The sequence below is a fragment of the Lepisosteus platostomus genome, chromosome 9, assembly GCF_059453375.1.
Source record: "Lepisosteus platostomus isolate fLepPlt1 chromosome 9, fLepPlt1.hap1, whole genome shotgun sequence".
Classification (NCBI taxonomy): Eukaryota; Metazoa; Chordata; class Actinopteri; order Semionotiformes; family Lepisosteidae; genus Lepisosteus; species Lepisosteus platostomus.
In genome coordinates this window covers 5,031,721-5,153,616 of record NC_142619.1, presented here as the reverse complement: position 1 = coordinate 5,153,616, position 121,896 = coordinate 5,031,721, and the positions used below count along the sequence as shown (strand labels likewise).

General features: G+C 41.1%; 3 protein-coding genes across 4 annotated transcripts; 2 read left to right on the top strand and 1 right to left on the bottom strand.

The window, feature by feature from the left end:
• Positions 1 to 1,155: 1,155 nt before the first annotated feature.
• LOC148654437 (peroxisome proliferator-activated receptor alpha-like) lies at positions 1,156 to 61,999 on the top strand. Its single transcript, XM_088646647.1, has 7 exons — positions 1,156 to 1,387; positions 38,982 to 39,227; positions 42,489 to 42,646; positions 45,582 to 45,720; positions 53,354 to 53,553; positions 59,073 to 59,523; positions 61,580 to 61,999. Exons 2-7 carry the CDS (start codon positions 39,020 to 39,022, stop codon positions 61,822 to 61,824), a joined length of 1,401 nt encoding a protein of 466 aa, XP_088502773.1. The 5' UTR covers positions 1,156 to 1,387; positions 38,982 to 39,019; the 3' UTR covers positions 61,825 to 61,999.
• A 9,774-nt stretch (positions 62,000 to 71,773) lies between these two features.
• On the bottom strand, positions 71,774 to 77,684 carry klhl42 (kelch-like family, member 42). Its single transcript, XM_088646646.1, has 3 exons — positions 76,480 to 77,684; positions 75,616 to 75,809; positions 71,774 to 73,808 (listed from the first exon to the last, which is right to left on the bottom strand). Exons 1-3 carry the CDS (start codon positions 77,268 to 77,270, stop codon positions 73,360 to 73,362), a joined length of 1,434 nt encoding a protein of 477 aa, XP_088502772.1. The 5' UTR covers positions 77,271 to 77,684; the 3' UTR covers positions 71,774 to 73,359.
• A 2,302-nt stretch (positions 77,685 to 79,986) lies between these two features.
• Positions 79,987 to 105,369, top strand: cwf19l1 (CWF19 like cell cycle control factor 1). Of its 2 annotated transcripts, none has more exons than XM_088646645.1 (14): positions 79,987 to 80,083; positions 81,851 to 81,935; positions 84,499 to 84,583; positions 85,673 to 85,774; positions 86,931 to 87,145; positions 88,240 to 88,355; positions 89,090 to 89,174; positions 89,944 to 90,093; positions 92,090 to 92,210; positions 92,696 to 92,775; positions 96,718 to 96,927; positions 98,864 to 98,983; positions 101,446 to 101,543; positions 103,746 to 105,369. In XM_088646645.1, the coding sequence occupies exons 3-14, from the start codon at positions 84,577 to 84,579 to the stop codon at positions 103,888 to 103,890; spliced, it is 1,449 nt and encodes a 482-aa protein (XP_088502771.1). In that variant the 5' UTR covers positions 79,987 to 80,083; positions 81,851 to 81,935; positions 84,499 to 84,576; the 3' UTR covers positions 103,891 to 105,369. The 2 variants fall into 2 exon arrangements, with proteins under 2 accessions (XP_088502771.1, XP_088502770.1); XM_088646644.1 differs by lacking the exon at positions 79,987 to 80,083 and adding an exon at positions 80,178 to 80,338.
• The last annotated feature ends 16,527 nt before the right edge of the window (positions 105,370 to 121,896 follow it).

Below are 121,896 nucleotides of genomic sequence, written 5' to 3'. Positions count from 1 at the left end.
AATACTGAGTGGGCTGTGAGTGTATGGCCTGTGTCTCCGAAAGTCCACTATTAGCTCTTTCGTTTTCTTTATGTTCAAGTCCAGGTTATTGCTATGACACCACCTAAGCAGCTGTACAACTTCATCCCTGTAAGTGGACTCGTCATCATCGCTGATCAGTTCTATTATAGTGGTGTCATCGGCAAACTTAATGATGCGGTTGTTGCTGTGTCTTGCTGTGCAGTCGTGAGTGAATAGGGAGTACAACCTTGGACTCAGACAGCAGCCTTGTGGGGTTCCAGTGCTCAGGGTGAGTGGTGTTGATGTTTTATTGCCTATCCGCACCACCTGTGGTCTCTCGATAAGAAAGTCCAGAAGCCAGTTGCAGACAGAGTTGCACAGACCTAATCCCCTGAGCTTTGTCACCAGTTGACTGGGTATGATGGAATTGAATGCTGAACTGTAGTCCACAAACAGCATTCTCACATACGAGTTCTTAGTGTCCAGGTGTTCCAAGGCTGTATGCAGAGCCAGGGAGACAGCATCATCCACTGATCTGTTGTTCTGGTAGGCGAACTGCAAGGGGTCCAGGGACTCTGTGATGGAGGAGTTGATGTGTGACAACACCAGCTTCTCCAGGCATTTCATCACCACAGATGTTAATGCTACTGGGCGGTAATCATTCAGGCATGTCACTTTTGTCTTTTTGGGGGTTGAATAAATAGTGTTTTTTTAAAGCAGGTGGGGACCATGGACTGTGACAGGGAGGAGTTAAAGATCTGTACTTTTTTTCCTAAATTAATGCACTCTCTTTTGTAAGTAGATAAAACATTCATGTAGAAAAATAACATTACTATGTATATTCTATTTTTTTTTTGGGGGGGGGGGGGGTGGGTGAACTTCGTTAAATGATTAAAAAAAACGACAATTCAACGTGCACGCCTATTCAAGCCCAGGGTCTGCTACCGTGCTGTTTCAGGCCAGCGGCAGCAATGCCCGATTGTAACCAGCAGTAGGAGCAACAAGGCAAGCTGTTTGAATTTCGGTGTCTGGGGGGGGTAGGGGTTAGCCGGCGCAATTCTGCCGGCCAGCCGCGCAATGCGATTCGCCGAGGCCATAGGTGTGTCGGGAGGTGTGTGGGCATGGTGGCTTAGCACATGTCAGTCATGTCGTCATTTCCTGCGGTAGACGTGGGGGAGGCACTGCTGTCTGGCTGCGCCTACTGTGGGATTTTGACAGTGGCCGTGCTTTCGTAAAGAGGCAGGCAAATACGTGCCTGAAAAGCCCGGTTTGTGGTTTTTTTTTCTTTCGCTTTGCTGTTTGGCGGATCGGAGCCCTGACACCTTTCGTCCCTCCGCGGCGGCTGGCGAGGCAAATGGCGGCTTCTGCAAGGGCACCTGATGACAAGGTGAAATGATTTTGGTTTTTTTTTCTTTTTGTAGGCAAAAAAAGTTCAAGGGACTTCTTGCCAGCACAACGTCCCCCCTCACTCGGCGTGCAGTAACTCAGCTGCCCGTCGTTGAAATTGCACGTTGTTTCAAAGTCTTGTTTTTGGAAGTTTTGTGCTTCTTATGAGAGACTCGGCTTTTCTTTTCACAACTCCCGTGTGCCATTGATTAGTCACCTAAATTGACCCCATGCATAGTTGTGATATTATATGTGCAAAGTTGAAAATCACACAACACCCGTATACCATGTCTAAACCCTCGCAGATGTCATTCTGTTTCTGGATGGAGCATGCGTGCGCATATGACGAATAGCACCGAGCTGCAGGCAACTATACAGGTTGTTTTCCGTCCTTTACATGCTAGTTATGTATCTATGCATGCGGATCTAATAACTATATGCTGTAGGAGAACTAATCACTTCCTTTGTGCTTTTTTTAGCTGTGCTTTCAGTTGCGGGTGATGCGATGAACATTACTGACAAGTTGATAGAGAAGAATGCAGTTCAAGTCCTCCGTGTTTACTGTACTTCAAGCACAGGGTTTATTCTGTAGCTATTTCGTGACAATTATACCGTGTAGGCAGAAGATTGATCATGACCTGCAACATATTCTTTGCTCAGAAACGTGTATTTAGCAGTGCAGTTGTGTACCAATTGTTTCTACACAACGCGAGTTGAACAGGAGTTTAATCAGTTTAGTAGCCTAGCATTGAACTTCGACTCTACGTAGAGCAAAGGTAGGGTTGGAGACGGGAAACAGGAGTTATAAAAAGTAATTTTAAGAATATTCTAATGTAATGATAAAATAATTAAACGGTTTTAACCCCTATGTTCATATATATTTGACGAGTCTTTTAAACGTAAACTTCTCATTTCACTTTTTGAAAGTTCTGCTATCAACACGATACCTGTGCACTTACTCGGTAAATAGCGAAATTGGTTAATTGGTGCAATTCAACGTTTTAATAAACGCCGTTTAAAATTGAGAGGCCAGTCCTCTCGAAGAGCGATGGAGCGTAGGTTGTTAACCGGTCACTGCTGGTGTCTTAATTCACCGCCGAATTAAATAAACGAAATACCCGGTCCTCAACATTTCATCGATGTAGCGGATTAGGTACAGCTGTCATGGGATTTTACAAGCTTTCGTAATGCCTCCTTAAGCCTAAAACGCAATTTTGGCTGCCTTGCAGGCCACTGTTGCGCACAATGGAGTTGTCCTGTGCAAAGAGAAATCCTTCCTCTTAACTCCATAGTCTCCGAGTAAAATGTCACTCGGGCAAATCAGGACTATGTTCTCAAAATCAGAGCCGGTATCCAGCCGCTGTGTCATAATCAATTACGGGAGCGTGTCTCGAACTGAAAAGTGGAAAGGGTGCTTTGCAACGCATAATCTCGTTTACTTGTAAAATTGGTGGGGTTACAGTAGTTGGACCATGTAACAGCGCTCGCTTTTCTGTCCTATGATAATAAAAAAAACACGCAACCCAAATACAGTAACTTGGTAACCACCACCAGCAGCTAAATGTCTGGCTACAGTATTTTACTGGGGTTAGCAAACGTTTCAGACGATGTCGGCTGTGAAATTACCTCACTAGGTCGAGGCTCTGATTTATTTAAATTTATTGTCGTGTCTCTGTTCTTTATTTTTCATCTGCGCGGAGAAACGTTTTTATCGAGACTGCGATAATTCATCGGGCAGGTGGAAGGGTATTTCATTAAACAAGTTGGTTTCCATGTTATATATTGCTGGTTGTGTGCGTGGTTTCATTTTTACGATTATCGCCTTCTCTTTGGAGAGCTTGTTTTTCCACTTCATTTTTGGTCCGTTGAATTTCTAAGTGCTACCCTGTGAATGCCCTTGTGGAGGAAGGGATATTTGAGGAATATTTTCATGATGGATGAGGCAGTGCGCCAACTGTTGTTTTATGACAAAGTCCAATTCATACTGATGTAAAAGTAACAGTTTGTGAACAATCTTACTAGTGTCTTTTTGCAGGCTTTCTGTAAATGGTGGGTACAGTGATTTTGCTCCCTTTGTGAACAGTTTCATTTGAGGCCCGTTTCACCCTTGAAATATGCACAAAGTTTTGTCTTGGTGAAATCTTAACATGACGTGAGCTCACAAGAAATACATTTTGATACCCATGCTTCACAGTCAATAAATGAAACAATATATCATTCTATACCTAAATATTTAGGCAGGTAGCCAAGCTGACAAAAAACTTAAGTAATACAGTAATATTTACCTTCACACATATATGGCGATTATGCTGAATTTTATTCCCACTTGCTGTGTTTTATACAGCCAGTAAATTTTGAGAAATTCTAAATCTATAAACTATGAGAAAATTGTATCACATTGAATACCTATTTAAATAGGGTTGTCTTGCTAAAAATACAGATCAAAGTCAAAATACTGGATTAAGCAGTTGAAGAAAATTGTATGCCAATAAAGACTTATTTAAATTAACTGAGTCGTGGCTGTCTATTATTATTATCAGATGCACATATCCCATAGAATGTGTGATATATCAAATTATATATGAAGTGCACATAAAAAGAAAAAATATCAAACACAGTATGAAAAGTTAATATCAATGCATCATTGAAAACAAAGCAGTGAGGTTTAGTGGACATGCAATGCTTGTGCAGTGCAAAACAGGGAAAACTAATGTCCTCTGCATGGAAAACAGCAAGGAGGAGACATTGATTACAGTAAAGAAGGAGCCTCTTTGAGCAGGAGGGCAAAGCAGTGAACATCAGCCTGTGGTGAGACCTTTCACGACCGCACGAAAGGGATCACATGTGCTGTCGAAAATTGATTCCTCTTGAGGAGGAGCCTGCATGGGGCTGAGTGGTTCTGATTGTTCTTGTGGTTCTGAGGCCCCAGGAGGAGGATAGAAAGAGTTAGCCTGGGGGAGGAGGAGAGGATAGAGGGTGGTCGTGGAGACAGAATGAGGCAGAGTGGTTAAGACAGTGATGGGCAAGAACGGATGTTGTCAAATTGATTTGTTTAGCTCTAGGGTGCCATTTGGGGGGACAGGAGTTAAGATAAGAGATTACTTTATTAGCCATATACAATTTCTTGCATTAGGAATTTATCTTTTTGGCGCCCCTGGAGCAGTTGGGGTTAAGGGCCTTGCTCAGTAGGATTCAGTAGGATTCCTTTGCCGGCCATGGGATAAGAACCGACAGCCTTCCAGGCACTGGCGCAGATCCTTAGCCACAGTGCCACTGCTCCACCCAGTTATTGTGTGGCATGAGAGAAGCGAGGTATAGAAAAGACCAGGTGAGCCGTAGAGTTCTGAATGAGCTGAAGAGGGCAAAGAAATAGCTCTGGTCCAGGAGACGAGTCCCTTCTGGACCAGAGCAATTCACTCCCGATGGGTCTCCTGGCCAGAGCTGTTTCTTCCTCTTCAACTCAACCAGGGTCTACAAGCTGTGTAGACAAGTTAGCGAAGAAGGGTAAGAAGTAACGGGAATGTGATGGGAATAGGATAGAGGAGGGAGTCAAGATTGACAGAGAATTTCTTGGCGGTGGTGGAAGAGAAAAGTCAATTCAGGAGGGATAAAGATGGAGCGGTTGGCAGAAGGGGAGGAAGAAAGAGGGCAGGTTGAGAGAGTTTCATTTTGAGGTGATGGTAGTGCGGTCAGTTTCTCCAAGCTCGGATCGGAGAGAGAGAGAGGTTTTAATATAGGAGGAGACGGGCATCAGAAGGAGGAAAGGAGCAGAGGATCTGAGCATCGTTTGCAAAATGTTGGAATGAAAAACCCTGTTAGGAGATCAGAGGTACTAGGAGGCAGGTGTAAGGAGAGAACTGCAGGGGACCCAGCACTGTGCCTTGAGGAACACCAGTAGAGAGTGAGTGCAGCACAGGGAGTCAGCTGCTCTAGAATCGACAAGGTAGGGGAACTAGGTGTGAGCAGCACCAGAGATTCCCAGACCAGCAAGACGGAAGAGTGCATGGATCCATCCATCAAAGGTGACAGAGGTCAAGGAGCATTAAGACAGGTGAGAGGGAAGCAGAACGATAAATTAACTTTATTTTTATGGAGCTCCTTTAAAGGTGGCTTCTCAGAGCATTTTACAGAACAAAAAAAACGAGGTGAGGGCAGAGAGTAGATGGGGGTGTATGGAATACAGGAGGAAAGCAAAGAGGCCCACAGAACTGATTAAATAAAAGCCCTTCCAAAAAAGATGGGTTTGAGTCTGGATTTAACGAGGCTCGTGGTAGGTGACTCTCTGATATCCTTGGGGATAGAGTTCCGGAGTTTAGGGGCATAGCAAAAGAACGTCCTGTCACCCATAGAGTGTAGACAGGCCTGGGGGGCACAGACAGGAGACCAGAATTTTTTTGAGGAAAGGACAATGCCAACTGAGAGAAGTGCACTTTCAGTAGTGCTGGAGTGTGTTGAATAAAAGCCAGCCGATAGCTGAGAGACCTAGGTGGAGAATTGGCAGTGTACCGGTTAGAGGGTGGATTTTTCAATGGGGTGGTGCATAGTCAAAATGCGTGAAGCTTACGTTATGCAGCTTTTGTAATACTTAAACCCTTATCGCATCCACATTTCGTTAATGAGACACATCTGTGGTTCACGGCATGGTCTTGTGACATCAAGTGTGGTTTGAAGTGTTAAGCTAATGGTATTGTACAAAGTGCAGTATTGATCTTGCATTGCCAGTACTGCTTAGGTGGAGCAGTGGGATTGTTACTTGTTTGTTTCTTGGGTGTCTGCTCTGTGACTGATTACCCACACCTCTTTGACATTTCATTTGTCCTCTCTCTCCTTTGGCAGCAGTCTATAACTCCTTCCTGTTGCTATTGTTCTAGATATGTTTCACCTATGGAAATTACAGGTCATTACATTTTGCTGTAGAAATGCGGATGGTACTGTATAGAACTAGCGGGCTTTGTCAGTCTACGTTAATCGTCCTTTGTTTTGCCTGCAGCGATTACTTACAGAAGTCATTTTTAAGTAAAAATATGTTAATTTGCATTTCCTGTGCTTTAGTAATTTTGATTCATACATACTGTATCAGTAACGGGGTGGCATGGTGGTGCAGTTGTTAGCACTGCTGCCTCAGCACTGGGCTTTAGTTCCTGGGGTGCTATATGGATGGTGTTTATGTGTTCTGTCTACGTTTGTGTGGGTTTCCTCCGTGTGCTCTCTCCTACAGTCCCAAGACATGTTAGCAGGTTAATTGGCTTCTGGGAAAATTGGCTTTGGTGTGAATGGGTATGTCTGTGTGTTGCCCTGCAATGGACTGGTGTCCCATCCAGGGTGTATCCTGCCTTGTGCCCATTGCTTGCTGGGATAGGCTCTGGCTCCCCCACAGCCCTGTACTGGATAAAGCAGTTAGAGAATGGATGGATGGAGATATTTCTAAGATCTGATGTAAGATACACCTTCCATTTACGGACTGTAACAATGATTTTGAAGTTTTCATAAGCGATTTGGAGATAATTTACCAACTGAAAATTGCCTGCCTTTTAAAATACTTTACATTATATATACTTTTACAATCAAGCGTCTTAGACTATATGTAAAGTGGCTATTAAAGCAATTTTTGTTTGGTGATTATTTTTCCCAATATTGAAACAATGAATTGAACAAGCGAACCTCATAGCAGGGGTTCTTTTTAATGTTACAGTATCTAACTATGTTCTTATGGTCATATAAGACCATACATTGTGATCATGTATTTATGACCACAATATACTGTATGTCCTAATTATTTAAGTCCTTTGGACTGAGGAGAGCCCTGGCAGCTTTCTTATTGAGCAGATTGCTAAGCTCAGAGAGTTATTTTCTGATCCCAGTGTTTTAAATGTAAAACTTAAAGAGTGAAAAACTCTTCTGCATGTTTCAGTCTCTCTGTATGCATACAGTATAAACCATAGCTTTAATGATTGATGGCTTTTGCTCTAGGTCTGTTGTTTTTCAGCCTCTATTTGTGCTCTCAGTCACTACTGTCTGTACTGACTTCTAAGTAATAGTTTTTCATCAACAGGGGATACCCCAGCAGTGTTATTGACAGGCCCGAGCCAAAAACACCCCTCGGACCATCAACTCAATCAGGAACTCCCGTAACAACCACATTCCGTTGGTGCTTCCCTACCACCCCAACACACTTCCTGTCCCCAGGACTATTAATGACAACTTTTCCATCCTACAAGATGATCCCTCCATTGGGGCCCTCTTTTCTGACCGCCCCATCATCTCATATCGCTGACCACCTAATCTGCGTAACCTTCTTGTTCACAGCTCCCTTGACCGCCCTCAACAACCATCCACACCAGGCACTTTCCCCTGCAACAGAGCTCGCTGTATCACCTGCAAGTACACATCTAACACCGCACTCATTCAGGGCCCCTCAGGACCATTCCGGATCCCCCAGATGGCATCTTGTACCTCCAGCAACCTTATTTACTGTATCTCTTGCAGTAAATGCCCAGCCATCTACATTGGAGAAACAGGAAGGAGACTCGAAGACCGCTTCAGAGAACATGTCAGGGCTGTGAAGATTAAAGATCTCTCCAAGCCCATTGTTTCTCATTTGTACCTCTGACGGCCATGACCACTCTAATCTCTCCATCTGTGTTCTCAAAGACGGTTTTCCGAACTCATACATCAGAAAGACTGCAGTAACCAAACTTATCCTGCAGCTAGGATCAGACCTTCCCCCTTCTCTTAACGACAAACTACTTTTCTTCTAAATTCTCTCTATACGTTGTCAGTTTAATTTCACACCTCTCTACACCTATTCTGACTTCGCACCTCTTGATTGGCCTCTCTTTCTGTCCCCTGCTCCCGTCCATCGCTCCTCCTCTCTCCCAGCTTTTGTTCTCCCGCTACATTACCTTTTCCTACTGCCCTGTCTTTCTCACACCCGAAGAAGGCTCCACGGCCGAAACGTTGTGTTTTCTTTCTTCTTTTTTTCAGCATGGAATAAACTTATTACTTGTTCCTTTGCACCCAGGAATTAAGCCTGTTGAAAGGTTTATAGAGTGTTTTACTCGCAATACATTTGTCTAAACCCACCTGACTGAGGGCCAGCCCCCTAGTCACAGGACGAGAAGTCTGGGACCCACGTGCGGAAGTGAGAAGTGACCAAGGGGCAGCTGCCACTTACTCTCTTTCTCACACCTGAAGAAGGCTTCACGACTGAAATGTTGTGTTTTCTTTCTTCTTTTTTTCAGCATGGAATAAGCCTATTACCTGTTCCTTTGCAGCCTACGCATGCTGATGCAGCTACCCGCCTGAACTTATAAATGGCTTTGATTGACCTTATCTATTTCATTGAGGGTTTTATGAAGTCCCTCTTTACATATCTTTATTTTAGGGATTTAGTTGTCTTCACCTGTCATCACAAGATACCTGCTTAGTTCTGGGATTGGACTAGTTGATCTTGTTCGTTCTGTCCTTTCTCCGTGACACAAATGTCTTTTTTTTTTGTGAGTGAAGTGACTGGAACCGAGTAATTTTAATTATGATGTCACCATTGACTACAAAATTTCAGTAACCTGCCTGTCAATTTATGAAGTTTAAATTTCACACAGCTGTGTTCTGTTTTGAGTCATTTAGTCCCTTCTCTATGTTGTCTAGACGCTGTTGCCTTGTAACCCAGTGGAATGTGAAGGCCTTGTAACATCGGGTGACTTATTGTGCTAATGAAGGCATCTGGAATTATCTTCAGGTTTAAAATGTATGATTTAAAGGGGACATACAGTAGCCCTTGTTGTCTAGGACTTTTACACAATTCAGAGTTTTTTAGGGGAGAACTTGCTGTTTGTTGAGTGTTTTGCTTTGTGATCTTTTTTTCTTTAAGTGCATTTCAGCATTTTAAAAAGAGATTAGCACCTCAGTTCAAGTTTATTGTCATTATACTCATATAGCAATGAGTATGTAGCAAATAAAGGACAGAAATTTATGGGGAGTGAGCTTTTTGACATGTGAGGTAGAGGTAGATTTCAATGTGCGTTTGAGTTTTTGGTAAGAAAGAAGGCACTGTGAGGTTCAGATCGTAGGTGAGAGAGGCTGGGAGTTTAATAGTTTGATAGCGCGGGGTTAAAAACTGTCTCTGAGTCTGGTAGTCCGGGCCCGAATGCTCCGGTACCGTTTTCCAGATGGTAGAGGGTCAAGCAGTCTGTAGCTGGGGTGTGTGGGGTTTTTGATGATGCTTAGAGCTTTCCTCGAGCACCGTCTGTCATAGCCATGTTTCAGTAAAAATAAAAGCGCAGCATTCTTTAATTTTTCGTTGTGTGGAGAGTCTCAGTCTGAGATCATCGAGTTTGTTGTCGAGGGATCGGACATTGGCGAGTAAAATGGTTGGTAAAGGATGTTTGTTCAGTTCGGTCTTTAGTCTTGTTTGTAGCCCAGCTCGCTTACCGCATTTCCATTTTCATTCACATCGTTTGCGATGCTTCCTGGCTTGGTTACTTTGTTCAGGTGATACTATGGTTTCCAGGCCTTGTCGGAGAACTCCGTGTGAGCTGATGCAGTCCAGATCTTCCAGACTAAGTGATAGTCCTGCTGACTATCTTGTTCCGATGTCTGAAAGTGTTTGTGGATCATAAGTTATGTGCGTGAAGATTGGGGAGAGGGAAACTGAGGACTAGGAACAATAACAATAGAAAAGAACAAAGAAAAAAAAAGCAATGATAAAAAGATCTGTTTAAGAGAGCTCACTGGGCTGCTCAGCCATCTAGAGTTATAATTTATACTGTACATTTGAGGTTCAAATCATGCTTTCACTTTGGTTGTAGGTGAATTTGAAACCTCAGAGTGGGACTATTCTTACGTTAAGCAGCACGAAGAGAGGCAGTTTTTAGTGAAACAGGATTTTCAGGTTTAGAAATAATGTGTTTTCACTGGAGCTCAGATTGTCTCCAAGTTTCTATTGTGGCGTCTACAAGGGCTGAAAAAGGCACATTACTTGAATGTCTCCCTGCAGATCGGTAATCAGCTTTTAACATTAAAACAAGCTTTGCTTGCCTTTTTTAAAACTATTCCAGTAATTAACCTTGAAGATCACTGGAAAATGGCCTGTAACTGTGGCTTTTGAAGTGTAATTGCTCTTATCTGAACTTTTAAGACCACACAAAGGTATACTATAAATTAGTTGTTAAAATATGATGTTGTAAATAACAGCTCAGGTGCAGTTTTCAGCTTCATATTCTTATTTGTGTTGAAAAACAGAAGTAGTAGTACCTACAAATTGTAAAAATATTGCCACATAGTGTTTTTTTTTCCTGATTAATGCGTTTACTTTTTCCAAATGCTTTTGGGCATTGACTCCTATATGTTGTGCAAAACTCCCCTTCTTGGCTTAGAAAAACAGTCCTCGTCCTTTTGCTACTGAACTTTGGACACTTGCATAACATTTTAGTTACAAATTCCACAGAAGTTCAGATCAGCAAAAAGGAATACCCCATTATTCAGATTGCTGTCCCCTGGCTAGGTGCCAATATATTATAACATTTAGAAACTCATATGGCATCAAGACATACTTTGATGAACACACTTCAGCACTGGACAAGAACAATATACTTTGAGACACATCACCTAGATCTCAAAGCAACTCTCCTGCCCATTGTGTGTTGCTGGATTGCTGCAGGTATAAATCCAATAATCTCTGTATGTAATCGAAAGCCTGCTGTTGATTATCCTGTTGTTCACCGAATGTATTGTGCGTTTTAAAATGAGTGTCTCATTAATGTATCTCAACAAAACAGCATAACAAGTTCTACTTGATATTTTTTTAAACTAAAGTTGTTTTCAGGTTGTGAAATTGAAGGTACAGATTAAAGCTCAGCAGTGGTGTTATCAAACATTTAAAGGAATGCTGTCCGCAGAGTGGCACTGGTGCTTATGCGTGTGATGGTATGCTAACGCAGTATGGCAGGAGAAGAAAACCAGTGCAGTCTCCTTAAACAGAAGAACCCCACTCCTCTCAATTGCTTGCCCGTTTCCAACAGCTTAACTGAAGCAGCACTACGGTAAATGAAAAAGTAAAGGGTACACATAATTCAAGCCGTAGTTACTGGAACATCCGCTGTGCTTCCTGGATACAGGGAAAAGGGTCATCTGATTCTTCTCACCCCAGACATAGAGAGAGGTTGCTTTTGTTTTGTCTAACGGTAGAAAGAGTAGTTTCTTATGCAATAAAAAATGCTATTAAAACAATAAGCTGCCTGCTGTTCATTCTTTCACTTACAGTATTTAAATGCTGTTTTTTTGCCATCTTCGTAACTAGATAAATGGTTTAATGGAAAAGTATTGTTTAAGAGAATAACCCAGAGTGCAATGAATTAGGACCCCTTATTGATGAAAGCATAGGTAACTAAACATAGTTAATGGACATTGACCTTGTTTGTACTGATAAGGTCTGTAGTTCAGATAAATAAATGAATGAATGAAGCCGATGGCTTTCATCCAAGATGACTTGCGTTCATAATAGTCAATAAACAATGTAACGCTTTAGAAATGCAAATAAAACAATTTGAACGCAAATGCTGAAACCTATCCAGTATAAACGAACCAGCCCTAAGGTGTACTGTTATTACTCGAGGGGTTTTCCAGACGTGTCAGAGTGATGCTTACAGTATATGCAGGATGGTGGCTGTGTGTCCTGTCTTTTTTTTTTAAATCAGGACATGTACAGACACTTGCCCTTGTTTTTCCTGTGCGGTAGGCTCATAACACGACGTATTGTGGCAGATCATTGGTTCTCAAGCAAAGCACTCTTCTGGTTATTTTTTCCTGACAGGTGTGGGGTACTGTAAAGACGCCCTCCCCAGACAAAAAAAAAATGACGCTGCATGTACTGTATAAGCAATTTGTATATCGGGTTCATGCAGCATTAAAGCCTGTATATGACAGAAGAAACCGCTGTTACTATAAATAAAATTAGTTTTTCGATGCTGGCAGAAGTTTGAGAAGGAGGAAGAGCTGGCGGTAGCGCAGCGCGGCTCCCGGTCTGTGTGACTTTTTTTCCGATCATGTGGAATTACTTCATGTCTCCAGCTTTTTCCCCCCTTGCGCTAGAAATAACGTTGGGATTTTTGCCGTTTTCCACTGCCCGCCGTTCCTTCGAATTGCCTTCCCAGATTCAGGCTGCTCAGACCCTTTCTCGTCATACAGATGCGAGGGATAAGAGACTGTCGACTTTTTTTCCCCCCTTCCTCTTCAGAAATGTGTAGGCTGTGCTTCGCTGGGAGGTTAGGACCATCGACGGGCTGTCCAGGTGCCGAAACAGCAACAGATAATTACTGAGCCTTTGCTATTCGTATAGAGAGAACCGCTGCTTTCGTAAAACTCTTCCCCTTTTCTTGCACCTGGATCAAATCTTACACGTTTGAGGCTTTTTTTAATTTTCCACTCATCTCCCAACTGCGAATTATGAACAGCCATAGACTTTCAGCGGTTTTAATACTGTAGCTGTGTACAGTATGTGGTCAATACTCGTTATACACTGGCTTTTCCAAAGGTTAGCATTTTTGCATTCTGCTCAAGTGTCTTAAGTGTAGTTTGGTGTTCGATCATCTTTCCTTCAAATCACCTCGATTGTTTTGATAATATCCCTCGATTTTATTTCAGTGTGCTCAAAGAATATTTGAATATTCTGGCTGTTTTCTTGGCCTTCTAGAAAATAGTCCTTCCTAAATGTTGTCGTCCTGTACTTTTTTCACATAAGTGTTTCGATCCTGTGCTTGTAGTATGAGTTATACATGAAGTGACTGCAAAGGGAAATGTGAATCCACAGTGTACACCGCTTATCAATTACGCATTTATCTACTCTATTTTTTTTCTGTATAAAGAACGAAAAAACAACAGTATAAAAAAGCACATCAATTTCTAGTGAATTATTTGCCATTTTGTGTTAAGCAGGCAGTCCTGTACAAATAGTGTAACTGAGCTTTCTAGATGTTAAAGAGGAATAAGTGATATCCATGACATGTGATAGGCAAATTTGGTGGATCAGCTGCTACAAAACGTTGAATTGGCTGCTCATGCACAGAGCCTTACAAAAGTACCACACACCAGCTCTCAGTGGGGTGGAGAGCAGAGTGATGTAGCCAGTTCAGAGATGGGGATTATTAGGAGGCCATGAGTGGTAAAGGCCAGGGGGAAAATTTGGCCAGGATACTGGGGTAACACCCCCACTCTTTTCGAGAAACACCCTGGGATTTTTAACGACCACAGCGAATCAATACCTCGATTTTACATCTCATCCGTAGGACGGCGCCTTTTTTTATGGTATATTGTCCCCAGCACTCTACTGGGGCCTTAGGACCCACACAGGTTGAGCGCCCCCTACTGGTCCCACTAACACCTTTTCCATCAGCAACCTTTTGTCCCAGGGTCATATAGCTGCTTTGCTTTAACACAACAATATGTGTGTATCTGTGACATGTAGTGCAGACCTGATTTCTTGCACTGGCATGTATTCCACTGGTTCTTCCCTGAGCAGAACTCCCAGTGTTGAATCACATAATTCAAGCACTGATGCTTTAACTGCACACAATATACTGCACCAGCCTGTTCTAGCAAAGTATAGTCGTCTTGCTTAACTGAACAATACCCTAGGTAACCCCAGGCATCTTGATGTAATCATTCCCTGGATGCCAGCCTCCTCCAGACCCAAAATAAATCTACAAAAGCTACCCATGGGACTCCCAATTCAACTCTCATCATGACCACCTTTTCATATTATGTGGGATCTTCATTTTCCCAACTGAATCACTGCCAGTTGTGAGTTCCAAGGCGATGTGTCTCAGATGGGCTTCGTTGTTTGTACAGCATTAATATCCTGGCTCCTGCACAAGTTCCCCCTGTATGGGTGAGTGGCAGTAAAGCAGCCCTTACTGAAAATGGTTTATTTTGAATATCCTTTGAAATCGGCTGCAGTCGTGGGGCAGAAGGAACACAACGTTCCAGATAGAAAGCGTTCTGCTTTGTGCAAGATCAACACTGGACATATCCTGGAACAGCCCGGGGAAAGTCCTGACTTTGTAAATGCATGCCGAGACTTTGACGATTGCAGTTCATCCATTATCCCCAAATAACCTGTCAAAGCTAGCGATTTGGCCAGAAAGAATGGACCAAATGATTCTATCCCACCGTGCAAAGCTGGGATTAACCAATCTAAAAATAGTGACGGCAATACTATAATTGTTGCCAGAAATGCTTTCACCAAGCATTGGGGGCTGGCTACTTATGCAATCAGTAAATTGCACTTTGTATGTCTTATTTGCATGTTTTGCTGACATTAACCCTCCACCACATACAGCAAGGTACATCTTAATTATTACAGTTTAGAATAAAAACATCTAATCTGTAAAACATATACATGGTTTCTAATTCATTAAAAGCTCTTGTGTTATTGTTGTAGGTATGTTTGATCTTATATACAAGTAGTGAATACGTTTTGCAAGCTTATTTGTTAGAATACCTTGCACTTGCATTGTCTTGATCAGGTTTTTGAAGATTCCAGTGATTGTGATTCAAAGATTGCGAAACAACAAACGCGGTTTCTTATTACATCAACTAAGCTGCACTAATCACAAAGTAAAAACGCACTAAGGGATGCTTTGAGTAAATTGTTGAAGCTCATATCTTACGTATATTGCAGCTCTTTGGATCGCTAGTTTTAAAAATGTTAAGCGATCCACTTTCAGATGATCTTACTGTATGATAGCTGTTGATGTAGAGGTGGTTTAAACATTTGATCGGGAGAACTATACAGAACTATATCCATATGCGATAGAAGACGATATGTCAAATATCATGAGCGTTTACTGTTTTCAGTGCGTTTTGTGGTTTTATAACTTCTTATAAGAATTCTTTGTATTTAATTTGAGCTCTCTACGGCAAGTCAGTTTAAGTCGTCTTAACAATAGTCAAACCTCTCAGCTGAGAACTTCATAACACTGCCTTTTGAAAGCCTTAAGCATGGCTTTAAGCTGACATTGAAAGGTTTTCTCTGAAAGACCAGGGGAGCTTGGAAAATTGGGCTGCAGATGCTAAAACTGGGAAATGCTCATGCTTGAGAAATCGGGGCGTACTGCTGGTGCTGCCTTTTCGTTCACAGCTTAAGACATACATTTATTTGCTTTTCCTGAAATTTCCCTCCAGGGAGAAGCCAAGTGCAAGCTCTGTCCATTTTGGCAGAAACCAGCAACAGCTGTCTTGTGTGGGTGTGCGCATGTCTGTGTTCTTGTGAGCTGGGTTGAAAAAATGCTGTTTGTGTAATTTTTATAATTAGAGGCCTTGTTTCAGGCCGTTCTGATGTTCTTGGAAGTAGGACAGAACGAGGCAGGGAGGAATTGTCACCACAGCCTATGCCTGGATATTGACCATAAGGCTGCTAATAATTAATACTGTGGATTTTAATACTAAAAATGAATAAAGAACTGAAATCTGAATCCTCTAAAATGTTAAGCTATTGAGCAGAAACAGGATTTGATTAAAATAGTTCCTAACTCATCACTGTGTCAATATTTGCAGACGAGGTCATTGGGTCAGTTAACCTAAATGTTCACCTGAATGTATTTGATATTTTTTCAAACTTTTCTGTTTTTCTTTACTCTGAGATCCTGGCACTAAACTTGCAGTCGATCTTTTGTTGTTCTGTTGGATCCCAATCGATCCTTCTTTTATATCCTGTTCAGGGACTGGAACTTAGTGACAATTTTATGAGAAACATGATCCAATACCAATTGTTAATACTTAAGATCATGATAAGGAAGCAGAGTATTTTAGGAAATGTCAGTCCAAAACCCGTTTTTTTTCTCACAAAGATGTTTTTGCTTTACAGTTTCCTTGCTTAAATAATCTAAATACAGTATATTGTAAGACTTTGTGTTTACCTGCGTATCCATATATCATCTTTTATTCAGACTTTCATTAATATCTGATTACATTTTTACATTTGAAATAGATGAGAATATAGACCAACCTATGGGGGTTTACAGTCTTTTCTTTAGCATCATTGGCAGGAGTGTGAATTAATTGATTGGGACATTTGAAAGGCATTTGTTCGATGCGTTCAAATCCAAAGTGGAGATGATGCTGTTGGAATTGGCTCTGATTGCTCCAACAAATAGATATCAAAACTCAAAAGAAATACGTGAGAGCAGATTGGTAAATTCATAAAGATACCTACAAGACATCGACTGAATTCTGTGAATATTGTAGGATCTTTTAGGATCCTTTGCAGGTTCTTAGATGCTCTTGTAGGATCATGCAGGGTCTTGTGAGGTGCGGTGGCTCTGTGGCTAAGACTCTGCGCCTGTGGCTGGAAGGTTGCCGGTTTGTATCCCGTGGCTGACAGAGGAATCCTACTCCGTTGGGCCCCTAAGCGAGGCCCTTCACCCCAACTGGTCCAGGGATGCTATATAAATGGCTGACCCTGCGCTCTGACCCCAAGCTTCTCTCCCTGTCTGTGTGTCTCATGGAGAGCAAGCTGGGGTCTATGAAAAAGACAAATTCCTAATACAAGAAATTGAATATGGCCAATAAAGTGATCTTATCTTATCTCGTGCAGTATTCTTTGAAAATATTCTGTCTGGGGGTTTAGAAGGAGGGCAGCACAGTGGCGTGGTGGTCAGCATAATTGCTGAGGCCCTGGTTTTAATTCCTGGGATGCTTTCTGTGTGGAGTTTGCATGTTCTTACTCGGTTTGCACAGGTTTCCTCTGGGAGCTCTGGTTACCTTACGCAATGCAAAGACCAGCTGGTGGGTTAATTGGCTTCTGGGAAAATTGACCCTGGTGTACGTCTTTGTCTTTGTCTGTGTCTGTGTGTGCCCTATGATGGCCCGGCGTCCTGTCCAGGGTGTATCCTGCCTTGCGCCCGTTGCTTGCCAGTTTAGTCTTCGACTCATCTGCAAGCCTTAATTGGATAAAGCAATTAGAGTATGCACAGACGGATTGATGAGATCCTTGAATATCTATTGGTAACCAAACAATAAGGGCAAATAGCCACCTCCTGTAACCTTTCTTACGATCATGTTCTGTATAGTAATTGTGGAACATTATGCCTTTTGTGATCACTAGAAATTTTTCACATGTTCGGTTAGTAAGGCAGTGCTGGCAGTGTAAGTGTTCTGACTGCTTTAAGGTAGTGTTTGACAGGACAAGGAGTATTAAAACTGGAAGAAAAATAAATTATGTGAGGCCCAAATTTGCTACTGTGCTCATTGAAGAGCACAATGTAGACATATAATTCACAACTATGAGTTGAAATAATGTACATTACAGATATTTGTAAGTAATGAATCTGAGGGAACTCATCTCACATGCTGGCTGTATTTAGTTACAGCGTGCCAATCAATGCATGGGAGCTGGATATGTTACCCAAGATTTCACTCCATGACTAAGAGTTTGGAAAGAACAGATTTTCTTCCAGAAATTATCTAAGTAAATATATATATGTGTATGTATTCAGGCTAATTTGGAAATGTAGTTGCTGCTTTTGCCAAGTTTGAGCAAAGGATAGATATTGAAACCTCCATCGTATCTGCTGTTTAGGCAGGACTGTAGCTGCTTTATTTTTTTAAAGTACCAGACAACTCATGCGTTCCATGAAGAAAATATAGTTTATAGAGTTCTGGATGGTGCCGTTATAAAAACTGCACATGAAATCTAGGGTTGTAAGAACTTGGATGCTTTTTGCTTTGGCCTTTAATCTAATTTTCTGATGGTTAATTATCTCCATATGATTTAAGTGTTAGATTCAGTAAATGGTAGGTCTCCTACATTAGACCTTAGTAATATCTCCATCCATCCATCCATTTTCTGACCGCTTTAACCAACACAGTGTCGTGTGGGAGCTGGAGCCTATCCCAGCAAGCAACGGGCGCAGGGCTGGATACACCCCGGGTGGTATGCCAGTCCATCACAGGGCACATACACACAGCAGGGCCAATTTCCCCAGAATTAACCTACCAGCATGTGTTTGGACTGTGGGAGGAAACCAGAGCACCTGGAAGAATGCTATGCAAACATGGGGAGAACATGCAAACTCCACCCAGACAGCCCCCCCATGCCTCATTTCACCTTCACATTTTACACAGAAATGAATTTTCATTACTTATCAAAATAAATGTTAAAGTAAACCTTTTTAGGTTTTATTCATACTTCTCATACTTAGATTTGGATTAATTTCGGCTTGTTTTTTTTGTCCACATCAAGCCGTAGAGGTAGTGGCCAGTTAATAAACAATTATTTATGAAGATAATGCAAAGTTAACAGGATTTAGTGCATTTCTTCTCCTATAGGTGTGGGTGATGAGTGGTTTCTGGCATGTAATTACTTACAGTGCAATCTGTGTAATTGTCATCACTATCATTTTTTTTCTGAGCTTTTGTCCTTATGATCAATTATTTGGATTCATCAGGCTCCACATTTGTTCATATCTTTGATACAATGTAAGTATTTGTAATATAATAATTTGTGCATTTAGTATTTAGATAAATAAATGGAATTGTAGTGCTGACAGTACTTGATATCATAAATAATTGTAGATTTTTCTAAATCATGTTCAGATTTATTCACACCGGATTATTTCTTCAGAAATGCTGGAAATTGTGAATCTCTTTTGTCTGTGGTATGATTTAGACTGAAAGGAAAAGTTTATGATCGAAATAATGTAATCTCTTCTGTCGGGTATCGAGGAGGTGTGTCTGTTTTGGATCCTCATATCCCAGAGGCCTTGTAAGAACGGAGCAGTGGAATGATTGATTGAAGGATATTACATTGAATTACTTGGTTCTGTCTTCCAAAAAGCTAGTACTTGGGAAAACACTGGACGTCCCAGAAGATTAATGATATGAAGCACATACCCAACTCCACTGCTAAATCTCAATGGAATATAAAATCAGTGTTCTAGATTGGTATTCACAATATCCAGAAGTCTTTCCAAGTGAATGTCAGTGCTGTGAACTATACAAATAAGCTGACAAGTACAAGCTGTATAACAGAAAGTATCTGGAGAAACTCTGTATAGAGCACGGATTAGAAAAGCCTGAATCTATTAAATGTTAACGGAAAGTGACTTCCGTAGGTTGTCAAAGTCAACTAAAGATAAATGAAACACAGATTGCTGGAGTGTAAATAATTTTGTTTTTATTTAACAAAAATCAGTTTAGGCAGATTTATTTTTGCAACGTGCAGTACTGGTAATTGCGGTTGGTCATCAGTTATGTTGTTTCAAGCGCATTAAACAATTTGGAGCCACTTGGAGGTCTAATTTCATATAAACCCATCAGTTTTTAGTTATTATAAGAGATGTGTATTTTTGAATGTGGTGTTCTTCTAAATGATCAAATGTGGGTTTATAAACGATTAAAAAAATATTCACAACATCTGCATTTGTTCTTGAATTTCATGACCATCTCTGAGTGGTGCTTTAGTTTCAGTTGGGTAAAATTACTGTTCCCTCTGGGCAGCTGTTTCTTTGAACAGCTTCTGGGAAGTAGGTTAGAAGGGGGAGTAAATTTGTGTCACCTGAAGTTCTGAAGCCCGTATGCGTCACACTTCATTGCTGAAAAATCGCAAGTCTGAATTCCACACACTTCTCAAAATGTGTTCAGTAATTCAGCACTTGAATTACACTGGAACAGCATATCAGGTGAAAACCTAACGTTAGATCTTAAAGGAATGAGATCTTACCCTTTCTTGCTGTGCATTTTAATGCAATTTCTCTTTTTATACGGTTTGTGTACTGCATAGCATGTAAAAAGTTGGATAGCACTTATTTGTTAAGGAGAAATAACTGAGCTGTTCTATTCTGGTTTTATCATTATTGTTCAGCTTAAGCTGGAGCAGTTTTTTTTCCCCATTTAATGGATTTCTAAACAAGAAAGATGAAAGAGAGCCTTGATGCTGTTGATATTAAGTAGCCGTCTGATCTGGTATAATGATAAATGGATGAGGCCATTCTCTACTTTATTTTATTGACCTTTTGTAGGGGGATTGGTGCACTGTCCTAGCACAGTACGATGCTGAATGAGATGTATAATGGAAGAGGCAGAGTGTTCAGGGTTCAGGATGTGAGTTTTTGCATTCCAGCTGTTTTAAAAACATTTTCATCTAAAGCAACATTTAGTTGACTTCACCCTGGAATAACTCAGGCACGGTGGACAATTTCACCAGACTGATTTGAGCACACTCAATTGAGGTAGAGAACTTTTGAATCTCAGTCTTTGCTCAACATTTTTGTCTATCACACAAAATTTGCTTCAGACTAAATTGTCATGAGTCCATTGAAACTTTTGGGGGAAAAGCCAGTGTCTTTCTTGACAGATTTGTGAGTGCTTCTTGTGAAAATTTTACAAATGTGCTTCTAGGAACTACAGAGAACGGCCACTATTTCTGTTCAATTATGAGTTTTGTTCCCATTCGCTGAGCAAAATCTTTCCTTTTTTTCCCCAAAGCCTATCAGAATTTGTTTTTTATTTCACAGTTGCAGAAATGGCACTTTATTTCTCCTAGTGACAGGAGATCCTGACTAAGTGCCACTGAAAGGTACCCTAAGATTTCCGAAATACAAAAACGTTTTGTAAAGAACATCTCTCTCCTTTCTTTTTTTGCACTTTTCGTTCACATAGTTTAAAGTTGCACCGAACTGAACAGCCTCCAGTTCCTGACTGGGGGTGGTGAAAGATTCTAATGGTTTGTGCAGAAGAGTCTGTCTGGTTCGAGCTGTGAGTTGCGACTGGCTTCTTGCATCTCAGATCATCTGTGTTTTAACAACAGTCTTAGAGGTAGCACATGCGGGCAGAAGCAGTTCTTCAGAAATGGCCTTTTAGCACGGCCAGTCACCCCTGGCCCTGGAGGCCTGCTGTGACTAATTAATGGCCTTTTTTAATTACTTGTTCCTGTTTCCTGTAAAACCTGGAGTACTGCAACCCTCTAGGACCAGGAGTGAATGAATATAAGACCTACAGTACAGCATCCAGCTCTACAACTCTGTCTCCTCTCCTTTTTCAGCTTTACATTATGTGAAGTACTGTCTGGGAAGAAATTATCCTCATCATTTCTAAACAGATCAAATTGATTTATGTGCCAAAATGTGAAAGAAATGGTTAAAATAACCCATAATCTTCCAGCATTCCATGTTTAGTGATTGTTCCAATGGTTTTGATTATGCGCTGGTTGGTTGTAAAACGATGGTTTTTTTAAGGTCAAGATTTAAAAAGCAAATGTATAGGCTCGCTCGGCAAACAAAAGACAAACTGAAGACTCTTCATGTTCAGGCGACGCAGGAATAAGCCTGGAAAAAAAACAAACAAAAATTCCACTTCAGTTTCTGTTGTAGTGGAGGGACTCTTCCGTCAGGTTAAAAATATCCTGAGGCACATCGGGACTTGCCTGAATGATGTGTTTCAACTTCGTACCAAACTGAAGTCATAGTTCTTATTTCTCTACACGTACAGATGAGAGGAGATGGCAACAGGGTGACGTGTTGGTTAGCACTTATCAGGTGCTCGGATTTCCTTCCACCTTCCAGAGACAGGCTGGCTACAGTAGGTTCATTGTCACCTCTGAATTGTGACTGTGTGCGCATGTCCTTCAGTAGACTGGTGTCCAGTCCAGGACGTGGCTAAACCTTGTGTCCTGTTCTTCATGGGCAGACTCTGGGATGCTGAGACATTTTTGAAAGATCTGTATCACCTTGCATTTCCACACAGAAATCATGTGTATACTGTATAGCAGAGTTTAAAGCCAGCAGCCATATCGCCCTGCACCTTACAACTACCAACCCACCGAAGCTCAGCAGGTACCTGGATGGGAGACCTTCTGGGGAAAACCTAAGGTTGCTGCTGGAAGAGGTGTTAGTGGAGCCAGCAGGGGGCGCTCACCCTGCAGTCCATGTGGGTCCTAATGCCCCAGTATAGTGACAGGGACACTATATTGTAAAAAGACGCCGTGCATCAGATGAGATGTAAAACTGAGGTCCTGACTCTCCGTGTCATTAAAAATCCCAGGGCATTTCTCGAAAACAGTAGGGGTGTAACCCCGGTGTCCTGGCCAAATTTCCCATTGGCCTTTACCAATCATGGCCTCCTTCCTATCCCCATCTATGAATTGGCTGTCGTTGCATCATCCAGGTGGGGCTGAACATGGGTGGCGTTAGTGGGATTCCCCATTACCTGTAAAGCGCTTTGAGTGGAGTGTCCAGAAAAGAGCTATATAAGTGTAAGCAATTATTGTTATTATTATTCATGTCACTTCATGTATAATCTGGATTCTTCTTACTGTTAAACCCATCCCCAAGTCCTTTCACAGACTTTATGATAGCATCAAGACAGCTGTTGTTCCATCTTCTGTTTCCATTGCTTATGGCTTCCTTAGTTGTCTGTTAAAGTTGCCTGTGATAGACCTGCCCTCGTCATTCAGTTTTCTTTTTTTACTTGGGGGGGGGGGGGGGGACACAATTGGACCACCTCCTCAATTAATACTGGCTGTCTGGAGTTTTTGATCAGTTGTGTCGCCAACCTATTTATACTGTATGTCTCTCTCACACTGTGTTTCTCCTCCCCTGAACTGTGCTGTCGCTGCAGTCCGTGTATGATACCTCGTAGTTTAGAATCTTTTTTCTTCCCTTTCTTTTTACTTGGTCTGGCCCCCCAAATAACACGTCCTGGGGCCCCGAGTTCAATTCCTGGGGTGCTGTCTGTGTGGAGTTTGTATATTCTTCCAGTGATAACGTTTAAGGTAGGCTGATTGGCTTCCGTAAAAAACAAATAAATCTTTGACCTGGTGTGACTGTGTGCTTATTTGTGTCCAGGGTGTATCCTGCCATGTTCCCAATTGCTTGCTGGGATATACCCAATTGCAAGCCTGTACTGCATAAAGCAAATAGAAAATAGATGGATGGAAGTCTCTATTAGCAAAACTTACATGAACAGATTCATCATAGGTGCTGCTAATTAATTGCACTCCTTGAGGTTCACAGAACGCACTGACTTCACTGCAGACTTTTTGCATAATTTCACCAGGGACACTCTTGTTAACACCCCTGCTCTTTCAAATCATACCATGTGATCTTTAATGACCAAGTAGGCAGGGCAGCAGTTTTTAACATCTCCTACAAAAGACAGTCCCTCCTACAACACATTGTCCCTTGTCACCATATTGAGGCAGTGGTTTGGAAATTCTGGTATGGATGGACAGAGCGCCACCTGCTGGTCCACCAGCACCACTTACAGCAGCCACCTGTCATCTCCTACCCCAGTACTCACCAGGCCCAGCCATCCTTAGCTTCCTGAGATCTGATCAGCTCTCACTAGGCGATGATAAGCCTTGCTGTCAAACTCTTGTGAGTACTGTTGGTCTTCAAATGTGAGAAAGGTAAAATAACCTTTTTTTTCTGAGCCTGCCTTTCTGTGGGTATGCATAGAAAAAAAAACTCTTTAAAAAGGGCTGCTGTCTGCTTTTTTATACACTCCTCCCCCTCGTGAGCCCACCACTCCACATTTAGCACATGGCAAATACGAAACAGCAGCAGTGTATCTGTTTCTGGTGTAAAGACTAGTCAGTACTGTATTACAAATCATTTATAGGACTGACATGTTAAGCTGTAGCTTGTGTGGAGTGGAGAATGGTGCCCGATTGGTTGAAACGTTTTTCCATTTCAGAAGAACACAGATGACTGAGAATCTTGATCTTGCAAGAAGAAATAAAAGCTATCCAAGAAGGTGCATATACCCAGAAAGGTAACACTGTAGTTGACTGTTAAAGACAATGAATTTATACTCCACTAATCCTATTCATAAAGCTGGGCACCCTATCGCCTTATCTCTTTCAAAGCTCCTAGACTAATACGGAGTTTGTACTTTGGTCAGTTACCACAGTAATTAAGCCTATCAGTGACCTGTGTATCAGTGCAGGATGATAAGATCCACTCTGTGTTTGCACAGTGGGAATGTAAATTTAACTGTACAGAGGAAAACCTAAAAACAGCAAACAGGCCGAATGATTTCCTAATTTGTGTTGGGTGGCATGAGCCTGGAACTTATGCAACATCTGCAGTCTAGGCCTGTTGTGCAATATAATGGCTTTTCCATTATTAAAACTCTTGCCATCTGGTCCTATGGAATTTGTTTATTTAATCATTATGGGATATGACGATTATTATGGAATATACGCATTTTCAAATTGTGATTAAAGTTAAACGTTTGCTGCTATGTCAGGTGTTCATCATTCTGATTTTACAACTCTGTCCGATTGTGAATCTGTTTAAGTGCAGGTTTGTAAGGAGCCCAGTTTTAAAGTTGCAGAAAACACAGTTTGATTTTTTAGTGCATAACTGAAACTTTATTTTGGGGGGGTTAGGAATTTGATGTGAACAGTTATTCACCCAACTCACGTAAGGATGAAACCATCAAAATCTTATACACACAGCTAGGGTTTTTGTGTAAATAACAGCTGTAATAGGTTTTTTTTTCCATTTGCATTATCATGGTTTGACAGGGAAGTAGGGTTTGGCTTGAGGTTAAGGTCATGACTTGGTTGACGCAAACCTTATCTCGATAACTGCAGCTGGACGAATAGACTTTGTAATATATTGAATTTGAATTTGTTTTTGAATGGAGGAGAGGTTAAAGTACTGGCAATAGTTAAGGTATAGTTATTTTCAAAACTGATAGTTTTATTTGATTACATCTGGAAAACTGCAGTTCACAGCACTATTATGCTACTGTGCTTTTTATAATTCTTATACAGTATTATTAATATAATCTAGTTTATTTAGGCATTATTCTTTTGAAGAGCACCGAAAAGTTTTTTTTTTTGTCAAAAAGAATGGAACATTGAAAATAGTAAAAGAATATCTTGATTAAAAGGGTTTAAAAAAATAAATGCTGCTGTTTACTTTTTTAAGGTGTGAGATGGGTAGAATCTTAAACTGGCCCAGAAGGTAGTTTTCCCTGGAAGGTAATTGTGGGCAAATTGCCTAATTTATTTACTATCGAGTGTGCAGTTTGCCAAAAGTTTCTAAGACACTGCCTTCAACACAATTTGCCAATCGTCTCTTCAGGATAGTCCAAGCAGGACTTTGGAGATATCGACTCCTCAGCCTGAGAAAGGAATTACTTAAATCCTCAGACAGGGCAAAATCGACATGATGTTTTTAACCCATGGATTCTTAGTTTTAAATAAAAGAGTTGATTGTTGGCACTTGATTATCTCTATTTGCATGTAATGTACCTTTTTTCGTTTGGAAGATTTTACCTTTGAGTCAGGAGCCTGACATATCGTCTGTGTCTGTCAATACAGGCACAGAATCTGGGGAAACTATGTAAACGCCAAAATTCAAGGAAGTGATGCACAAGGAAGAAATGCACATAATTGCTGGGGTGTCTGACCAAAGTACAAATTCTGTATTATTCACGGAGCGTTAAAAGAGCTAAGGGAATGGTACACCCTGTGCTGTAAATTTGATTATTCAGTTCTGTAGTTATTTCCTACAGTATGTATCGTTGTAAAATACCTATTTTAGAAAAAATGCACTGTTATGCTTTAACCATTGGACAGTGGCGTATTCATATATTTACTTCACAACACTTCAAAAGTTTGTGAACTCTATAAACACAGAGGCGGGAAGAGAGAACATTATTGCTTATTCTTCTTCAATGATATTTGTGTCAGTAATTTTTCTATTGGCATTCCTGAACAAACAATAGTCTCCCCTCTTAAATTGACTGGTCTGTAGTCTGTCGTCTGTAGTGTGTTCTCCTTTCAGTAGTATTGCTCTACAACAGGAAGGAGTGCCGGTGTCATCTGTTGATGCTTAAAACTTTGTGAGAAACTTTCGTATTCACTCCCAAAATATGAGCAGTGCTTCAAGTGTGTACATTAGCTTAGCGTTGGTCACTCAATTCATATGCTCCCTAGCAATGTCTATTACATTTTTTCATGTTGTTTTTCTTTTGTACCTACCTCTTCGGGGTAACTTGTTGGGTCTTTGTATCTTGGCACGCAGTGATAGCTCCCATGCTCATATGGGGAGTATTTGGTGCGTCAGAGGAGTCTATCAGTGGCTCATTCCTGGTTGGAGGTGTGGTATGTTGATTGCTAATGTCAGGTGAGAAGTCACAGCCCTGACTGTTTGGTCAGGATCCAAGACTGCCCTGCCTCACCTTACCCAGCCCGGTCCTGGTTACCCAAGCTACATCCTGCATTTATAATCAGTCCCCTGGCGGACACTTTTACCCAAGGCTTTTTACAATTGCAGCCGGTTAAAATGAGTGAATATTGCAGCAATGTAAACCACAGAATAAAACCACAGAAAAGCCTGAGCACAGCATAAAGTGCTGGAGTGACGCATGGTGGTAAGGAGCTTCAGTGCTGCTTTAACAGACAGGAAGTTGTGACGTAAGAGCACAGATTCTTACCGAGAATTAGCTATGGGCTTTTGGGGTAAGGTACGAATATATCCCGAACTGCTGCGTTTTCTGTGTGTTCTGGAAGATGGCAAGCTGAGTTCTCAGTTCGGATGATAGCAGATGGGTTGCTATAGTACAAAAATAGGTTCCTGGTTTGGAGTTGCAGTATCTTACTGTAATATTGGGATTGCCACTTTAAGATTGTTTTTAAGATCACTTTATTAGCCATATACAATTTCTTGCATTAGGAAATTGTCTTTTTGCTGACCCCAGCTTGTTCTCCATGAGACACACAGACAGGGAGAGAAGCTTGGGGTCAGTGCGCCGTTTATACGGCACCCCTGGAGCAGTTGGGGGTTAAGGGATTTGCTCAGGGGCCCAACGGAGTAGGATTCCTCTGCCGGCCATGTGATTTGAACCAGCAACCTTTCAACCACAGGCACGTTAATTTTTGATTCATTTAATTCATTAATGTTTGGGATTCCAGATGCCTTTCAGCATGTTGCAATCACCCATATTCTTAAAAGACAGATCAGAGGCAATAGATATGTGCTTTCTTATATTGTTTCCTCAGTTGAAGGATGGGAATTTAAAGAAGGGAGTGACCCACACTTATTAGTTCTGCCCCTACCTGAATGCTATCAGAGTACCCGAGGTGCATGAGTCAGTGTTATAAATTGATAACTCTTGTGTAAAAAAAACTTCTCTGATGAGTATTGCTGTTTCATCAGGGTGGTGCAGTGGCTCTGTGGCTCAGGATCTGCACCTGTGGCTGGAAGGTTGCCGGTTCGTATCCCGTGGTCGGCAGAGGAATCCTACTCCACTGGGCTCCTTAACCCCAACTGCTCCAGGGGCGCCGTATAAATGGCTGACCCTGTGCTCTGACCCCAAGCTTCTCTCCCTGTCTGTGTGTCTCATGGAGAGCAAGCTGGGGTCTGCAAAAAGATAAATTCCTAATGCAAAAAATTGTATATGGCTAATAAAGTGATCTTTAAAAAAATCTTAAAGTGGCAATGCCAATATTACAGTAACATACTGCAACTCCAAGACTGCACATTTTTTCCTACAGAACTGTTCAAGCCCAGTCACATTGCAAGGGCAACATAGATGGGCAGAAACCTTCAACCTGTTAAAAAGGTGTGAAAATAACATTTGTTAGGTTTTCTTGATTTTCTGCTTGTCGTATTTGTTGGAATGCTTTGCTGTTTATATGAGAGGTACAGGTTATCCCAGTGTGCAGTAAATGAGCGTCTTGGTGTTAGCATTACAGTAGAAATTACAGTTGGGAATACATAATTATAACCCGGGTGTTGTGACCAGTCCCACTTTCAGTTTTGCTCTGCTTCATTCCTTTTTTAAAGCAAAGACTGTCTGAGCAAGTATAGCAAGATAAAGCTGGAGATCACACAGCAAAGATGAACATTTAAAAAAAAAAGACGGGATTTTGAATCCTCATGGACTCATCGGCGGTTCCACTGTAAATCTAATAGGTCTCTTATTCCAAACCACAGGATGCTGTGCGTGTCGATTGAAGAAAAAGACAAAAAAGTACGATCTAAAATTAAAAAAATTACACAACAGCATACAGGCTCATATAGATAGAATGTAGGGCAGTCAGCTAAAGACCTTAGTAAAAAGGTAAGTTTTGAGTTTAGATTTGAAGAGAGGCTAAGAGTTGGTTTGAGGAAGGGTATTCCGTGATAAAGGAGCAACAACAGACAAAACGTCCCAGATTTAGTCCTCGGTACACTGAGCAAACGACCAACCTCAACTGGGGGCCTAGGAGAGGGAGTGTACAGTGAAGTTCTTACTCGGACACTCTCAGACACGTTCTCTTTTTGTTTTTATGTTTTATAAAACACGACACTTTGGTTATTCCATTACACACATATATATAATATTTAATGATAGTTTTTACCAAAATGAATGAAGACCAAACAATGTAGTACTGTAAATAATCATTAAATTTAATATTCTTCAGGGGTGGACTGTTAGCACAACTTAACAAGACAATAAGTGAGAAGATTAGCATTCATTATTGGCTTAAGACCGATAGTTTTTAAAACCAAGAATAAAAAAAGAATAAAAAGGTTCCTAGTTAAAATCATTTGTCTGTAAATGATAATTACATTTAAAATAATTGACCAGGATATGTACATGCTAATGAAATATGAATTGAAAAATCGAATTCTTTGTGGGAGTTGGAATCTTGTGCAAACAAAATTTAAGTAAGATTTCTAAACAATTCACAATTAATTCTCAGAGGAGAACTGGCAAGTCCCAACTACAAGCACAAGGAGTGAAACCATTCCATGATTTATAGGGAGACCTTTTAGTTCATTAGTACGTGTGTTTGGTTTTGTCCAAAGTCCACTAGGGGGTTAAAAAACTACGTTGCTCTAAAAAGAGGTAGATATGAAACTACATCATCCATCTTCAAAGTGCTTCTTCCAGCTTAGGATTTCAGAGTCTATCTTATCAAGCAACATGTACATGGCAGGCTACACCCTGGATGGGACGTCAGTCCATCACACACACAGACACACTCGGGCCAATTTTCCCACAAGCCAATCAAAATCAGAATGTTTTTTGGACTATGGGAGGAAACTGGAGCATCTGGGGGGGGGACATGCAAACTCCACACAGACAGCACCCAAGGTCTGGAATTGAACCCAGGATCCCAGTGCTGCAAGGCAGCAATGCTTACCACTGTGTCAGGGTGCCATCCCTACATCATACAGAGAGAGGAAAACGTGGGGATAAAAGGAGCAGGATGGTAGTTAACACTACGCTGCTTGATATAGGAAGAGTAATTTAACAGTGCGGTACAAGCTCATTGCTTAAATCTCATTGTCAGGTATGGCTGTTGGCTTGGACTGAGAGTTCATGGCGTCCTCACAGTGCACTGTCAGTGACCTTGTAGAGTTAAACGTTAGTTTTTCATGTTCAGTGGACACCTGCTTTGTTACATATGGCATGTAGGACAGAATGACCTCTCAGACATAGACTTTGCTTGTTTGAATGAACCGAATCGTCTTTCTCTGCGCTTTGTAGGTGGCTGTAGCTCGGAAAAGCGGATCTTAAGCCTTTGAACCTTTGCTGTGGGACTTATCTGCTTCTGTTTAAAGGACACAGTTTAAATACAGGGATACTGGTGGGGGAACCGTTTGCTATTGGTTTTATCTGTTTTTCTATGAGGGTCAAGGCTCACGACTGACTTAAAAACACTGTCTGATCTTCTGCCCTTACACAAAATATATTATGGTCATTTTTTTTCCCCAAAAAAATACAATCTTTCATACTGTACCATTTTCGAAGGGCTTTTGAAGTGAAGTTCCATTTTGGCAGTTAACTTGTAGTGGTTCACTAAGGAATTCTTCACCATGTGAGAATTCAGTTCTGTATTTCTGGAGAGTGCTGGTGTAAAACTGCTGCTGAAAATATGCCGAAATGCATTTGCCAAAAAGGTTTTTGAACATGAATTTGTAAATTAAGCACAACAAGACTAATCTTTATAGATCATCAAGCCGGCTTAATGAATCGAATACTAAGAAATAAGCTTTGCTTGCAAAATTCCCAAAAGAATTTGGCATTCTTGTGCTCCTACAATAAAATATTATTTTGCCTAATGAAGTGACTTGGTATGCTGTTCGTTCTAAAAATATTTTGAAACTCAATAAGGAAAGCAGAGACCTTCCCCTCCCAAAGTGAATTACTGGTGGGTTCTCTCACGCAAAGCAGGTCCTAAAGGCACACTGTTAATCTGCATACTGATGAGTTTCCAAAAGCCACTGTGGGTGCTTTGTCTGTCAGAGCCTTATCTCATAAAGCCTCATCTGTCCACAACTGTGTGATAGCTGCACTGGTTTGTCCAGGAACTCTTGGTCAAAGAGTTCATAGTTAGTGACCTTGGAAATTCTGCTGTTACTGCAGACAGGGAGAAATTGTGAAAGAAGGCACAGAGGAGAAAACAAAGCGGTTCTGAAAAATATAGCGGTGGCTCATCAGCTTTTCCAGTAAGGCCTCGCTTTAAAATTGACGCAGCGGTTTTGCTTGGTAAAAATCTTTATTCGCCACTTTTCTGAAGGGCATCGGAAAACCTATAACGGTGTAATGGCTTGGCAATATACTGTAGATGTAAAATGAGAAATATCTGTGTTTACAGTAAATAAATATATACACACACAGTGGACTAATGTTCCACTTTGGAAAATTAGTTTTTGGGATTTACAAGAAGTGCAGCTGCTTTCGAAATGGAACTAGCTGGTTTGAAAGTTGCTCTACAAATCTGTTCAGAACTGGTAGCTCTTACTACTAATGACGGACTCCAAATGACACTGGGTGACCGTTTAACCTTACACCTCCTTAGTTTTGATCATATGGATTTTGGGTATTGCTTACGGCATCGTTTGTACTGTTATGGCAACAAGTATTGGAGAGTATCTGATCTTCCATTTTCAGTTTTCACCAGAGGTGCTGACAGGGACAGCTGGAGAGCTAAAAAAGAAGAAATATTGTCTCAGGGTGTGTGATAGACCAGGGAGTGACAGTAAGATGTATGATACTGGAGAATAGATCTACCCTTCATTTTCTAAATTGCACTGTAGGAAATGTACAGTACAAGGTTGCAGGGGAGCAATGGGTATAAGGCAGGGTACACCCTGGACAGGACGCCAGTCCATTGCAAGGGGGACACACACTCACACCAGTGCGAATTTTCCCAAAAGCCAGTGAACTTATCAGTTTGTTTTTGGAGTGTGGGAGGAAACCCATGTGAATAAGGGGAGAACATGCAAACTTAATTAATTAATTGCACTTATATAGCGCTTTTCTGGACACTCCACTCACCACCACCAATGTGCAGCCCCACCTGGATGATGCGATGGCAGCCATACTGCGCCAGAAAGCTCGCCACACACCAGCTCTCAGTGGGGAGGAGAACAGAGTAATGAAACCAGTTCATAGATGGGGATTATTTGGAGGCCATGGTTGGTAAGGGCCAATGGGAAATTTGGCCAGGATGCCGGGGTTACACTCCTACTCTTTTCGAGAAACGCCCACAGAGAGTCAGGACCACAGTTTTACATCTCATCCAAAGGACGGCGCCTGTTTACAGTATTGTGTCCCCGTCACTATACTGGGGCATTTGGACCCACATGGACCGCAGGGTGAGCGCCCCCTGCTGGGCCCACTAACACCTCTTCCAGCAGCAACCTCAGCTTTCCCAGGAGTCTCCCCTCCAGGTACTGACCAGGCTCACACCTGCTGAGCTTCAGTTGCAGAGTGATATGGCTTCTGGCCATAAGATGGCACTCCTGGGGTTTGAACCCAGGGGCCTTGTGCTTCAAGGCAGAAATCCCAACCACTGTGCCATCATGCCGCCCAGTTATTCCCCCTTTTGTTGAAAAACGATATACAGTTGTAGTTTTTATTGATGCTTTATTACTCGTGATTAGCTCTTTTTAAATGAGACTATTTTAGTGCTGGGCTCCAATTGTGCCGATTTCTGTGGCAAGATGAAAGAACTGTTTGTACACTTGGGTGTTATGTCTCAATGGAATTCTCAGTCTTCTAAATTGATCTTCAGTATAAAACTACCCAGCAATTTTCTATTTGACCACGAAGCTGGCGTTTTTCAAAATAATCAACCATTCATGTCAAATTAAGCAGGTGGTGTTTTACGTGAAGTAACTTTCCGAATCCTAGAATTTGGTACTGAAATCCGAATACATCCCCAAGAAACAACATTCCCGTAATTGAAGAAAGTACTTTTTTAAATCGATTTAATATGCTGGAAGAGATTTGCAGCACTAGAAATAGTGATCTGTGAGTGTTTACTGACTTGGGCCTCTCCTTCACTGCAGGGAAGCCCTGCTAGGCATTTTCCCCAGGGGTCTGGTGATCTTTGTAATACTTCATTTTGGCTGTACTGATAGTAGGCCTTTCTCTGCTGCAGTTAAGGTGGAGAAGCAGAAGTTCTATTGTACGGTTGGTTGAAGACCTCGGTAGAATTAAGTGTAGTAATGCAGACAGAATCGCTGAAAAACAAAAAACTTACATTCACTCTGCATCTAATGTCCCGAGCTGGTTTCATGACTCCCAAAGCTAACATCTGCTTCTGTATTAGGGCAGCTATTGTAGATCTGATGTCCTCATCCTTGTGCTTCGTGTTAGCCAAGTTTCAAGCTCTTAGCATTATTTTCTCCTGCCGTATTTGTGCCTTCTCACAGAAATGTACACCCTGAGCGTGTTGCCTTTTGCCTTTATTGTCTGAACGAGCATCGGAGACACTGTGGTGCAGTTAGTGTTGTCTGGCAGTGCGACAACGTTTGGGGAAAATCATTCTCTGGATTAGCGTTTCCCTCTTGTTTCTTGTTTTTGTTTTTCAACCAAGTGAGTGAGTTGAGAGCAAGTTTGCATTTCCAAAACCCATCTGGAGGCGCATTAAGCCAAGCAATCCGAGTGAAAATCCTCTGCTGTCTGCCGGGATTTGAATCCAAGATTCTCCCATTCCAGCCACTAGTCCACGATGGCACCAATTTCATAGCTCTTTGATATACTTTTTAAGATGGAATACTAAAGTTTGTATTGTGGCTACACCGGTATAGATGCTTGCCCGAGGGCAGGCTGAGCTCTGTGATCGCGGGTTTGAGCCTGGATCAGTTCAGTTCAGTTTATTGTCATATGCACAAGTGCAATGAAATGCGGATCATGTGACTGGGAATCGGCAAATTGTGCCACAAAGGGCAGGGAGAAATCGATTATGGTTTTCTTGGCTCACTGTGATTCATTGATCCAAGCAGCACCCATGGGCGTATTATTGCTGAGAAAGGCACCCCTCTCTCGGTTTGCAGAACCTACAGTATGCCTAACGGGGAGCAAGTCAGAGGAGTGAGCTTGTGTTTACACTTCAGAATTCCCCTGTGTACTGTATTTGTCCGAAACCCAGTATGTAGATAGTACAGATTTTGCGGTCACACATGACTTTATCATCTCAAGCCACAAGCCACATCACTACGTATGGTTAGATTGCACACAGATAATTATGGTAGTCGATTTTGTGTTTTCTGTCAGTACAGTTAATTCTAGTTTGATTATGATAGTGCTTTCGCTGTTTGTCCGTGTGATCTTCAAACATGAGCAATTACAGTGGTATGCAACAGTCGGTGCACCCCTGGTCAAATTGCCTGTTTCATAGAATCTCTAAGTGTAAAGACACAACCTCTGCTGGGGACAAACTTGCACATGACACATTTCTGCATATAGTAATGCACAATTACTAATTTACGGAATTTAACACACTGAAAAATAAATGAAACAGTGAACGTGGATGTGCAAAAGTTACGTCAGCACTTAGTGACACCTCCTTTAGTAGAAATCAAAGCCTCCAAACATTTCTTGCAAAGAGCTAAGAGTCTTTCTGTTCTTGCTTTAGGAATGTTTTCCCACTCTTCCTTGCAGAACTCTAAACACTCAGAAAAGGTCTTCTTGAGTGCACTGCGTGTTTGAGATCTCCCCACAGACATTTGGCCACAACCAGCATACCAATGATAATTGTGCATTACAATGTGCAGAAATATGTCATGTTTAAGTTTGTACCCTGCAGAAGTTGTTAAATTCTTTTCACTTAGAGATTCTATGAAACATGCAATTTGACCGAGGGTGCCCAAACCTTTGCATACCACTGTAACACATTAGCTAAGAGCTCGTGTAATGCGCTTATTTCCGCAAGCAGTCACCTCCAGTACTACTATTCTCTATCACCTATTATACCATGCAGCAAACAGCACCACCTCTGATCTCATCCTCTGTATTACTGAGTGCTGTTGGCCTTCTGCGTACTGTATTTTTAAGTATAACAGAGTTCTTAAAGAATGCATTCTTTTTTATGTACTGTCTGACATAACTGGACTTTTTGATTGATAATTGACCACAGGATTAGTTCAATGTCCGTAACTCTCACTTGGTGGCAGACCTCCGTGTTCCATCACAAGGGGTCTGGTCTCTTCTGTATATGGGTTAGGGTGAGATGATGAGAAAGGTTGCAAATGAGAGGAGGCCATTTAGTTCATCTAAGCCCATTTGCTAGTTAGTAGTTAGCTGATACAAGATTCTTTTCTGCTGGTTTCTTAAAAGATGCCATATTATCAACATGGAGGGGTAGCTTGTTCCACACTCCCACAACCCTTTGAGTAAAGAAGTGCCTCTTCTTTGCAGTTTAAGATGCAGTTGTGTCCTCTGGTTCGTGTTTCACTGTTCGTTCAGAGGAAACCCACTGGGATGGCCTTTGAGGATTTTGAATTCTTGTTTCAGGTTCCCTCCTCTTCTCTGTTTAACATAAAAAAAGTTATTTTTCTCCAACGTGTCTGTGTGGGAATTTCCCTGTATCACCAGCATGTTTCTGGCTGCTTCTCTCTCAGAGCAGCAGTATCTTGTCTATAATAAGGTGAACAAAACTTGACACAATAAGATAAATGAGTCCTTAACTAGTGTGGTGTACAATTTTAGCTTAACATGATATGACAATAGCCAGAGTGCACCTGTACTCTCACTGCACACCAGCTGTCAGTAGGGAGGACAGCAGAGTGATGAAGCCAGTTCAGAGATGGGGATTAGGATTAGGAAGCCATGATTGGTATAGGCCAGGGGGAAATTTGGTCAGGACACTAAGGTTAACACACTTTTTGAGAAATGAATTGACCAGAAAGAGTTATGACCTCAGTTTTTCGTCTCATCCGAAAGACATAGTGTCCCCATCACTATACTGGGGCATTAGGACCCACACAGACCACAGGGTGAGCACCCCCTATTGGTCCTGCTAACACCTCTTCCAGCAGCAACCTTAGTTTTCCTAGGAGTCTCTCATCCAGGTACTGGCCAGGCTCACACCCTGCTGAGCTTCAGTGGGGCTGCCAGCTGGGAGCTGCAGGGTGATACAGCTCCTGGCAAATTCCAGATGAAGGCCACTCCCAGGACTCCGCCTATGCAGGGTTCAGATTATATCTTGTACCTACATCACTGTGATGGTGTCATGCATATTTCACAGTATGTGACTGATGTGCTGCCTGATGTGACTGGTGTTACAGTGCCACTGGGCTCCCAGTTGCTCATGCTTAGCGACAGCTGCTGAATACGTTTGCTGGTGGGACTCACTGCAGCCATCTTATGCATTTGGGTGGAGACATAGATCTCAGATAAGAGCTGGTAGCATTCATTCACTGGAATTTTCCCAAAGTAAGGAGGTGTGGTTGATTTAAGTTTTACTTTTTTCCTTTGTCTTAAGAACATATTTAGTTAGCTCCCTTTTCACACCTGTCCTTCCTTTATGTGTTCACTTTGTGTGTGTTTTTTCGTATTTTGGCAAACAAGTTCCAGTTTATAAAAGTGCAGATTCCAAAAGCGGAGCTGGTTTTGGTCCATGCTTTGGGAAAAATTACATACATTTTCTTTCGGCTTGCCGTCTCCCTTAGCTGTTGTGCCACGTTTTGGAGGTTTTGTAAGGGCAATAAACGCGCAGACGCGTTTGTGTTCTGACCCGGTCTTTTCCAGTTTATTTTGGGTTCCTTGAGGCTGCGTTTGAAAGTAAGGCAGATCTCCAGCTGCCGGCTCCAAGTTGCAAATGTCGCAAGTAGAGATCTAAATTACAACCTCCCTTCGTACACCAGGAGGACAGCCAGCAACAACAGCCACAGTGCAACACACAGTATCGTCTCCCGGGGAAGTTTCACCTGGCTGTGTCCCATAAAATAAAGGAGCTCTTAGTCTGTCTATGGCACAGTTAAAACAGAAAGATAAAGGCAATAATGAATGTAGTATCATTATTTTTATACACACTGTCCCTTGTCCTTCAGTTTTGAGGTGTTTTTTTGCCATGGCCATGGGAAGGCTAAATAATTTTAGTTCTGTTAGATTGCAGGACATAAGGTTAATGATGAACCTTCACGCGAGATGAAATTAACCCTTTGAGACAGTCTTGAGACTTGTAAGTACTAGGTTCATTAACATTGTGATTTATATTAAAAGGATATAATAGAAGACTGAAATAACTGCTATGACAGTTTGCCCAAAATGTGGAACACCAGAATTAGTCTTTTTTTACTGTTTAAAGTTTCAGTTCTGAAAGGCGTTGAATTTACTGTATTCTCTTTTTATGAAGTACATGCTGTGATGCATTTGGGGCATAGGAAAAAATTGTCGGTCTAAATCTGTTACCTCTCTAGAAGGTACAGTAAGTTCTTACATTTTAAAAAAAAATAACTTCTGAAATAATACCACAGCCACAAAGCATGAAGGCAAATGAAATATATGCAAAAGTCTAAGTATACTGTATTATATATATACTGTATATACATATGCATGTTAACTAACAATCTCATAAGCCTAAAAATCTCTACTGTGTTTCTCACCTTTTATCACTACCGATTTAATTGATTAGAGGCAGTTTTAGTTTTAGGACTAAAATTCTATGAGTTTGACAAAATAGTTGATCAAATGACATTTTTTATTTAATGATAAACATTTGAGCAGTTCATTGCATTTAGCTTTCCAAGGTAACTGTTTAATAAAATGTACAGTATATGGTGCACAGTTATTCTAGTGTAGCTATATTTATCTGCTTTGCCCGCAAATTGCTGGAATGTATAACACAACACGTTAGTTTGATAACGTAAAGTAATTAAGACCTTGACGTTCAGCCCCAGGCGTGCTGCCATGAAGCCTTGTTAGTTATGAGGCTGAAATATCATATTTCTCATTACAAGCTTTGTGCATTGTCTCTTGGCTTAATGCAGTGTTTTCATTTATGAGCTACAGGAGAAACAAGGGTTTTGAGAGACAGTAGCTGGTCACAGTGCAGGGCAGCAGTGTGGAGTGGTAATTAACACACTAGATACTGTACAGTACTGTATGTAACTGGAAGTCAAGTTACCATTATTGGCAAAATAGAATAACCTGCACATTTCCTTTTCTTGTTATTGTGAAGCCCAGGTAGTGGAAAGACAACCTAGTGGAATATTATTGATTGCAACAAGCCAATAGCTGTGTTGTCTGTGAGTACTGTATATGCCTGTTTAGGGAATTTTTTCTGCCATTTGTATTAGATCTGATCTCTGTGTTTTTCCTGTCGAGAAATTTTATCCTACAGCTTCATGTCTTGATAACTGCTGAGAGTGGGTTTAAAAGAGGTAGAGGAAAGCAAACAGGGAACATTGAAGAATTTAGAGGAGTGTTTTACTCTGACAAAGTTAAAAGGACTAAACTGTTTTACTCTTGAGCAGTGAGGACTAAAGGTGACCTGATTCAAGCATACAAAACCTTCAAAGAGGTTTTGGCCCAGATCAGCACAGTGGGCTTCTTCAGAATCAACAGAGAAACATGAGCCAGATGGAGGCACATCTTTATGCAAAGAGTTGCAGGCAAACAGCACAAGATTTAAATATCTTGACGTTAGCACACACACTAGCTGATGTGTGGTGAGCGTTCTGGCGCACTATGGCTGCCGTCACATCATCCAGGTGGATACTGCACATTGGTGGTGGTGGAGGGGAGTCCCCATTACCTGTAAAGCGCTTTGAGTGGAGTGTCCAGAAAAGCGCTATATAAGTGTAAGCAATTATTATTATTATTATTATTATTATTATTATTATTCTGCCAGCACGTACCACTGGCCTTTTAAAGCACGGACCACTAGACTTCTACCCTACTGCAGTCCCCGTCCTCAACAGCTAACTCCAATGCCTCTGAACTCAATACACACCTACACTGTGGTCATCCGTGTTTTTTCCCCACTACTACACTTTTATTGTTCTCCACAACATATTTCTTGTTCTAGTTTTTATCACTTATGATGTTGTAACGTACTGTCTACATTGTGTGGAGTTGTCTGTTGTACTGTGTACTGTACATCCCCAAGAGATCAACGCGAATAAGAATTCCAATGTGCAGTACATGTACATATGACAATAAACTCCTCTGCTTCTGCTGTTTCTGTCAACAGGAAGTCTGATTTGCTTCATAGGAAGTCGTCACTTAGCTACATAAGCTGTGTTCCTGCGAAGATGCAAAGATATACCCATGAAACCTGCTAGGCTCTGGCTCTGGAAGAGTACAGTGGGGTGCCTGTGCAAAGCAGCGAAGTTGACGTTGGTGCTTTCTCTCCACAGGCCGATGCCTGATCCCACGGGAGGCCTGGTCCGCCGTCATGGTAGACATGCAGAGCCAATACAGCCCCCCCTCCCCCCTGGGCGAGCCGGTCCTGGGCAGTCCTCTGTGCAGCGACTTCATGCAGGGTGTGGAGGACCTCCAGGACATCTCGCAGTCCATCGAGGATGATGCCCTGAGCTCCTTCGGCGTGCCGGAATGCCACTCCTCAGGAAACGGCTCGGGGTCTGAGAGCTCCACCGGTCTAGGTACTGCACAAAGTCGACACCGTTTCCTTTTTTTCCTCAAAGACTTGAAATGAACCAATTTTTTCCCTTAAATTCACACACAGCATCAGTTGTGTATCCAAGACGAAAGCTCATTATCAAAAGTCCTTAAGATGTGTTTGTCTTCAGTTAAGTTGACGGCGTTTGTTATTTTATCGTATTTACCGTCTTGTGTAGTTATTTTTATGTTCCAGTCTCTTTGCTCGAGAGTCCTTAACTGAGTGGGTAAACAAGACCCTAGTTCCATCGTATCACTGGATAATTGCTGAAGCGTCGTTCATTTGTACAGTCAAGCATGTTCGGGTTTTATCGCTTTGTGATTAGCAACATGCTCACATATTAGAAAATAAAACAGAGGTATTTATGGGGCATTTAAACCTGCCATGCTCTTTTGGCTTCTAGTCGCTTAATGGCAGTCCCATCAAGTTGTTTCTAAAAGGATCTTGCAGAGATGGCTTCAAAATTATAATGAGGACGTTTCCCCCCCCCCCCCGTGTGAAACAGGCTTGCAATTTTAAATCAAGACGTCTTTTCTGTCACAGGATCAGTGTCAGGAAGGTCCACTCATTACCTTTTCAGACTAGGAGACTTTTTCAGGGAGTGATGAAAGATCATGTCTGCTGGATGGAATTCATTTGCAGTTCTAGAAACAGTCAGCAAGATAGTCATGATCAATGTGGAATCCAATTAAGGCCATAGAATGCTCCATGGGGAAAAACAATTTCAGTCCTGTCCATGCACACTTTGAGCGCATAAAGACCAGCTCAAAATATTGCCACTGGAAAAGGTTGTAGAAGAAGGCAGTGATGCTGCTTATCTCATCTGCCAAACTATTTCATGGGTCAAGCATTGCCTGATCTCAAAGTTTCTATGTGCTTAATAGGATGCAGAAAGTTTTTTCTGGTTCTGAAGGTTCATTTCCAAGGTTCATCTCGTGAAGTGTCAAAGACAATGACTCATGACAATCACCGGGTTATTTTTGGTGACCAAGTCATTCCAACCCTCTGAATTCCCCACTGAGGAAAAGTGGGAATTGAGGATCTGGCGTTTCTGACAGCTGAGTTTTATTTTTGTTCGTGTCTAATCCAGGAATACTCAAGGCTCCCACGTGTCCTGGAAAAACTGCAAAATCGCTAACATCTTATCCAGACCGGACAAAGTCATGGAAAATGAAGCATAAATGTCCTGAAAAAATCTTAGCCAATGATGACAAACGTATACTTACATATTTCCTGCACCATACAGTGGGTCCCTTGGTGCTGACACAGTAGTTAAAGACTTTTGATTTAGTCAGAACATCTGAAAACTGTAAAATACTATATAGAAAAGGAAGAATGTGTTGTAACTGCAGCATGTTATGGAGAAATCTTCTGGTTATCTTGGAAAAGTCAAAACATCATTGCGTGACCCTGATTCCAGAAAATTAACAAGTCTTGCTAGTTTCTGGGATTTTATTCTTCTTCTTTCTGACAGAGCAGGGAAAAACATGTTATAATGCATGGAATAAGTGTGAAACGTAGAATGTGATTGGTAAAGGAGTTTGATCTCTTTTGAAAATCCTTGAAGGAGTCACATATAGTTAAGTATGAGCAAAGAAGGTGGAACTTTGAACTTTCACTTTTTTCTCTTTATTGGGAGTCTGTGTTTTTAATTTTAGTGAAACCAGTGTTGTGCTTTGTGCTGTTGAATTCATACAGCTAGTACATTAAAACAGTCTTTAACTAATGTGATATACAGTATAAAGCTAGCTCACTTTTAAACTTGATTTTACTCCATTACAATGCCAGGATAAATTCACCTTTTAAAATTGGGAGAAATCTTTGGAGTTTTTCATATCTATTGCACATAGAAAATATTGTTTTAAAATGCCATTGAAAAACGGGTGTTTTGGCACCCTTTCCTCTGTAATGATTGGCCTTTGAACACAGGAAAGCTTATTAATGACGGTAGAGCATTTGACTCATCTAGATAATATGTTTTTTTTGTAGTTAAGTTAGGATTGCATGTCTGGGTTGATTATGGAAGACAAGATCATTGCCCACATAATATTTAACTTCTCTTTTGAGAATATCCATCTAGCCATTTTCTAAGTGCTTCTTCCATTCCATCTTGGCAAGCAGTGGGCACAAGGCAGGGTACAACTTAGACAGGACACCAGTCCGTCACAGGGCACACACTGATGCAAACACACACACACTAACACCAGTTTTTGCCAGAAGACATATAGCCTACCAGCATTTCTTTGGACTGTGAGAGCACCCAGAGGAGACCCAGAAAAACTCGGGGAGAACATGCAAACTCCACCCAGATAGCACTCCAGTTCTGGAATCAAGCGCAGAGCCCCAGCTCTGCAGGGCAGCAGTGTTAACCACTGTGCCACTGTGCTCCCCTATGAGAATATCATTGAACAATATGACATTTTCATTTCTTCTGCTGTGTCAAAGCTTGAAGTAGACAAAATATGATCAGCGGTGTGGTGTGAGACACCAGAGATAAACAGCTGTTGGGTCTCAGTTTGACTGGATTCTGGACTGGGGCATACAGTAATTGCTATCCCTGAATTGACTGTATGCATCTCCGTGCGTGTATATGTATGCCCTGCAATATGTATGGCATCCAATCCAGGTTGTAGTTCTGCACTTTGTGGCTCCACAATAAGCTCCACATTGTTTTGATCCTTACATTTGTGGAGCACATGTATTTGTCTCTCTCTTTTTTTACCCCCAATTTGATCAATCCTGCTTTATAGCTATTCATATGAAGGAGGAAAGTCTGTACCTTCTCCCCTACGTGTCATCTGTCAGAACAACTTGCCATTTGTGACACTGCGCCTCCCTCCATAGTATCGACAGGAGAGCTGACATTCAGTGGGAGAATTATGAGACTTTTCCTGAAAGCCTTGAGGGTCGATAGTGGCCCAGCCAGTCATTAGCCTGTCATAATGGTTACCCTTGGATAATAACATTTGTGGATGACCAAATGAAGAAATCCAGACTTTTTCATTTTTAATCTGGGCTAACAGGTCTCAGCTTGTACTCTGGGGTTAAATCAGAAAAGTGTGCAGTTACCGCTTCTGAGCAGTAAGGCGTGCTGTAGGAATCTCTCCTGAAAATGAGGTTTTTGATGGCCCGTCTGGGAATTGGAGCCGTCTTTGGAGGTCAACTGACCAATGGCGGTGGTGTCGTTGTCTGGCTCGAGATGAAAAGCGCTGGGCGGCCAAAGTTTCTCACCGTTGCTTTTCAGATGTGCTGACACCCGCCTCCAGCCCCTCCTCGGGGGTTTTCGGGGCTGTGGCGGGCCAGGACGAGCTCTCCTCCTCCGCCCTCAACCTGGAGTGCCGGGTGTGTGGAGATCGGGCCTCTGGATATCATTACGGAGTTCATGCCTGCGAAGGCTGCAAGGTGAGTGAGGGCACCGGTGTGCACAACTACACTGAACACTCTGTACCCTGAACGTGTGCAATAGCAGTACCAGCATTTCTGTTCTATATTTCTGCACAGTGTGAATATTTCTACTTCAATGTGTGGACTTTATTACTGTTTATCTCTTACTTGCTCTTGTACAATTTTGTATTTCTTTTATACTATTGTATGCTCATAATACAGCCACACTTTGAGGTAGCCTCGGATAATTAATTAATTACATAAAATACAAAAAAAACAAAAGATCATTTGTTAGGCAGTCTGGTAGACCCTGTTCTATCTTATTTGGTACAGTACCTGTTGGAAGTATAAGTCTTTAACTTCAAACTGGGGAGACCAATCCATTATTTTGCTTTCTGTTAAAGATGAGTGCTACAGTACCTCTTTTCTTAAAGAGCAGATGAAATAAATTAGGTATGAGCCTGGTTTGTCTTTCAGAAGGTTAAGCTGCACCTATGTCACCCAAAGACATTGTTTTCTCCTGCATAGTGACAGCAACAGGGCATCCCTATGACTTAAATTAGTAAGACTGCACCTTCATGATAACCATAATGCTGTATATATACACATACAGGGGTGATCTGTCCTGTTTTGAAAAGTCTAGGAGATGGATTTTCTCAAAAACTGGTGACCTGTCCCCTGCTGCTTTTAAAACAAAACACCACAGTCTGTCCCTATGGAGCAAGAAAATTGCTTTTGATGACCATGCCGGTGACCTGGGGTTGGTCTTGCCTGGTTTCACGAGCTCTGTGGTCACGCTCACTGCTGCAGGCACATGGACTCATTCACAAAGGCTCTGCTGCCACCACTCCGACCTGTCAGACAGCCCAGAGCCAATAGCTACTCGCTGTGAATGAGCTCCCCTCTGGAATCTGTGTGTCCTTATTTCAACTCGGTGCTTCACACTGAGACCAGAACTGTAAATCAGCTTTGAGCCGCTGTTGTAAGCACATGGCAACAATAAGACAGCTCGATTTAGCAGCTTTACTTGCACTAATCTGTTTCGTAATAATGGAAACATTTCTGGATGATAATGCTGGATGTGTTCTGAAGCAATCTTTATTTCGTTCCCCCCCCCCCCCATCTATAGCTGGCATAGGTTGACTGTTGCTATTTCAGTTGTTTTAAGCAATGCCTTTAAAAAGTAATAATATAAAGAGCTGAAAATTGAGACCTAAAATAAAATTCTAGCTTTGCAAGCAATTTGGGTGAATTACAAGTGCGACTTACAATGGTGTTAACACAGACTGACAGTAAATCCACTACAAAGCTACTGTATAATACACAGCATTCATTTTTATTATTTCTACAATAGCCAAAAGTCTTGCAACAAATATTCTGCTGACAAAAGTCAAATGTCTGGAGCAGTGATCCTTACATCTGTTGGAATCTTCCTTGTACTTTCATGACTTTGTGAGTTCGGTTCTTGACTTGTTTAGAGATTGTCTCTCGTTCCAACCTGCAAGGAAAGCAGCAGTATATACACATGGATATTTATAAAAACCTGGAATAATTGGAATTGTAAACCCATTTTTTAAAAATATCCTAAACCTGGCAGACAGCAAAAACTTGGCCTGGTCTAAATGTTAGGCCTCGTTTGAAGTTTAAAATTGACCTTGTTTTTATTTTTAAAAAAAGAAATAAAGCATCCTCTGGATTTAAAGACTTAAGGTGTTTTTAACATTAATAGTGAAGTATTTTAGAGTGCTTTTAATGATGAAATAACATAACAAAATGTGCCCTACAATTAAAATTAAATTAACTACAAAACAGCAAATTTTTTTCTTATTCAACTGGCATAATTAATGGCACACTTAAATCAGAATCTTTTATCGAAATCTTAACCTTAATAGTGACTATTTTGTTTTGAAAATAAGTAAGGAATCCTTCACTTTTAGTGAGCTCAAAGCATCAGTTTCAGGTGTGTGTGAAGGATTTAATAACATCAATTGGTAAAAGATTTTGGGATCATTCGTATTTTCCTGCGCAAAATTAGAAAAATAAGCATATTTTGTTTTTTTTACAGCTTCATTGTATTTCATTAAGAGCTAGTTTTGAATTTCATAGTCAATTACAGCTGGAATGGCCCCTCCAGATGTAGCACATAATAGAGGTGTCAGCTGGCAATAGAAATGTGAAGCCAATTTTACTTAAGCAGCAGCCATAGAGTGCAGTCACGCTGCAACTCACAACTGGCAGCCCCACTGAAGCTCAGCAGGGGTGAGCCTGGTCAGTACCCGGATGGGAGACCTCCTGGGAAAAACTGAGGTTGCTGCTGGAAGAGGTGTTAGTGGGGCCAGCAGGGGGCACTCACCCTGCGGTTTGTGTGGGTCCTAATGCTCCAGTATAGTGATCGGGACACTATAGTGTAAACAGGTGTCGTCCTTCGGATGAGACGTAAAACTGAGGTCCTGACTGTCTGTGGTCATTAAAAACCCCAGGGTGTTTCTCGAAAAGAGTAGCGGTGTCCTGGCCAAATTTCCCATTGGCACTTACCAATCATGGCCTCCACATAATCCCCATCTATGAATTGGCTTCATTACTCTGCTCTCCTCCCCACTGATAGCTGGTGTATGCTAAGTCGCACTATGGCTGCCGTCACATCATCCAAGTGGGGCTACACATTGGTGGTGGAGGAGAGTCCCCATTACCTGTAAAGCGCTTTGAGTGGAGTGTCCAGAAAAGCGCTATATAAGTGTAAGCAATTATTATTATAATTATTACTTTGTAGTAAGACGCTTATACTGTGAGATCCCATACAATAATCAGAATTGTGTATTCAGTATGCCATTATTCGGCCTGGGTTGAGACTGAAACCTGTGACTGAAGGAACTTAAATTGCCCCCAAGCACAAGTTTTCCTTTTTGGTATGAGATTAGATTTTTTTTTTACCATAGTTTCGTTTTTTTTTCAGGGCTTCTTCCGAAGGACGATCCGTCTGAAACTGGAATATGACAAATGTGAACGGAACTGTAAAATCCAGAAGAAGAACCGCAACAAGTGCCAATACTGCCGATTCCAGAAGTGCCTGTTCGTGGGAATGTCTCACAACGGTAAGACCGGATGCACGTTCTGGGATTGCTGTCGCTGGGGATCGGGAAGACACCGGGGACGTAAACGTTCAAGGGGAACAGCTGTCCCAGTTTCTCTGTCTGGTTATTAAATCTCCAGTTAAAAAAAATTGACAATTGACAATTAAAATTTACAAATTCCTAACTAAGCACAAAATCGTGAACTTTGTGGAAGTAACGTATGGTCTCCAGTTTGTCGCAAACCCCTGGTCTCGCCACAGTCGAGAGGGAGAGTTTGCGAGAATTGTGATCTGAAGCTGCCCTTCCTGCTCACTAGTCCCTGTACTGACTGATGTACTGTGATGGACGAGTGAATAAGTACAGGTTGTGCAGCAGACATTTCACCGCAGGAATGTTCCAACATGGTCTGCATGCAGAGTTAGCAAGTAAGTAGTATTTGCCGACAAAACCGCCTCACAATTGAGAGCAATACTTCTATTGGATTAAAAAAGATGTATTCACAAGCCTGCTTCTTTACAATATAATAAGGCCGCTTCACATCACTAGAAGTTTTGTTGGCTCACTCTGAATCGCAGAATATGGAGCTGTGCATACCTGGAAATTTAGTATTTTTTGGGATGTAAATTGGAGGTTTTACAAGTTACTGTGTAGATTTTACTTTTATTGTGGTCTGAAATGCTGATGCTTTCTAACCCCGAACTATCGAAATAGCATTGCAGTTCCCTTTTAAAGTGCAGTGCGGAACTCATCAATCAAAAAGGAAAGTATTTACCATGAGCCCAGGTTTTGATTTTGTATTGCACTTGTTTCACCTCTGTGTGTCTCAGAACGGGCAGTGAGATGAGTTCCGCACTAAACTCTTCCTTCTCTAAACTCCTTCAAATCCAGACTCAAAACCCTCTTCTTTAGAAGAGCCTTTACTGAACTGGTTCCATTCTTCACCCCTTTGCTTTTCTTAGTACCACCATCCACGGTCTCCTCTGTATATTGTAATTGTGTTTTATCTTGTGTATTCTTCTTATTTATTGTTGTTGTCATTCTGTAAAGCGCTTTGAGAAGCCATCTTTAAAGGCGCTATATAAAATAAAGTTTATTATTATTATTGTAGTTCACATTGCTTAAACTGGCACTTACAGTACTTGGTACTACAGTATGACATCCCACCTTTGATTTCTCACAAAGTATGCAAATTGCGTGGCCTTTTAGAATAGCAAGTCTGTCACTTACTTGTGCTTTGCATACTAAGTGCTGGGAGCACGGTTAGCACAATGGTTAGCAGGCCTGTGTGCGCTGTTTGTAAAGGTGATATAGGAGAGTGAGGTGCCTGGAGATCTGTTGTTGAAACAGTCACTGAAATACCTAGGGTCTTAGGCCGGTGGCCATGTGATGTGCTGTATTTATCATGTGCTGTATTTATATAGCAGGAGCGCACGCTGTGAGGTCACAGGGAGAAGGCTACGGCGCTTTTCAATCAGGTGACAAGAGCACAGGCGCGAAGGTCATCTTACAAACGGCAGACGAACTCAAAGACCCCTCTCCCGGGCTCTTTTTCCTCGCCCTCCGCGTTTATGAGCACTGCAGCAGCAGCTCCTGCAGCACTGTCCAACCGATACGGCTTTCAAAAAGCAATAGTACGCCCTGAATGAAGATGTCGTTCAAATGCTCTGGCGTCTTGTGCAAATTATGAAAGTGAAGCGTTGACGTCGGGAGGTTTGCAGGCTTGGGGTTCACACGCCCTCTGCTGGCAGAATCAGATATTCTAGATAAGAGACTATCATTCCACATTCTTACAAATATTCAGTCCTTCTCATTTTCTTATTCATATTGAATTTCATATTCTTTTTTAATTTACTTTATCCGTTTTTTGCTGTTGTTTTAATCATTTAAAAATATTCACTCCATTCCAATTAAGTGCTTTGTGAAGTCTGAAAGAGCGAAAGTCTATGACAGGAAGCCAAACCAGAAGGGTTCGTAATAAATGTTTCGAACAACGTGATGTTTTCATGCACTACATTCGAACTTTTCCCAATATATTATTTGCTTTCTCCTTCTGTTTGTGAGGTGTCAAAACATGACACCAGAAGCTTATCGATAGTGCTTATGTTCTCCACTTTTGTCTCTGTTGGAGTTGCTGCAATCGTAAATTAAAGTGAGCACGAACTTTGTAGTCCTTAGAAAAGAACAGGGTGGGTTGTCCAGGGTGCTGTGGTCAGACATGATGATTACACAGCAGAGCTTCAGCACGATCTCATAAAATCAGGAAGTAAGGCAGACCTAATGCATTTCCTCATGAAGATGCTCAAAAGTTTCAGCCACTTGAAATTAAGCATTTCTCTTAAAAGAAAGGAGCACAAGGTGTCAAGGAAATTTAGATCACCAGCCTTGTAGAAAGCCCTCACAAAATCAAAGATCAGAGCTGTGATTTTATGGTATACCCTAGACTGGAATACATTATCTGACTCTTTCTCTCTTGATGGAGTTGTGTTATTAAAACAGAACTGGTTATTTAGCTAGCCATAGCCAGCAGCCATATCACCCTGCAACTCACAACTGGCAACCTACTGAAGCTAAGCAGGTGTGAGCCTGGTCAGTACCTGGATGGGAGACCTCCTGGGAAAACTAAGGTGGCTGCTGGAAGTGGTGTTAGTTGGGCCAGCAGGGGGCGCTCACCCTGCGGTCCACGTGGGTCCTAATGTCCCAGTGTAGTGACGGGGGCACTATCCGTAAACAGGCGCTGTCCTTCGGATGAGATGTAAAACCGAGGTCCTGACTCTCTGTGGTCATTAAAAATCCCAGGGCGTTTCTCGAAAAGAGTAGGGGTGTAACCCTGGTGTCCTTGCCAAATTTCCCATTGGCCCTTACCAATCATGGCTTCCTAATAATCCTCATCTATGAACTGGCTTCACTGATAGCTGATGTGTGGTGAGCGTTCTGGTGCACTATGGCTGCTGTCGCTATGGCGGCTGCTGCACATTGGTGGTGGTAGTGGGAGTCCCCATTACCTGTAAAGAGCTTTCAGTGAAGTGTCCAGAAAAGCGCTATATAAGTGTAAGCAATTATTAATTATTATTTGTTGTTTTGATTGCATTGCCTTTCTGTTTCACACCAGATTTCTATAAACCCAGAAACCTGGGTAAACTATGCTGGTAAAATGGCAAGAACACAGCTGTTTAAAAAGAGCAAAGCAATTGCTCTCATCTGAAGTATTCATGAGACCTCGGTGAACCAGAAAACTAAGCATGTTGGGGGCCCTTTTGTGTAGTTGTGTGATTGTACAAGAGTGTTTAAATCTCTTGAAAAAGGAAAGTAGAGTTTAAAAATGAACACCAGTGGTACATTCCCCTTAAAGCACATTCATAGTCTGTTGCATGGACTCTGGACATTTTGCCAGATGGTTGTTTTAGCATACAGGACAGCAGAACGCAGAAGAGTCTTTACCTATTCATGCTTGAACTCTCATAAATATCCTAACAGAATTACTTATATAAATATCTACAAATTTATTAAATGGCATAAATGGCATTGCCTTTAAAGACTGCCGAAAAGGCCAGTGAAATTGTGAAGCAGTTTGGAAAGTTGAACATTTTAAGTGTAAGCACCGAAAAAGAGTCAAGACCAAATACTTCTCTTTCATTCAGGTTTTGGTTTAGTTCTTTTTTTGTGTCTAGATATGGAACCTGTACTGAAAGGAGTGAGGGCTTTTAAATACTGAAGCACTTATCAAGCACAATTGTCGAAACTGTAAAATGAATAATTTCAGTTCCAGCCCTTCTGATGCTGCCCACCATACACGCAATCGGAAAACAAATATCCCAAACAAGGAGTTAGTAAACATATCCGATAGCTTCTGTCTCAGCTCAATGTAAAGCAGTCAAATGAAAAGAGACCAATAGGTTCTTCTTATCCAAAGGCTCCTAGTTAAAGCCCTGTGATATAGTGTATGTATTGTCTCTAACAGCTTTATTTAAACCCTTATTTTTGGGATGGGCAAAGGAATGCAGTAATATTTAGTAAAGGTAATAAATAAATGAGCATAAAACGTTCGGAATGATGAGTAGCTATTAAGACTCAGATGATGGGAGAAGAAATATCAACAGGATAAATAACCAAACAGTTCTTGGCACCAGAGTGTCATGCTGTTCATGCTGATTTATAACACTCGTGTTCCTGAAATCAAAATGACAGGTGGCTAACCAAACTAGAGCAATAATTCCATGGTGTGCCCTGTCACAACGTTACAATGGGACGAGCTGTGCCCTGTCTATTATAATGCACCGCAGTACTCTTTCCTCCCTTGTGTTTTTCAAAGATTGGTTCAGCATGAGTGAATGCTCAGGGAAAAAGTTATAATAATAAGAAGAAACTTTATTTTATATAGCGCCTTTAAAGGTGGCTTCTCAAAGCGCTTTACAGGATGACAACCATAAATAAAAAGAATACACAAGATAAAACACAATTACAATATATAGAGGAGACCGTGGATGGTGGTACTAGGAAAAGCAGAGGGGTGAAGAATGGAACCAGTTAAGTAAAGGTTCTTCTAAAGAAGAAGGTTTTGAGTCTGGATTTGAAGGAGTTTAGAGAAGGTGACTCTCTGATATCCTCGGGGAGAGAGTTCCAGAGCTTCCAGAGCAAAGATTTCCTTCCTGCCCGTTCCGCTCTGCAAAAACCGAATGCCTGGCCCCCTGTGCGTCATGGGACCTTTAATACCCCATAGGTCTAAACTTTGCCCCCACTTTTGTTTTTTGTTTTTGTACTTTCAAAATTGCCAATTGTTGTGAAGTAATGGCTACCGCTGTCAGTAATCCATTATGAAACCAAATTCTAATTTTCTCCGATCGCCTGGCCTGGAGGCTCTTGCTACTTTTCCGAAGAAAACAAAGCAGCGAAAGAAAAGAAAAAAAATCTCGATAACATCGCGCCTTCGAGCGACAGGCAGGAGTTCAACAGTGCGGCTCAAATGCCCTCAGATAGAAAGGAGGATGGTTCCAACTTGCTCTGCTGATTGTTCCAGTTTCACTGGTTTCAGCAAAACTGAAATGACCCCCCACCTGGGGTGCAAATTTAACTTTGATGAATGCAATGTGAGGCGGCACAGTGCTGCAGGGGTCAGCATTGCTTCCTTGCAGCGCTGGGGGCCCCGGGTTCAATTCCAGACCTGAAGTGCTGTCTGTGTGGAGTCTGCATGTTCTTCCCTAGTTCGTGTGGGTTTCCTCAGGGCGCTCCGGTTCCCTCCCACAGTCCAAAGACATGCTGAGAGGTTAAATGGCTTCTGGGAAAATTAGCCCAGGTGTGAGTGTGTGTGTCTGCCCTGTGATGGACTGGCAGCCTGTCCAAAGTCTATCCCTGCCTTGTGCCCGTTGCTTGCTGGGATAGGCTCTGGCTCCCCAGTAACCCTGTACTGGATTAAGTGGCTAGAAAATAGATGGACGGTGATCTCTAAAAATGCAGAATTTGTCTCTCTGAGTTGTATATTCAGACGGATATAGGGCAGTAACTCCATTCAAACTGGAAGCAATTTGTTTCGTGAGTTTTAGTCCAACAAGGTAGACGTTTTGTTTGTGTGGCAATTGTTTTTGTTTTTCTATTAGTGGATTTTATTATTATGAGAGATTATATCCGATGGTTCAATCTAACGGTGGGTGTGATGATTGCATACTAGCATGTTTTGTGTTAGAGCTCTATTTGAAGGGATAAATAATGATAAATTATGGCGTTTATTGAATCCAATATGTAAACTGCTTTGTGCAAACGGACATTGTGTGAAACCTCTTTCTTCAACTTGTCCTTTAACTGTCCCCTTGCGTCCATTGTGTAGATAAGAGAAGCCCAAGAAAAACTGTTTGACTGACCTTTTCTATTTTTAGTTCATCTTAATTCATTAAGTGAGGAATCCCTGCTGAACTTGTCTGAAACCAGTCTGAGGTTGATTTTAAAATGTCACTGTTCTGTGTTTATGCTAGCCTATCTTAATCAACATCTCAACACTGGAGTATTGTACTGTATATTTGCACGTCTTGACTGATCAGGTTGTTCTGCCATATTTTGACTGCATACACCTTGGGGCCATGAAAGTCCAGAATAACAACTACTCATTGTTTCTACTATGAGTTTAAGAAGGCAGTGAACCGCCTGCAGGCTCTGTCAGGACATTTTTTTTACAGAAGAAACAGTTTAAATTTGTTTTTATGAGGAGCACCAAGAAAAATAAAATTGGGAAAATCAAGCAGCCCCAAACTATAAGATATTGTACCTATTTAAAATCTGATTATTTACCCCAGTGATGGAAGAGCCAATTACCCAGATGAACATTTAGAATATTTAGTTAGAATATTTCTGTTAGTGTTTTTTGCCACTTGGTTTTGCAAAAAAGCAAGCAGAACACCTGTTGTTTTCTGTGCTAGTACTGAGAAGATGACTTTGTTAATAAAGACAGATTTGAAAATCTGATTGTTCACCCTTCCATGTTCTAATTTAATCCTATCCGGGGTGGCAGAGGAATAACAGGCATAAGGCAGGGTACACCCTGGATGGGACGCCAGTCCATCACAGCACACACACACAAACTCACACCATGGCCAATTTTCTCAGAAGACGATTAACCTACCAGTAGGTTTTTGGACTGCGGGGGAGAAACTGGAGCACCTGGAGAAAACCCACGCAAACATGGGGAGAACATGCAAACTCCACACAGACAGAACCTGCAGGTCTGGAATTGAACCCAGTGCCACAAACCTGCGAAGTAGCAATGCTAAACACTGTTTTTATGGTGCTGCCAGAAAATCTGATTATTTTCACAGTCAGACTTGACCGCTTGGTACATACCAAGTTTTCCCATAACCTTTTGTTAAGAAATTTGCAAAATTTGTTTGCATAAAGCACGAATAGTATCGTAGGTTTCCTCTGACCTGTTCAGCAACTATACGGTGCTGAGAAGTTTATTTTTCTTATTATTCTTGTGGGTTTCCATAAGTAATGAATTGACCCAAGGATCGTATCCAGACATTTCATGAAAAAACCTCAGGACGTAGTTCAATAACATGGCTGGGGTAGCGTGTTCCACACTCCCACCTCTCTTGTGGTAAAGAAACGCAACCTTTGCTCAGTTTTAAATGCACTTCCACAAAGTTTCCACATGAGTCCTCTGGCTTGTGTGTCACTATTCATTCTGCCGGGCTTGCCAAGCTCTTTGAGAACTTTGGATACTCCTCTTCCCTCAGAAGGTCTCAGTTCTTTCAGCAATATCTTCAGGATTTTAGCAAAAGCAATTTGCATAATATCTGAAATGCATCTGTTTTGCTCTTTTCTGGAGTGATTACAGAGCAATAATCTCTTTTCCGTAATGTGGTGACTAGAATTGTACAACGTATTCTAAATGAGGCCTTACTAGTTTAATACACCAGTTATATGATCTGTATACACCTGGTAATACCATTGTACCACCCTGGCTGTCTCACTGTGTGTAAGAAATTGCTTATAATCATTGGATGCATCCGAGCACTGGGTGTCACCAGTGAGTGCTGCTCTTAAGCCTTAGACACTGTAGAGGTAACCAACATTGGCTGCGTTCTTTTTCATTCTCATCCGGAGAAAGGCCCGTTGCCCAGGGCAACTCCGGTCTGAGCCCGTTGTTCCGTTGTTGTGTTCCCTGCAGCCATCCGGTTTGGGAGGATGCCGCAGTCCGAGAAGATGAAGCTCAAGGCGGAGATTCTGACGGGGGAACGGGAGACGGAGAACGCCCAGCTGGCCGACCAGAAGACCCTCGCCAAGCAGATCTACGAGGCCTACCTGAAGAACTTCAACATGAACAAGTCGAAGGCAAGAGTCATTCTGACTGGCAAGGCCAGTACGCCGGTAAGAGGCCGCAGCAGTAGTTTTGAAATTGTATTATGAGCCAGGAGCCATATCACCCTGCAGCTCACCACTGGCAGCCCCGCTGGAGCACAGCAAGTGTGAGCCTGGCCAGTACCTGGATGGGAGAAAAGGTATAAGAGGGGCCAGCAGGGGGTGCTCACCCTGCAGTCCATGTGGGTCCTAATGCCCCAGTATAGTGACAGGGACACTATACTGTAAAAAGGCGTCATCCTTCGGATGAGACGTAAAACCGAGGTCCTGACTTTCTGTGGTCATTAAAAATAATAAATAATTGCTTACACTTATACTGAGTGGACACTCTACTCAAAGCAATTTACAGGTAATGGGGAATCCCACTACCACCACCAATTTTCAGCCCCACCTGGATGATACAAGGGCAGCCATAGTGGGACTCACCAAACACCAGCTCCCTGCTGTGGGGCATTAGGACCCACAAAGACCGCAGGGTGAGAGCCCCCTACTGGCCCCACTAAACCTCTTCAGGCAGAAACTTTAGTTCTTCCCAAGTGGTCTCCCATCCAGGTACTGACCAGGCTCACACCTGCTGAGCTTCAGTGGGGCTGCCAGCTGTGAATTACAGGGTGACAAGGCTGCTGGCTATATCAGAAAGTGAGCTGTTGCTTTTGGCTTACAAACATCTATCTCTAAACTCTATCTCAGATAGCAGTTGTTCTTAAAACATAAGCTACCGTGAAAGGAGTAACAAAAGAACTAAATTATATAATGTATATCATAAAACCATGTAGATACTCAAATCACAAAAAAATCAGGTCAAAGATGCTAATCTGAAAAATTAATTTCGGATCTTGTTCTAACATACTAGGTGAATGTGCTTTCTGTTTCAACCTTCTTGGTTCTGTGCATCATTCTGACAGCCAGAAGGATAGATTCCAATACCGCAATGTCGGTGCTTTATATGATCGTGTGGCATTTGCTTGTCTTGATGATACCATAAAACTTGGCTTCCCCAGGATGGAAAGGAAGAACCACATCAACCTCTCCACCAAATGCAACTGAGAAACTTTTAGCAGTGTCATAGTAAAGTTAATTTTAAGCATACAGACATTAAAGACTATGCAACTCTGTGCCACAGCCAGTATTAATAGAAACTGAGTGTATTGCGTAAGTCTTTTAATGGGGTAGTTAGCCCAATATTTAGCCAGCAGCCATATCACTCTGCAACTCACAACTGGCAACCCACTGAAGCACAGCAGGTGTGAGCCTGGTCAGTACCTGGAGGGGAGACTCCTGGGAAAAACTATGTTGCTGCTGGAAGAGGTGTTAGTGGGGCCAGCAGGGAGTGCTCACCCTGTGGTCTGTGTGGGTCCTCATGCCCCAGAATAGTGACGGGGACACTATACTGTAAACAGGCCCCGTCCTTCGGATGAGACGTAAAACCGAGGTCCTGACTCTCTGTGGTCATTAAAAATCCCAGGGCGTTTCTCGTAAAGAGTAGGGGTGTTACCCCACTGTCCTGGCCATATTTCCCATTGGCCCTTACCAATCATGGCCTCCACATAATCCCCATCTATGAATTGGCTTCATCACTCTGCTCTCCTCCCCACTGATAGCTGATGTGTGGTGAGCGTTCTGGCGCACTATGGCTGCCGTCGCATCATCCAGGTGGATGCTGCACATTGGTGGTGGGGGAGGGGATCCCCATTACCTGTAAAGCGCTTTGAGCGGAGTGTCCAGAAAAGTGCTATATAAGTGTAAGCAATTATTATTATTATTATTATTATTATTTACGGTCTTCCGCATGTGATACCATTATTGGAAGTGAAAGTCAGTGTTGGTGTTTGGTGGATTCACTGCTCCGTTCACTTTGCTGTAGTTTCCACTGTCACCTGCACAGTTCTTACAATTTTGGTCCATGAGGATAAATGGTTCCATTCCACATTGGTTGAAAAAGTGGTTTTGCTCAAAAAAGGGAAAGTGTTTTTAATTAATATGATCGTGTCTACAATCTATGATGGGGAACAGTAAATCTGAGAAGCCGTTAATGGGGGTTCAGTGCTTCAAATCCTTCCACTTCTGTTGGAAAATGAAAGCAAACTATTAATGGTTTTCTCGTGCTCCTCTTTTCACATTTGTATCTGAGTTGTTGTCTGTGACACTGGTTCAGGAATAGACCAAACAATCCTAGAAGCACTTGTTTATTTTAGAACTGCCCTTCTCAGATCAGACTGAAAGCAAGCCCTCTCTGTGGTTGGTGTTTGAAAGGGGAGAAAGTCACATTTTGTGGAACATTGCCAAATGTGCACGACATTGAAATAATTAAGAACACAAACAGGACATAGGTTACAACTTATTCCAGCAGTGTACGTTTGCTAATTTTTCGCTCAGTGAGTGTTGAGTGATTTAAATGCTGTTATAATCAATGTGTCAGACTGATTGCAGATAAGAAGAAGCTTGAAGGAGGCCAGGCCATTCCTTTTACTAGACTGCTGCTGATTAAAGAGGAGAGAGAAATGAGAAAATCCCATTATGGGGGCTCCTTAATGTGTTAATTTTTGCTTGATTGTTCTTGAAGAAATGCTCAAATACAAGAACTGTATATGCTGACTAATGACACCATTTCTTTCTGTGCATTTTTGAACTTGTATCGAATTCATCCATTCCAGTTGTGCTGGTCTAAGGTGTTTAATTCAGATAAAATACCAGTAAGAGCACTGCATTTTGAACTGTCAGTTTCTTATGGATGTTCGTCATGTGTGAAATGAGATGCCTTTGGACTGTGGGAGGAGACTGGAGCACCCCCAAGAACCCCACACAAATGCTGGGAGAACATGCAAACTCCTCACAGATAGCACCCCATGTCTGGAATAGAACCCCAGACCTGCGAGGCAGCAATGCTGACTGTGCCACCGTTGCTAGAGTCTGACTTGAAAAAGATATCCAACTGGTAAAAAGCATGCTTTTCTCAAGTTCCACCATGAGACAACTTACAGTAGCTCCCTGAAGTCAGCAAAAGTGATCATGCCCTCTCTTTTCCATAGGTTCAACACCTTTTAGGACAGTTATATATACATATTTCATCAGTATAATTTTAGAACAAGATACCATTATACATGCCCCATTCTGCCATGTACAGTACATTTCATGAGCCTCAAGTTTAAAAAATAAATCAAAGCAGAGGGAAAGAAATAAAAACGATTACAGAACATTCAGACACGATACTCATTACACAACAACAAAAACCAGCACCCCAAACATGAATGTGTATTTTTAGTATGTTTTGTTGGAAAGTTTAGGCTTTCTTGGGACAAATGTGGTTTTCAGCCTTCAGCCTGAAATTAGTTCCCCGCTTAAAAGGGTCCTAGAAGTGTGATTCATTCCATGTCCCAAGAATTCCAAGCCGTTTTAAACTTAGTAGAAATAATTCATTCACATGATTTTTGGTTTTCTAGCTAGTTTTCAATGTAAAAAAAAACAGAGAAGACTGCATATTCCCAGAAAGGAAGAGGAAGATCCTCATAATAAACAACGAGAGAATAGAAGTTCACCCACAGTGTTTGTGTGAGTTTCCTCTGGGTGCTCCAGTCTCCTCCCACAGTCCAAAGGCATACTGCACTGCTGGTTAGCACTGCTGCAGGCTCTGGGTTCAATTCCTGGGTGCTGTCTGTGTGGAGTTTGCATGTTGTTTGCGGCTATTTCCTCTGGTTGCTCTGGTTTCCTCCCAAAGTCCAAAGACATGCTGGTTGGTTAATTGGCTTCTAGGATAACTGGCCCTGGTGTGAGTGTGTGTGTGCTCTGTGATGGACTGATGTTTCGTCCAGGGTGTACCCTGGACTCTGGAAAATAGTACATGCAGAACAGAAATAAAGTTACTTTGACTTGTTGCATATTCTAGCAGAGATGAAAAATGTTTGAGCTTTCAAATAGATGTAGAAAGCAACATGAAACTGATCAATGAGGTGATTCACTTCGTGTATCGTGAAATTTCCTTTTGTCCAAATAATCACCAGGAAAATAAGTATTCCCAAATTATTTGTCTGTATTAATAGACAAACGTTTTTCCCATGGTTAAAACAGGCACCTTTCTTAACAGTCAATCACTTTTTACTATTGTGTGTGTTTATAGTCTGAACACTGTTTTCTTGTCATCATTTTTCTCCTCAGCTTTGTTATTCCTGGTATAGCAGTAAGTTGTTGTTTGATTGTTTCTTTTAAAATCCTTTAGTTTTGTTTATTTATTTTATCACACATAATCTGTGTGACTTGAGACTTATAGACGTTCTTGGTTTAGTAAATAAAGATGGTGTTTATATTGGGAATTTAAATAGCACCATCTGCTGGATAGAGATGTACTTGCAGCCATTTACATCGCAAAAGACAGCTTTTATTTCCTTACTTCTATATACTAATATATAAAACACCAACATACCAAACAATATTAAAAATCAAAGCTACAATTTTGGATTTCTTGGTTACCTCACTTTACTGAGAAGACCCTTTTACAAGTTACACATTTTAGAAATCCTAATCCACTGTCGACTGTAACATTTTGTGAAATGTGAACATTTTGAAAATAAAGAATGAGAAAAATACAGCCATGACAAGTGTGCTGCTTGTTGGTCGGTTAAATCACTGAGTAGGACCTAAAAATCTAAAAACAGTTTATTATAAATATATATATATGTATATATATATGTATTTTCTGCTTCTGAAGGTGGTAAAGCCACATCAGTTTTTTTTCTGAAAAAGTAACTATTCATTACGAGCACAAGACATACAGTAAGTATTTTATCATAAGTCCTATGATATCATAATATTGTATTATTAGTATTGTCACATGCATAGTCATAGGATTAGTATTGTCAGATGTTGTGAGTAATTTTTTAATCATATGTTTAATCACCTGTATTTAAAATGCTTAATATTTTATGTTGATTTAAGAAAATAATGCATAAATAAATGCTGTAAGGTTTAATATAGATAAACTGAGAAAGGCTTTAGGTTAGAAAGGCCAGACTGACAATGGACAAACACATTCCTGTTTGCATTGTGCTCTAAAATCCAGGCCTCATTTTGTAAGCTGACAAAATTTATCTGAAATTAAGGTGATGGCACAGTGGTTAGCACTGCTGCAGGCTCTGGGTTCAATTCCTGGGTGCTGTCTGTGTGGAGTTTGCATGTTTTTTGCATCGGTTTAAAATAGTTTACAAGAAGATACTGGATTAGCAATTGGTACTGATTTACTGTAGTGAATATTCTAAAGGCATATTTCACCCAGGTTTTTACAATGGAAGAAATCAGTATCTGCCTCTAGTTGTGAGTGTGTGTGTCTGTGTTTGTATCTGTCTGCCCTGTGATGGACTGGCGTCCTGCCCAGGGTGTACCCTGCCTTGTGCCTGTTGCTTGCTGGGATAGGCTCCGGCTCCCCCGTGACCCTGAATTCGAAGAAGCCGTTAGAAAATGGATAGATGGATGTTGGGTGATCTGTCCTCTTGATCCCTGTGTTTCTTTCGTTCTTGACCCTTTTCTCGAACCGGCAGCCCTTCGTGATTCACGACATGGACACCCTCCGGCTGGCGGAGAAGACTCTGGTGGCCAAGATGGTGGGCAACAACGGCATCCAGAACAAGGAGGTGGAGGTGCGCATCTTCCACTGCTGCCAGTGCACCTCTGTGGAGACCGTGACGGAGCTCACCGAGTTCGCCAAGTCCGTGCCCGGGTTCGTGGGCCTGGACCTCAACGACCAGGTCACCCTGCTCAAGTACGGGGTCTACGAGGCCATGTTCGCCATGCTGGCCTCCAGCATGAACAAGGACGGCCTGCTGGTTGCCTATGGCAATGGCTTCATCACGCGCGAGTTCCTGAAGAGCCTGCGCAAGCCCTTCAGCGACATGATGGAGCCCAAGTTCGAGTTTGCCATGAAGTTCAACGCACTGGAGCTGGATGACAGCGACCTGGCGCTCTTTGTTGCTGCTATTATCTGCTGTGGAGGTAAAAGGCCTACTGTAATCGGCTTAACAAACAAAAAAGAACTTTTATCTTTGCTTATGACATTCACTTTTATTTTCTAGGCTCACGGGCAACAAGGTGACTAAGTGGTTAGCTTTGGGGTAGCTCAGTGGTAGCAGTCCTTGGGACCTGGGGTACCATCTGTGTGGAGTTTGTATGCTCTTTCTGTGTTTGTGTAGGTTTTGTCTGGAAAAAGTTTCCTATCACAGTCCAAAGCCATACTGGTTGGTTAATTGGCTTCAGGGGAAATCAGTCCTGGTGTGAATGTGTGTTTGTGTCTGTGTGTGTGCCCTGTGATGGACTGGCGTCCTGTCCAGCGTGTACCCTGCCTTGTGCACATTGCTTGCTGGGATAGGCTCTGGCTCTCCCGCAGCCCTTTACTGAAAAAAGCTGTTTGAAAATGGATGGATGGATTCTAGTTAAAGCTTTTTAAAGCTACTGTATGAACACACATGGGGAAGAATGCTATGCAGATTAATTTATTCCAGATTTACCTCTGTTGTAGCAATCTAGCAAAGCTTTTTTCCACTTCAACCTAAGGTATGAAAAAAAGTTAGATTTTGGTTGTCCTGACAAGTGAAATTGTCATCCAACATCTTTATGTTCATAGAGCTGTTTCTACAACTGTAACTCTTCTTGTACAATGTAGAAGAAATACCATTCAGAATCTCTTTGAAGAAAGAAATCATAATGGACTCAACATCTAGCTGCTATGAGCTCAGAATAGATGTCGCTATAATAAAATTTACTGAATAAATTTAATAGCAATTACATTTGAATTGCACTCAATTTTCATACAATTACTTTGATACTTATTGTTCAGATAATCTATATCAGTGAAATTATCTGTGGAAAGCCAAAGTTTAAGTAGCAAAAAGTAATTTTTTTTCTGTCTGTACCTCTTCTGCTGACATTCCTGTTAAAGAATTTAAAGAATTGCTTGCAAACTCTCAACATGGTAAGATACAGCTTTTCTAACCATATCCTTAGTGTCTGCATGCTCCTTGCTTTACAGACCTTGTGTTTTTTAGGATATTTATCATTTTGCAGTCCTTGAGCTCATATTCTGAAATTGAAATTTTAATGTGTACACAATGCATTGAAAAGCTGTATTATACAGTAGTATTACCGTTAAAAAGACTTACTATTAAGACTGTTTAATAAATAGCAACAGGGAGTTATTTAGAGAACATGAACCTTTCTTCATGTATAAGTGATAAGTGTTTCTGATAACCCAGTGTTTTGTAGTGTATTAGGTGAAGAACTGCAAAAAACAGTCACTTTTCTGAAATGAAAACTTTTCTATTAACCTCCAGAGTTAATATGTTCATCTCATTGCAAAAAACAACATAAATATTCGTCCCTTTGCAGTCGCCAGTAATCTAAATTGGCTCCCACTCTTTGGCAACTTAGAGCTCCTCATCCACAGTTAGATTGTTATGTGGGGCCAAAACTGCAGCATCCCACTTCAATGTGCACTCTTCCCCCTGCTGTGGAGAGATGGAAGTAGCAATTGCTTGAAACATCAATGATCCCACATGTTAAGATGTCCCACTGCTAAGGTCCTGGTGATTGTTCATTAGGAAAAAACTCTATTTTTGTTTTTTCCATCCAATTCCTTACCGCTTCACTCAATTCAGGGTCACAGGGGACCTAGAGCCTATCCCAGCAAGCAACGGGCACGAGGCAGGTTACACCCTGGACGGGACACCAGTCCATCATAGGGCAGACACCGACACACACACACACACCAGGGCCAGTTTCCCCAGAAGCCAGTTAACCTACCAGTATGTCTTTGGACTGTAGGAGGAAACCTGAGCACCTGGAGGAAACCCATGTGAACACAGGGGAACATGCAAACTCCACACAGACAGCCCCCCCAGGTCTAGAATTGAGCCCAGGGCCCCCCAGCGTTGCGAGGTAGCAGTGCTAACCATTGCACCATCTTCTGTTTTTTTTTTTTAACTTTATTCTGTCCAAAATAAACTGTCCTCAGCCGGTTTTACTTTTTTTTTAAACCACTGCTCCGTGTTTGCAGACCGGCCTGGCCTGGTGAACGTGGGCCACATCGAGAAGATGCAGGAGAGGATTGTGCAGGTGCTCCGCCTCCACCTGCAGTCCAACCACCCCGACGACGCCTTCCTTTTCCCCAAGCTGCTGCAGAAGCTGGCCGACCTCCGGCAGCTGGTGACCGAGCACGCCCAGCTCGTCCAGGAGATCAAGAAGACCGAGGACACCTCGCTGCACCCGCTGCTGCAGGAGATCTACAGGGACATGTACTGACCCCCACCCCACCCCCGCGCCAGAACTCGAACCCGACTCCCCCGTCCTCCCACCAAACGTCCGGCAGCAATAAAGAACACAAACCGCGACGAGCTCTGTGCAGCCACGTCGTTTTTCTGCACTGGCTCTTTCTGGAACCTGGTAAAAACTATTAAAATGCCCTCGTTTCATTTCATTTTAAGCCCTCCTTTTATAAAGAGTAAATGCCCCACCTTCGTTGCAGTCTGCGTTTAGAGAATAGCAATTCTTCGCTGTTTTTTTTTTTCTTTAACGTTTCCCAACTCCGGCTTAAAAGCTTTCCCCCTGCCTCGTTTCGGTGCACGCTGCGTGTGGTGTAGGGCACAATACTGTTAAAACGAGCTGTCAAAATGTAGGTACAATTGCCAGAAAAGTCAGGACATTTTTTGTTTTCTAGTTGACCACCCCGAGCCTCCTCCAAACGGGCATATGAAAGTATTTTTAAACTTAATTATCAGTTTTAACTGCGCATCACGCAGAGCTTCCTTTTAGCATTTAGCAGCTCTTTCTCACACTTTGAAGTCATTTTCTTGTCGTTCTCTCTGAAAGGTTGTTGGGGTAACATTACGAGCTTCCCTCCGTTTTCCATCTCAGTTTCTGTAGTGTAGCTGCGATTCTGCTCTTCCATTGCCTTCCATTACGTTTTGCTTTATTTCTGTTGGTTACAATAGTATAGCAATGTGCCATTTTGTGGCTAGGCTGCATGTATTACAGTGTGGCTTCATTTTAACTCGTCCGTTTTTATTACATAAGATCGGCCGCTTGAGGCTTCTCGTTTTAAAAATATGCTGCACACACTACCGAATCTTTGGTACTTGAAACATCTGATTTTTTTTATGGGAAAGCAAAACAACAAACCATATATACTGACAAAATACAAGAGTGGAAAAACAAAGGTTGCTCAAAACCTAATGTAATGTACTGTAGCGCTTTCTGCAACAGAAACAAATCCTGAATTCTTATGGTACAAAAAAATCCTGCCTGTGAGCATTCACAAGCAAAATCGACTAAAGGTCCTAACCTTCTCTTTAGCATTCTATGCCTTTTTCTTGAACTTCCAGACTAGAAATATTTTCTAAATGCTTTGCATTTGTGTATACCACACAAAATGAATCCACTGCTTTTATTATGCCACTATTTTCTTTAGCGTGTACTATAATACAGCGGGAAGTTTTTTTTTTGTAGAGAGTGCTTTTGTGGGCTGCTCTTTTTAAACTGGCCCACATTTTAATGTCGGGAATGTCTACCACGTGGAGCACAGTTCTGTCTGTACCTGTCATTTCATCATCACTACACAGGGTTGGACAGGTCTGCTTTAATTCTATCTATTCATTCTGCTAGAATCTGAAAACGGACACCTCATGTTTGTGCAGCAAGGCAAAAGGCAAAAAAAAAAGATCAGTGTAACAGAATTCTTAAGCTCTTACAGGGGGTACTCTCTCTGCGCATTTCAGATGTGCAAAATAGAAGGCCAGATTTTTTTGTAGGATTTTCTTTCGTACGAAGCCTAGAATGTTCAAACTATTCATTATGTCGTGTGCACAGCAGTCACTGTTTAGAAATACTGTGGAAAAGTTTGAAATTCACGAAGCAGACAATCAGTTTATTTTGGGGAGTATCCACTGGTGGATCTTAAAGAGCGACTCCCCTGCTGCCTACTTCAGCTTTCAGTGTTAGGTATCATTTCCTGACGCTGTTATTCTTGACTCTGCTGTTTGCTTAGCGATCGCTTTGCTCGCCTGTATGTTTCGAAAAACTTCTCGAGAAGCTTGAACCTGCTCCTCTTATCTTTGCTCATCCTTAGTGCAGCGATGTTTTGCCTCGAGTTAGAGCTTTCTGCTGTCAAAAAAGAATGAGTCAAAGTACGGTAACATAGAACGTTATTTCAAGGTTAAAACTTGCAGTGAACAGAATTCCCATTATTTGTGAAATTAGCACCATCGTCTCTATTGACATGTGCAATTCTCAATTCTAATATAATCTGGCTGGCAGCTCACAACTTTGGAAAGACTGAGAAAATGTAAGAAATCATTTAGCTAGTTCTCCACGTTCATAGATAAGACTAAACTGATTGTGTATACAGTACTACAGCATATGCGGCCTTTATACAGAGCTTAGAAGTCTCATGATAGTCACTAAACTGCTATTCAAAATGATATAAGCCTTTAAAAAAACAATTTGGCTTCCACTTGAACTACATAAGATGTACGCAGATTTGGCACCTCTGGCACACAAACTCACTGTCAAGTTGAATGGTTTCTATTGGCTGCTGGATTGAAGTTTTTATTTAATCCGAGACCTAAACGGATAACTCACTTCACAACAGGGGCCAAAAACAAACATTTTCACACCACAGGAGAACTTCTGCTATGCAGTTAAAGCAGGTACAGTCCAAAGTATTTGCTGACTTGCATATGGCTTTGGTTAAAAAAAAGGTTCATATTTGTTTTTTAAGACAAGGAGTTATTTTATTGATTGAATTATGTATTGTCGAGGTATTCTGTGAAAAGAAGGGTCCTAAATTCAGTTGCCAATTTATTTTTCTGTTGTCATGTGTGTTGACGCACTGCTTATTACAGAGTGCAGGTTCTGTTTCTCTCATGGCTACTGGCTACACTTTGTTTACTGATTTAAAAATTCAAAATGAAATGAGTTAGGTGGGCGAGTGGTAGAAAAAGACAGAAAATGACTCGTAGTTTCCCTCAGCTTTCCAATTTATAAATTGTGTTTCCTCACATTTTCCAGTATATCCTGTATCTCACTATCCTCCCAGAGAGCTAAATGTAGTTTCATTTCTGAACTGTTCTCCCTGAAAAAGTAAAAATTTAATTAAGTGGGCAGTAAATGAAGGTTTTCTTCTTTATGTTCTCAGCAGCCTAAATCTCAGTGGTACGTGAATTAAGAATAAAGAGGAAATTTAGAATTGTGAGGGAAAAGGCTTCATGTTAGCATAATGCTCTCATGTTTCTGTGACAAAAAAAACATGTTTCTAAAGTAATATATTTTTTAACTTTGTCAACTTTTTCTACATAGAGAATACTTTTGAAACATTAGTGCTGTTAGTTTTTATATAATTTCTTTCAGTTTATAAATGTAAGCAATTTGTTGGCATCCTCTTACCTTGATTTCCCTGCTTTTATACTCTTTCATCATTGTTGGGTAATTACTTTGAACATAAAGGTTTAATTGAATAAAATGTATGTACAATAATAATAGGGTTATCCCATCTATAAATGCTAAGCTGTGACACACTGGATCTCCTATGCTAGTGTTTAAAATAAATATCTCGCCATTTGATACCTCAGTTAATTAAAAATTAAATAATTTTGGTAAAGCACCAGGGTGTACGATTTGACCTTTGTTTGAAATGTGAATCTCAAGGGGTAATAATAGGTGAATCTGTATTTTTGTCATACAAAAATTGCCTCACATAGGCAACGTGAGATTTTATTTTTTTTAATAAGGCCCTAGAGCCTGTCATTAAAAGCCAGCAGAGAATTTCACCCAAGAACACGTGTTTCTGGTAAACCTGCTTCAGCATTTGCACTGTCAGTTTATGGATCCTGTGAAATAAGGTATCTGAGCTGGTTTTCTGTAGATTTGTTTTCTCATTATTAGTGTGGAAATATAAAATAGCATTCAGTGTCTTCCCTTAATGCTAACTGCAACTGTAAATAGTCCACCATTTCCTTTCGACCTGTGTCTATCTGCTTCGCCGTCCTTTTTTTAAAGCTAATGTTACCGCTCCCCGAGGTGCATTTTCAGAAAGCTTCTCCCGACATCTCTGTGTCTCTTGTACATTTACAGTACAGGTGTCTTGGTTGCACGGTCCTAACCTGTTGTCAAAAAATCTCTGCGAGTTTCGGGCTGTGCCAAAAATGCATTGTCCGATTTTTCGCATTTTTAAAGTTGGATTTCAGTCAGTAGCGAATACATCTTTGAATGGAGTGGCTTTTACGCTTTGTATTCCTATTTCTAACAAACGTGCTTTACAATAATAACACGGAAGGCTCTCTTTTTTATTTCTTCTTTGTGTCATTATGAATTAGACATTTTAACGAATCCTTATAACCTGGAGCTGAAGAGCGTAACTCGTAACATTGCTTTAAAAACTCACAATCTGGCGCACCCAGGGGAATTAATGGTTAACTCATTACTTTGCTGCTTACATGAGCAGATATGATGTGGACGTACCTTGCTCTAGTTGCCACTGTGGGTCCCAAGACATTTATCAGCTGTTTTCATGGCAGGGTTCTTGAGGAAAATAAAGATTGACCCCCCCCCTCTCACCGATAATTGTGCTCGTCACGTGAATTATTGTTCACTGACGACTCTCTGAATTTAACAGCATTTTGCAGCTGTGCTTGTATAATTTAGCACCTGTTCTCCTTAACAGTTTTTTTTTCTTGCTTTCGTCTTCCTCCAAGCGATTTAAATATGTTAGGTAGTACTTATGCAGTTTGGAGAAATTCCTGGTTATGATGTACACTACATAATATTTCTACAAACAGGCTGTGATTGAGTCAGATCATATTTTTATACTGAAGGAAAAAACAGATTTTTTATAAACAAAATAAGCTCTGAAAGTGCAATGTACATAGAATCCTGATTTAAACAATGTCCTTATTGTAGCAATTAGTTGTTTTCGTTTGGGACATTCCTGTGGTGACTCCCAAGCTAAGTAACGACAGGTGATGAATACCAATTTTTCCGTTGTGGATAGATACAGAACGTGTTCCCCAGACACTACTACACTTCTGAAAATGGACAAATGGATATCAAACAATCTGTTGAAGATTCATCAGTTTAACAACCCATATTACAATTAATTCTTTGTCCTGGACATCCAAGTTTCTAACTTCTAGTTAATTACTTTACCTGTAGAAATTTAGGAAAAACACAATTATTTTGGTTTTATATGGAAAGAAAAATAAATGGCTGTGGATGCATGTGAGATCTTGTTGGTCCTTTCTATGTAAATCGTAATTTTCTTTTCAAAATTGTCTCTTAGAATGGTTCGTTATATTACAATTTTCCAAAATAACAGTGTTTCATTTTCAGTTTAGTTCAAGTTGTAACAAGGGGAAGTTTGTTTTGCAGCAGAGCCCACTAAATGTAAACAAGCACTCAGAACTTTGTATGTATGTGACAGTTTTTGAGGAAATTATTTTATCTCATGTGAGAATGTGATTACAGGGGACAAGTGACTTACCAAGTCTATTTTTTACATATAAACGTATATTTATGTATATGTGTTTTGCATACATACATATTTTTACTCTGAAAACCAGTTTCCTCTGACTCGCCATTACTCATAGGATAGATTCTGCCCTTTCATCACCTTTCCTTGCCTTGATAGGCTCCTGCAAGTTCAATTATACAGCACAAATCCTGCACACATACTGTACAACACAGAGATTATGTGCTCCTAAGACTCACTTCCTAGCAAGCATCTCTTCTGAGAGTACAGAGTAGTTGCGGTGATCTTATGTGAACGGTCAGGTAGCATAAGAGAAAATGATTTTTGCAGTTTTTCTGTTAATATTTAGTATACGTAATTGCTCATCATCTCACTGTCCTAATATTTAACCATGTGTCCTGACATGCACACTGTATATTCTGCTACAATCTAGCCCAGGGGTTTTCAACTTTTCTGACATGCGCCCCCCGTTTGTCTAAGTTTGAACTTGCGCCCCCCAACCCAAAACCCAATAAGAAAACAATGCGAACACGCTTGTCACACAATATAACTGACATTACGTACTGTATACATTCATGCATTTCAGCGCCTTTCATTAATTTGCTTTAACAGTTTCATGCTCACCGCTGTTGTTAACTAGAGTAAGCCACCAGTCCATTTATAACTTCACAATCGTGGTATAAGGCGAAGTCTCAATTCTGCCGTAGCCTTCGCCAACGAGAATAGACGGCAGGTAGCCTGCTTAGCCAGGGACATGAGCCAGATTGCAACACAACCTCTAGTGGATGAATAATGAATGACTGTTAACGATTGAAACATGCTCGCTGCAGTTGTTTAGTTTATTTTTCATTTTACTTGCGTGTTTGCACCGAAATGTCTCGTAATCTTGCGCCCCACAGGTTGAAAACCCCTGATCTAGCCAATAACTTCTGTGCAGTGGAGCTCTGGTATTTCTGACTGCTTGTTTAGATTCCTTTGAGTGTTGAAGGGGTTTAAAGAGCAAACTATAGGCCAAGGAGCAAGAGTATATATCCAATTATCTGCCTGCCTGCCTGCCTGCCTAACGTACCTAAAGTATGTTGTTGTTTTCTGTGCAGCTCCAGTGAGAACTTTTGTGTTATCTAAAACTTTTCCGTAGTAAGCAGAATTAATGTTTTGGTGTCATATCAACAATGCACTGCTTTAAACATGCCAGGATACTGTTTCAAATCCTTTGTTTAGGTCTGAGTTCTAAGTGTTTCAGACCACATTCTGTATGTACTGCAAGAGATTGCATTCAATCCGTGCCTTCTGGTCGTTCGGTGCACATTCATAGAGCTCTACACAGACAGACATTTTTGCTTCTGTTCTGTTAAAGTGTATCTGCTGAAAGCAACAGATGAAAGCTATTTTTAGGCCTAACTCTCACTATATTTCAATTGCAGAGTGTTAGAAGACACAAACTAGTGTTATCTCGTCTGAATCTTCCATTAATTGAAATATTGTTCGCAAGACAAAAATACTTAATTTTAAGGCGCATATATTTCTCGGCAGGAGAACGGGACCTCAATGGACAGGTTATCCAGTTATGCCCGGTGATATTGGATGTTCCCTCAGACAGTGGCCGAACAATTCGTCAGTCATTTCTGGTGATGGCTTTTGTGCTGCTCAGCTCAGTAGTGAAGCCAGAAGTTCCACAATTGCAAAGAGTTTAATACAACTCTTTCGAAATTTTAAAGAGGTACAGTATGTACTGTAAACCTTTCTTAGCCTCTGTTTGATTTGAACGTTTCTATACAATTTTTATGCATAACATTTTAAAAATTTTATTGTAATCGATAAGGGATTTTAAAGATGTATCAGGGAAATTGTCTTCCTTGTTTTATATTAGCTCAGGACACATTGTGCTACTGTTGGCGATTAGTTAATTTTCCTGTTAAATTTATAGCAGTTTTCCACTGTGGCACACCTCAAGAGTGCTTAGTGATATGTATTGAATATTTGCACTTTATTTAATAAATGAAATGTTTTAATTCCTTCTGTACTGAAACATGATAAATGTGTTCTATAGAGCTACAGTAATAGGAATGATCCCAAATTTCTTTGGTTTGTTTTTTTCCAGTTTTGGGAACTCATGTGGTGGTTTTTGTAGCTAGCACTTAACACAAGGGACTGGATGACACAGTCTGTTAAAGATGGTGTTGTTTAACTGTAATTGTGGGTTTCTAATACTGTAAATGTTTGATGAATGTATCTTTAGCCAATTAAACAATATATAATTTGACATTAATGGATTTTAAAAAAAAATACAAAAATAAAATGAAAAAAGTGTCTCGTCTCATCCTGTACCTCCTTGCCGTTTCTCATTGTCTATGGAGGATGCAACGAACACACTGATGAAAATGAACATTCAGTTTGAATACCTGTAGATCTTCAATGACACAAACATTTATGAGCTTTAGTTCATGAACTCTGAGTTAACCTGTAATCAAAACATAAGAACAATTTCTGAGAGGAGGAGGCTTTTTGGCCCATCTAGCATATTTAGAATTTCAGGAACTAATTGATGCAAGGATCTCATCCTGCCATTTCTCAGAAAAAGCCAGACATGGGAGGGTATCTTGTCCCCTACTCCCACATCCCTTTGTGTAAAGGAGTGCCTCCTGTTTTTGGTTTCAAGTGCTCTTCCATAGTTTTTCACCTGTGCTCGATGCCTTTGAGGATTTTGAATACTTGTATCCTCTTGTACTCTTCTGTGTTCAGAACTAAAAAGGTTCAGCGCTTTCGGCCTGTCGGTATAAGATGTTCACTTGAGCCTCTGAATGTATCTGATTGCTCTTTTCTAGACTGATTCCTGAGCATATTTTCTATATTAAGGTGACCAGTGTTGTACACAGTTTTAAAAATGAGGCCTTACTAATACATTGTACAATTTTAACTTTGCATTTCTCGATTTGAATTCTGCACTCTATAAATCCTTACATTTGGTTTGCCTATCTAATTGCTGCTCTATATTGTCTTGCAGATGAAAAATGAATTCCCAATATAAACACCAAAGCCTTTTTTTTAATAAATAGCCTCTTCTGTTTAACATTTTTAATTTATGGTCTCTTTATATTGCATGTAAAACCCAAACACTTGTCTAGGTTAAACATCATTTTTCAGATTTGGTCCCCAGCTTGGATTTTAAAACTCAAAATGTATTTGCTGCTTTTACAGAATTAGCAAATCCTTCTTTCATCTGCAAACTTGATTAGTTACCAATTATTTCAGGGTCTAGATCATTGATATAAATTAGGAAAATCAATTAGTCCTAGTACTGATCCTTGTGGTACACCACTAATTCTGTTGCCAAAGGTGGAACATTTATCTGTAATCTGTTTCCCATTTAATAATTATTTTTTAATCCAAACATGTTGTCCTGAATGACCACATCTCTAATTTCAGACTTAATCTTTATGAGGAAATCTTGAAAGCTTTCTTCAAAATTTAAATACATCACAGTGTGTGTATTTGTTAATGTTGCTGCTAAATAGACATGGACAAATGTGATTTAAAAAATATGAATTTTCACAAATGAAAGAGGCCTAGAAATAACTCCTAGCTCCTATGAAGTGTTTCTGACAGTATTTATGTTCCAGGCTCTGACACCTGGTCAGTCTAGTGTGCAGTGATCAGTAATGACCACTAGCCAGTATCACAAAAAAACAACTATCCTATAATTATTGACTTTAGAGGACAGAATTGTTATTCTCTTCATGATCAGAATAGTAAAATAAAAAAAACACTCCAAATTACAGGTTGGGTTGTGAGCTGCAAGAACAGTATGAACAGAAATAGCATATTTTCTGTACTTTCATATGTTTGCTGTCCAATCCTACCTCATTCCTGCAGCATGATGTTGTTCGCTTGAGGTTGTTTAAGAGGAGTGGTGTGTGGATTAAACAGCAAATATATCTGAAACGTTGGTATTATCCTGGCCAAGGGAGGTAATGGAAATCTACGTTGCTCTCTGCACAATCCCGCAACTGAAAAATTAGTATATTGGTTCAAACTGGGGGTGTCTTTATTTTGGACAATAATTTTAGAAGATTATGTTGATGAATTTATAATGAAGATCTACTTATAAACTCTGTAAATCTATTGCAGTCTAAGCGCATAAGTCGAGAGTTGTACATTCTTCATTCTACCATGTAAGCATTGCGAGTCGAATGAAGTTGATGAAACATGACGCACAGCATAAAATGTTAACATATCTTGAATCATCAAACATTATCCCCCTCAAAGACAAGTGCTAATAAAGGATCTAGTCTCTTGTTTATGTTCCCCCGAGAAATCAGCCTGACTTTAGGTCACATTAGCAGAGAAGGAAGTGAACAGCACTGTATTCCAATAATACTGCTCCAGTAGTTACAGCCCTAACTACATTTCAGCAACACGTTTGTAGTATTTTCAAATAAGGTTTGGAAAACTATGGTATGACTACTTGTTTCCATCCCTGTTCCTGGAGAAACACATTGTCTGCAGCTTGTTCAGCTGTTGTTGTTGGTAGTCTGCCTCCTTTGCTTCTGAAAACGCAATGTCTCCCCCTGACTCTCACTTTTACTTATTCTCCTGTGATCAGACTGCTCCCCCTTCCAATCCCTGCGAGTACTGCAGTCTATATGTCATAAAGTCCAAGACTTAGTAACTTTTCTCCTTTTTTTTTTAACAGCGGCTATGTAGAACAAAATTGTTCCGTGAACACAAATGCATGGTCTGCAACACACTATTTACAGTCTGTAATTTATTCAGAAGATGCTTTCTCAAATAACTCCAAAATAGTTGTCTTTACAACACACTTTCACGTTAAATAAACATTTTGCACTTTGGCCCATTGTTAACAGTACAATTATATTTATCTCTTTTTACCCAAGTAGTGAGTCTGTAATATGCACACTCTGGACTGACTAGCTCTGAGAAGTAGTGACTTTCTTTATTAGTAGTAATTAGTAATTTGTCACTACATCGAGTGTTGCATGTCACATCAATAACAGTACAATTGAGTTCCTTATCTGTTATCTGGATTTAAGTAGCTAAGATGAGTAACGTGCAAAGACTGGCAACATGCATAAGTAACTTGTAGTGCAAGGTTTATTCCTGAGTTTGAGGAAAGTAACTAAAAAACGTAAAAATCTTACATTTGTATCGTCGGTTCTTGTGTGCTCAATTATGAAATGATGCATTTTAATTTATAGGAAGGCATGTATTTTATTGAAGTGCTCTCTGTACAGACTTAATAGCATACAGTAATTGTGCTTTGTTGCACTGCAATTCTCTTCCTTGAACACATAATTATACATTTTAAGACTGTTAATCATTAATGGGGGCCAGTATGTAAACTGTTTTATGTCTTATACACACAGAAAATGAAGCAACTATCTTTGCCATTTTTTAGTGTTTTTTTTTTTTTTAAAGTAAGGTATGTTTGTTGACATTTGTCATGGGGAAAAACACAATTTCTACAACTATGCATAAGTGTGTTTTCCAGGAGGCTTACAAATGAGTTATTTGGGCTTGATGGGCCAAATAACCTTTTCTTCTTTGTAATTGTCCTTACTTTTTAAAAATGACACATCTGGACAGTAAATGGAAATATCAAGTAAGTTCCACCTAAAAACAAAAAGTGTTTTACAGTATATTACAACTGACATTGCAGTTGCTTGTGATTAATCGATAATCTTAAGAGGGCATGTAGTATATGGATGTATGCATTGGTATGAGTAAATAATTTAGAACCGAAAAAACAATACACACATCTTAAAACAATTAGAAAGATTCGTGCAACTCAATTCATTACCACAGCCCTATACCAGTCGTTATTCAATTCTGCAACACATAGCCCCAGATCTGATATACAAAGACCCAAATTAAATAAAGAAAAAACAACTTAAATGTAACTTATAATTAACCTACTTCTTTGAAGGAAGAGTACACATCTTGTTCATGGCACTGTCCATCTCTTACACAATCAAGGCACAATTCAGTGACAATGCATGGAAAGGGAGTTATAAGCGCTTATTCTTTTGGATATATCCTTTTGGTCAGGGGAGGGGCGCTAGCGCTGCAGTTGCGGTGGCCAAGAAATGGGATGAAGTCAACTGGAATGTTACATCAATGCGCCGCTGGAGGAATGGAGGAAAACTGGAGGCTAAAATGATTAACTGCATGCTCGAACCCACAGGAGTCCCCAGCAAACCTTTCACCACATTGACTCACGAACGGAGAACCTCTTCAGCACAGCTCCAGTTCAAGAGCCACAAGCCAATATATATAAACGGACTCTTGGAGCGAGCATGCTACATGATGACGTTAGGCAGGTACAGGGAACACAGCAGCATGTTTTGGCCGAAGGCTGGAAACCTTCGGAAGGGCTGCCACATATCGGAAAAGATGTTGTACTTGAGGAAGACCCTGTGCTCCTGGCTGGTGGGTAGGGCGACGTCCCTGCTCATGATGAAGATACCGTCATTATGCAGCGCGCACGTCAGGTTGAGCCCGGACTTGGAAGTGTTCTCCTTCACGCGTCGCCACTCCCCCGTGCCGACGTCGTAGGCCTGCACTGTGAGGATGTCCTCCGACTGGCCGGTCTTCTTGGGCGGCTCCATGTCGTGGATGTAGCCCCCGACGAGGTAGATGGTGTCCTCCAGGGACAGCATCTGCTGCTTCCTGACATGCACCTGACAGGTCTCCAAGGAGGACCAGGCGTCGGAGCTGGGACAGTAGCGCAGGATGCTCATGTTCCTGTCTGGAAGGGGACAGGGAGGTGACGGTTGAGGGCTCTGGGCTCAGACTGCCGGAATCTTTCGATCAGACGAGTCAAAACCGTCATTACTGTAAAACATTTCCATGGATACCAAAAAAAAGGATCTTTGCTCTTAATTTGCTCTAACCCTATGTCAGCTGGTTCTTGGTCCTGACTCTCTGTGGTCATTAAAAATCCCAGGGCGTTTTTCGTAAAGAGTAGGGGTGTAACCCTGGCGTCCTGGCCAAATATTTCCCATTGGCCCTTACCAATCATGCCCTCCTAATAATCCCCATCTATGAATTGGCTTCATTACTCTGCTCTCCTCCCCACTAATAGCTGATGTGTGGTGAGCGTTCTGGCGCACTATGGCTGCCGTCACATCATCCAGGTGGATGCTGTACATTGGTGGTGGAGAGGAGTCCCCATTACCGGTAAAGCGCTTTGAGTGGAGTGTCCAGAAAAGAGCTATATAAGTGTAAGCAATTATTATTATTATTATTGCTACTTAATATATCTAAGCCATAAGTCACTTAACTAAGCTAATAATTAAACCTATTTAATTGTTTTCAGCTCCAGCAAGGTTAGTGGATAATTCCCTGGAATGGATTGGAACAGGTTTGAGAACTGAAAAAAAAAATATATAAAGACCTAATTATACAAACTCTTACCTTAACTAAAGGTTTAAATAAGTAAAGCGCTTTGAGTGGAGTATCCAGAAAAGTGCCACATAAGTATAAGGAATTATTATTATATTTACCGTATGAAGAAATGACTTTCATTTTTACTTCACCAGAGTATTTTTCATCCACAAATGTAATGTTCTGGATGAACTGCATGTCACATGGTGCGTTCAACCACATTTCAGTTTCTGATAGGGCATAATCTCAAACTGAATCATGTTCAGGGCCTCTCGCCTTCCGTTTCTGGGCTTACAAATGCACCGTGTTTATTTTTTAATCAGATGTATCCATCCCCCATCCACCCATTATCCAGAGCCCTTCCCAGAAGCACCTGGGCAGGGCAGGACTTCACCCTAACAGGATGCACAAAGCACGTGTAATTCAAAGGCATGGCTGGTGTTAGCCAGCACATCTCGGGCAGGTATGAGAACACTGTGAAAACCTCACAAGAACACAGATAAACAAAATGCCAAGTGCTGTGATACAGCAGTGCAGATGGATACACCACTGCGGTTAACCTTTAAACTATTTTGTTTTCTTTGTTTGTAGCAGTTACTCTATTTAAGGCTTCAATTAAATCGAAACTTTAACCCTCCAGGGCAGCACAGTGGCGCAGTGGTTAGATGCACTGCCTCGCAAGGCTAGGGCCCCGGGTTCAATTCTGTTTTCGTGTGGCTTTCCTCTGGGTGCTCTGGCTTCCTCCCACAGTCCAAAAACATACAAGCAGGTTAACCGGCTCCTGGGAAAAACTGGCCCTGCTGTGAGACTCTGTGCTATGTGGTTATGTGTGCCCTGTGATGGACTGGTGCCCTGTCCAGATTGTACCCTGCCTTATCAAATTCAAGTTTATTTGTCAATCCAGCCATATACAAGTATACAAAGGAGCGAGAGATCGTTCTCTAGGTCTACTGTGCGAATACAGACAAGACACTGGGAAGACAATGCTATAGACAATGTAGACACAGACATTTCTGACAGGGAACTGGGTACATAAAGTGCAATGTGCATAGTGCAATTTGCTTTACAGGATTGTGCCAAAATAGACTCTTGCTCTGTGGTTAGAGCCTGATACAACCATTCCCGTTTTTTTTGCGTGATTTCAATAAGCAGGTTCTTCAATTACTGACCTCTAGCAGTGTAGCCGCCCATGACGTATATCATTCCCTTGCATTCACAGGCCGAGAATTCTGCCAAGGGATCAGGCAGAGAGGCTACAAAACTCCACCAGTCCAACTCGGGATTGTAGCACTCCACCGTGCCCACAGACTGGCCGCCTACCGCGTACAGCTTCCCGCTCACAGCGAGCAGCTTAAAATTGGACCTGTGGGAGAAAAATAGCAACGTTATGTACCGCAGCTCTGCACACGTCAACAGCACCGAGAGCACATTCTAAAATGCGATATACGGATTCCTTTTCCTCATCCCTCGTACTTTTATTATATATATATAAAAAAACAGCGTCGCGAATTATGCTTGTTACAACAACAACAACAACAACAACAACAACAACAACAAAAAACACAGAGTAGCTCAGTTTAAACATTAACCTGCATTCTGATAAATATCAGTTACATTTCTAGTGTATAGCTCAACCTCCTTGGGTTTGGAAAGGCGCTTTGTAAATGAAACCATTAATTAAAACTGATTTATGATTTGCATGAGCTGTTTTCCTAACTTGAGGCCTGTGAATGTGAGCATTCCCTTTTTGTCTAGTAGAATACGGGATTTTTACAACAGAAACAGACGTTTTTGGCAGCATTAGTTTGGAAGGGCGTTTCTTAACTCATGGCAGAAGTTTCAAAGATCTTGAGTAGCATCATGGACTCCATGACGTTACGTCAGGTAAGCAAGCTTGGTAATTGTGCTAATTGGGTCTGTGAAACCAGTCCAAGGAGTCATATTGAAATACCGTGTAATGTAATTGAGAATCACTGTAATTGATATTACAGTCCAAAATAACGGCAGTGCCAGTTGAAGTAACTTTTAGTAACCTTTTTTGGTTCAGCGATGCGACTTGGGTCCATTCATTTCGACAGGGATTGTAACAGTGTGCAGCAGATATGTCGTGGCTGGTCATTCTGTACCCCCCGACGACGAACAGGTAGTTATCCAAAACAGCGGACCCATAACCTCTCACGTTGACCATCTCGGGAGGCAGACTGCTGGCCAGCGGCATCCATCGCTGGTCCGCCTCGCTGTAGCGGAGCATGGACCAGGGCTCGTCCTGGTGAGCGGCGTCCAGGCAGGTCCCCACGAAGTCGCCCACGGCAATTAAAGTCGCCGTCCCTCTCATGCGCAGTTCTCGCACCTGGTCCCTAAACGCGCCAGGTAACTGCCTGAACTCTTGCCTCCGCAGCATCGGGTGATAATAGCAGCTCATAAATCTGATGCAGGCAGCCCCGAGGTCGTGGGTCCCGTAGACGTCGGAAAGGTTGTACAGCTCCACGCAGTTTTCCAGCCTTATTTCGGAGAGCAGCAGTTTGAGGATCGAGGTCACCTGCAGGAAAGAGGCCGCCTCGATCAAGTCCTCCAGCGTTTCGTTCTCGATCTGCACTTTAGAGGTGTTGATGAACTCAATGACCAACTCCAGCCCCTGCCGGCTCAGTCCCTGCAGCCGCACGGAGTCCTCTCCGGCTTCTCTCATCCCGGAGCTGTACAGCGCCTGGAAATAGTCGCTCTTCTCTATCAGCTTACTTTTGCTAACTTTGTAAGTCTTATCCTCAGTTACGATTGCAATTATTTGTTCGGATGACATTTTTGCCTTTTCCTGGTTTGTTCCCATTTAAATTGCTATTATTATGTCGGGTCATGTCCTACGGTAGCCTTAAAGCGAGGACAGTGTTTCCCAAAATTGGAGCTGCCCATTGCTTACATTGGGCCATAAATCCGCCTGTAACCCCTTACTTAGAAATAGCACGCCTATATAAGGTAATGTTCAGTCCCATACTGTACATCCATTGATTGTTAATACAGAAATTGTTGGAGCACATATATTGTCGCAGACTTTCTTCTTACTAAAACGTGCTTTATTACAGCTATATAAATAAATTGCACGGCTTCAAGGAGTTACAGAAAGTGATAACAACGCATGAACTTTGCACAAATATTTTGTTACTATCCTATGTTCTAAGCAACGAGAACGCGAACAGCTAAGACCTGTTTCCTGTTTGATCCGGCAGCTGCGTCACTTCCCTTTCCGGTATTGTACCAAACCACAACACAGCCCAATGCTGCCTGTATTTGTCTGCCCATGTGCAGAATTGTTCTGGATTGATTTGCAAGCCTTTATCTAAGCATTTAAATGTGACTATTATATTAAATGATTTTGATATTGTGTTGTAATTCGCGAGATGTCATATGGTAAAGGAATATTTATTTATAATTGTAATATATAGTCGCATCTTCTACTGCATCTTGAACACTTCTGTTTCTTTCTGGTAATTTTATCTCATATCTTTGTTACTGTTTTCTTTTTAAACATTTTTTTACCTTTTCTTGTAAAGCGTTTTGAGAAGATGCTTTTAAAGGCGTTACATACATTTTATTCTTGTTAAAACAAAAAGGGTCTAACGTTACTGCCCCCTTTTGCTCAAATGTTGGAAATGCAATAAAACTTAAACGCAGTTGTAAAAAATACAACTAGTGTATGTAAAAAAAAATATTTTATTCTGTGATATAACTACCTCTGGCAGAATGGTTTTCTGTTCACTTATCTTTGTTTTTGATTACCTTTTATCCTTCATTTGTAGTGTTTGATATACAAATATACAGTTTAACAACACGAGCATCTGGAATAAACATCAGCAAGGAACAACGTATTTCACATCTATGGTGATGTGTTGACACTGTTTAAAAGCATTTTCCCATCATGTTTCATGTTTTCTAAAGTGAATATAAGTTACAGGGGGAAACTACCAAACCTAAGAAGTTTCAAGTTTCAAGTTTATTGTCATTAAACTCATATACATGGTATATGGTATAACGAAATGCTATTTAGCTAGCTCTCGGACATAAGTAGTACAAAGAGAAAACAACAACAACAATACAATTGTGTAGCAAAAGAAAGACAGAGACAACAGGCAGTGTGCAAAAAACAACAACAGACGATGTGCAAAAAAAACAACAACAGGCAATGTGCAAAAAAACAAAAAGGTAACAGGTTATGTGCAAAAATATGCATCAACAGAATAAAATAAAGGGATAGAAATTATGGGGAGTGAGCTTTTGACATGTATGGTAGAGGTAGATTTTCAATGTGTGTTTGGGTTTGTGGTAAGAAAGAAAGGAAGAAGGCACTGTGAGGTTCAGATCATAGGTGAGAGGTGAGAGTGAGAGAGGCTGGGAATTTAACAGGATTTGGAAATACATGTATTTTACTAGCAGTTTACAACGAAGCATTATCATTATATATATTACATGTTCAATAACTAACTTTTTTATAACCTTTATTTTTAAAAAATGCAATTTTTTATTACTTTAGTGATTTTAAACCTTTGGTCAAATGCAATCTACTTTTGTTACAACTTAAAATATGCTATTGTTTTCTGAGTCAGTACAAGACAATTCTGTCTTAAAGGGCGTGTAGCTGTGCTTTTGTACAGTTTAGTAGTTAAAACAGTTAATCAGAACTAAACTTGTTAAAAAACTGCAGAAAAGCAACAGACAACACTGTTATCCCTCTCAAACATCTGTGTATTTTCAAACCATCTCACATAAGATTGTGTAAAACTCTGTAGCTAAATCATTTATGATTTCTGTAATGATCTGTACTTTTCTCTTAAAATTAATTCCTTCAGGACTAACCCTGATGGAAAGGAAAATAAAAACTAATACATGAAGAATAGAGTTCTACAGCTTTGCTTTTTTTAAAAAAGTACCCTTAGTAGATCTTGAGATGTGTAGATCTTGAGATCTGGGGCTGTGTCACTCCTGCCCACAGAACAGCTCCTACACTATATACAAGTAACTAATATAACAATAGACACTATGTGGTAAATGACATGATACATATTGTCACACATTATATATTTCTTTACCGAGGAATGCAAAAGATTCTTGTGAAATAAAGTTTTCTGATGAGTCCCCTTTCTGTCGGGAAATGTGTAGATTAAAAGTAGATTATAATGACTCTCAGAATATGATATGTGATGTTAATGAAGAATATATAACGTACAGATTTTTAATTACTGTAAAATGTAGTCTATCGCATTATTTAAAAAATGTAGAACAAGAAAAATCTAACTTATTGTACTAATACATGGTTTGGTTTACTGACAATAACGCAAAATAGCACTGTACATTTTCCGTAGATGCCAGATTCAATAAGTTTTCTTCTTTAGATATGCATACGTTAGATATAGAAAGACATATCTAAAACTAGCCATGAAAAAGGCAGGAATTTGATCTCTGCAATTTCTTCTCACTCGTTACGGTAATTACCTAGACTATGAATATTGTCCCAAATACATTGCCGTACTGCAACCTTTTATATCTCCCGGAGAGAAACATTACTTTTAAAATTTAACTAGATCAATAAAGGATTTAAACGGAAACAGTACTTTCAACTTGATAATTACAAATTATGTCGAATTAAGTGTAAGTATGGAGGTATAAATACGTATGTTTTTTTTTTACTGGCAGAAAGAATTATTAAACAACTTCCTGCGTTGTGTCTGGGGGGGGGACTTATTAACCAACGGACAGAAAAAGAGACACTTTCAGATTTAAAACAGCCCCGGTTTTCTGGAAAGAAGGCGAACTTTCTTATATTTATGTATACAGTTTTATTAATATTATTTTTACTTCAATAATTTTAATACAGGACATCATGGGAGACAGACCTTTGCGAGTGTAAGACTGTTTATGTTTGCTGCAACGTTAAATTTGAAAAAAAAAAAACAATACCGTTAGCAAACTGTAAATTAATGTTTTATATTATATAGCAACGTGTCTGTATACTTTACTATAAAGACGCTTTTATTTTGTTTGCCTCCATATATTCCTGGAAGTTAACTGCCGTCCTATATCAACTATCTATTAATGTCTTGTGAAATGCAAACAAAATTATTGAACACTAAATACGTACACGCGGTATTTGAAGCAGAACAGTTGTGCGAATTGCACCTTTTTAAACAGCGAGGGACAGCCTGTTTTAAATCTTTAAAGCTCATCTCTCTGAAAGGATTTAATATCCGCGACAACCACCACACTGTTATATAAAACAGCAAACGGATTGTGCTAAGTCTTACCGAGCAGCGTCTTGAAGTTAACTGGTCTTTTATACCTTCACTTGCATTAAAAACTCGCCTACGAAACGTAGTAAAAAGTAATGCTTGCGTTGTTGTTGGTATCGTGAGATAAAATCGCTTCATTGTGTTTTTTTTATTGTGGTTCGACTGCCAAACAATCTTAGCGCTTATCTAAACTTATTAGACCGCGAATGATAATAAAAAACAGCTCTACAGTAGTCGCATTGGACTCTATTCTGATATATATATTTACGAAAATAATTGTAACTTTTAACACTGCAAATTGTAATAACGTTTTACTTTCTAAAATGACTCTAAACGTGCCAGACTAGGTTTCGTGTTAATTTCAATGCATGATGCCATCGGATAGTTAATGAATAATGTGAAGTAATTTACCGATTTAGTTAAATGAGGGGCAAACTTTCAGTGTGGAAACTGTTTATCATGGAAAGGTTAATTATTGCTGATTAAAATATCAGAATTTGTATGTCGTATAATTGTTTTTGGCTTCACACAATTTACTGGCCTTTCCTCCATACTTGTCTACAGTATTTTTATGTAGTGGTCTAAAGATTGACTAACCTTCATTGAATGGCTGGTGAATTTGTGTCTCGGCTATCGTTTGCCACTTTCTGATGACGCACGAGTTAGGTCTTCCTCAACAATAACGTTTTAATTGTTGTGAAATGCACAGAAATGAAGTCAAGTACCTTTTGCATGCAAAAGCCAATATTTCTCATTTGTTCTTGAGAAAGTTCACCTACAGATTGCTTGCAGAGGAAATTTGTCAGGGTCCTGTTCATTCAGTTTGGAAACTTAAAAAAACATGTGTAACTACCTCTGTATGCATCATGACATCTCAAAAGGTGTTAAGTACTGATTAGGCCTCATTATTGTTAATTCTCATGCCCACGGTGAGGATGTGATTTTTAGGCTTACAATAGGCTGTTTAAATTGATGTCACAAACCTGTATTTGCTTGAGCTCACTTGGCTTATGTCAGTTGAGCAAAATTGGTCTTGTTTAAACTGAAATAACTGTTTGACTCTGGTTATAGATTCTGCACGTGTGAGACTCATTGAATTCATAATGTTTTAATTTGTTTTTATTTACAGTCTTGTGTGTGGCGATGTCGAGGGAAAGATCAATACCTTGTTCAACCGGGTGAAGGCAATCCAGAAAAAAAGCGGGGAATTTGACGTATGTATTCGTTGAATGCTGTTAAATCTATTGGATCAAGTTTATCCTGGCCCAAACAGGTTAAACTCACCCCCTCAAAGGAGCGCCAGTCCTTTGCAGGAGTACACTCATAACTTTTCACTCACACATCCATATAGGGCCAATTCTGAGAAACCAGGTCAACTGCATAGTTGGATTGTGGGAGAAAACCAGAATCTCTGGAGGAGGTGCAAACCGTACACAGAGGGTGTTCCAGTTCAGGATCGAGCCCAGAACTAGTTTGTGCCCATTTGGTTGCTAGCAGCTAAATGGTGTGAGAATTCTATCCTGGTTTTCCATGAAAAATGTCAAGGAGACTCCCATAGTCCTTTCATTCATAAAAAAAGGTTTGTATTTCAAACCGTTCAACATTTGTTTCCACTGTTAGAATAGGGCATTTCTTTAATCATGAAAGTGCCTCTTTTTTTTGCTTCAGCACATTGATTAAACAATGAAAATGATGTTTGCATAAACGCATAAATCTTTTTCACAGGTAGCTGCTTCAAGTTGAGTGTTTCCTATTTACATTTGTGTTAATGTTTCTGCTACCTACATGTAACACTCCACATATTACTTATTCGAGAATCTAGAACATTGATATAAATAAGTATTCCACTAATTTTACTTCCGTAATTTTACTGTTCATCCTTTGTTAGCTCCAATTCTGAATCTGAATAAGTGCTTTAACTGAATGCCTGTAATTAGAGATTTACACTCTTAAGGTGACCTTTAAAAGCTGTTGCATGTTTGACTGAACTCTCTTCAGTCAAACAAGACCTTCATTGTTGTAAATCCATTTTGACTGTCGCTTGAAATCCCATTGCAATACAGAATATCATCTCGTTCTAATTATGTTTTGATGTTAATTAGTTCTAATTAACATTTCAGTAACATTGCTTTATAAATATTGATTTGGCTTAATTCAACCTTATTGTGCTACATCAGCGGTTTTCCAGTTAGTGAACTCTAGCCCAGTCTTAAGTGACAACTGGAAGAGTTGCATTCATGGCCTATAAAAAGCCTCTATTGTTTAATTAAGTGGTAGTATAATATCACTTTCTGTAAATACATTTGTGTTAAGTGCTTCCCGTTGTTCTTGTAACGTTACTGCCTCTCTTGAGGTTTGCTGTTTAATGTAGATCTTTTTAACCTCAGCCTGAGTCATGTAAGTTTCTTCTTTATCAACATAGCTGGGAGGGGGGCTGAATTAGAGAAGAGATGGGATTGTAGAAACAATTAGATCAGCGACTGGATAGGAGGGCACTCTGAAAGCATGAAGGAAGGAGCAGAGTCAGAGACACATGAAGTGGGAAAACCCAGGGAGAGATTACGTTCGTGTCAGATTGTGAAACATGACAGAAACATGAGCAGAAACAAAAGCCAGCAGCCATATCACCCTGCAACTCACAGCTGGCAGCCCCACTGTAGCTCAGCAGGTGTGAGCCTGGTCAGTACCTGGATGGGAGACCTCCTGGGAAAAACTAAGGTTGCTGCTGGAAGAGGTGTTAGTGGGGCCAGCAGGGGGCGCTCACCCTACAGCCTGTGTGGGTCCTAAGCACCAGAATAGTGACGGGGGACACTATACCGTAAACAGGCTCCATCCTTCGGATGAGAAGTAAAACCGAGGTCCTGACTCTCTGTGGTCATTAAAAATCCCAGGGCGTTTCTCGAAAAGAGTAGGGGTGTAACCCCGGCGTTCTGGCCAAATTTCCCATTGGCCCTTACCAATCATGGCCTCCTAATAATCCCCCTCTATGAATTGGCTTCATCACTCTGCTCTCCTCCCCACTGAGAGCTGATGTGTGGTGAGCGTTCTGGCGCACTATGGCTGCCGTCGCATCATCCAGGTGGGGCTGCACACTGGTGGGGGTGGAGGGGATCCCCATTACCTGTAAAGCGCTTTAAGTGGAGTGTGCAGAACAGCGCTATATAAGTTTAAGCAATTATTATTAGCAGTTATTATATCTTATAAACTGGGGTGTGTAGGTTAAGGCTAAGAAACAGCCAGTGCAAGGAAAGTACAGTACCTCAGATTAGTGAAATGTGATATTTGATATTGTGATATTTCAGAGGTGCCTGCTGAGATAGCAGCTGACGTTCCTTCCTTTCTTCAGATTAGAATCATTTGATGGGAAATCAGAAAGTCCTGCTTTTGAGAAAATCAGTAGGGTCCATGATTTATTTATTTCAGTGGCTTACCATGCTGTGAAATATATGTTCAAGTAGGGAGCTGCGTCGGCATGCTTAGGCTGCAAAGGAACTGGTAATGTGTTTATTCCATGCTGAAAGGAAAAGAAAGGAAACACAATGTTTCCTTTATACATTAAGAAGAAGGCTCCACAGTGGAAACGTTGTTTCATTTATTTTCCTTTCAGCATGGAATAAACCCGTTACCTGTTCCTATATATATATGGCTGGACTGAGCATTAAGTTTGTCACGTGGTTCTTCAGGCTTGCGATGACAGCTTTGTTAATCGGGAGCTGTGATTTATGGGCGTGTGTGAGGAACAAATGAATCGCCTTGTTTTCTTTTTTTTTTATGAAGTTGCTGTTCTGCGTGGGGAACTTCTTTGGTTCCTCACCTGAAAATGAGGCTGAATGGGAACAATACAAATCTGGAGCCATGAAAGGTAATGACATATTCTATCCTGTTATCTGCATGAAATAATAATAATAATAATAATAATAATAAATGAAGCAGCACACAGGAATATATTATTTGGATTTTTAAATTTCCTGTTTGTGTGTGAATCAGACCCTTTATAGTTCTGACACAAAAGTAGGTTCCCTGCTATTTTCTAAAGAGTGTCTCTATAAGTCTATAAATAGCCGTGTATGTATGTATTCAGACTAACTGTTTTTAGTTTTCCTCAGTGGTCCCCATAGATTGTCTGGGAGTTTTTCAGAGACAAATGTAAACATTTTCTCTGTGGGAGAGGCAGTGATTACAGTCTTCGCTTGGAATACTATTCTATTCAAAATTTGATGTATTTTGACAGATATTGTTGGTTGGAAGCTCAGATTCATATGAACATTTTTCAGTAATTTAAAATAATGTCATGCTTTTAATTCAAATCGGGGATCAGTCTTGAGAGTGTTTTCTCCCAATGGAAAAATGGGTCTGCTTAGCAGATGAGGCTGTTGTGAACATTTGTGACCAGCAGAGGTCTCTCTTATACTCACATTCTCCCGATTTTTGGCAGCTTTATCCAGCACAGGGATCCAGGAAAGCCTGAGCCTATCCCAGCAAACAATGGGCGCACACCCTGGGGCAGGGTACACCCTGGATGGGGTGCCAGTCCATCGCAGGACACACACACACACACACACACACACACACACACACACACTCTCGCACCAGGGCCAATCCATCACAGGACACACACACTCTCGCACCAGGGCCAATTCTCTTAGAAACCAATTCACCCACCAGCATGTTTTTAGACTGTGGGAGGAAACCCATACTAACACGGGGAGAGCATGCAGATAGCACCCCAGAAATTGAGTCCAGGGTCTCATTGCTGCGAGGCACCGATGCTAACCACTGTGCCACCCTTTTTCAATCACATTTACATGAGTATCTACACTGGTACTGTTTCTGCAGTGTCTTTATAGACCAAGCATGTATGTGCGCATAAGTGAGTGATATGCCAAGTTATCAATGAGTCTGAAATCAATTCTAACTATAGAAGTGTTTAAAATGTGTCCTTGTGTTTCAGCGCCTATACATACATATATACTGGGAGCTGCCAACCAGGAAACAGTAAAGTATTTCCTCAGTGCAGATGGGTGTGAACTGGCTGAAAACATTACTTACTTGGGTATGTGCCTTTGCATAGATAAAAGCATTGAAACTAATCCAGAATTTTCATTTGAGAGGGATAGTTAAAAATATTGGTGCTGAAGCTCATAGCACGTGCAAATAGGGTCCGAATAGGGTTCTGTAAAACTGTGAGGATACTTCAGATATCTTTTTTTTTTTTATGGGCCGTCTTATAGAATCAATAGTGTTTCATTTCAGAGAAGGAAAAAACTATATATAGTTTTTTTATTATTGAGATTTCTGCTGGTCTCTTGCTAAATGAAGTCGCATAGTTTGCCATTTGGCATCACATTGTGTTCATTTCACTTTTTAACTGTCTTATAACAAAGATATTTTATTTTTTATAAATATATTTATTAATTTATCTCTATTTTATAAAGATATTTTAACAGGGCCAATTATCTAGTTAACCAGCTTTCCATTCTCAATTTACTGGTTTAAAACTCCCTATAAAACCTTCATTGCAAAACTGTAAAACAAGCAGCTTTTTTTACAGTTGTTCTTTTTAAAAAAAGTAATTCCCCAGTGAAGCATTTCTGTTGTACCCTTGAGCAAGGAACCTCACTCGGATTGATCCAGTAAAAAGCCCCACCGTCTGAATGGGTACAAATGTAGGTTACTTTGGATAAAAGAAAAAGCCAAATAATAGTAGTAATAAAGTATATATTAATAAAATATCAAAGATGAATATCTGCTCAAATAATTTGCAAATCAGCTTCACTTGTTTACAATTGTTTAAACTCATTTCCAGATCTTTAATATGGAAAATGTCTCTTCTCTCTTTATTAATTTCCTGCAGTACCTCTGTACTATCCTTTTTCGGTTTTATGATTTAAAACTGGCCTATCCTATGTACAATACGCTATTTTCTATTGATTGTTGTTTTCCTTTGTCTCTTTTGTCTCCTGTGTAAGCCTCTTTCAAGCAGCTCATTGTTGCAAAAGAATATGTGTCCTCATAAGGCTTGTCTATTTAAATTAGAATTGTGATAGAACAAATAGCACTGACCTGGAAGATTTAGGGTTCTCTTCAGTCTTAATGAAGAAACTTTGTCAGCTCAGATTCACTTTAATAGGAGGGTACATAGAAAATCAGAAACAGGTCTGTTCTGGCAGTACTGTACATTTCAACCTTGTGTTCTTGTTTGATCTCAGGACGTAGAGGAGTTTTCACTGGGGCATCAGGGCTACAGATTGCTTATGTCAGTGGCACAGAGGCACAGCATGAGCCGGCTCCCGCGTACTGCTTCGCCCCTAAAGACATTGCCGCTCTGCTGATTCCTTTAGTGTCCAGCTCAAAGTTCAAAGGTGTGGACATCCTGCTGACATCGCAGTGGCCCCGTGGAGTTTGGCAGTATGGGAACAGTCCGGTAAAGAGTTAAAGTTATCAGTGGTCTCAAATCCAGTTCCTGGAGTGTTTATCAGTAGTCTAAAACTCAGTTCCTGAACTGTTATCAGTGGTCTCAAACTCAGTTCCTGGAGGGCCTTGTATGTTGTTGTTGTTTTGTTAAAGCTGTGCAGACAATAGGTCAGTTGTTTTGTAAATTATTTATTGGATCAAGTGGTTAGAAAATGGGTGGGTAGATTTTCTTTTCTTTAGGCATTTTCCAGTTGAAAGACATTTGCGTGTCATAGATATGACATTAATGTAATCAAAGGTACAGTTACCTTTCTCTTCAGAGCCAAGTTAAAATTATTAGAATTATACAGCTCATTAAATAATTAGATAAAGAATCTGAGTACTGCCAGTATCTGGTTGGGGGTTAAAAAACAAGAGGACAGTAGGATTCCAGGAACTAAGTGCAACACACCTGATGTTTATTCTTTTACTCTAGACGTGGGCTTTAAATATTCCTTTTATATCCTTAAAGACAAATTCAATACATTTCAGAATTGGAAAAAAGGTTTTCTAGAGCCTTATTACACTGTCTCACCACCCTGCCAGGCACTAACTGGATGCCTTCTTAAACTCTTGTGGACATCTCAGCCCTTACAAAGCCCTGGTCATTTTTGCTTATTTCTATTGCTTATCTATAAATGTACACACAGTGGGGTTTCATAAAAAAAGTGGTAACATTTCTGAAAGTTTCTCTGTTTAGTACAGACGACAACAAGCAAATTCAGAGGCCTGAATGACTCTCATGCAGCACTTTTAAGAACTTTCTCAGTAAATGATATATGGATATCTAAAGCCTACACATTTCGATATCTACAGTTTTAGTACTGTGACACTGCTAGGTCTCAGTGGGTCCAGTCCTGTTTCTGTTGATTAAACAAATATTTCACTACTGAAATTTCTACTGATGAAGCTGCCCCAGATTCTCTTGCCCTGCCTCTTTTCAGCATTGTAAACATGGAAAGAAGCTTCAGTTAGCAGTAAAAAACTATTATTTGTCTAGAGTTATTTGAAGAAGTGTTTTACTCAGTGTTTTTCCTCTTTTTAAAATTCTGTGTTTAATAACAGGACATTTGCACAAAATCTTGTGGAAAAGCCTCAATTGCAAATCTTGCTGAGAAGCTAAAGCCAAGATACCATTTTGCGGGCTTAGAGGGAACTTATTATGAAAGGCTGCCGTACAGGTAAAGTACATTACTTTTTTTTTAACCTGTGCTTGAAATAGGCAATGGGCCCTCAAAGTACATTTCCCTTGTGTAGTCGGTCTGCACAAAAAAAGTGGAAATGGAGCTGCCCATTGCTGCTTCAATACTCAGATTTTCTTTAATGGGTGATGGTTTGGTTCTTTTTTTCTCATCCATGTGTATTACGATTATTGTGGTCCAGCAACTCGTATAAGTATAATCCTTTAACTGTGGAAATGAAAATCCAAATAGAGGTCTTTATATTGTTACAAATTTGAGGGCAGGCAATGAAATAATTCAAATATTATACCTACTGAGCTGTAGGTATAATTTGAGGCACTTTGAGTTGCTTATATTCTCTGGCATAGTTCTAGCGATATCAGTCAGAGGCAGAGATGAACAGACTTTTGTTAACAATCGCACAACTGACACAAAATATACAACTTGAATCATTATTCTGTATACAAAATAAGGTGTCAGAGGCCTGTGTTCTACAAGCCCAGAATGCTAGGCTTGTATTCTGAAATACTATAAAATGCCTCGAGAGGCCAACAATGAGAAATACCCTGCATCCTCAATAAAAGAACAAGATGCAAGGCTAGTATGAATAAAAATAAGGACAACGTGAACCAAAACGTTTTATGGCACCAAAATAATGGAAAACTTTATTTTGATGACCCATTATGGGATGTTATGAATTCCTCACTCTGCCTTCTGACTTGTCTCCACTGCAGAAACCACATGGTGCTCCAGGAGAGTGCTCAGCACGTCAGCCGGTTCATAGCGCTGGCCAGCGTCAACAATGCCAGCAAGAAGAAGGTAAAGCCATGATCATACCACTTAAACGATAACTTAATCATCGATTCTTACACCTATTTTCTGTTTCTTTCAATTCAATTCATGGGGGAGTTGAAGACTATCCCAGCAAGTAGCTGGCACAAGGCAGGGTACACCTTGGATGGATGCCAGTCCATTGCAGGGCACACACAGACACACACCAGGGCACATTTTCCCATGAGCTAATTAACCTCCCAGCATGTGTTTGGACTGTGGTAGGAAACCTATGTGAGCTTGGGAAAACAAACTCCTAACAAATAGTTCCCCAGGAATTGAATCCAGGAATAAAGAAATCGTTTTTCCAGGTTTTCAGGTTACTGCTATATCATCACTAATCCCTAAATTAAAAAAAGTTATCTTGTTAATCCTCCCACTGATCTAATCTGTATGGAAATCTATTTAAATGTGATTTTGCAGTATATAAGGTCCTTTAGGACTTTTTCCAACGCTGCTTCTGGAAATTGGCTTATCTGAAGATTACATTCACCTTTTTATTTGGCTTTCCGTTTTGTCAGAAATTGCTGCATTTGGTACTTTTTGCATTTTGTTTTCTTATGAGAATTTCCCTTGTTGTCTGTTTAAAGTTTGGGTACAATCACCGGTCTATGTTTCCTTTAAACCTCCTTTTTGGAGACAAAAATGTGTGGAATCAGCCCACAGTTCATGATTGTACATATCAATGCAAAATCTTTTCTGCATTACTTTGAAGATCTTTGTTTGTCTGATGCATTTTGTTTTTGTAATCCCACAGTATTTGTATGCCTTCAGTATTGTCCCAATGAAAACCATGGATCCGGCTGAACTGGTGAAACAGCCACAAGATGTCACTGAAAACCCATACAGGAAAACTGGGAAAGAGGCCAAGAAGGAGAAAGCAGCACCTGCTGCAGCTGTGGATGAAGTATGTGTTCCCCCCCCCTTTGTGCTCCTGATAATCGGCATCTGCAGACTCATGTGTCAGATATAAACGGATGTTTGATCAATCCATCTTCTAGCTGCTATATCCAGTTCAGGGTCACGGGGGGAGATGGAACCTATCCCAGCAAGCAACGGGCATAAGGCAGGGTACTCCCTGGATGGGATGCCAGTCCATTGCGGGGCACACAGACGCACTCATATCAGGGCCAATTTTCCCAGAAGCCAAATAACCCACCAGAATGTCTTTGGACTGTGGGAGGAACTTGGAGCACACGGAGGAAACCCACGCAAACACGGAAAACATGTCAACTCCACACAGACAGCACCCCTGGTCTGGAATTGAACCCAGGACCCCAGCGCTGCGAGGCAGCAATACTGACCAGTGCTCCACCGTGCCTCCCCTTAGTGTACATCTAGGTGACATATATGTGGTCCCCATCAGGGGACCATGTATTAAATGGATTTTTGGAACAGGGAGCTGGACCAGGAGCTTGCTCCGTCCTCTCCACACATCGGCCCGGTTTTGCAACGGTGCATATATAATAATGGAAACAGAAGAACAAGTGGATATGGCGCATTAAATGTAATAGAAAGCACACATGAATGTTCTTAATTCTGAAATTGGAAATTAGACATTAGATTTTGTGTAAGATGATTTTTATTCAAAACAATATTAGACTGACTTACTACAGGTAGTCGGTCAGTTTTTTTCAGGAGGCCCATCAGAAAATGCCAGCATCACCTCATGGCTTTCATATGTATGTGCGGAGGTTAATTATGTTAACTCTATGACTCCTAGGGAGGAAATGCCATAGGACAAGAGCAGATAAAGCAAAGTTTTAGCTAGTGGAAGCTTAGCTTAGCGTCTTTGTGCAGAACTGAGGGGGTCTTGTGAAACCAGAGTTTTTCACCAAAAACTTTGATGAAGGTGCTCTGGTTTCTTCCCACATTCCAAAGACGTGTCAGGTGGCTTCTGGGAAAATTGTCCAGGATAGTTTCCGGCTCCAATTCTTGAACTGCAAGAAACGCTTAGAAATCAGTAGGATGGTGAAAAACTTAACCATGCCACTGATGTTAACAGAAGACTTAACTTCTTCTTAAAGTTTGGCTGCTGTAAGGTGAGCACTGTGTGGTCTTGCATTGTCCTGCAGGAAGCTCAAGCAGACTGTACCAGGGTATGCAGAAAGATGGTCCTGTATTGATGTGGTGACCCTTCCCCTGCATTTCTGGTTTCTCTGCACTAGTCTGCTAATTATTGAAGCAAAAATTTTCATTCTCCAGGCAAATTCTCACATTTCTGCTAAGGCTTCCTTCAATTACAGTATGTTGATAGAAACCAGGTCATCTTCATTTCTCAACTACAGCGTGATTGTATCTTAACCCTGAAACTGTGTGATTGTCATTTTGAATGGCTAGACAGACGACTAATTGTCTGATTTAGGAAATTGTTACTATTATTCCAAACACTGAGCACTTGTCATTTTTGTGAAATCGTGACTTGATCTTTTTGCCTTTTGTTGTCCAAAGGAAAACTAGTACTCAATCAACAGACTGGCCTGTTCAGTGTTTAAAATATGCTAAAAATAATATATTACAGCATATGTGCCTAAATGAGGTAAAAGTTTATTTTCAGTTTGCATCAGTATGAGAAGACATCAATAATATTTCGATACTGGCCACATCCTGTAAAACAAACAGCTACAAAGCAGGGCAACCTAACCCTCTTTTATTTGCTTGTGTCTGGTTGTAAGTTTCAGTGTAATTCAAACAACTGAGTATCGTAAAGGAGTACTCCTTTGTAAGCAGTAAAGCGTTATTTACACGCAGTTGATTAGGTGGGTTAGTGGGACAGAAGTGATGTAAATAGGGAGAGAAACAAGATGCAGCCAACAACCTTGTCGTGGTCTTCTTTGGAAAAGGGACAGATTATAAACCTCCTCCTGTTGTGGCATTAAGTGCCTGTCCTGGTTGCCCTATAGGAGGAGCCAGTCGTCCAGTTTTTCTTTGATTTGGGCAAGAAGCAACACCAGGGGTCACAGGGAAGGAAAAGGCCCTCAGAAGAAATGAGACCTTCTCAGCACAAACAGCCCAGGAAACCCCGTGAGTAATCGGCTTGTGTTCTTGAAAGCAGCTTTGAAGTGAATTCCTGTCCACACAGCAGCACGAAGACAGGCGTGGTTCCCCCCCTCTTCTATTTCTATGCATCAAAGCTTGGCTTAAAAGCAGCTTTCAGCACGGGGTTTGGCACATTTTTTACCGAACATGTTGTGTGGTGGGGGGGGGGAAACGACAGGAAACAGCTTGCATCTGTGAAATGCGCAATCGTACAATGTTTTAAAAAGTAAACTAAGCCCACACGTTCAATAAAAAAGCCTAACCCCATCCTGAAATGTGGAGGCTTTTGTAATGTCTTTAAGATGATGGCAAATGTGTAAAAACATTAAATAAAGTCCACTTGTGCTAAATTGCTTATTGACAGTAGAAGTAGCCCTCTGCAGTTTCTGAACATGAGATACACTGTGTAAACTTGTGCAAGTTTATAATGTGCTTTATAATCTTTGTTAAATCTTTCCTGGTCGTTGCAGCACAACCCACAGGACCGTGCTGGTTCTGCCTCGCAAGCCCTGAAGTGGAGAAACATTTGGTTGTCAGCATAGGAACCCATGTAAGTCAGATGCTTTGTATTGTAGACTTTTATGCCGGACAGAGATTGTTTTGAACCTGCTGTCATCCCTCCATTTTCAAACCATTTCATCTAGTTGAGGGTTTGCAGGGGAGCCGGAGCCTCTCCTGGCAAGCAACAGGTGCAAGACGAGGTTAGACAGGATGCACCATCCATCTCAGGACAGAGACGCACACACTCGCACAAGGGCCCAGTTATCCCAATAAGTCAGTTAACCTACCAGCGTGTCTTTGGACTGAGGGGAGAAACCAGTGAACCTAGTTGAAACCCTCATGAACACAGGGAGGGCATCCAAACTCCACACAGACAGCACCCCGGGTCCAGAATTAAGCCCAGGGCCCCAGCACTGCAAGGCAGCAATGCTAACCACTGAGCCACTGTGCTGCTCACTGGTTATCATTTGTATCTCGTATTCTAGATATAGGATCCCCAATCATTTTTATAATAACTGATTTGTGGCATTTGCTAAGAGCTTTCTGAGGTTCTTAAAGACTTGTGTTCGAACAGAATCACACACATTGGGCGGAGCGGTGGCTCTGTGGCTCAGGATCCGCGCCTGTGGCTGGAAGGTTGCCGGTTCAAATCCCGCGGCAAGCAGAGGAATCCTACTCCATTGGGCCCCCGAGCAAGGCCCTTAACCCCAACTGCTCCAGGGGCGCTGTACAATGGCTGACCCTGCGCTCTGACCCCCAGCTTCTCTCCCTCTCTGTGTGTGTCATGGAGAACAAGCTGGGGTATGCGAAAAGACAAATTCCTAATGCAAGAAATTGTAAAGGGTTAATAAAGAGATATTATTATTATTACATGTTAATGAGTTGTCGGTATGACACTGGAATTCACATCTTTTCTACAGCACCGCTGAATGGGGGTTGGGCAGAGAATATATTAATGGCTGTGCATTTTTTAACAAATGTTCATGAAGGGGGGAAGAAAAAAGATGGAATGATGGCGTCTTGAGTGTCTCAACCAGTGAGTGGGTTGTCACCAGGACATTGACTGAGCTCTGTGATTAGAGGCTCGAGCCCTGGCCGGTTTATGTATGGAAGTTAATATTTCGCATTTGTCCAAAAGAGTTTCGCAATCGCTCTGCCCATGGGCACTCCACCCCCAGGCCTGAGCGGCTGCGATGAGTCATCTCTCATTCAGCAGTAAACAGGTGGCTGAGCGCCAATGCAGTGAACAGCCTGCAGGAGGGTCGGATTCGTAGTCAGTGGAAGCCCTTCTCAGATGAGTCAGAAAGGGCTTCGAGAAGGACTTCCCAGAAAGGCTTGTTTGGGGAAGTGGATAAAAGAACAGGGATTAATAATTATAGTTAGTCACGCACTAAACAATGGTTAAAATATCCACACACACAACCATTGTCGTTTTACTTTAGTGTTTTCTAGATGTTAATAACACATGGACCGCATAAATACAGTTCTTTTGTTTATCTATTCATTTTGGTGTTTTAGCCATTTATGCATGCAGTGGTGTACTTACTGTTTACACTAATCTAAAATGTCTGTAATTAACCTTGTTCAGTGTTGCGCAAGGTTGTGTTTTTTACTGGCATGCTTTAATGTTTTGAGTTTTTTCAGGCATGTCGTTCAAACTTCTTTCTTCTATTCTCAACTTTAAGATGCGTATCATTAGGAACATAAGAAAATAAGGAAGTTGCAAAGGATAGAAAGGCATTTGACCCGTCGTGTTTATTAGGTGGCAAGGAAGTTTGCAAGAAAATCTGGATATCTCAATGAACCAATTCTTGAAAGTTCCCAGGAAACAGGCCTTAACAGCATGACCTGTATAAAAAGCGTCTCTTATTCTCAGTTGTGCGCTATTGGCACGGATGAGATTGAGGTGTCCTGCTAGTTCGCTGTACAGTTTTGCTGAATCCTCCATTTAAATCTTTCATGATTCGCAGTGATGAGCTGAAATGGAATTACAGACCTTTCTGTAGCTGTGCTTGTCTCTGTTTTGGGTTGAACTGGAGTGGCAGGTTACATCCCTGTCTGCTCCGGACTGCATTCACTGCCTCTTACACGTCTCCCAGCCTCCAAACCTGAGTTTGGGGGGGTCAGAAGACTTGTCAGGTGACCCAGCCCTCCTCATTCTCAGTCTTCATTGCACTCACTCCCTCTTACCTTACTTTTTCCCCCGTGTATCTTTCAGAATTTTGAATTCTTTCTTCATGTTCTCTTATAATCTCTATTCCAAACTGAAGAGACGCAGTTCTTTTAACTTTTTAGACTTTAGGTGCTTCCTTAAGGCTTTTGAAGCATTAAGTATCTGCTTGTTCTTCTTTTGAGCTCTTTGAAAGCAGCAATAGGTATTTTGTGATGCAGGAAACCAAGTTGGGCACAGAGTGTTTCGTGAGGCTAGCTCATGTCCAGATATGGTGTTTCCATGACTTGCACAGAAACCTGCCACTTGTTCTGGTTAAGATCACCCCCTCTGTGTCATGGAACATTGCAGGAGGCTTCAGAGTTCTCTGTTAACTTAAGTGGAGTACTTGGGGAAAACTCAGCTAATGGATGGAAGAGTAAAACAACATCCCAAGGCAGAGCCTGAAATACAATAGGAACAAGCATGTTTCCTTCAGATTCCTCAGTGTGTAAATAGTGCTGTCATCAGGAGTGTGGATATCTCTTGTAGACCAGGGTGGGTAGGTAAAGAGCGGATCACCATCATTAAAAGGAAATAATTCCAAACCAGTGAAAGCTTATGACATTTTAGAGGCCGCTGCCAAGCAATCTGCTAACTTTCCTCCAAACCTGAAGCCCATTAAAAGGGTCTAAAAGGGCCTTGGGGAGGAAATAAAAGTCTAAATAAATCCTCTATCTACAAAATTGATCAAATATGCTCGAAAACACGGCGTCCCGAGTTAGAAATATCGGTAATAACAGAGAATGTTATCAGTGTGGACTGAAATATGGTGTTTAGACTCCTGTGCATCGTTAATGCTAATACTGAGAAAATGTAGAGGAAAATTGATGGACCCTTTGGGAGTTGAACACAAATAGGTGTGTCAAGTGCGACTCAAAACAAGTGGTCAAAACCAAGCATAGAACAGCTGAGAAACAGCTTCATTCTAATTGATTAGCTTCCTTCTTTGCTTCTTAAGAAGGCCCTGTGCTAGTTGCTAGAGGCTAGTTGATGTGGGGCTTGATCCATAATGTGAGAAGTGTTCCATTATTTATTGGAAGCCCTTGGAAAAAACCAGTGTGGCCACGCTGATTTAAATTGCCCATAATGTTGCCAACTGCTTATAATGAATCTCTGCAGTTAATTTTAGTTAGATAATTCTACTGGTACTCTCAAAGAAGAATTGAAAATAATGTTGATCTTTTTTTAATCTCTATGAAACTTTACAGATTTTAATATTAAGTGTTCCATTGCTGAGCTAGTTTGGAACACTGTGCTCTAGCAATAATCCAAAAATCTGACATGCAAAACACCTACAAACTCTTAACCTTCTGCTTTCTGCCTGACAAGGTATTGCACACTGTCACTAGCCTTGTCACCAACTGATTACATACAATTAAGTAAGTTGAGCCATGCACACATGGTTATAAAACAATTTATAGCAAGTATAAGAAATAATTACTTACGTACTGGTGTTATAGCATTCAAAGTTAATGGTGTCACTGTTTTGTTTTTAACAATTTAAAAGTTTGCCCGATTTTCTTGGCAAAACTGTTTGAATAAGCAGAGGTTATTCATAATATTCTAAGACCCTTTATCAATCTCAATTTGAAACGGACAAAGAGCTGGCCCACTTCTTTACACAAAGAGTTGAGGGAGTCGGGAACAAGCTACCAATGTCACGTTTCATTTCAAGAATCAACTGGATGAGAACCAATTGGCCCTAGATGGGCTGAAAAGCCACTTCTAATTTACAAACATGATGTTCTTAAGAGCCTTGCTCCCCTCCTGTTTCTCCAGTGCTATGTGGCTCTAGCCAAGGGTGGCCTGACTCCTGACCACGTGCTCATCCTGCCTATTGGCCACTACCAGTCAGTGGTGGACCTCTCCTCCGAGGTGGTGGAAGAGCTGGAGAAGTACAAGACTGCGTTGAAGAAGTTATACAAGAGCAAGAGCTGCCGGGGCATCATGTTTGAAAGAAACTACCGCAGCCAACACCTGCAACTCCAGGTAAGACCGTTCTCCCACCCCCACCGACAGCTCTGATTGACCGTTCTCCCACCCCCACCTGCAGCCTGATTGACCGTTCTCCCACCCCCACCTGCAGCTCTGATTGACCGTTCTCCCACCCCCACCTGCAGACCTAATTGACCATTCTCCCACCCACTCCTCCACTCAGGTTGACCGTTCTCCCATCCCCACCTGCAGCTCTGATTGACCATTCTCCCACCCCCACCTGCAGCTCTGATTGACCATTCTCCCACCCACTCTACTCCAATTGACTGTTCTCCCACCCCCACCTGCAGCTCTTATTGACCATTCTCCCACCAGCTCCTCACCTCCGATTGACCATTCTCCCACCCCCACCTGCAGCTCCGATTGACCGTTCTCCCACCCCCACCTGCAGCTCCGATTGACCGTTCTCCCACCCCCACCTGCAGCTCCAATTGACCGTTCTCCCACCCCCACCTGCAGCTCCGAATGACCGTTCTCCCACCCACTCCTCACCTCCGATTGACCCGTCTCTCACACCGACTCCTCACCTCTGATTGATGTTCTCCCACCCACTCCTCACCTCCGATTGACTGTTCTCCCACCCACTCCTCACCTCCGATTGACTGTTCTCCCACCCACTGTCTCAAACAGACAGCTCAAATACATGTGTTCACTTGGTGTTTCAGTGCTGCTCACAGAAGTATTTGGACACTTGTCAAATGGTATGAACTGCATCTTTTTTTTTTTAACAAAACCAGGTAACTGGGACACTTCATCCAGTGCTGAATGTTGAATATTGATTATCATTTCTCAGGGTGAAAAATCAAGGTCCTAAATGCCTGGGAGTGGTTACTCATTTAAGAAACCAAACCATCTCTCAACAGTTACTCCAAAAAATGTGACAACCAGTCTCTGTGATTTCAAACAAAAGTATTTTTATGCTAAGATTGATGTCACCATGCGAGTAATTCCTTTCTGTTTTTATTAGGCAGTTTCCCATTCATTAACATGGTAATAGTGAGTGCAAGACTTCAGTTATTGTGGCTGCTGTTTCCTAATGGCTGATCCTGACAGGTGGCAGGTCAGTCTGACACGCCACATAGATTGCTCTGAGCCTGGGAGTGTCAACGTGGAGCTCTGTAGAGCACCCAGTCCTCCACCGTCCTCTCAGCTCACACAGGATCTCACGATCTCATTAGTTTAAGTCTGATCAGCTGGCTCACTGCCTGCTGTGATGAGCGCTGTGCTCTGAGGGACCTGTGTTCCCTGTGATGACGAGCAGTCACAGCATAATGCATATCCATGAACATGTTCAATTCTAAAAAAACTTAATTAAATGTATCATGTTTTATACCGTGAGGTTTTTTATAATTAATGACTGGTTGAGGGAGATGGAGTTTTATTGAAGACCATATTCATCACATTGTACCAATGCATCTGTCTAGGTATTTTTTATCATTTAAACTGTAATGCAAAGCTCATGATGAATTGAAGTTATGTTATTTGAACAGGACTCCTTCAGAAGATTGGTTAAGAAACATAAAAGGTGGCTTTGATTAGCAAGGAGAGTTCGATATTGGCCATTTGCGGTGTAGATACAGTATTGCAAATCCTGACGGCTGTAGTTCCATTGAATCGATAGTGGAAACTGATCCGTTTTGATAAATGGAGCCCTGGAGCTTTTGTCTTCACACTGAAGTGGCATTGATTGAAAAATGTCAAATATGCAACATGTCTGGGTTACTGCAGACTGCATTAAATGGTTGTTGTCCATATCGCAGTCTTCTTCTTTGTTTTTGGAGCATGAGCACCTCAGGCGCCGATGTTTTCAGAAACCGTGCAGAACTCGATCCGTGGTCAGCAGATGCACTCTTGTGTCGGTATGCGTCACCGCGTTCTTCTGATGACCACGACTGTGTCTTTGCACTGTGCGGCCCCTTCCTGTCTGCAGGTCGTGCCAGTGCCCATGCAGAACTGTGCCACGGAGGACATCAAGGAAGCTTTCATTCTCCAGGCCCAGGAGCAGCAGATGGAGCTGCTGGAAATCCCCCAGCACACCGACCTCAAACAGGTGCGGCAGCCTTCCATCTTGCTCCTTTGCAAGAGGCACTTCTGAAGTGTATAATCTTTAGTCCAGACTAGTCATGGTGACAGTAGTAAATTACTCTCAAATATGTAGGCCTTAAGGGTGGTTCGATTTCATGGGGAAAAAAGTGTTCTAGTTCCAAGGAGTTAAAGGGGAGCTGCAGTGCTGGTTTCTCATACCAGTTATTATTGCGATAACACATTAATTGACCCTAGAGAAAAACAATGCGAATTTGGAATTAAGCTCAAAATCATGGACTTTGTGAAAATAGTGTAAGTCGCCATGTTGTCACAAACTTGCATGTGAGTTCCCACAAATTGTGATGTGAACTAGCCCTTCCTGCTAGTTTCTGTAATGACTAATGTAATGTGATGGACGAGTGAGCGAGTACAGGGTGTGCAGCAGACATTTCACTGCAGAAATGTTCCAACATGATCTGCATGTAGAGTTAACAAGTAAGTAGTATTTATGGGCAAAACCGTCTGGAAATCGAGAGCAATATTTCTATTGGATTAAAAGAGATGTATCACAAGCCTGCAATTTACAGTGTCATACGACTGGTTCACGTCATGGGAAATTTTGTTGCCTCATTCTGAATCGCAGAACATGGCACTGTGCAGACCTGGGAATTAATTTTGTGATGTTAATTGGAGGTTTTACAAGTTGCTGTGTACGTTTTACTTTTATTGCGTTCGAAATGCACTCACTAATGCTGATTCTTTCTAACCCTAGAATATGAAATTAGTATTACAGTTCCCCTTTAAAAGTTCAAGAGCCGTAAGATAAACATTAGAATAAGACGGTCTCCGTGGGCGTGTAGCTGCTCGGAAACCTTTGATTCATCCTTTTGTTTCACTTCCTCTCCTTAGCGAAGATTTCTTAGCGGGGGAAAAAAGGCTGTAAAAGAAAGGAAGTCAGAAGAGAAACAAGGTTGTCTGGAATGTGATGGTGTTGGTGTTCCGATCTCACAGATGTTCCTTTTGATTTAAGTCTGGAGAAAAACTTGACCACTGAAGGACACAGTGGTAACCATTACTGCCTTGTAGTGCTGGTACCCTGGATTCAGTTTTGGACATGGTGTGCTGTCTGTATGGAGTTTGTATGTTCTCTCCTCGTTCACATGGGTTTCCTCCATGCGCTCTGGTTTTCTCCCACAGTCCAAATACTTACTGGTAGGTTAAGTAGGTTAATTAGCTTCTGGGAAAATTGACCCTCATGAGAGTATGCATGTCTGTGTCTGTGTGTGCCCTGTGATGGACTGGTGTCCGATCCAGGGTATATCCTGCCTTGCATCTGTTGCTTGCTGGGATAGGCTCTGGCTCCCCAGAAGCAGTTGGAAAATGGATGGATATGTAGCCATTGAGAAACCGACCTATTGAAAGGAGTATTTAGTCTCTAGCCATTAAAATAAGTCTGTGGAAAATGCTTTGTAAAAAAAATGGAAATTAATTTTATAATATGACTAGTTGTAAAATTGAACATAGATCCTATAGATATAGATGGATTTTTTTACTTTTTATTATGTTCCAATATGGAATAATAATGTATTTAATTGGGATTTTTGCCACTGATCGATACCAAACACTCTGTAATGTCAAAGAGAAAACAAAGTTCTACAGATCCTCCAAAATTATAAATATTAAACAGAAAATGAGTGATCGCTTAAGTGTTTCACCCCCTTGTGTCAATATTTGGTAGAGGCACCTTAGTAGACATTACAGCCATGAGTCCTGTGTGATAAGTCTCTATCAGCTTTGTGCATCTGGACACCATAATCTTTGCTGCATTCTTCTTTGCAAAATTGCACAACCTCCCTCAGGTTGGATGGGGGATCGTTGGCAACCAGCAATTTTCAACTCCCCTCAAAAAATCCAAATCCAATACATTATGATTCCATATTGTCACAGTGAAATATGAAAGTTTCCAAGGGGGTGATTACTTTTGTTAGCTAGTGGGCGGAGCAGTGGCTTGTGGCTAAAGATCTGCGCCTGTGGCTGGAAGGTTGCCGGTTCAAATCCCGGAGCCGGCAGAGGAATCCTACTCCATTGGGCCCCTGAGCGAGGCCCTTAACCCCAACTGCTCCGCCATATAAATGGGTGACCCTGCGCTCTGACCCCAAACTTCTCTCCCTGTCTGTGTGTCTCATGGAGATCAAGTGGGGGTATGTGAAAAGACAAATTGCGAATGCAAAAAATTGTATATGGCTAATGATGTTAAAGTTTTAATCTTTATAACAAATTGGAGAAGGGTGACTTCGTCGTGTACTATCTAAACCTGACCTCAGTGATTGTTCCGATTGCAATGACTTGATACTCTTCTGAGTTTTATTGGAGATGTATTTTCCTGTTCTGTTTGTAAATTTGTTTGTAAACGACAGTGCTTCTGAATGAGACTCTGAATAAATGTGTCAGTGTGAGTAATCCTCTTACCCTCTCTTGTTCCTGTAGATTGCCCAACCTGGTACACCGTATTTCTATGTCGAATTAGACACTGGAGAAAAGCTCTTCCACAGAATAAAGAAGAACTTTCCTCTGCAGTTCGGAAGGTGGGTACAGCATGCCCAAGACTTGTATCTGTGATTTTTTTTGGACATAAAATTAGAGAATTATTGCCTGTGTAATAAAGTCGATAGGATGCAGTAAAGTCTGCATACAACAAAACTAGTTCAGGTGGTAAGCTATCCAACGTAGCCATGGCAATTGGGAGGCGTTGAATTATTGAATTTCAGTGCTGCTGGCTGGAAGGACTAAATGTATACTGAGAAGCAAACAGAATGGTAACTAGTAGTAAATTTATTTTATGACTCACATATATATAGTGCTTACAGATATATAGTGCTTTTTTAGATACTCTACTCAAAGTGCTCTAAAGGTAATGGGGACTCCCCTCTACCATTACCAGTGTGTAGCCTCCACCTGGGTGATGCGATGGCAGCCGAAGTATACTAGGAAGCTCACTACACACCAGCTCTCAGTGGGGAGGAGAGCAGAGTGATGAAGCCAGTTCAGACATGGAGATTATTAGGAGGCCATGATTGGTAAAGGCCAGGGGGAAATTTGGCCAGGAAATTGGTTAAAACCCCTACTCTTTTCAAGAAACGCCATGGGATTTTTAATGACCACGGAGAGTCAGGACCTCGGTTTTACATTTCATCCAAAGGACAGGGCCTTTTTACAATATAGTGTCTCCATCAGCTGCTATATAGCTGCTAGCTGAGGACGTTAATGTTAAATGCAACAACCCAACAAGTGCTTTGTTGCATCCATATTGGGTGTGAAATGCATAATTTCTCAGAAAAGGACCCCAGATACCTATAACACTGCCAATAGTCAGACCTTTGTTACCTTCATTAGCTGTGAGTGGGACCTTGGGACCAGGAAACCATTCTGGTCTTTCTCAAAGAATGTGGTAATTGTCAGTAAAATGTAACATTTGTAGCACATCACAAGCACCCCAGCTTGTTTCAGCACTGAATGGAGAAGAGGCCTGTCCCTCGCCAAAAGCAACACATTTCAGCGAGCACCATAGAGGCTACGTTTTGCTGTATTTGCCCGGCTCCAAGAGAGGCCTAGCGGAGTACAGCCCAGTCACAGTCAGCTAGTAAAATCGCCCAGGTTCGAACAGTTGACTGTTGGATCATAGAGGTCAGCCTTCATCCAGGTTGGCGCTTTTAATGGTGGTGGAGCCATTTAGGAGGCCAGTTCTTTTCTAATACACAATGGCAAAATCGCAAAAAAAAATATACGCATGTGTGATGAATCTGTGTCAACATTATTGTGGCTGCTGTTCCCCAATGGCTGATCCTGACAGGTGGCAGATCAGTCTAACACACCACATAGATTGCTCTGAGCCTGGGAGTGTCGGCGTGGAGCTCTGTAGAGCACCCAGTCCTCCACCGTCCTCTCAGCTCACACAGGATCTCACGATCTCATTAGTTTAAGTCTGATCAGCTGGCTCACTGCCTGCTGTGATGAGCTCTGTGCTCTGAGGGACCTGTGTTCCCTGTGATGACGAGCAGTCACAGCATAATGCATATCCGTGAACATGTTCAATTCTAAGTAAACTTCATTAAATGTATAATGCTTTATACCTTGAGGTTTTTTTATAAAGAATGACTGGTTGAGGGTGATGGAACTGTTTTATTGAAGACCATATTCATCATGTTGTACCAATGCATCTATCTGATCAGACAGCTCACTCTCTGCTGTGATGAGCTCTGTGCTCGAAGGGACCTGTGTTCCCTGTGATGACGAGCAGTCATCGCTCTCATCCACCTGGCTGGTCGAATTTAATACAATGAGTTTAGGTTCCGGTGAACCGGAGTCTTTTGAAATCTAAAGAACATATTAGAGTTCGTACCTTGAGTTGACACATACAGGATGACACATACAGTATGTCTAGATAGCGTAGCTCTAGCTGTCCCTTGGCCACCTCTGGAGGATTTTCGTCTTCAGGATGTTTCGTTGTTGGCTGATTACCAAATAAGAGACCTGAGCCAGTGTAGACCCGCCCTAAAAATGGTCAAAAGATGGAAAATCACCAGCAAGCACCCTAGACGCCTGTTGTGTTTGCCCAGCACCAAGAGAGACCTACAAAAGAGGTCTTTTGTACCAAGAGGACCAAGAGAGAGTACAAAAATGCTCCGAGGTGGATATTTCCCCATCTTCCAGCAGCATAATAAAATGCATCTTGTCGAGTGCTTCCTGCTAATTTCTCATTTCTCAGTGTTGCATACTTGTGTTGGCAGGGAGGTCCTGGCCAGTGAAGCCGTCTTGAACATGCCTTCGCGAGCTGACTGGAAAGAGTGCAAGTACACCAGAGAGGAGGAGGAGGCCCTCGCTGCGAAGTTCAGGGAGAGCTTCGAGCCCTTTGACTTCTCCCTGCTGGACTGAACCCAGCTCCTGAGAGGTGGACACTGCAAAGCGTCTCGGGGGTTGATCAGAGCTCACCTTAAAGACTTCCCAAACCCTTCATCTGTTGAGAAAGTGGAGGACAATGGGGATTTGTATTTTTTTTTATATATTTCACTCTGTTTTGCTGATCAGTGTCCTTTGTCGACTGGTGGTGAAACCTTGTTTTATGTATTGCGGTGATAATTTGATAATTAAAAAACTGCCGATTTTTAGGTGGGGGAAAAAAACAACCGGGGATCCCACTGTTTAAAAGTGGACATTTTGTGTGTACATCAGCATTTAATTATCTTCTTTATTGTTGGTTTTAACAATATGCAAACCTGGCTGTTCCCCTGACTGATAGTTTTTCTTTGGTTTTATTACACATTTTATTCAAATACTTATCTACATGTTGGGGGGGGGGGGGTAATGTTGAAAACCCAGTATACCATTTAATGGTTAGGAAAACAATTCCTGCTTGAAAACAGAGCTACTTTTTTTTTATTCTGGAATTTTTACAATAGGTCTTATGAAATGAAACATATGTTTGTTTTTTACTGTAGAAAAAATTGAGAATTTCTTGTAGTGAATGTATTTTTTAATTGGCTCCAAAGGGTACTTGATTGCCTTTTTTGTGTTTATAGACTGAGTAAAAAAACATTTTTTATTATTTCTCCTTGATGGTTAAAAAGCCAGTTCTGGGGCTTTTTGTCAGCCTTCTGTATGGTATAACACAAGCAGGACTCCCTAATATCCTGAGAACAAATAGTCACAGATTGTATATAGCATAATTTGACATCTTGTCATCTTTCAAGAAACAGCTGGGTGAAATTCTTCCATCTCTTAGCTACTACCAACCAAACAAACTACATGGACCAACATTAATGAAGGGGGTTTTTTAATAGCATAAATGAAACACTTGGGCCAGTGGCACATCAAAGGAGCTTCAAAGCAGCTTTTCCAAAAAAAATAGAGGCTGGTAACTTGTGGTAAGCCTGACACTTAAGGCCTATTGCACTACTTGAGCCTCTTTGTCTCCTAGTAGGAATAAGTGTTCTGGAGCGAAATCACAGTCGGTCTCCGCAGCACCACAGATCGGTGCAAGTGGTGAAATCAAATACAGGAAGTCAGTACTCCTTATTCCTAAGAATATAAACATTCCTCTTCCCACAGCTGGTTAAAAATACATCTGCTCTTGTATTGTGAACCAACCTATGGTACAAGGGTACAGTGTTTGTTGGTGTTCAGTTTAAATCACATACTGCCTGTGCATTCATAGAATAGGTATTTCCTGTTTCTAAGTACTCAGATGCAGCTTAAGCAGTGACACATGTGTTTGGTTGTTTGGTGCAGGAAGCCCAGCCCAGAGGGGAAACAAGAAATGCTAAAAAGGAATTTCTTGACGGTGTTGGTAGGATCCCCTTTGTGATCTAGCAACCTTACTAGCCCGCCCACTTTAAAATAAATGCTGTGCTATCATTCTTGTCTTGTGTATCTGATTAAAATTCACCCAGAAAGGCACGCATATCTGCTCCAAAATGGTAAAAAGAGTGGTTACCTTGTTTTCATAACCCCCGTCCCAAAGACTTACCAAAATATCAAGAGCAGCATACCGAGAAGTGTCAGATAAACAACACTAGACTTCTGGCATCCATGCTTAAGGTATAAAACTGAAAAGTGCAAAGAGTGTCGGTCCACCATATGTTGTCTGCCTTAGCTTGAGGGTTCTGTAGCCGTTAGATGATTATAGTTTTGTGTAGTAGGCAAGGATTGTGATTACAGAATAACCTTTGGAATTATAACCTACTTAGGGGGCGGAGCAGTGGCTCTGTGGCTAAGGATCTGCGCCTGTGGCTGGAAGCTTGCCGGTTTGTATCCCAAAGGATAATCGGCAGAGGAATCCTACACTGTTAGGCCCCTGAGCAAGGCCCTTTACCCCAACTGCTCCAGGGGCGCCGTATAAATGGCTGACCCTGTGCTCTGACCTCCAGTTTTTTACATTTTTCAGGGTGATGACAAAGACATATTTAATAATAATAATAATTGCTTACACTTATATAGTGCTTTTCTGGACATTCCACTCCAAGCGCTTTCCAGGTAATGGGGACTCCCCTCCATCACCACCAATGTGCAGCATCCACCTGGATGATGCAACGGCAGCCATAGCGCGCCAGAATGCTCACCACACGCCAGCTATCAGTGGGGAGGAGAGCAGAGTGATGAAGCCAATTCACATATGGGGATTATTAGGAGGCCATGATTGGTAAGGGCCAATGGGAAATTTGGCCAGGACGCCGGGATTTCTACCCTTCTGCACAAGAAAGTAGGTATATTATGATAATAAATAACTTGTAGGTGTTCCAAGCAAGCAGCTTGTTAGTTCAATCAAGGGAGCTCATCTGCAATGAAAACTAGCAGGTGTGGGGGCATCCAAGATCAGGACTAGAATCTCCAGTTTTAACCAGGGCGGAGCAGTGCCACTGTAGCTAAGGATCTGTGCCTGGGGCTGGAAGGTTGTAGGTTCAAATCCTGTGGCGGGCAGAGGAATCCTACTCTGTTGGGCCCCTGAGCAAGGCCCTTAACCCCGAACTGCTCCCGGGGCGCTGCATAAATGGCTGACCCTGCACTCTGACCCCTGGCTTCTCTCCCTGTCTGTGTGTCTCATGGAGAGCAAGCTGGGGTATGCGAAAAGACAAATTCCTAATGCAAGCAATTGTATATTGGCAATAAAGTGATCTTAATCTCTTAATCTTATATAGCGCTTTTCTGGGCTATATAAGAGTAAGAGCTTTATAGGTAATGGGGAATCCCACCTGGACAATGAGACTGCAGCCATAATGCACACACTAATCTCACCCCACATCAGCTCTCAGTGGGGAGAACAAAGTAATGACACTAGTTCAGAGATGGGGATTATTAGGAGGCCACGTTTGGTAAAGGCCAGGAGGAAATATGGCCAGGACATCATGGTTAACACCTACTCTTTTCGAGAAACGCCCTGGGATTTTTTAAACTACCATAGAGAGTTGGGACCTCGATTTTACGTCTCATCTGAAGGACGGCACCATTTTATAGTATAGAGTCCCCACCACTATACTGGGGCATTAGGACCCACACAAACAGCAGGGTGAGCACCCCCTACTGGCCCCACTAACACCTCTTCCAGCAGCAACCTTAGTTTTTCCCAGGATGTCTCCCATCCAGGTACTGGACAGGCTCACACCTGCTGAGGTTCAGGGGGCTGCCAGGGGTGAGGTGCAGAAATGGTTGAAATACTGATTTTTCTGTGGATCTATATTTCTTTACTAAGCCCAACACCTAGCAACATCCTTGCAGATCTTCATTACTTCTTTCCAACTTCCCAAACATGAATTGGATTTCAGACTGATGGCTGACATGAAAGCACAGGAGCTGCATAAACGCTCCTGTGCTACTTAAACTTTCTACAGTTCAGGATGCCACTCATGCACTCTCCCTTCTTGAACTGTAGGAGCTTAGATGCAGCTCCCTTGCCCTCAGCACCTGGCTGCTTGTGCTGCTACTTCTCCTGAGTAATATCAAATTAAGCACAGGGCCAATCAGATGAGCTCTCTTCTGCCTGTGGAATTCCATGCCACATGAATCCTATCAGCCAGGCAAGGCAGGTGTGTCCAATTTACTCCTGTGCAGGAAGAGACTAAACCTTAGTTTGTTCCATTAACCTTCAGTACAGCATTGTGTTAGAAGAACACCAGATCCTAACTTGGTAAGCAGCAGGATTAAGCCCAGAGATTCCTTGGATGGGATAGCAGTTCATTGCAGGTGACTAGCAACATTTTAATGTCATTTTTAAATGAAGACTCATTTGTCCCCCATTGTTAAAAATGGTAACATGGGTTCTTTGCAGCAGAGGTCTTTGCTCTATATTTATTGATCTCCCATCTGTATTTCTGCCTTCTTGATGTCGTTCTTGAGCATAACATTTGGGGTTTTGTGAAAGAGAAAACAAACATAAGACACACCCTTCCAAAGAGGACCTGAAAATGGAACGATTTAGGTTGATGCTGATATTCTCTTGATACAACTTGAAAAAGTATGGAATTTAAGGTGCAGCTACAGTATAAACACTGGCATGTGACTTCCAGTCTGTACTCCGTAAACACTAATGCTGTTTTATAAGAATTGCAAGGTTTCTAGGCAACCAAAACCCTCCTTTGTACACCTGAGATATTCTTTGTGTGTTTTTTTGTCATGTTCAACTTTTGTTGGAGCTGGATTGAATTTCCATTTGAGGTCAATCAAGCTACATCTCAAAAGGTGTGTTCACAAAAAAATGTGCAGGGCCATATTTTAGGACATTCAAAAGGAATGTTTGACATTCTTATATGGCTTACTTTGCTTTGATATCCTTTTACAAAGCTTTTATCGCACCGCCATATCTCTGTCAGCCTTATCTTGATTTCACTGTGCTCTGTGAACATTTACTCAATTTTGCTTTCAGTTTATAACCTTGAAAAGTTAGTAGAATATTATCTTTTACAACTTATTTTTGCTTTTGTTCAGCTATACACAACATGGTTTAAGAAACCTAGTTGCTGTGCATAACAGCTTTTAATCATAGAGTGAAATCTATGCTCAATACTGATTGCAATCATTTGCTGTACCCCTATGTAACTCTATATAGTGGTTTATAAGGTTACCACTCACTCTTTGCTGCCTTACACTTCAATAAAAAATGTGCAGCACCATGTGCATGCAGAATGATTTGCCAGTTATTCACATCCATATTAATGGGATCTTGTAAACCAGCCATTTCATCTCTTAAAGGTTGAGGCAGGAGCACGGCATCTTATTTAAATCACAGTGCAGTTCAGTGTGGTGGCTCTGTGGCTAAGGATCTGCGCCTGTGGCTGGAAGGTTGCCGGTTTGTATCCCGCGACCAGCAGTGGAATCCTACTCTGTTGGGCCCCTGAGCAAGGCCCTTCACCCCAGCTGCTCCAGGGCAAAAAATCAAATCTTCTCAAATCACTTGTTAATATTTGTCTCCAAGGCTGACTGAGCCTGTAAGTTATGCAATATATTAAACCCACAAACATTAACCTGAATGCTAAAAGATTGTATGGATACGTGTTTAAAAATGATCGTGCTGGGCTTTACCTTCTAGTTCCTTTCAATGTGCAGATAATGGGGGTCTCGAGGTGGGCTGAACTTCTCATTTGTAATAAGTCTCGTAAAGAATTGTTTACCTGAGCACAGAAGCTTCTTTAAAACTGTACTTTCAAGTATTGTAATGCATATCTACAGTACAATTAGCCCTTCCTCATTTTATATGGAAACTTATGGAACAAAGAACATGGGATATAACTAAAGAGTAAAAAGGGGAAAAGAGAAAATTAAATACTGATGCACTTTGAAGTGACATGAGTCACTTCAAAGACCAGCCTGTACTTCAATCCTCCGAATTTGTTTCCTGTTTTCGAACTGTCGTCTCTGTCTTTAGCGTAACCATGGTTTCCATGTTATCAGCTTCACTTGGAAGGGAATTCCTCACCAAAGAGGAAATGTTTACGAAGTTTATCCCTTTTGCTTAAAACCTTCCTGAGCCTTATTCCGGAAAAATCGACTGTAGTATTGGGAGGTGGGAACGCGTAAGCGAAACGAGTAAAGTACTGGCACATTGTGTCTTCTCAGTGTGGCAGCCTTTAACTAGCAGTATGCTTACACATTGGCCTTCAAATCTCACCTCCCAATGAACAAATTCAATTCACCGATGAGCACAGACAACCTCTGGAAAATGTAAATGTTGAGCTTTGCCTTCCCTTGCAAAGGCACACCCATTGCATACAACTGTGAGGGTTAAAGGGGGAACTGCAGTCCCAATTTCTCAGACCAGTTGTTAAATCTCAGTAACGAACTAAATTGATTGACATTGTAGAAAACAATTAACACACTTCTAATTAAGCAAACAATTGTGAACTCTGTGAAGGTACTGTAAGTCGCCATGTTGTCTCAAAAACTCACATTTGAGTTCCCACAGATAGTGATGTGATGCAGCTCACTATTCGATCATACATTGCATGTGTCATTGCTGTGACTAAATAGTGGTTGTGCAGTACACATTTCACTGCAGAAATGTTCCAATGTGATCTGCATGCCGAGTTAAATGTAGTATTTGTCAGCAAAATGTCTTGAAATCGATAGCAACATTTCTATTGGATTGAAAGAGATGTGTTCCCAAGCTTGCTTGGTTACAATGTCATGGGGGGGGGACATGCCTCGCCAGACGTTTTCTTATCTCATTCTGAATCACAGAACATGGTACTGCACAGACCTGGAAATTCCATCTAGTCGGTGATGTCAATTAGAGATTTTACAAGTTACTGTGTGCATTTTACTTCTATTACGGTTTGAAATGCACTCGTCAACGCCGATTCTTTCTAACCCCAAAGTATAAAATTAGTATCGCAGTTCCCCTTTTAATTATTAAATCTCTATGGTCTTTAGGAACCTTTTTTTATTATAGGCAGGATAACAGTTGAGTTTTGGAGGGTCTAATAAGTGAGTATACAGGTATTAGACTGGAAAACATTTAGCTGTAAACAGCTGAAAGATAATAAATCTTATCTCCTCTCATTTTGGCATGAGGGCTTCGGTTAAACAAGGTGTCAACTATGACCATTAATGGTATTGGCCATTGCAAGTGGAAAAATCCACCAAAATATATTAAAAAGCATAAATCTAAAGCATTAGAGCTGTTACGGTAAGCAATTCAGTCCATCTTGTTGATTTGTGAGTTTATTGATACAGGAATGATTCAAAGAGAGGAACTCGCAGGAGATCAGATGGCACCATTTTTCACTAGATGTAACTAAATATCTGCTGGGCTTCTCATTAATTATAATTGAGTATTTGTCTGGTTTGTATATTTAATGTATTAAGAGACTTTACTTAGCTTGATGACTTGCACTCATCTGCTGAGAATTTCTGATTATTTTTTTTAGGGCTTTTTCTCCGAGATCTTCATCAAAACACTCCTTTCAAAGACCTGCTATACGTATGCTGTTTTTTTCCACATCCAAATCAACTTCTGACCACAAAAAACATTTTAAAATTACACATATTTTGTCTTTTGTGCTACTTTTTAACTTCTCGTTCCCTTTCTCCCAAATTCAGATCCTGAATAAAGAGGGTTAGTGCCCTAGAGAAGGAACCACAAGACCTCAAAGAGCAGAACTGCCGAAACCTACGACTGTATCGGGGAGGGTTGTACCCTAGAATGTCAAAGAAACAATACGGAGAAACGGTTTGAGGGAAGTGGGTCCCAGGTGGTCAAAGGAAATAAATTTCGCTAATCCATCCTAACAGTGCTACGCAGCAATGCATCGCCAAATGGGTTCAGCCCGTTCCAGGATTTTGAGTTATCAGTGGAACCTCAAGACCAGGACACCTCCATCTCTGATGGTAATGGTCTGGACTACAAAATTGCTTAGAATGCAAAATGCAAAGTATTAGTTTTTGGAGGCTCCATTCTCTGGAGCAGTGCCGTCATTTTTCTCTCTGGAGCTGTAGAAGGTGAACAGGCTGCCAGTTTTGGCAGGCAAAGTCCAAGATGTGCCCAAATCTACACGTGACATGGGAGATGAACAGCCCATTTAACATCCATAACAAACTCGAGCACTGTGGCCAGACACTCCGCAAGAGCAATCCATCCGGCACCAGGCATGTGAGCAGCTACAAAGTTTAACAAAGCACGAATGACGACATGGTCTGCAGAAGGTGGCTGCAGCCATCTTAGCCACCGGTGCCCTTGCCATGATCAAGACCATCTGCACAGACACGATGCATTACATCCGGACAAGAGGACTACCAGTCATTCGGGCCTGAGGATCCACAAAGAAGTCCAGGGGGAGAAGCCAAGGAAAAGGAAAGTACTTGGAGAGTGACGACATCGGGGGAAGAAAAACAAAACGAAGGCAAAGGTAATTAAAGACTTCTATCTAAATGCTAAAGCAGAATGGGATAGAATGGGTTTTTAGGATCTATGGAGAATGGATGACAATGCAAAGTATTAATAGACCTGAACTAGGGGATCACCTGCTGGAAGTAACATTCTTGGACATAGTTGGCTTGTATTATAAAAAGCTAGCTCTTGCTAACCAAGTACTTTTTTGAGCTAGAAACAGCAGTGATGGACGAACACAGAGAATGTGATTGGGTGTATTTAGTTTTGCAGAAGGCCTTAGACCTGGGGAGAACGGATTCTGTAAGGGCTGAAAGTTTGAATTAGGGTGGGTTTTTACCCCTTTGTCTCTGCAGAACCTGCTCAAGTTCTCTCAGATTGGCTGGGAGTGGTTGATTTGAATAGGGGAACAACAATTTGTATCTTTCCATGTGTTTTTTTTTTTTGCAAGCTTCAGGTCAAGACTTTGATTTTTTGCCACTCAAGGGCATTGCTTCTGTTTTTGTTGAGCCACTGTACTGTAACTTAGGTCTTGTGCTTTTGGTCATTGTCCTGCCCTTCCTTGATCCATTTTTCCCTTGGTGTGGACACATCTCTGTTGATGGGGGGGGAAGTGGACTCATAATGTATTGATATCACCAGCATGCTTCACAGCAGGGATAAAGTCTGGATAATGCACTGTGCTGGGTTGGTGTCAGATGTAACACTAAGTGCAGTATCACTTAGTTTCTTTAATGAAAACTTCACTGATGGGTATTTTTTCAGTACTTGCAGACCAGCTTTGTGGAGTTATTGGGATATTGTTGACTCACGTTTCTGCCTATCTAAGCTGTTGACCACGTTCAAAGTCACTGTAAACGTTATTGTGGCATCCCTTACCAAGTCTCTTCCTTGCCTGGCTGTGCAGTTTGGTGGTACACCCTGATCTAAACTGTGTTGCTGGTATGAGACACCTTGTCTTTCTAAATGGTTGATTTAACTGTGCTCAAAGGCATATTCAGTCACCTTGATTTTTACTCCTTTCTCCTGATCTGTGCCTTTTGTGTAATTTTATATGCTCGATTTGTGTAGAAAACGTGGTCTTCATGGTTGGTTTTTTGCTTTTAATGCCAGACTAAGGGATCAGAGAGAGAGGCAAATTTATTCTGGAAGCATGAGAACCACCCACTACAATTGCACATGTACAGAGGCCATTTAGCTATGTTCGTTCAGGTTATACTTGTATATAGTGACTTATATACTTATAGAAGTCATGTGTTGGCAAAAGCTGCAAAGAAAAAAATGACATTTAACTTCTTTCATTCATAAGCGTTAACATTTGTGTGTGTCTTTTTATAATTCAACACAATGAGACAATATTGAAGAGAATTATACTTTCACATGACAATGTATAGTCGCAGTTCTTATAATTAGTGTCCAAACCTGACATTTTCCATTTTCTTCCAAAGCGTAACTCTGATCTATTCACACATTTATCATGACAATTGAAAAACCTTGATGTTGACAATCCAATGAAATGAAAAGATTAGTCTTTATAATATCTTCAGGCAGAAGCAATTCAAGACAAAAGTCTTTCATTTTACTGTAAATGAATCACCGCTGTTGCAGTCTCGCACAAGGCTGTTGCATTAATCCTGTGAAAGAGAAACCTAAAGAGGAAATCAAAGCAAATTAGGTTTTTGCTGGAAGGAAAACTTAAAAATATTTGTTGTATTGTAACAGCCCCATAGATTGTAATGATTGTTTTCACTGTTTTTTATTAAAAGTCGCTAAAGTTGACTTGTTTTTGAAGTCAACTGTAGCGGTAGGCTACAGAGGGTCACTGGAGCACAATTACTGATTGTTCCAGTGATAGTTTCTAAACTTGAATTACAGCCCATTGACTTGGCACCATTCGGTTTGGAATCAAATGATTAACTCTTTAAATAAATATCCACAGCCTGATTAAAGTTTTACCAGTTGCAGTCAATAAAATAAGAGATCTAACTTGTAAAACACTTCCAACAATCATTCAAGACAAGGGTAATAGCCATTGATAAGAAAATTCCTGGTGCAAGCAATGCGTCGATCATAAATCTCTAAAATTTACTTCTCTTACTGTACATGCAAGGTTGTGGGAATAGATAAGACTATTGATCCTGAAGGGAAGTTGATGTGTTACAGCAGCCCAAGACAAGCCAAAAAAAAAAAGACATCAGGAAAGATAAAAAAATTAGAATACGTACAGTAATACAAAATAAATACATAGGTGTGTGCAAAATATGATCCTAGTCACTGTAAAAACAAAATATGTGCATAGGTATATACAGATTTGAGTGTCCAAAAAGTACAATGGAGCAACATGTTGTCCATAGACGAGCAGATGAAGGGCGAGCAGGCCTAGCCTAGGGCAGTGTTATATACCCTGACAGCCGCCGAAGGAAAGACCTTTGGAAATGTTCCCTTGAACACCGTAGCTGGAGCAGTCTGTGTCTAAAAGTGCTCCGCTGCCCAGTAACAGTCCCATGAAGCGGATGAGAGACGTTGTTCATGATGGCTGTGAGCTTGGTCAGCATTCTCCTCTCCACCACCACCTCCAGGGGGTCAAGGCTCAGCCCCAACACAAAGCCAGCCTAATAACTAATATCTAAGAATCCCAGAGTATCGCTTGTACAGCAGTAGAATAACATGAACATTAGGTCTAAATTTACATTTCATTGTATCCATTCAGTTTTTGCACTGTTGTTGTTTTAAATTTTCTGCTTTTTTACAAAGCTGGATGAATGCCTGCCTTTTTCAAAGTCAAAAAACAAAACTAAGTTCTATCGTCATTAATTGCCTCAGTAACTTTTCTCAAATTATATTAAACGATGGGTTTTGTGAACAATAAATAGTTTTTATTAAAAACAAAAGATAGGCTTTACTACATAAACCGGAGAGGCAAAAAAATGTAAGCACCTCCTCTTGGCATCATGCTGTACCAAAGACCAGAATCTAACCATGAAAGTAAAATAATGTGTAATAAGTCACAGAAAAGAATCAATGTGATAGTACATACAGATGATTTATGAAGTATGAATGTTTTGTGCTATATATAAAACTTGTCACTGTGGAAACTGATCAAAGGAAAATAAAGTTCTTCCCACATTCCTGTGGCAACTTTTGCAGCATGAAATTTTGAAATAAAGGATCCATTTATTCATAAATGTTAAGTGTGCTTGGGGAAATAATGCAAAATTACGTGGCCTGTTGGCACAGTAGTTAGCATTGCTGCCTGGCTGTGCCGGGGCCCTGGTTCAACTCTCGATCCGAGGTGTTATCTGTGTTGAACCTGCATGTCCTTTCTCATGATTCCTGTGGGTTCCTTCCCCATTCTCTGACTTCCTCCCGCCAATACAAACTTGCGCTTGTAGGTCAATTGGCTTTTGGGAAAATTGGCCCTGGTGTACGTGTGTCCGCGATGGACTGGCATTCCCTGCCTTGCACCCATTACACGCTGGGACAGGCTCTGGCTTCCCTCTGACCCTGAATTGGAAGAACTGGTTAGAAAACGGATGAACGGATAATATTATACCCTGTTAATAAGTCACTGTGTCCTGCTGATGCTTCCTGGGATAGGCTCTGGGCCACTGTGACCCAGAGTTGGATAAGCGGTTATTGAAGGCGATGAGGTTGTTTGCTCTCAAGACACCCTTATCCAGGGCAACTGCCCCCATATACAATTATAAAATGGAAAAACAAAAATGACAAATTGATTATTAATGCTTGCTAGCCTTATAGAATTCACTGATATGTTTAACTAAGGTGTTGCCTTTGATAGGCTGGGCACTTGTTATGACTTGCACAGCAGTGGTTTGCCTTGTGTTTCTAAAATACTTTACAGACGGTGACTGAACCTCTAGTCTGGATCTCCTAAAGGTCTCTAATGTGTCCGTTCACTGGAAAATGGGGGAAGGCTTCCTTTCCTTTCTTAATAATGTATGGCTTCAGCAATTCTAATTCTCATATGTTAATTACAAATTACAGTAGTCTTATCTCTCACTGGCGCTGTCAACTGAGACTGAGCCCTGTGTGAAACCCTGAAGCTCCAGGCCGACTCCACAAGACTGCTGGGCTGGCTTGTGTGTACGTCTTTCATGTCTGTAAATAGCCCACATGCACAGTTATCCCTTAATGTCAGGGTGTCTCCTTCTAAGGCATGCAGGATATAGTAAATTGCTGGTTTCTGCCATAAATGTTGCTATACAAATAAAGTAGGGTACTGTCTCTTATATTAAAGTGTTCATACATGTAAAATATCCAAGGTTTGTAATTTACAGAGCATGTGAAAAGCAAATATAACTGTTTCTAATGGCTGTTATCACCCGGTATTATCCCAGACCTTGCTGAGTCCAGATGACACAAAATATCTATATATTTAAATGGCAAATGTACTGGTTTTGGAGGTTGGAGTGCATTGCTTCAATGGGAATTGTACCTAATTTGTGTTACATGACCGCTGTCATGAGTTATCTTGACTTTTTTTTAATTCATTTTCTTCATTGCCAATGATACAATTTTTGCTCCGTCCTTTACTTCATCCCTGTTTGTTTGCAGCCAAATGAAAAGCACTTTGAAATTATCCTCTATCTGTCACTCAGACACATGATCATGGCTTGTGAACTGTTTCATAGGACCATATATTGTAAATGCATATACTGTAGCAAGTATAAGAAGCCAGAGAACTAACAGATTCAAAAGATGTTGGCTTAACAATTATTCAGGTTTTCATATTGTCTGCTTCACTTCATAGTAGGATTTTAAAGTAATATTTCAACAGTCCTTGAAAGTCAGTGTTTATCATGTTCTCATTTTGTTTCTCAAGATCTAAAGGGGCCTCTCCTATCTCAAAGACTTTACAAGGTTATGATGAAAGCTTCGCTGCTCATCCTGTTATTGTTAACAAAGAAAAGGTTTACAGCATTTTCTCACACTAAGCTTTGCGGAGCCATTTCAATGCATTAGGGCAGTTAAGCTGTTTACCACAACAAATAATGACATAAAATATGAGAAATGACCTCTCCAGGCTTCCCTTTCTCTGCTTTGCCCTGTTTCCAGTAAATGGGCTTTGTTGCGAGTCCTCCAGCAGAGCTCATTTAGGGGGATACAATCTTTTTGTTTTTATTAATTATTAATATCAAAGCCTTTCTGATCTAATCGCAGAAGGAATGGTTTCGGATTTTTAATCAGGCAAAAGGTTTATCTGGTGCCAGGCTCTTGTAGGGTGTGTTACGCAGCCTGTGAAGGGACCTTTCTGCACCAGAGTCTAAACTGCCTTCCTGTCTCTCCCAGAATCCCTTGGAACTGCGGTTTGTTGCACATAGCCAGCGGTGACCCAGAAATATCGCACATGTGCACAGTACTTACCCTGCCACCACTGGATTAGACCCTAGTGCTGAGCTTCACAGTGGGAGAGTATAAAGGAGAAAATGTTTTTAAAATACCCATGCTGGGGTTTTTCCATGCCTTGTATATTCTTGTGAATGCTGAACAAATACTATACTGTATATGTTGTTATACTCTGTTAATTCAAGTATTAAAACCACTTAATCATTTAATTAATTGGACCCTGCTTAGCTATTGAACAGCTGGGATATTTTCTCATACTAGAAATGTAAAGTTTCAAGAATGGCGTGTACTTAACTATTTAGAGGCTGAAAGTAGTTAAACATCCAGAATTGGATATGTATTTGTGCAGTTACTGTTGATTTCCATTAAGTTACCAAGAGCTTGACTAGAATGAAAGCTAGTACCCAAAGGGGTATTTTGAGACTGGTATTAATAACGAAAATGTATGCAGGAAATTAACGGAAGTATCGGGATCTTCATCTTCCTATGTAGATTTAGACTCGTCTGTCCATCTGCATTCGTAATGGTCAATACCAGTTACTTTGAGGCTCCAGCTAAAAAAAAAAAACTCCAAAAAATTACAAATGAGAGGAGGCCTTTTGGCCCAAAAAACATCCCTTGGGCTCAGCAGGTTTAATAAGCTGACTGGACAACACATTAAGAAACACCCACACTAATTAACTTGTTCTAATAAGAACCTGCTACCCAGCTTGTTAATGCATTGGAAATCAGGTCATGGTGTCGGTGTGATGATTGTCACCAGCCTCCCTGTTCTTAATTGTTTTGTGTGGAGGGGGAGAGCATTGAACTTCCTTTCCTCTTCCTGTGGAGCTGTTCCTTAGCACGCATCAAAAGGAAGAAGCTTTGCAGCCAAGTAAATAAGCAGTTAAAAGCCTTGCTTCACTTCTTCGAAAGCTACTTTTAATTAGCAAAACTTCAATCCAGTCTGGTATTCATTAAACTGGGACGTGTGATGAGTCTTTGTAAAAGCTGAAGCAATTCTACATGATTTCTGCAGACATGTTTTTCCTGTTCTAGTGCAACAATTTTGACTATTTGCACAACCACGTTGAGGAAAGTCTAACAGTTCTGTACTCATTGTTTTCGTCACAAAATGGAAAATCCACCCTGAAGTAGTGAATTACTGGTTTTGACGAGACCACAATTCGACAGAAGCTGGTGACACTATTTCAATTTATAGTTTTTATGGGTATATTAATTGTATTTATTCCTATATGAACTATATGTTGGGGGCTGTATCTCAGGCTAAGTCCGTTATTCCTTGCAGATGTTAATTCCCTAAGTAATTTAGATATAAACTGCAAGATGTACAGTACTATTATAACCCTGGAAATATATAAGAACCTACCACATTGTAATTGGACAGCTATAGTAAATGCAAAATAATAATAAAATTTAACTTTTTGTTCATGAATTAAAAGAATACATTGTTTTTCTTTGGGGAAAAGCTCCCTACTTTAAGTTTATACTCTTATGGTTCAGATTCATTGTACTGACATTGTGCTTATGGGGAAAAATTCCTCTTTACACTTTTTCACTAAACACTACATTGCAGCTTTTTGGCTCTTTCCCCTGACATACAGTATATTGGGTGCTGCCTGTTTTCTACAACTTTATGCATTGGGTGTGAACTCAAGTTTGCCCCCCAGGGGGAGCAATAAGCACTCCTTGCAGAGCAGAGTCTCAAGTAAAGAAATAAAGAGCCCAGAAGTTTGCCTTCGGAGAGTAGACCCTGGAAGAACTGAAGACAGCCCTCATTAAAATGTCTGCTAGCACCTAAATTCCTTTAGCCAGGCTGTTTTTTAAAGGTAATCCCCAGTGTCTATACTAGTAGAGGAATGCTAGTAAAAATGAACACTTCACATCTAAGTAGAGAGATTAGACTTGTTTTTTTTTTAGATAGGATGCTAAGATACAGGAGTGTGGGGAAGAGCTTGGTCTGCTGTAGATCTTTGCAGACAAGAGAGTTTCATATGTTTCCCTTACCTACTAAGTAAGAAATTCTTGTATGCAATCTATTCTAATCCATTAGGCGATCACATTTAATGTTTAACATATGATGTATTAATTTATTTGAGCTCAGTTGCCCTTGCAGGATGCTGGCTATATTTCATCCATCCATCTTCACAACGGCTTCTTTGAGGTCAGCGTCCCAGGGGACTCAGAACCTATCCCAGCAAGCATCCCAGTAAGGCAGGGTACACCCCGGATGGGACACCAGTCCATCACAGGGCCGACACAAACACACCAGGGCCAATTTTCCTAGAAGTAATTTACATATCACCCTCTCTTGGGACTGTGGGAGGAATCCAGAGCACCCGGAGGAAACGTGAATGTGGAAAGAGCATGCAAATTCCACACAGACAGCACCCCAGCTCCAGAATTGAATCTGGGGCTTCAGCACTGCGAGGCAGCCCTGCCACCCCACAAGTGCCTCCCTACTGCCACCACAACACAGACAACAAGCCCAAAGGTTAAAACTCCCAAGTAAGAAATTGGCCTTACAATGGTCACAAACATCATGGCAAAACACAAATTCCTCAAAAGTGTATCAGAAATGATAATAAACGAATCACAATCTTTTGAACAGCAACTACATCAACGAAAAGTGCAAGACATGTAAACAAAAAAATATATAATGCATAAGAACAGTTACCACCATCGATTGAAAGAAACCAGGGGATTAGCTTCAAGACCATGGTAGGGCAGCCTGTTCCATGCTTCCACCACTCTTTGGGTAAAGCAGTGCCTGCTGTTCTTGGTTTACAATACACTATCATTAACATTCCACTGGTCTACCCTGGTTCCTGATTCACTGCTACAGCTTGCAAGGAAAAAAAAGAGACATCTATATCTGATCTTACCGTCATGTGCACACATAATAAAAAAAAAATCCCCCAAATAAAATACTAAGTTTCTTTGAAAGAATTAAAAAATATACATTTTCAAGGCACCCCCTTTAATCTAAGTGATATTTCCATCATGAGTTCCACCTGCTTTGCAGGTTTTTCAGCTTCCCTGTGTGAGTGTGCAGTATCTTTGTGATTGTTTACCCAGGTCAAAGTCCAGTTTCCAGACTAACTGTGGAATAGTTAACATTCTCGGTTATCTCAGCAACTCATAATCTCTCCACTCCTTAACAGAGTGTGACCTGATAAATTAGGTCCCTCTAAATTTCCAATTGTGAGTGCTACCGAATCTGTAGTAGCTCCCTTAACTCGCCTAGTTCTATACCTATAATTTTTCTATCAATTGCCTTTATTCTAGACTGAAGAGATTACGTTCCTGTATAGTTATCCATATGATAGTCATTTGCATCCCTAGAGACTAGAAATCAGTTTTGTTCCTCCTCTTTGCCCTCTTTCTAAGGCTATATTTTTTTGTGGTATGTCGACCAAAACTGTACATGGTAGGCTAATTGAGCTTTTGCTTGAATGTAACTTCCCTGAATTTGCACACATTTTTGCTATTTATATCGACACACTTTTTTTGTGCTTTTCTATTACTTAAATAGAAGATCTCTTTCATGCACAGAAATCATAATTTGATGTGGTTGGGGGTTCTGTAATGCACACAGTCTCCTGAACAGCAGTTTGCTTTTTGTTTGGTAGCTTTCTGTAATGTATTTTCTGAGATTTGTAAAACAGTAGTAGCATACAATTATGAAAAGCTGAAATGGTGATAGTCTTGGTTTGGGATAGCATGTGGAAATGCTTTTTTGACTTTTTTTCATCCTGGATCTCTGTTTGGGCTTGTGTTGGAAAGGCCACTGTTGTTTGCAGGGAAAAAACTTGAAGCTGGCAAACCTGTCTGGATGTTTTTTTTCTTTGCCCCTTAAGTAAACATGACCTGAGTCACACTGATTTTGCTTTGCACTTTGAGTTTGTTTTACTTAGGTTTTGGAGACAAGAACTTTGGCAACTGAGTTCACATTTCACTATTACAGTAAAAACAAAATAGTGCTTTTTTTCCCCAACACCAGAACATTTGTTCATATCAGAGACCACACTGTTTAATGTTTTGTTTTTTACCTCCGGCTTTTGAATCTGACATTTGAAGTTAACCAAGCACAGTTTGAATTTTGAATAGGTGCTTTTACAGTAGCCGACACATTTACTGCTTCTGCTAATTGTGAATCTCATGAAAGACTAATTCACTCAGCACAATGAAGAAAGTAGTTTGGTGTGATTCTCAGCACTTGAGTATGAATGATTTCCTCATGTGTGTATTTTGTCCAAATAATGCAATATCCACATTGCACTAAAAAGGCCTTGCTTCTCTTCCTGCAAAATTTGCTAATAGAAAAAATAAATGCTGCTGCAAAAGGTTTACATTTGCATGGGAGTGAAACAATATGCAAATATTTTGTAGTTAAAGTTTGGAGTAGGGAATATTTGCTCCTGCTACCGAGTTCTAATAACAGACTAATCATTTTATTTAGAGTAACACTGTATATATGCCTGCACTCTACAATAACAGTTATGATGTATATTTTATCCATCCACCTTCTGTTTCACAGCCTGGACAAGATGACACTCCATCGCAGATTAATGGTCTTAGTAAATCTTAATCACGGATATAAAGCAGGAGGAGCAAAAAGTCCAAAACCCTTTGTTAACCAGTTGTGGATCAATGTGCATGCATTACTGCTGCCTTTTTTGCCTGTTGAAAGAACTATG

Coding starts and splice junctions, on each gene's coding strand:
- LOC148654437 (XM_088646647.1), top strand. CDS start 39,020: ATGGTAGACATGCAGAGCCAATACAGCCCCCCCTCCCCCCTGGGCGAG. Junction 42,647..45,581: donor ATGCCTGCGAAGGCTGCAAG/GTGAGTGAGGGC, acceptor TTTTTTTTTCAG/GGCTTCTTCCGAAGGACGAT. Junction 45,721..53,353: donor CGTGGGAATGTCTCACAACG/GTAAGACCGGAT, acceptor TGTTCCCTGCAG/CCATCCGGTTTGGGAGGATG.
- klhl42 (XM_088646646.1), bottom strand. CDS start 77,270: ATGGGAACAAACCAGGAAAAGGCAAAAATGTCATCCGAACAAATAATT. Junction 75,810..76,479: donor GCATCGCTGAACCAAAAAAG/GTTACTAAAAGT, acceptor TTTCTCCCACAG/GTCCAATTTTAAGCTGCTCG. Junction 73,809..75,615: donor GGGCGGCTACACTGCTAGAG/GTCAGTAATTGA, acceptor GTCCCCTTCCAG/ACAGGAACATGAGCATCCTG.
- cwf19l1 (XM_088646644.1), top strand. CDS start 80,316: ATGGGAGACAGACCTTTGCGAGT. Junction 84,584..85,672: donor CAAATCTGGAGCCATGAAAG/GTAATGACATAT, acceptor CTTGTGTTTCAG/CGCCTATACATACATATATA. Junction 92,776..96,717: donor TTGTCAGCATAGGAACCCAT/GTAAGTCAGATG, acceptor CTGTTTCTCCAG/TGCTATGTGGCTCTAGCCAA.